Here is a 121498-nt window from a genome sequence, read left to right on the forward strand (position 1 = left end):
AGTTTGCAGTAGTCATTATCGGAAAACTAAAGCTTTTTTATTATTGTATATATTACAAGCAGATTTTTTTGACTTTAGACAAGGTTCAAAGAATCTTGAAGATGCTAAAACTCTAGAAAGTATTCTTGAGCGAGATTGATATAGAATAATTCAAACAGATCGACGAAACGGATTTTTAAATCAACATGTTAAAAGGGTTCTATCGAAATATGATACAATGCCCTATGATAGCCATTCTCCAATAAACGCGGCACTGGCTCACCATTTAATAAGAACAGTTCGAATTTTAATCCCGAGATACTATACATTGAAAAATAATGCTCCTTTTATTCATGGTGTAGATAAAATCATGAAGATTTATAATCAGCACCTCATTGATCTGCGCAATCTTAGTCCTTTGGAATTTCATCACAGTGAAAATACACTTGACATTTTTTTAAACATTATATAAATGAAAGGCAAGTGAAAAAGAAGCAACTAAATGTTGGTGATATAGTTCGACTCAATTGAACTGGTAATATTTTTGAAAAGGGGAATTGCTTGTGGTCCAAATAACTTTTTAATGTGCCAAAGTCACAGACACTAAACCTGTAACGTATCGTTTACGTGACAAGAAAAATGAAAAGATTCTCGGTGGTTTTTATCAATATGAATTACAACAAGTTAAAAACAATGGAATGTATTAGATTGAAAAGATATTAAACAGTTGAACGTGCAAGGATAAGAGACAGTTGCTTGTTCACTGGCTAGGATACAACTCTGATTTAGATTCGACGATTATCGCTGAAGACGCTCATAATACCTGATGATTCCTATTGATATTCATGTCCAGTGTATCTGGCCCCCTCTTTGATGGTTTGAATAAAACAAGTGATTTTTGACAAACCTTTCCTCTGCCATTAATTTCGATGGAAAATATGAAGTTTCTCTTGTTGATTGTATTCTTAAAATACATATGACATCCTTAGAAAAGGTTGTACATATGATATAAAAGTTAGAGCAAACGATTTGCCAGTGTATGGTGGGAAAGAGGAATATATAAAATCACTCAAGTCTTTTCTTTTCACCCTCAAATACGAAGGATATGAAAGTATGAATGATTTGTATCGTATAACTAATAGAAAGATCTCTGCTCGTAAGAATGATGCATTCCACTTTAACTATTCAATGGAATATGGTAGGCTTTATATTAGCCCTGGCAAAAAAATATATTGCTCCGGTTACCGTGGATTTTGCCTCCTCTACACCAAATGATAAGGGCTCTAGGAAGAATTTTAAAGAAAGTGTTTCTGAAAATATCATGTCTGGCAAGCGATCCCTTGATGAACGATTGAAACCACGTTGAATCGGAAAAGGTTTTAAAAGGGCAAGAAACACCTCATCGCTCATCATTCTCCACTCAGATCAGAAGCAAAAACATCACTCTTGACAAACAAAAAAAAAGAAACCAAGAGTAAAAATTGTCAGATCGAAAAGGATTTCTTTTCCTAGAAATGGGATATCTACCATATAAAGAATATCATCCCTCAGTCACCTCATCATTGAATTTTTTCAATGCAGAAAATGTTGACGTGAGTCTAAAACATCTCTCTATGAGTGTAAACCTCTCTGGGACTTTTTGGTCTTACAATTTTTTGAGACTTAGAATTTTTTTAATGAGAATTTTTGGACTTGTTTGATTTTGCAAACATTTATTTTGCACAAAGCTTCATGAAGATACGCTTATTTGAATCAAATGTGTTGTATGAGAGCTTTGTGAAAATGAAATTTGTGTACTCTGTTTTTTCCCAAAGCTTGATGAAAAGTTGCTTCTTTGAATCGAATAGGTAGTTTAAAATGGTTTGTACTCTTTTTTGCACAAATTTGAATGAAGGTACAGATATTTTAATCAAATAGATGGTTCTACTGTTTTGTACTCTTTTTTAACCAAAGTTCGATAAAAATACGTTTCTTTGAATCAATTGTGTGGTTCAAAGTGTTTTGTAATCTGTTTTGTACAAAGCTTGACGAACGTACAATTCTTCAATCAAATGTGTGGTTCAAAATGTTTTGTGCCCTGTTTTGCCCAAAGCTCGATGAAAATATTCTTCTTTGAATTATATCTGTGGCTCAAAATTTTTAGACTTTTTTGGACTTTGGTTTTTGGATTTCAAATTTTCAAAGAAGCTGGTTCAAAATGTTTTGCACTCAGTTTTTTTTTTACAAAAATCGATGAAGATAGGTTTCTGTAAATCATGGTACAAAATGTTTTGTACTTGGTATTGCATAAAGCTGGGAGAAGAAACATTTCTTTGCATCAAATGTGTGATTCAAAATGTTTTTTTACTCTGTTTTGCACAAAGCTCGATGAAGAAACGTTTCTTTGAATCACCTGTATGGTTCAAAATGTTTTGTACTCTGTTTGGCGAAAATCTCTATAAATTGGAGTCTGAAATAGAAGAGCTAGGTTTTTCACTAAAGTCTCAGAGAGATGAATCGGGTTCTTTTCAGAGTTAGAGATATATGAAGTGGGAATTTATCAAGGCACAGTTAGACACACACCCTTCTACTAGCCTGAAATACGTGAATTATCTTTTTACTAAAGTCTGAGAGAGATGAATCAGATTTTTTTTAGTGTTAGAGACATATGAAGTGGTAATTTATCAAGATTCGGTCAGACACAGACACTACTATTAGCTCAAAGTGGTATACTACAGTCTGAAATAGGTAAATAAGCTTTTCCCCGAATCTAAGAGAGATGAATTGGATTCTTTTTAGAGCTAGAGGCATATGAAGTGGGAATTTAAGAAGATTGCGTCAGATACAGACACTACTATCAGCTCACAAGCGAAATACTAGAGTCTGACATAGGAGAATTAGGTTTTTTTAAAACAAAGTCTTAAAGTAATGAATCGAATACTCTTTAGACTTAAACATATGAAGTGGTAATTTACCTAGATTAAACCGGAGAGACACTATTATCAGCTCACAAATGGTACTAGAATCTGAAACTAGTGAATTAGGTTTGTACCAATGTCTGTTAGAGTTGAAACAGACTATTTTTAGAGTTAGAAACATATAAAATGGGAATTTAAGGAATCATGATCACGTTGTGTTTAGTACCAATGCTAGACGGATTTGGAGTAGGCCTTCTGGTGGCCTTGCGTGTTATATCAGACAGAATCTTGCAGATTTATTACCAGTGTGCTACCACTCATCTGAACATTTTCTAGCTGTGAGACTTGGTGACTCTGTCCTAATTAATGCTTATCTGCCACATGTTAAAAAGTCGGTAGAGTCCGTTCTCGAGTTTTGCCGAGTCTTGTGATAGGCTACAAGGTCTAATTGGCTTAATTGAATCTCTTGGGTATTCATGGCTTCTTGCTGGTGATCTAAATTGCAAAATTACTTTATCATCCAGTCAATCTGAGACCTCACTAAATACTTTACCAGCTGTGCATAGGATTATAAATAAGGATTGCAGCTTCTCATATATCAACAATAGTGGAGCAGTTTCTGACTTGGACCATTGTGTGTGTTCGCCTCTTCTTCATTCCTCTGATGTTCATGTCTAAGACAAGGAAATAGACTATGACCATCTCCCTCTTAATTTAGATCTATCTATTAGCTCTCCAATCAGTTTCAGTGCTCCTCATAATTTAAAAAATGGATTTGCAAACGTGATTGGGATAATGCAAGTTGGTAACTCTATTTTTCGACTCTCATTTTTCTGCTATCCACTATTTTGGTGCCTTCTCATCTTCCTGGCGCTGGTTATTTTGTCAGTGATGCTCGTGGTAAGTTAAACTACTACTACAGAAACATCGTTCCTTCAATTAAACAAGCTGAAGCAATAGCTTTTCCGTTGATTCGCGTGCAACTTAACACCCGTAAGACGTTTTGGAAGTGTGTTCAAGTAATTAAGAAAGTAAAGAACCAAGCCAAGTTTTGGTTGAAAATATGGATTGCTTGCGGTAAACCTTTTAGTGGGCAAGTTTCTAGCATCAGGCAGAGAACAAAATCGGCTTATAAGCGTCATCTTCGTGCAGTTCAGTTTTCGAGCGCTGAATTTCTGACTAATGGTAAACAGTAGCAAAATGTCCTGAATGTGTCGAAACTCGAAGAATCTTCTTCTAGTGATATTATTCCAAGATTTTCGTGGATTAAACATCATACTTCCATCTTTTCCTCTATTATTTATGATGTTTATAACCGTTTTACTGCTTTAATGGCGTAGGTTCTTCCTAATAGTGTGAGCCAAAGACATACCTGTTGATAAATCTAATATTGTGAAATGTTTTCGACGGTTAAAGTCGAAGTCTTGTGATCTTGATGGTATTTGTGCGGTTCATCTTGATCTGAGGTCAGTTGAGCTTCTGTCGCATCTTCAGCTATTATGTCAGATGTGTCTTTCAAGTTCTATTGTTCCTGATTCATTTTTATGTGGAAGTATTACTTCTATATTAAAGAAAGGAAAAGATCTAGATTCGTGTAATTTGTACAGGCCGCTCACTGTCGCATGTACTCTATGTAAATTATTTGAGTACGTTCTACTTCCGCATATCGATGAATTTGTTAATTATGAGGCTAACCAGTTCGGCTTCAGGTCAGGTCTGGGCTGTCAACATGCTCATCGTGTTTTAGCGGAACTTATTAAGGAAGCCACTCGGAGTAGCTATAGTCTTCATTTTTGCACCCTTGATATATCTAAAGCATTCGATAGTATTTGCCATGCTCAGGCTTGGTATGCTCTTAGTCAGCTTGGTGTGAACGCGTCTGTGATTCTGGTTTTGAAGTTTTGGTATTCAAATTCTTATTTAAGATTAAAGTCAGGAAATGGTGATTTTCTTCGGACATATACCAGTCAAGTGTGGAGTTAGACAGGGGGGGGAGTTCTCTCTCCTCATGTCTTTTATGCTTCCATTGAGAATGTTTTGTCTGGTATACATAGTTCTTGTTTTACAGAATTCACAGACTATCATACTTAGCTTATGCTGACGACTTGCTTCTTATCAGCAGAACTGAGCCCGGTTTAGCGCGCTCTGTCCGATCTGTTGCTGGTGCATTTGTAAGAATTGGATTATTGCTAATTGTAGATAAATGTGAACTTCTTATATGTAATGGGGTTAGTTCGTCTCATCCTTTGGATTGCAGTTCTTTTTTCGTACCACAAGCCATTTCTTTTCGATGGCTTGGGATTTGTGCTTGCAATTCTTTAAATTCTTTTCGTTTTCAGACCATTCAGGATATTCAATTTGAACTTAAACTGGGGTATTCTAACATTGTTGGAAATCGTGGATATTTCCGATGACAAGCACTTACAAAGCTGTACTCGATTTTATGCGACGATTCTGTGTTATTTTGTGCTGGTTTTTATATGCTTTCGAATAAAGGTGACGTAAGAGGGTCAAGACGGATCATTATCGATATTTTAAGCTCTTACTGTATTTACCACGATAATTTCTCACGCCGAAAGTTAATTAGTAAATATCAGGCAACGGATATTGTTCTCTTAGTGGAAAAACTAAGTTAAAACTAAGGAAAAACTAAGAAAAACAAAATTAATTGATGAAGCGCCAATCCGTCTTGGTCCTAACAATCATCTTATCCACCTCTTTTGCTAAATTGTCGTTTCTTTTTTTGTGTGTTTTTTGTGTTATTTGTAGTTCTTTGTTTTCTCCGTATACTCCACTTTTTCCCTTTTGTAAGTGGGTAAGAAATAAGTTATTTTATTATTATTATTATTTAGATCCTTTTTAGACTTAGAGACATATGAAGTTGGAATTTATCAGTATTCAGTCAGATAGTGACACTACTATCAGCTCAAAAGTGGTATACTAGAGTCTAAAATACGGGAATAAGGTTTTTTACAGAAGTTTGAGAGAGAGGAATCAGACCGTTTTAGAGGTAAAGACATAGCAAGCGGAAATTTATAAGGATTCAGTCAGACATATACAATTATACGACCTCAAAAGTGGTAAACTAGAGTATAGAATAGATTAATTAGGTATTTTGTCAAAGTCTGAGAGAGATTAATCGGATTCTTTTTAGAGTTAGAGACATATGAAATGGGAATTTATCAAGATACAATCAGACCCATACACTACTAATACCAGCTAATAAGTGGTATACTAGAGTCTGAAATAGGTGAATTAAGATTTTACCAAAGTCTGAGAGGTACGAATCGGATTCGTTTTAGAGTTAGAGGCACATGAAGTGGAATTTTTCAAGATTCAGTCAGAAACAGACACTACAACCAGCTCACAAGTGGTAAACTAGAGTCTGCAATTGGTGAATTTGGAATTTTACTGAAGCCTGAGAGAGATAAACCGGATTCTTTTTAGAGTTAGAAACATATGAAGTGGGGATTGATCAAGATTTAGTCTAACACGGACACTAATACCAGCTCACAAGTGGTATACTAGAGTCTGAAATAGGTTAATTATATTCTTAAAGTTTGAGAGCGATGGATAGGATTGTTCCTAGGGACATGTGAAGTGGGATTTTTTCAGAGTTAGAGACATATGAGGTGGGTATTTATCAAGGTTCAGTCAGAGGGATACACTACTTTCACCTCAAAAGTGGTATTCTTGAGTCTGAAATAAGCAATAAGGTTTTTACCAAAGTCTGAGAGATATGAATCAGATCCTTTTTAGAGTTAGAAACCTAGTAAATGGAAATTTATCTAGATTCAGCAGACATATACATTACTACCAACTCAAAAGTGATATACTAGAGTCTCAAATAGAGTATTTTAGTTATTTGCCAAAGTCTAAGAGTGATTAATTGGATTTTTTTTTAGAGTTAGAGATATAGAAAATGGGAATTTAACATGATTCAGTCAGACACAGACACTACTAATACCAATCTTGACAAATGGGAATTTGTCAAGTCTTGTGTATTTGTCTTGTGCATCACAAAACACAGTGATGCAAAACTCGAGAACGGACTCTACCGACTTTTTAACATGTGGCAGATAAGCATTAATTAGGACAGAGTCACCAAGTCTCACAGCTAGAAAATGTTCAGATGAGTGGTAGCACACTGGTAATAAATCTGCAAGATTCTGTCTGATATAACACGCAAGGCCACCAGAAGGCCTACTCCAAATCCGTCTAGCATTGGTACTAAACACAACGTGATCATGATTCCTTAAATTCCCATTTTATATGTTTCTAACTCTAAAAATAGTCTGTTTCAACTCTAACAGACATTGGTACAAACCTAATTCACTAGTTTCAGATTCTAGTACCATTTGTGAGCTGATAATAGTGTCTGTCCGGTTTAATCTAGGTAAATTACCACTTCATATGTTTAAGTCTAAAGAGTATTCGATTCATTACTTTAAGACTTTGTTTTAAAAAAACCTAATTCTCCTTTGTCAGACTCTAGTATTTCGCTTATGAGCTGATAGTAGTGTCTGTATCTGACGCGATCTTCTTAAATTCCCACTTCATATGCCTCTAGCTCTAAAATGAATCCAATTCATCTCTCTTAGATTCGGGGAAAAGCTTATTTACCTATTTCAGACTGTAGTATACCTCTTTGAGCTAATAGTAGTGTCTGTGTCTGACCGAATCTTGATAAATTACCACTTCATATGTCTCTAACACTAAAAAAAATCTGATTCATCTCTCTCAGACTTTAGTAAAAAGATAATTCACGTATTTCAGGCTAGTAGAAGGGTGTGTGTCTAACTGTGCCTTGATAAATTCCCACTTCATATATCTCTAACTCTGAAAAGAACCCGATTCATCTCTCTGAGACTTTAGTGAAAAACCTAGCTCTTCTATTTCAGACTCCAATTTATAGAGATTTTCGCCAAACAGAGTACAAAACATTTTGAACCATACAGGTGATTCAAAGAAACGTTTCTTCATCGAGCTTTGTGCAAAACAGAGTAAAAAAACATTTTGAATCACACATTTGATGCAAAGAAATGTTTCTTCTCCCAGCTTTATGCAATACCAAGTACAAAACATTTTGTACCATGATTTACAGAAACCTATCTTCATCGATTTTTGTAAAAAAAAAACTGAGTGCAAAACATTTTGAACCAGCTTCTTTGAAAATTTGAAATCCAAAAACCAAAGTCCAAAAAAGTCTAAAAATTTTGAGCCACAGATATAATTCAAAGAAAAATATTTTCATCGAGCTTTGGGCAAAACAGGGCACAAAACATTTTGAACCACACATTTGATTGAAGAATTGTACGTTCGTCAAGCTTTGTACAAAACAGATTACAAAACACTTTGAACCACACAATTGATTCAAAGAAACGTATTTTTATCGAACTTTGGTTAAAAAAGAGTACAAAACAGTAGAACCATCTATTTGATTAAAATATCTGTACCTTCATTCAAATTTGTGCAAAAAAGAGTACAAACCATTTTAAACTACCTATTCGATTCAAAGAAGCAACTTTTCATCAAGCTTTGGGAAAAAACAGAGTACACAAATTTCATTTTCACAAAGCTCTCATACAACACATTTGATTCAAATAAGCGTATCTTCATGAAGCTTTGTGCAAAATAAATGTTTGCAAAATCAAACAAGTCCAAAAATTCTCATTAAAAAAATTCTAAGTCTCAAAAAATTGTAAGACCAAAAAGTCCCAGAGAGGTTTACACTCATAGAGAGGTGTTTTAGACTCACGTCAACATTTTCTGCATTGAAAAAATTCAATGATGAGGTGACTGAGGGATGATATTCTTTATATGGTAGATATCCCATTTCTAGGAAAAGAAATCCTTTTCGATCTGACAATTTTTACTCTTGGTTTCTTTTTTTTTGTTTGTCAAGAGTGATGTTTTTGCTTCTGATGAGTGGAGAATGATGAGCGATGAGGTGTTTCTTGCCCTTTTAAAACCTTTTCCGATTCAACGTGGTTTCAATCGTTCATCAAGGGATCGCTTGCCAGACATGATATTTTCAGAAACACTTTCTTTAAAATTCTTCCTAGAGCCCTTATCATTTGGTGTAGAGGAGGCAAAATCCACGGTAACCGGAGCAATATATTTTTTTGCCAGGGCTAATATAAAGCCTACCATATTCCATTGAATAGTTAAACTGGAATGCATCATTCTTACGAGCAGAGATCTTTCTATTAGTTATACGATACAAATCATTCATACTTTCATATCCTTCGTATTTGAGGGTGAAAAGAAAGGACTTGAGTGATTTTATATATTCCTCTTTCCCACCATACACTGGCAAATCGTTTGCTCTAACTTTTATATCATATGTACGACCTTTTCTAAGGATGTCATATGTATTTTAAGAATACAATCAACAAGAGAAACTTCATATTTTCCATCGAAATTAATGGCAGAGGAAAGATTTGTCAAAAATCACTTGTTTTATTCAAACCATCAAAGAGGGGGCCAGATACACTGGACATGAATATCAATAGGAATCATCAGGTATTATGAGCGTCTTCAGCGATAATCGTCGAATCTAAATCAGAGTTGTATCCTAGCCAGTGAACAAGCAACTGTCTCTTATCCTTGCACGTTCAGCTGTTTAATATCTTATCATTCTAATACATTCCATTGTTTTTAACTTGTTGTAATTCATATTGATAAAAACCACCGAGAATCTTTTCATTTTTCTTGTCACGTAAACGATACGTTACAGGTTTAGTGTCTGTGACTTTGGCACATTAAAAAGTTATTTGGACCACAAGCAATTCCCCTTTTCAAAAATATTACCAGTTCAATTGAGTCGAACTATATCACCAACATTTAGTTGCTTCTTTTTCACTTGCCTTTCATTTATATAATGTTTAAAAAAATGTCAAGTGTATTTTCACTGTGATGAAATTCCAAAGGACTAAGATTGCGCAGATCAATGAGGTGCTGATTATAAATCTTCATGATTTTATCTACACCATGAATAAAAGGAGCATTATTTTTCAATGTATAGTATCTCGGGATTAAAATTCGAACTGTTCTTATTAAATGGTGAGCCAGTGCCGCGTTTATTGGAGAATGGCTATCATAGGGCATTGTATCATATTTCGATAGAACCCTTTTAACATGTTGATTTAAAAATCCGTTTCGTCGATCTGTTTGAATTATTCTATAACAATCTCGCTCAAGAATACTTTCTAGAGTTTTAGCATCTTCAAGATTCTTTGAACCTTGTCTAAAGTCAAAAAAATCTGCTTGTAATATATACAATAATAAAAAAGCTTTAGTTTTCCGATAATGACTACTGTAAACTCTATTATTTTGATGAAGATTGTAGCTCGGTTAACTCTGTAAATATTCTCTTACAAGCATCTTTTCAAGTTCAGTGACTCGAGCAAGTTTTGCGGGAGAACTTAAACTTCCTGCTTCGTCAATATTCTCATAACTTCCAAAATTCAAAAACTTGGGCCGTTTTGAACGTAAACGCAGTTTGAATTTTCCGCTACCCTTTTGCACAATAAGTGGTGATTCGCTGATATTAAGACGCTTTCGTTTGATTTCTTTTAAATCATCACCGCCACTTGATGTGCTAGTATTTTCCAAAAATGATTTTACAAAATCTTCCGATATTTGATCATATTCCCTTAATTGATTTAATACATTTTATTCCCAACAGAACTTTTTGGAAAGTTTGATGAGTTTAAAATTTTGTACAAATGACTATCAAAGGATTTAAGTCTTTTACGCTTTGCAATCAAATATGATATTATACCAACTAGATTGTAGGTCTGGCCGTTGATTAAAACTTAAGTTTTTTTGTCATCAATTTGTACATTTTCATTTTCTGTGAGATAGGTCAAAAGTCTTTTACATTGTTCACGATATGAATTAAATAAGTCTGCAACACTTGCTAAGACTTTAGATAAATCTTCTTCTTAGGCTGGTGCTTTCAAAGTTTCAGAATGTTTAGGTTGAGTATGATCAATGATATTTACGTTGAGCGCCTTTTCATGGTAGGGTTTATGCCGCTGAGAAAACGTAGTATTATTTTGTCGGAAACGACCGAAAACGCAAACTTTAATTGAATATTCGGCGTTAAGGAAGAAGACAACGGCATAAACGGCAAAATAAATTTATTTATTCAACTTAATCGTGGGAAATCAGTGCTTGTGGGTTATATAAAATTAAAAAAAAAAACGCCTTATAATGAAACAGTAAGTTCGAAGCCAGTGTTTAAACCTTTTTACACCCCGTATTTTGGCCATTTTCAAGAGCTAAAAAAGTACTTAAATTTGAAGTTGCGATAGAAGCGATTTTTAAATTCGTAAAGAACATAAAAAAAGGCATCGAGTGGTATGTTCACTTTATTGATAAGTCAAGAACATGATGATAATAATAATAACGAAATATAATAATAACAACAATAATAATATAATAATAAGTCAATAATCAATAACAATATAAATAAAAATAATAATCAATAATAATAATAATAAGTCAATAATATAGTCAAAATTTACCGAAAGTTCTCATTATGTAAGGCTATTTTCGGTTATGGTCAGACGGAATGATTCGGTCTTTGGCTCTAAGTTTTGCAACCAAACGCTGAATTGTATGTGTAAATGGGAGCTGCCTGTAGATAGATAGATGGCAAAACATCTGTTTAGGTATGAAATTCTAACTTTATATGCATGCGAAGGCCACTCAAGAAACACACAAAAAAGTTTGCCTTTGAATTATAGATAGTACTTAATTGATGAAAAGGTAGAATGTGTTAGTGGATCCTTGAACTTACTTTCTGTTGATAAAACTTTTTTTAATTTAGTCTCTTTTTAGACCTATTGAATGCAAAAAAAAAAAACATTTTTTTCAATTGAAATTAAGGAGTACCATTGGAACTTGAAACAAACAAAAATTATTCCCATTTATAAGGGGATAAACCTCTCTTAAATGCCTCGCTTGTCATGCTTAAGCATTTTAAAACTGTTTCAAGAGTCGTTCTTAAGGAAATGGGACAAAAAATAAAACTTTAGCCTAAAGAGCAAGGTTTTGAGGGGGCAGTAGCCCTCCTTATATACAGAATAATTTCTATTCGTTTTAAGTTTCAATGCTGCTTCTTACTTTCAGCTGAAAAAACTTGTTTTTATCTAATTTCTAATCGTTTTTAAATAGTACGAAGAAATGTAGCCTCCCCCAGAGGAAATTCCCCCTCCCACAAATCACTCCTTAGAAGAAAGCTCTTCCCTCGTAAGATATTCCCCCAGGAAAATTCCTTCAGGACAATTCCACCATCGGGGGAAATTTCCCAGAAAATTTTTTTGGGACGATTCCGCCTGAAAAAATTCTCTTTAGCACAATTTTCTTTGATAAAAGGCCAAACCCCTCCCTTCACTTAAACCCTGCAAATTTTTCTTGCTCTATCACAAATAAATTCCAACTCAATGAAGTTATCAGGCTTAGAATGAATAACCAGAATCACTTGGTGTGCAGACAACTTCCAAACATCCATTCTAAGAGTCATAGGTGCTGTAGACAAGTTTAACTTTGGTTTTACTGTTCATTATCATAAATGGTTGGATCCCCATTCATATTACAGGCAAAATAGCCTCAAAATACATTGATGACTTGCTGTATTATATACCAATTGGTTGATGATGGGTTTTGGTCATTTGTAGCGTGATATTTCAAATGCTGTAATAATTTATGAAATAATAAAGCAGTTACGGGTTTTCTTGATCTATGCTAATGGTACAACATCTGCTAACATAATTTGTTCAACCTGGGTAGGTGATGTTTTGGCAAGAGCCGGTTTTGATTCTAAGAGACCAAAAGCCCAATTGTTTACCTTTACTAGATTTAATTTGTGTAAATATATGTTTTTAAGATTTTTTATTTTTCTTTAAGTCCTCTGTGTTATCCAGCTCTCCTTCTTTCAGACACTTCGGTCAGCGAATCTCCATTTAACAACGAGCCTGAGGCTATATCTACCCCGATTCTAACTGAGAACATACAAGAAATTTGTGGAGTTTCTAGAATTCGTACGTTTTTCGGATTTCCTGCTTGGATGGGTGGTAATTCCATAAATAATACCGATCCAGGCCAAGGAAATAATACATCTTCCTCGATCGTTGGTGGTTCAGAAGCATTAGTTGGTAGCCATCCTTGGATGGCCTTAATAATTCAAGATTTTTACCCGTTATGTGGAGGGGCATTAATTACTAACAAACATGTGCTGACGGCCGCAAACTGCGTGCAACTAGAAGGCATTTACAAGGTACGCTTAGGAGAGTACAACCAGGATGATGAAACTGATCCGGATGTAATCGAAATACCAGTAGAAAAAGTTGTAATACATCCAAAATATATTCAAGGAAGAACAGGGTTTAAGAATGATATTGCTATTTTAGTACTTACGAATCGAGTTGTGTTTACAGACCGCATAGTTCCTATTTGTCTACCTGACGGAGAATTAAGAGAAACGGAGTTGACCAACGGTAATGTTATCCTTTCAGGATGGGGAAGCGTCTCTTCTGGAGATGAATATCTCTCCATATTGCAAGAGGCTAATCTCAATACTGTTGAACAAGAAGATTGCTTAAAGGTCTGGAAGGGAATAACAGAGGAGCAGATATGTGCTCAAGCCCCAGGAAACGGTTTTTGTGTTGGTGATATTGGAGGCCCGCTTACACAAGTGATTGCTGAAAACGGACGTTATTACTTGCTGGGATTGCTGTCTTTTGGTCGGAAAGGTAAATGTGCAGATGCTAAATATCCAGGAGTTTTTACTCGTATAACCTCTTACTTGGACTGGATTAAGGAAAACATTAGAAATAATTAGTCATGTTATTGTCTTTTATTGCTTTTATGTTTATATGTATTCTTGTAGCAATAAAACATAAACGAGCTTTTATTAAGATTAAAGTTACAATATTTCTAATAATAATAAAGTAAATTAGTTATTAATAAAAATGATATATAAAAAATTATCTATTCGCATAGAAGTGACAGCAGTGACGGGCAGAAAAGGGATGAAGAGGGAATCTTCTAAGTCTCGCTTAGGTTGGGCAAGCATAAACAATAAAATCATTGTTGCACACTTTACGTCCCAAAAATGCAAGGTATCAGTCAGGGCTGTGTTCAGGATTTTTTGTTTGGGGAGGGGGAGCTAGAAAAACTTTAAAAAACGCATAAAAAATGTGTTTTCATGCATTTATATTACGGTTTTACGAGTCAAACAAATATTTCTGGGGAAGGTTTCAAACACAAAAATCCTTATCCTGAATACAGCTTTATACGGTCATAGCAGTATTTGCTCCTCAAGATTCGACTAGCAAAGAAAATATTGACTAATATGAAGTGTAGGATTCAGTTACAGCAACAAAAGCTATTTAATTCTTCCAATACAACAGTTTAGTGAAGGTCCTGCCATTGTATTGTATATTAATCACAAATTTTTCGACAAAAAAGCTGTTCAGAGAAAAGTAAAGAACTCCATTAAACCATAGTTGAACAAAAATAGAACCAAATTGACTACCGAGCGTAAAATTGCCGTGAATGAACATCAATACATAAATGAAACCCAAAACAAACGGAAACTAGACCTACGTTGCCCGGGCAACATGAAGTGTTGCGGCAACCTTTTTCCGGCTTCGCCGACTAAAGTTTTGCGAGAGCAACACTTTGATTTTGTTTCTTCGCTATCGATCAGTAATCACATGATCCAAGGCTATTCCTAAGCGTTGAAAAAAAACAGCAACAAGATAGTATCGAAAGAAGGGGCTAAATTGACTTTGCTGCCAGTTGAACTTTATCCTTTGCAATCGTAGATATCGTGACGGATGAAAACTCAAAACAATATCTTATATAATCTAATTGGTATTATAAAGCTATCCGTAACTTTTCAGGTTTAAAATACCATAGGTGACACTATGGTACATTACCATACCATATGCACCGGAGAAGCCGGGTGCATAGTCGACATGGATAACATTATCCTTGCCTCTGAAATTTTTGTTTTAATAATACGATCTTTAAAACCATGAACCTCACGTAAATCCTCATTGAGCAAATTTCTTTCATTCTCGAATGGATTGGTAATTTAAATTCTCCTCTGTTCTGTTGAATAGTTGGATATTAAGCCACCCTTTTCGACTCGGAATTCTTTTGTTGAAAACTCACCACAGCTCCTGCAAATTCTTGTATTCCTCGTAGGGTATAGCAGCAAAGGGGCTATTAACAGAGTAAAAATATGCTACCAAACCCTCGTTAGAGAAGTCAAGAATCTTACTTTAATCTCATACGTATGACCCATTCTCAGGATATCATATGTGTTTTTAAAAATTCAACGAATAATGGCAACTTCATACTACCCTCAAATCTGATAACTGGGGAGAGTTTTGTCCAAAAATTGCTTGTTTTACTCAAATCGTCATAAAGTGGATAAGAGACATTGGACATGAATGCCACATAAAAATCATTAGACTTCGTGAACGTCTTCAGCGGTAATCCAAGAAACAAAATCAGAATTGTATCCTAGCCAACTCACCAGCAACTGTCTCTTAGCCTTGCGAGTTGGACTCTTTAATATCTTTTCAATTTGATACAGTCGAGTGGTTTTTACTTTTGTAGTTCTTACTCGTGAAAATGACCAGGAATCTCTTTTTATCTTTCATTTCACGTAGACTAAACGCTTCGGATTTGACACTTTGACCTAAGACCTTTGACACTTTAAAAAGCTCAGTGGACCACAAGTGATTCTTCTTTTCAAAACTATTACTTGTTCCATTGATTCAAACTATATCACCAACATTAAGTTTTCTCTTCACAACCTTTTCATTGGAATATTGTTTAAGAAAAGCGTCAAATGTATTGTTACTGTGAGGAACTTCAAGAGGACTATGATTGAACAGCGATTGTTCAGGACTCTGATTATAAGCCAACATGATTTTATCTTAATCTTGAATAAAAGCAGCAGTATTTTTCGATGTAAAGTATCTTGAAATCAAAAGTCAAATTGTTCTTATCAAACGTTCAGCCAATACCACCTTTATTGGACTATGACCATGGTAGAGCATTGTGTTATATTTCAATTAAACCCTATTTATATGTTGATTAACATATTCACTTCCCCGACCTTTTTGAATTTTTTCACAAGATATTGTTTAAAGACAGATTCAAGGGCTCTAGCAACTTCATTGCCACTCTTTGAACGCAATGGAACAGCATATGCATAGCGACTAAAAACACTGTTTGTAAGTTGAATATACTTGTATCGGCTATTTTGACGTCTTTGAATTTCGTCTAGAGTCAAAAGATATGCGTGTAATATATGCAAGGGGAAAATGTGTGTAATATATGCAAGGGGAAAATATTTCAGTTTTTTATATTGATTACTGCGAACTCTGTGATTACGATGAAGGATTTAGCTGGGTTCAATCTGTAAATACTCTGTCACCAACTTGTTTTCAACTTTGAAGACTCGGGCAAATGCGGTGGGGGATTATTCATAACTCATAAACTCAAACTTTCAGCCATTTTGAGCATCACCATGGTGTAAAGCGTCCACTACCCTTTCGCATACTAAATGTGGTGGAAAGACGCTTTCATTTAATACTTTTAACTCGTCACGCCAACTGGGAGTGGTATCCGAAAACGATATGTCTTTGAGATTTTTCTAAATTCCCTGAATCGTTTTAACGTGTTTATTCCCAATAAGACTTATTTTGAAATTTTGAAGACTTTAAAAGTTTATACAAAGGATGGTCAAGTGATCCAAGAGTTGTACAATTTGCAATCAAATCTGATATAAAATCAATGAAATTGTAACTCTTGCCCTTGATTATAAATTCATCCTCTTTGTCGTTAATTTGCACGTGCCCATTTTTTTGCGAGATATGTCCAGAGTCTTTACTTTGCTCAAGATACGAATGAGGCATTAGGACTACAACGCTGGATGTAACTTTAGATGTTTTCAAAATTTAAGAACATTCGGAAATTGGAGCTTCATCAATGAAATTTACTTTGAGCGGTTTTTCACGGTAAGGTTTCTGCTTATCAACTTGTCGAAGGGCATTTTAAAGCAGAATTGATCGAATCGTCGGCAATTTTTTCATTGTTAATGAAATTTTCAAGATTATCTTCAAAGCACATTTTTGGTGAAAGAGCGAGTTCAATTGGCGTCAAACTACAAGATCTAGCCATCTTGAGAATAGTGTTTACAATTCCTGTGAGTATCGGCAGGAACAATGAAAGAAAACTATCGCCCACTTGAAAAAGCCGTTTTCTATTAGCATCTTTTCCTTTCTTTTTGCAAGCTAGGGCACGTACAAGTGAACGATGTTGCTTCATCTGTTACCTAACACCTTCTGGCAGCTTAGTATTACCTTCACCTTAATTTAAACAAAGCTCAGATAGGTTTTTAATGATTCCATAGAAATAGATATTTTTGGGATTTTCTATAGAAAAATTAATCAGGATTTTGTGTGAGATTCGTTAAAAGTGTTGTTTTGCCAGACATCTGCGGTCCGCAAAAAAATCTGACTGACATTTCAAATTATACGTACTCCTCCACTGTCAAAATACAACTTACCGAACCCAACCTCAATTTTATGAATAATTAGTCAAAAATAGAATGCATGGTTTCTTTAATATAAACAAATACACTACATATTCTTAAACATATTTACCTGGACATTAAAAACACACTGACATTAGAAAACATTGATATTGAAAAGTATGCACTTGAATATATTCACATGGACATTCAAAAACACTTAAAAAGGGTCCCATCTGGAGGGTCGGATCCCTCCGGGGAAAGCTGCAGCCAGAACGACAACAGAGACGCTCCACTGAGGACTGTCTTTTCGGCGTCACTTTTTAAAGTATTGATTTCCCTTGGCGCAAAAAATAAATAAAACACTAAAAAGACACTATATAAACACACATTGTTGACCTTGAGACTGATTGGACCCCCTCCCACCAGCTATTGAGCTTTCTCCAGACCGAGACGCCGTCGAATCTTTACACATACGTCTCGATCTGAAGTAAGGGAGTGATCGTGTGGTAGTACTCTCATAACGTCTACACGTGGATAAACATTGTCAAATATGGTCGACCTGGTGTTTTCTCGACTCGAACTGTATAGCTTCTAAATTTTAAAGAGCGAATTGCCGTAATCTTCGCTCTTGGAACTAAATTCTTTCTACACATTTCCGAAAAACACCCATATCAAAATTTTCCTTTACATAGTATGATTGCACTTTTTTGCAGAGTTTTGATATTTTCATTGTGTGTATGCACAAGGTAAACCTTTGGACCTGATGCAACCATAGCTACATAATCTTCCCCACCCAATTTCTAAAATGTCTTTACGAATTACACAGTATCACTCGAGCCCGTCAGCATAAGGGACTGCAATGGTTTTATGTTCTTTAACACAATTTGAGTTCAATAGATTGCAAACGTCCATGAGTGTGGCCTAGATGTCTAATTCCACCTTGTCCCTCTACAAGAGCGAGTTTTGGAGATTTCTTAAGCGCAGGATGGGATTGTCGCTCGAAACCGTCTCAGCAGACAGGTACTCATGACGTTTACAGTGCCTCAAGTTGTTTTTGATTTTAATTCGGATCGGAATCTAGATAAAAACATTAGAAAATAATAGCAGGTTCTTCTCCCAATGTTTCTGTCCTCATTTAAAACCTGACTAGTTGTAGAATAGGAAAGTCATTACTGGCGCTTCACTCATTAATTGGACGAAGCCCTTACTGAATCTATCACACCCTTTTATTTTTAAGTTCCCCCTCTTCATATTCATTATCATACTGTAACACTGCAACCCAAATCATTAAATGTACATGGGCCCTCTCCAAAATGTCTATGCCCTTAAGTGTTATAAGATATTGCCCCTTTATCAACCCAGTATCTAAACAAAATACTGTATATCTTGATACCCCCTTACATCAGCATTGTATTTTCTAAAATTACCCTTACCCCTCCCACCTCTTAAAACAAATTCTTTTTTAACTTTGTCAAATTTAAATATAAATTTCAAAAGACAAAACTACTGACCTACTCCCATATTAATTATGACTTTCTACCCTATTAAAAGACTCCCCACCCAATCCATTTTGTTTTAGTTCGTGAGAAGCGGGCTTCTGAGAAGCTATGGCCAAGATCCATCACAAAAAAGTCTAAATAGTGAGAGACATAATCTTGTCTTAATAGACGGAGTTTTGTATAGAATAGAATATATTTCGAGTGGATCTTCTAGGTTGAATCAAATGTTCGCACAGAAATAAACATTCAAGTGGTTTTACCGAAGAGAATGACTTCGGGTATATTAAAACTTTTTCATAAGCATTCAGTTCTAGGTGTTCATGTAAGTTTTGAGCGGACCTTGTGGAAAGTCAGAATATTTTGCATTTTGAATATATGGCCTCTACGATCAAAGAATTTTTTAATATTTGCGATCTTTGTAACCGTGCTAATACGACAAAAGTCAAACCACCACTTGGGAAGAATATAGTTTCTGAAATGCCATTTTTGCTCCGGGCACTAGATGGTGCTGATCCCTTTCCAGTAACAAGCTCTGGGAATCGATAAGTTCTAGTTGGAGGGGACCTTTGTAGTAATCTAGTAGTATTAAAGCTTATACCCGCTATGAATACAGAAAATACAATAAATTTTCTCTGGGAAAATATTATTGTTTATTACAGTCTGCCTGAAACTGTTTCAAGTGGTCATGGTTCAAATTTTGACAAATAGAGATAAGGATTATGTTTCTAGTAGCCCCTATAATACACTGTATTATAATACAGTGTATAATACACTTTAATATACTAGAAAGAATAAAGTTAAAATATTGAAGAAAATCATGTTCCATTCTTGCAATAAATTGACTAAGGTGGATTGGGAAAAGGTTCCCCTAATAATCTTAAGTATGTATTCTTCTCTAAATACTGTTCGGAAAATTTCCAGCTTTACCATTTTGCATAGACTCAATGGAAAATCTTTACCTGATTTACAATTCAATTAACCGGCAAAGGTAAGTTTCTCTGATGGCTATGAATCCTATGCTACACAATTAATTAAAAAAACAGTGAAAATAATCAAACTTACTTCAATGAAATTAAAATTCAAAGGTCGAAATAGGCGATTCAGTATAATAAAGATTCAAAAGAGACATTAATTGCCTCTGGAGATACTGTATATTGCCGTGATATAACTTCGATTGGTAGAAAAACCACCAATTATTCTTTTCGTGGACTGTATGTGGTATTATCCGAAGTGCATAAAAATGCTTTCTATTTGACTTCTTTAAATCCAGGTAGATTAAGATAAAGAACGTCAAATGCTAGGATCCTTAAAAGGCTTAACCGCAAAATTTTTTTAAACATAGTCCTCAATTTCCTAAAATTAAAAAGAAAGATATGGACCAGTATAAAGAAAAAAAGGATACCGTGAAACCTAATTACAATGTTTCCTCCTTAGAGGAAAGAGAATATAGACCATATAAACTCAAGTCTTACAAACCAAGCACTCATTTTATATTAAATAATAATTCACCCCTTTCTAGTTCAGATACTCAAGAATCCCTAAAGGCCCCTTCTCCTACCGAAGAAGACTCGTTTCTTTTATCTCAAAGCATCGATATACGCAATAGAATGTTAACTGATGAAACACAAAATAATTTAATTGACTCTGAAAATCTTATCGAAAAAGAATGCATACAAGATTAATACCCTTAGTCTTTTCGAACGCACCCAAGACCAAACAATCCTACTTGTTAAAAATATACAGAATTGGATAATTTACAGTGATTAAATGAAACGATAAAAAAGATCCAATAATATAACATAGGTGTTCGTAACTGTGATTATTTGAGTTCTTTTATTTATGACTTAAAATGACGAGGATTTCTTGGATTTGACCATTATTGGATTAATTTGCATACTGCCGAAACTAATTTAGTATTTAGTGCAAGTAGGTATTTCTACCTCATTTTAAGTATGAATGCTGTGTGAGAAAAAAAATAAAATCTTGAACTGATGGACTCTTAGTAATTAATATTATTATATATCAAATATTCAGTTTAATTTATTAGTTATTCCCAAGACTGTTCAAGGCACATATAGTTATAGTAACCTTTTTTAACAGTTGTTAAGCTTGTGGAATACCAAATCTTCCAAACTATCTCGTAGTGCTAGATATGTTCCCCCAGAAAAATCCCCTTGAAAAATTCTCGCCGTAAAATCTCCCCGCGTCATTTCTCCACTCTGTGTAAAATTCCCCATGCAAACAACTCAAAAACTCCCCCAGATAAATCCCTCCTGAAAACCCTCCTCCCTTATATGCATAAGGGTGAATTTTGGTATATCCTATCAATATACCTAAGTCAAGTCATGGAGGGCAAGGGGTCAACTCCCATAAGTTTTGGAATAAGATATCACTAGCAATTTGCTTTGGAGGGGAATTTGGAGGTTGGTCCATGGAGGGCCGAGGTCAACCCCCGTAAATTCTGAAATAATATACCCTTAATGATTTGTTTTCTTTGTTTGGGTTAGGCCATGGAGAGTCAGGTAACGTCTCCTATAAAATTTTGGAATAAATTAACGTTGATAGTTTTGGTGGGGGAAGTCAGGCCATGGAGGGCCTAGGCTCAGCATCCATAAGTTTTGGAGTAACATCGTTAATAAGTTGTTTTTTGGGGGGAGAGGGTCAAACCATGGAGGGTGGGGGCATATCCCTTAATTTTTGATATAGTCTAATTAATAGCTTTTTTGGGAGGATCAGGCCATGTAGGGCCATTAGTCAGCTCCTATGGAATAAAATATCGTTAATTTTCTTTTTCGGGGAGGGGTCGTGCCATGGATGTCCAGGAGTCAAATTCCATAATTTTAAAAATAAAATATCGTTACTAAACTTGTGAGTAGGGGAGGTTGGGTCGTAGAGGGAGGGCCAGAGGTCAGTTCTCTAGAGTTTTGAAATAAAACATCACTTATAAGTTTTTTCTCAGTTTGGGGTGGGGGAGGGTTCGAACTTATCTGACCTTTGAACTTACTTCAAAATCCTTCCATAAAAACCTTATATACCCAGGGGCATAACTCATAACTTACAAAACCTTCCAATGGGTTCTGGAGGATTGTGTCGGCCCCGGGGTGTTTGTTATTTGATTTTTGAGCTATTTTTAATAAAATGACTGTCTTACAATTTCTTTCAGAATCATTTGAGGGAAAAGCACAGGGGGGGGGGGCCTAGATAGCCTTTGATCACTTTTTGCTCTTAAGAAGGTCACTAGAGCTTCCAATACAAGCGAATGACCTCCAATCGACGTTCATACGGTCATCCCTTCCATATAAAGTGCCTCTAGAAAAGTAATATCAGAGGCAACGCTATAGTATTGCCTATAATAAAGGCCATAAGGCTCCAATGTCTTATTATTTTTCTCCAGAGGCACCTTATATGTGCGCTAATCACTCGGCTAGAACGGTTCATAGCAATGCTACAAGGAATTGAAACGTAAACTTAAGTTTAAATTATGTATTCGAGATGTTTTCGTTAATATTTTTATATTAATTAATCTAATTGTACGATTAATGTTAATTCACATTATTCCAGTCTTTCATGATTTTTCACTTGTGAACAGTAAATCGATTGTGAACTGTAATTACGTAAATCCACTTGTGTTTCTTACTTAGGTTTGCTATAAAACTCCTAAGGTATCCTTGACAGTTTGTATCAATGGGTTCTTACCACCTCCACAAAAATTTAAAAAGTCATCATTTTCGAGCGACCATATTGCTGCACCACCCAGTACACTTTTATTTATCAAATCGGACTTCAATCGAACTGACCAGACATTATCATAGCTGACCCAACGATTTCCCAAAAATGCGTACGGAGATTTTGTATAATTGTCTTGAATTTCTTCCCATCCGTTTTTAATGTTGATGCAAATTTCAGTGTAGCTTAGAAGGCCAAACTCGTCCGAGAATATTCCAGGAGTGCCTCCACCGATCGCATTTGACCCCACAAAATGATCCTTAAAAAGATGATTAAGAGAACAAAGTTAATAAACAAGAAGCTCTAAGAAGTTACTTCATGCGTTATATACACAGAATCATTAATGAAAGCTCTAGAGAAGAAGCGTCAATGGTAGAAAAGAGGCATACCCCTACAGTTTTCCACCACCCCCTTTAGATTTTGAGTAGTGCCTTCCTAAGGTATTTTCATTGAGAAAATTGGAAAAAAATTTCCCCTCCCCCTATATTTCAAAAACGCATTATCTAACCCTCATAATTGTGAAAAATATATTATTGTTTCCCCCCTTCATTGTGGTGAGTTTATGGTGAACCTTCATGTGGTGAAATTTCTATTCAATCTTGGCTGGGGAATTCCGTAGTTAGTGTAGTGTAAAAAAACCAACTCCATGATTTTTTTTTCCGGGGGTGGCTGCAAAGAAAAATATAATGTTTCAAAAAAGGTTCCTTTTTTGGTATTTTTATTGAGAAACTTGGGAAAAATTTCCCCTCCCCCTATATTTAAAAAACGCATTATCTCACCCTCATAATTGTGAAAAATATATTATTTTTCCCCCTTCATTGTGGTGAGTTTGCTTCTTTTACATGCAAATACTCTAAACAAAGCAAATCAAATTATCATATTGCTTACCTAGAAAATTGAGAATAAAATTTCTGATCTTGGCTAATACAACCAATTGAACCAATTTTTAAATTGGATAAATAAACAGATTCCTTTTTTGGTATTTTTATTGAGAAACTTGGGAAAAATTTCCCCTCCCCCTATATTTAAAAAAAAACGCATTATCTCACCCTCATAATTGTGAAAAATATATGATTGTTTCCCCCCTTCATTGTGGTGAGTTTGCTTCTTTTAGATGCAAATACTCAAAACAAAGCAAATCAAATTATCATATTGCTTACCTAGAAAATTGAGAATAAAATTTCTGATCTTGGCTAATGCAACCAATTGAACCAATTTTTGAATTGAATAAATAAACAGGTTCCTTTTTTGGTATTTTTATTGAGAAACTTGGGAAAAAATTTCCCCTCCCCCTATATTTAAAAAACGCATTATCTCACCCTCATAATTGTGAAAAATATATTATTGTTTCCCCCCCTTCATTGTGGTGAGTTTGCTTCTTTTACATGCAAATACTCTAAACAAAGCAAATCAAATTATCATATTGCTTACCTAGAAAATTGAGAATAAAATTTCCGATCTTGGCTAATACAACCAATTGAACCAATTTTTGAACTGAATGAATAAACAGGTTCCTTTTTTGGTATTTTTATTGAGAAACTTGGGAAAAAATTTGCCCTCCCCCTATATTAAAAAAAAACGCATTATCTCACCCTCATAATTGTGAAAAATATATTATTGTTTTAACCCCTTCATTGTGGTGAGTTTGCTTCTTTTAAATGCAAATACTCTAACAAAGCAAATCAAATTATCATATTGCTTACCTAGAAAATTGAGAATAAAATTACCGATCTTGGCTAACAGAACCAATTGAACCAATTTTTGAATTGGCTAAATAAACAGGTTCCTTTTTGGGTATTTTTATTGAGAAACTTTGGAAAAAATTTCCCATCCCCCTATATTTAAAAAAACGCATTATCTCACCCTCATAATTGTGAAAAATATATTATTGTTTCCCCCCTTCATTGTGGTGAGTTTGCTTCTTTTAGATGCAAATACTCTAACAAAGAAAATCAAATTATCATATTGCTTACCTAGAAAATTGAGAATAAAATTTCCGATCTTGGCTAATACAATCAATTGAACCAATTTTTAAATTGGATAAATAAACAGGTTCCTTTTTTGGTATTTTTATTGAGAAACTTGGGAAAAAATTTCCCCTCCCCCCATATTTGAAAAAAATCGCATTATCTCACCCTCATAATTGTGAAAAATATATTATTGTTTCCCCCCTTCATTTTGGTGAGTTTGCTTCTTTTAGATGCAAATACTCTAACAAAGCAAATCAAATTATCATATTGCTTACCTAGAAAATTGACAATAAAATTTCCGATCTTGGCTAATACAACCATTTGAACCAATTTTTGAATTGGATAAATAAACAGGTTCCTTTTTTGGTATTTTTATTGAGAAACTTGGGAAAAAATTTCCCCTCCCCCTATATTTAAAAAAACGCATTATCTCACCCTCATAATTGTGAAAAATATATTATTGGTCCCCCCCTTCATTGTGGTGAGTTTGCTTCTTTTACATGCAAATACTCTAAACAAGGCAAATCAAATTATCATATTGCTTACCTAGAAAATTGAGAATAAAATTTCCGATCTTGGCTAATACAACCAATTGAACCAATTTTTGAATTGGATAAATAAACAGGTTCCTTTTTTTGGTATTTTTATTGAGAAACTTGGGAAAAAATTTCCCCTCCCCCCATATTTAAAAAAACGCATTATCTCACCCTCATAATAGTGAAAAATATATTATTGTTTCCCCCCTTCATTGTGGTGAGTTTGCTTCTTTTAGATGCAAATACTCTAACAAAGCAAATCAAATTATCATATTGCTTACCTAGAAAATTGAGAATAAAATTTCCGATCTTGGCTAATACAACCAATTGAACCAATTTTTGAATTGGATAAATAAACAGGTTCCTTTTTTGGTATTTTTATTGAGAAAATTGGGAAAAAATTTCCCCTCTCCCTATATTTAAAAAAACGCATTATCTCACCCTCATAATTGTGAAAAATATATTATCGTTTCCCCCCTTCATTTCGGCGAGTTTGCTTGTTTCAGATGCAAATACAATGAACCAATTTTTGAATTTGATAAATAAACAGGTTGCATGTTATTTCCCTTTTTCTCTATCTTTTTTTTTTCTCTCTCTCTCTCTAATTTTTTTCTGTGAAATTATTGTTATTGTACAGAACCAGTGGACTTATCTCCATCGTTACCTCCAAAGACCAGTTATTTTACAATGTTGAACGTAATATTTGGAACAAATTGATTAAAATGCATAGTGAAAACTTACTATATGTTTTGACACTGAACCAAGTTGTAGGTGTATTCTCAGAGATAAATTAATGCTAGTCACAGATTCTTTTATATCCAGCATATTTTCAGAGTCACTTGTGTCAATCGGAAGGGAGGATCCCCCCCCCAGATTTAATTGTCCTCAAAAGTACGTTTTTTGGCGTCAAGATTGAAGGATGTCTTTTCTCTCATTTTTATTACAAAAATTAAAAATGCTACCAAATTGCTCCCCCTAGATTCTGAAAAAATATATTCTGCCCCCCCCCCCCTGTATATTAGTGAATGGAGGCCACTTATCCGAGGGGTTACTGCTAATCAATTTTCCAAATGTGAAAGCAACAACATCTAAACAATACAAATTTTATCTTACAAGTTTGCAAGATGAAAGTTTGATATACTATACAGAAAAAAAAAAAAAAAAAAAACAGAGTTTCAATAAAAAGTAGAGTGATTTCGAAGCTCAAATTGCATTAAGAATTAACTCATATAAGAAGTCACGCCTAAAAAAGACAACAATTTACAAAGAAGCAGTGCGTTAAACAAACGAAAGTTATAACAAACAATAACGTCAAAACAAATGGAATTCTATAAAGTAACCAAAAAAAATGTAGATCACCACCCCCTAACCTTTCTAAGAGCCACAGTATCATTTGCGATTTGCTGAAAATATTTTTTTACGCTATGCTAAACTTGCCATAAAATGAACAACAACACAGCAACAAGAAATATCACAAGGCTGATCAATGTTTACAAATAATTTTCGTGCTACCTTCATTCCCCTTGTTCCTTTTAAACACTCTTAACGTCTTGATTGTCTTTCGTGTTTATTGAAAACATGCAGTGTGTTTTTTTATTAGTACATAAACAGAAGAAATTAACGTAACAATAAAAAATCATTGAAAAAAACTAATGAAAATAGACTGATTGTTGATGATGATTTTTACAACTTGATTTTTTTTTTTAGACTGATTTTTTTAACTGTTTGTTTGCTTAGATACGTGAATGCTAAGGTCATTTATCAAAAAGATTACGTGTTGTTTTCTTTAAAAAAGAATTGGGCCTGACAACTCAATATAATGTAGGTTGATGTCCTTACATTTTTGTCATATCCTAATGGAGATCCCCTTTGACAATTTTACTTACTCTGGAAGGTTTTTTGATGATCAGAGAAAACATAATTTGTTCCATCTTTAGGTTTCACGGATCAATAAAACGGATACAATTTCGAACTACTTTTCATTTTAGGCTTATTTGTCCTATTATACATTCCTGTTAACTTACAAGCCGATTAGCCCACTTTTAGGTTACATATATAAATAAAGTCAACCTTCAACATATTTTAGCTTCCACTAAGGTCTACCTAGCCACGGACTCTCTAAAAGGAGACCAGGAGTGCAACCCTACCCCCCTAGAAAACAAGAAGACAATGGAAAATATATAGAAATAGGGTCTTGAGAAAGATTCCCATATAAATCTTGGTCAAAATGAAGGTCTTTTTAGTGCTTGTCCCCGCCCCTTGGAAACTTCCTGGCTACACTCATGTACCTTATCCTGTGTGTATTTCCTGTAGGTAACAAGCCTATAAGAGGCAAAAAAAGAACTGAGCCTATTTTGGGCTTCCAAAACTGACGCAGCCAAAGTTATTTTCAGATTTGGATAGGGATTTGTCTTGCCAACAAACTGGTAAGTGCCATTTTCAAGATGACTTGAGAGCCAAAATATAGGGCCACGTTTTTGTGTGTCTTTGATCTTTATGTCTTTTGGCCTGAAAGGATAATAGAAAAAAATAAATATTCAAAGCCAAGTAATTGAAATTAAATAACGAATGCTGTGTCAATGCTGATTGGAAAAAAGGTATTTTGGGCTAATTTTTGGCGAAAAGAATGTTTTTCAAAGTTTTTTCTTTACCCAAGGATTCCGTTGAGCAAATAGCTTACGGTTGAAAGTTCCAACCTTTCAAAAAAAAATCTGTTCTTTTTCTGCCGAATCCATATTTAGTAGAAAGAATGTTTTTTCATTTTTATTCCTTCCCCAAATTGAAGTCTCCTTGACCTCCTCCAGCACCTCCAAAGAGTTTTAACTCGATCCCGTCAGTCCTTCCCGAGATGTTACATACAAGCTATTTTCACATCGTGAGTGGTTATGCTGTCTTTTGGTCTGCAATACCACTTCGCTGTGAATAAATTCAAAGTTCCTGGACTAGCTTTGTCAAAAATGTTAAGTGGATCGAAAACACACATTTATTAACACCTCTCCCTCCCTCCCTCTAAACACAAAATATAAGTCTCCTTGCCCCTTCCCCTCCAAAACTCCAAAAGTCTCAGTTGGATCGTCACCTATGGTTCATAAGATTTTGCCGAATTGCCAGTTTTATAACCTGGGTAAACACTTTCTTTTGATTTACCTTTGCCTCTTCTCCAATTCCAAATTCAAGGTCTTTTGCTCCCTCCCTCCGACAGCTCCTGAAATTTCAAATCGTACCCCTCAGGCTGTCACGGGATAATGCAGGTACATCATGTTGATAAGCTGAGCACATATAGTTTCTTTTGATATACAACGCTACTGCACTTGGAATAGGCATTATTTCAATTTAGCTCGTAGTGCAAAAAACTTTAATCAGACTGGAGACCAAATCCTTAGACTATTCCACTTTGTTCCTTCCCCTTTAGTCAAAAATCAAGCTCCACTTTCCCCTCCCAGACAACACTCCCAGAGATTTTTCACTCGATCAACAAAGTTCTGGATCAAGGCTTTTGCAGATACACTGCTCTGATCACTTGGCAAACATGGTGTATTTTGATTTACCTCACCTCTTAAGCGTCAAGTGCTTCGGAGAAAACTTTATAGCAGAGATTATAGGAGAAATCACTTCTCTACGTCAAAACTTGGGGTCTAATGGTCCCCCTACCTTGATAATCTGTACCGTTCCAGAGATTTTATCGACGCAGTATTATGATAATCTCATACCACGAAATGTCTCTTGATTTACCTCACCAATAAGACACAGATAAGACAAGATCTGATTGCCGTAGGGGTTTAAGTGAAACAATATCCTTTTTAGTCACCCTCCCCCATAAAGAAAATAAATGAAGTCCCCTCCCCCAAACTACGGGAAATTATTAACTGCGTCCCCCAAGCTATTCCTCAGATATTGCAGATATGCTGTTTTGACAGGCCAGATACGCATAGTGGCCTTAGATCTATCTTCGTTTTGGACTTTAAGTCCCAAAACTCTTGATAGAGTTGACACAATATATTTTTAGCTATTCCTAGCCCCTAACCGCCAAATTAAATTCAGAGTCCGCATCATCTACTCCTGTTCCCTGAAAAAGAGTACTCCTGAAATTTTCAATTATATCTCTCAATTTATTCTCAAGATAAAGTAGATAAACTGTTTTGATAACCTGGCAATACATAAGGTCCTCTTGCCTTACTACTTGACTGTGAATGCATTTTACGTCCCATAGCTGCTTATAGTGCAGAAACATTAAGGGTGGCTGGAGAAAAAACTTCAGCCCTAGCCAAAACACAAATTGTTACGTTCCCTTGCCCGACTCTCCCCCTTGTTTATTCCAACAACGCCTGAAAGTTTTAATCTTATCACACAAACCCGCTCCTGAGATCCTGCATATGTCCTTTTTGGATACCCTGGTATATATATTACCTTTTGATTAATCTATTTCCCCTCCCCAATGTTCTAATTGCGCCCCACCTTCTATTGGTGACCCTTATCCCAAGGACGGTATTTGACACCAACTTAAGCGAGCGAAAACCTGAGTATAATATAAATATTTCGACACAGACCTCAGCTATCCTTATTAACAAAAGAAGAAAATTTTAGATAAAAACCAAATAAAATGACAAATCCAAAAAAGAACTATTAGAGTACCCAATAACATAGTTTGTAAAAAAAAATTTGTTATGGGAACATAACACTTGATATAGATCAAACTATTTCAATTCCTTCACAAATTAATTTATCTTTGCCACACTTTATTCTCTTACCCAGTTTTAAAATAGATTAATTTTCAAAATAATTTAAGTTGAAATAATCCTAAAATAATTTGAAATAACTATAAACTCGAAACATCTTGCAAAATAATTGGCACACCTATGTTTTCACCGTAAGGATAGGGAAACTACAAAGAACAGAATCAAAGAGAATGTAAAAAATGGGATTTCTTATAATATGTAGTGAGTTCTGACCTATACTTAGAATCTTTGTGCTATAAAATAAAGCTTTGAACATTAAAATTTTTCTAAGAAGAGAAAAACACTAGAGGCAAAGTGGTAAAATATCTGATTATTTCCCAAATATATTCTTGTTCTCATATTGATTGTACTACATAAGTAGCGTCAGTAACATTCGATAAGCAGCATTATGAACTTACTCTTATGTTAACATAAACAAAACAAATCAGACAATGAATTGGTTACATTAAAAGTTTAAGAAATAGTTGATTCTCGGTACATTAGTTCATTCTTAGATTGGCCAGGGTAGAATAGTTAAAGTCTAAAAACCTGTGTTTCAGGATTTCAAATATTTCTGTAAATTCTGACATTTGTCGTTACACACTTGCCAAAGCCCATAACGAGCAATGAATTTGTAAGGTTATTATGTTAGATGCCTAACAGACTCCCTTTTCAAACTAGTTTGCTGAAATGAATGATGGGAAAAAAAATTGAAATCTCTTTTCCCTAGCTTTTCGTTGCCGTTGTTTTATCCGTAACTATAGGTTAAGGTAGTTTCGTGGGTTACCTAATTCAGGAAACTTCATCAGTCGACCCGGCATTTATTGATAAATTTATCCGTTTACTTGCTCATTAAATCGGTTGTATTCTTTTTTAGTTTTTACAAGTAAAAAGTAATGTAGGGGGGTTTGGCGACAGGTTGATCACTTATTTTGGACTTATGAGCACCAAGTATCACCTTTCAATGAAATATGTTAAAACCTTGGTATAGAAATATTCATTAGAATTTTGGGATGTTTACACTTGTTCTTCGGTAAATTTCTGGGATTTACAGGTCAAAGTCAGTATTAACATGTATTTGGGCTTTTAATACAAGGCACATATCAACTTGTAGGTATGATCACGTACTTGCTCTTCCTGGAAAACTGCTGTCTTGGAAAAAGGGACGAAAAATTTCTATATGTCTCAAATCGTGCAGTGTCTATTAAGTTTGTAGGTATCACGATCTACCCGGATGCTGTAGCTTTTCGATTAAGATTGGGTGTAAGGGTGGCTTTGGGAGCCGAGCGTAACACATCAACAAACTATCATGTTTTAGTACTAGAAACCAAGAAACCGTAAATAATTCAAGGGCGTCGAACCTTATGAGCTAAATTATCAAAGAAAGATTATTTAGATCAGAATTAAAAACCATTAGCACAGTCAGTCTAAATTAATTTTAGGGTGCCCCCAAAAAAATTGCAATATTCTGTATTTTAGTATCATTTGAACTGGAAAAAGAATTTTCTACATTATATAAGAACATATAAATGATATATAAATATATATAATATGTAAGAATATATAAAAAGTAACGACTTTACAAAAAATTAAACTTGCACTTTTAAAAATTATATGATAGAAAAATCTGGTACATAGATTATCAAAATAGGTTCAATTTTGAGTTTTAAATATCCTTGAGTCGTTTGAACCCCTTCCCCACACATACACATACACGCGTGAGATAAAGCATGCATTAATATACGTTATATATTATACGAAGTCGGAGAGAGAATTTATACTTCCTATGCCGATATACTAGGCAAAGTCGTATCCTAGTAAACGACTGCCTTTCATATTTTTCCCCTCCCCCATGCACATCCAATCCAATAAATGGTTTTGAAAACTTCTCAAAATTGTGCCGCATCTCCAATGTTCCTCAAGCTCTCGATGAGAAATCATTCATCACATCTAGTGATGCGCAAGAACAAGCTGACCCATTTTGCCGACATTCGAGTTAAAAAGAACGTGTGAACAGTACGCTCACTGATCAATTTTGGCCTCTAGTTGACTTTTTTGTTACATTCCAGAACCAAGGTAGGTTTTGCTAAGCTGAAATCGGAGCATAGCTAAATAGTAAAAGGACGTGATGGGCATGTTTTACTATGAGCCATCAAAAGAAAGATACGCTTTACTGTTAATAAATACTGCTTCTCTACTAGAATGATTAAGATGTACGGGGGGCAACCGCAAATTAATAATTATCCGTAAGGTATAACAAGAATGTCTTGTGAAACTGTTAAAAACATCTGAATATAATGTGGTTATTCATAATCTAAAGCGATCAGCTTCTAATACACGCTAAAACTGTTTTTATATAGAGAAGGTCGGATTTGAACCAGACATGGGTTAAACCAGACACTCTCCATTCCTCAGCACTATTTGGTGAAAAATTCTACAAAAATTAGTAAGAGCGCCATCCATCTTTCTTGTACCAAAGAAAATTCTCACTGTTGTGAAGTCTTGTTCTAAGGGATCCTGTGATAGTAACCGGTGCAGCTGTCATCTAAATGGCATCGAATGCGACATTGATTACAAATCTTGCAACGGAACTACTTGCTTTAGTACTCCGGTCCAAATCGAAGATGAAGAAGACATGTAATCAATTAAGTAAATGTGATGAATCTCCAATCCTTTTGCATTTTTGCATTTTGTTCAAATTAAAATCAAAGATTTGGCTAGTTATAATAAGTCGCTTATTGGATTCTAAGGATTTGGGGTGACCAGGTTTTTTGTGAAGGGTGGGGTTAAATTAGCATGGACACGACGTCTTTTCTGCATTGACAGTCCATTTGTTCCTGTATGAATTCAATTTCGTGCAATATTGCTCTCTGACCTATATTGACGCTTAATTTATGGACGGGAGGGGGGTTAAGCCTAAGCGTTCAAAACAAAGTGCATATTTGTGATCTATGTACCAGATTTATCTATTATCAACTTCCTATACTTGAAAATAAAGTTGTTCTTAAAAAGTCGTCATTTTAGAAGAAAAGACGAAAAACGGTCGAGTTTGCCTCGTCCGATTCCTGATACGTTCTAGAGAATTTTTCTGGTACCAATGGTGCGAAAATCAAAAATATTGACTGTATATCAAAAACCTTAGATTGACTGGCTATATGGCTAAATTATTGAAAAGATATTCAAAGACTTGGGATGGCCGAATCAGAAATACTAAAGACCTATTAGTAAAATTCTAAGTTTTAAAGAGAACATACTGCAGGGTCTTCCAATATCCAACTTCGCCCGAATGCTGCGATTCCCAAGATGAGTTTCCTCTTGTCAACTTTATTGGCTATCCAATGGTGAACGGTCCAGATTACATTATTATAAATGCTGAACTCAGAAGTGAAATTTGATTGGGGGTAGAGAGGAGCATTGAATCCGGTAAACTTCTCCCAGTGTCCATGATAAGAATGAGTCAAAAGAATTACGTAATGCACTGATCTAGATATTTCTACTATATTATAAGCAGTATCAGTTTGGTCTTTTTTGGCTCCAACAGCAATGGATAAAAGGAGCCCATTTTTATCTAACGACTCCCGAAGCTCCCTCAATAGAAGAACTAAATTAGCCTTATCACTATTTGATCCTCCTCGTAAACCAGGATACAACCAATGAATGTCTACTCCATCAAAGCCATATTTTTGAAGAAACTCGACTACGCTTGTAATAAATTTAGCACGTGATTCGCCTTCAGATGCCATCTGAAAAAAAAATATACATTTATACATACTAGTTAGCATTTATACATGGAAGATGAAATTACCTGATTTTTTTAAGTTGAAACAATTACTAGCTTATTCAATGTAAATTTTTAAACATAAGTGCAGGTTTCAGTTTTATTATATACAGAAGTATATTTAAAACAAAATTACCTTGAATTATGTTAGATGACCGTTGACTCGATTGTGTCCCACTCTGTTCTCCAAGGTTCGTTGGGTCAACTCTTGTTAACGGTGGTTTTGAATATATACGTCGATGAAGGAAATGATGGCAGCTGTGTAAGGATGGTTGTTCCATGGGGACAAGAATATCAAAACTCGGAGCAGTCAGAGCGCTCAAACAGAATTCAAACATTGAATGTTAATAAATTTAATTTTATTCCGGCTAATATTTTTCTAATCCTCCGTCTCTCTCTTATCTGTTAGTATCAATTGCATTTTTTTTTCTAAATCCATAAATCATAGGTACTATGAATAGAATTCATGATATTAATATATTGTATTAACATGTCTAAGTTCCTACAGTTATATTTATAAATACAAAGTTTATCAAGTATTGTAGATACGACTTAAAATGTTTTCGCATAGCCTAAACAACCTTATAAAATACCAGATGACATTTAAGTAGGATACAAAAAAATTGTGGTAAAAATTGTGTATAGTTATAACGACATTGGTTAGTGAAAGAGTCGAATTCACTTCTTTTGTGCGTGTACCTCCTTTAGTTACTTCATCGAAGACTTCAGTAAGGTTCATATAAGTTAATGTTGGATTATGTTGATCAATAAAATTGAGTTATATTTCCTTTGCTCGCTATTGATTATTCTCCGGACTTGGTTAGGTTTGGGGAGAGAGATTTAGGTTCACTGTCACCATCATAATATATAAAGGCTACTTTAGGACGAGTCCCCCTCCAAAAATATAGATACTTAAAACACTGGTGGCAGCCGAACCTTTTTTTTTCCGAACATTTGGGCTAGAAGTGTTAGTTTACAAGAAGTAGCCTAAGTAACTCTACTGAAAATACTAGAAAATTTAAAAACTAATTTTTGTTTCGGGTTGTGGCTTAGCCATGACCTACTTACACAATACATTAGGGATTTTCCAGGCTTCACCTGGCTTAAATACTTTGTATTGAAAATATTTACATTATACACCACGGAGCCTGCGACATTGCGTAAAATTGGTTGGTGGAAAAGCGTTGAAAATTCACAAAATTTGACAGAATGTATGACCGGGAAAAAAAAGGAAATAAAGCTAAACTAAATAAGGAATTGACTTTATGTGTGAATTAGTAAAAAAAAAATAGTTTTTTCCAACTGAAATTAAGGAGCAACATAAAAACTTAAAACAAACAGAAATTAGTCCACATATGAGGGTGTTCGCCCCTCGTCAATACCTCGCTCTGTATGCTAAAGTTCGAATTTTGTTCCAATTCTTTAATAATGACCCCTGAATCGCAAAAGCCGTTTAATTGGAATAAATAACGCTTTTGAAAGTACTTGAAAAACTTTAGCGTAAAGAACGAGGTATTGACGAGCGGGTGAACCCCCTCATATACGTAATACTTTCTGTTCGTTTTAAGTTTTAATGTTGCTCCTTACTTTCAGCTGAAAAAAGATTATTTTTTAAATTTAATTTCTGATTGGTTTTTAAATAATGCTGGGAAATCCGGCACCCCTTCATGGGGAATTCTCTTCCCCCATGAAAAAGTCCTCCATGGACAGACCCTTCAAAGTAACCCCTTCTCCTACCCCCCCCCACCAACAGAAAAAATCTCCCTGAAAACGTCTGTATACTTCGCAATTACCAATACTATGCGTAAACAACGGGCAAAGTTTACAACTTGCAGCCCTTCCGCGGGGACTGGAGTATTAAGTCCTCCTCAAAGACATAGTTATAAGATTTTTTTACTTTGCTGAGCGAAATGCCTATCTCAAAATTTTGATCTAATGACTTTGGTAAAAATGAGCGGGGGAGGGGGCTTAGTTGCCCTCTAATTTTTCGATCTCTTAAAACGGAGCTCTAGAAATATTAATTTCCATTCGAATGGGTCCTATCGTGATAAATGGGTCGATACGATCACCCCTGGGGAAAACAAAAAACAACAAACAAAATTTTCTTCATGCAAAAAATACAAAATTCTACTTTACAGTAACCTTCTCTGACACGCTGGATCTGATGGTGTGTTTCTCATTACAATTCTATGATATTTAAGAGGTATTTTCCATTTTTTTTTTTTTTTAATAAGGAAAATTTCTTCAGGCTTGTAAATTTTGATAGGTGTAACTAAAGTTGATGAAACTGATAAATTTGAGATCAGCTTAAAAATTTGATGCTTTTGATGTCTTTATTGGTATCGAAAAATTCTGTTTATTAAAGACTCGGTTACTATTGAGCCGGGTTGCTGCTTACTTACAGTTCGTTTCCACCAACTGTTTGATCAAGAGTACAGGAGTCTCCGTATTCGAGTAAGCATTAAGGAGTTGTAGGAAAGGATAAGAGAAACTAAAATTGGAATAGTATTTTGAGGTGATAAGCGGATTTATCAGACTATTGAATTTAATCTTCAGTTGTGGAAATTATAAGATCATCTGGGGAATACAAATTAACACGAATTTGTCAGTGTTTTTTGGAAGTTGAAAGAGACCTGTCCTTTTCTGTGTACTCGGCAGCTTGTAGATTGCATTTTAGCAAATTAGTAAAACTTGCATGTGGAGTATCCGACTGGAGGGGATATTATGTTTGGGGGAGCAGCGTCGTTTTCCTGCGTGAGTTTTAGTCCAGTTTATCCATCAGCATAATATTCGCGTGATTTGATACGTTTAATTTATAGCCCTACTATAACCCTTGTGTTCTAGAGGTCTCACGATTCACCGTGCTTATTTTCGTGTTCAATATAGACTAGGATCATACCGATTCTTAAAGTTTTCCAAGCAGGTAAGCAAGACTATTTTTAGAGACTGCACTTTCCTAAGCTTTAAAAGGAAATTAAACTCCGTTCAAGCAAAAACACTAAGGTTACGCTTTCTAATGACGCAAGTATCATTAATTCTCGATCTCTCAAGGACATACCAAGGGGGGACCAAGAGGGGAGGGGGGAGGTAGGGGGTTTGAACCTTGGCCGAAAAATTTTTCTAGCTCGTAAAAAAAGTAACAAAAATGGATATAAACAAAAAAATTTTCGTTTTTTGAGTACCCCCCCCCCCCCCTGAAAAAATTGTTGTTTAAAACACCCCCGAAAAAAAAATCCTGGATAAAGCCTTGCTATCTCTGGCGAAAAACGAGACGAGCTAAATGGCTTTAAAGTTTTTCGGGAAAGTAAGTGTTGGCTTTTAGCTTTTTGTCGTTTATTCGGGTCTCTTATCAAAGCTATTCAAGCTATGGCAAGACCACACATCAGTTCTGAATAGTTTAGGAAACGCATAGTCCCTGGGTCTGTCAGGATGATTCTCCTAGTAATCAATTTGAGTGAATGGGACGGATCAAGCCTTAAATTCTAAGGCTCAAAAACATCAAACTTCAATCACAGGAAGAGTAGATGGAGCGATACATAGACGCAAAGGGGAGGTGAAGCTACACTATCTAAAAAACGAAATACTTGACATTAAAGTTTGGAATGTAAATAGTTCTGTAAAACATGGTTTTCTTTGTCATCATACGTCAGATTAAATAAAAAAAAATAGTTTTTTTTAACTGAAGGTAAGGAGCGACATTAAAACTTAAAACGAACAGAAATTACTCCGTATATGAAATGGGTTGTCCCCTCCGCAATCCCTCGCTCTTTACGCTAAAGTTTGACTCTTTGCCACAATTCTACTTTTTAAAACAATTAAAAACTTTAGCGTAAAGAGCAAGGGATTGTGGAGGGGACAACCCATTTCATATACGGAGTAATTTCTGTTCGTTTTAAGTTTTAATGTCGCTCCTTACTTTCAGTTAAAAAACCTAGTTTTTTTATTTAATTTCTGAGCGTTTTTGAATTAATGCATGTTTGATTTTGGCTCTCCGCACATAAATTATTAACATGAAATTTGTACATTAATTCTTTTTTTTGCTAAATGGCTCTCTCTTAGCTTTGATCGGACGATTTTGAGAAATAAGGGGTGGGGAAGGAGGCCTAGTTGCACTTCAATTTTTCGGTTACTTAAAAAGGCAACTAGAACTTTTAATTTTTAACGAACGTTTCTATTAGTAAAAATTATACGTAACTTAAGAATTAACTCACGTAACAAACTTTTATATTCTTATATTTTTATTATGTATATGAGGGGGTGTGTCCCCTCGTTAATACCTCGCTCTTTACAATAAATCTTAAATTTTGTCCCAGTTCTTGAAGAATAACCCCTGAATCATAAAGGCCGTAGAATAAATAGTTTAAATTACTAAAAATACTTTAACATAAAGAGCGAGGTATTTATATTCTCCTAAATACCTCGCTTTTTATGCTAAAGTATTTTTAGAACCCCTCATATGCGTAGTAATCTCTGTTCGTTTTAAGTTTTAATGCTACTCCTTACTTTCAATTAAAAAAATTCTTCATGTTTATTTTTTCATAGTTTTTTTATAGTAATGCTAGAAAATCCCGCGCCCTTTTCATTGAATTTCTCTTCCCCCATGACATACTCCTCCAAGGAAAGATAGTCCCACATAGCCCCTACCCTCAACCCCACCCCAAACCAAAAAATCCCCCTGAAAACGTCTGTACGCTTCCCAGTAACCATTACTGTATGTAAAGACTGGTCAAAGTTTGTAACTTGCAGCCTCTCCCCCAGGGACTGTGGGGGGTAAGTCATCCCCAAAGACATAGTTATTATGCTTTTTGACTATGTGGAACAAAATGGCTATCTCAAAATTTTGATCCGTTGACTTTGGGAATAAAATGAGCGTGGGAGGGGGCCTAGGTGCCCTCCAATTTTTTTGGTCACTTAAAAAGGGCACTAGAACTTTTCATTTCCGTTAGAATGAGCCCTCTTGTGACATTCTAGAACCACTTGGTCGATACGATGACCCCTGGGAAAAAGAAAAAAAAAACAAATAAACACGCACCCGTGATCTGTCTTCTGGCAAAAAATACGAAATTCCACATTTTTGTAGATAGGAGGTTGAAATGTTTGCTATAGGGTTCTCTGATACGCTGAATGCGATGGTGTGATTTTCGGTAAGATTCTATGACTTTTAGGGGGTGTTTCCCCCTATTTTCCAAAATAAGGCAAATTTTCTCAGGCTCGTAACTTTTGATGACAAATACTAAATTTGATGAACTTTATATATTTAAAATCAGCATAAAAATCCAATTCTTTTGATGTATCTCTTAGCATCAAAATTCCGTTTTTTAGCGTTTCGTTTACTATTGAGCCAGGTCGCTCCTTACTACACTTCGTTACCACGAACTGTTTGATAATGATCAAACTCAAACGTTGCGTTGTTAAGATTAGGCAAAAATAATGAAGCAACAAGAGGAAGCACTTAGTGTGCCAGAGAAGATTGAAAACAGATTTATAGTACGCGCGTTCCCGTGAAAAAGTCGAAAATTTTAGTTAAATATGAAAAATCCAATTTGAGAATTCGATGGCGATTTATTTATTTCTTTTTTAAGAATAAAGAGAAATAAAAGAGAGAAAGAAGATGCGAAACGAAACTAAAAAAAAGGATTTAGTTCCCATTTAGTGATGATTTATTCAACACTGTGACAAAAGAAAACAAAGAGACAGAAAATAGATGTAAAATGACACTACAATAGAAAAATTGAGTATAAGAAAATGGACACTAGACTGCAACTATAAGTTGATGATGATTTTTTTCGCATGACTTGAAAACTAGAGAAAACGAAAATAGAAATGAAAACAAGATTTGTGATTTACCAGTACAGTCTGCGATGGCTGAGAGTAAGAATTTGGGGAAATTACAAGACTGCGGGAGGACAAAAGACCTTAGAAAGAAAAAGGAGATCTTTGACCCCTTTGGAACAGGCAAGGATGATCAAAAGGTAAAATTGAGGGGATGACAAAGGGTATTGGAAAAGAAAGGTAGTACTGAATCCTACCATACGGTAGTCTAGTTATCACTCATCTGCGGGTTCAACTTAAGTTCAGATTTTTAATTATTTAAGACTATACCCTCACCTGACTTTATACACTACTTTGTTGTTTGTTCTTTTACATTATTTTAGACTACATTGTAAATCTTGGCGATCAACTCTCATAATGTTTAAATTTAAACATTAGAATAAAGCGCATGTCAGAAATAATTTACCTGAGAGTACTTTAGAGATCCTTCATCCCATCCTCCAACTGATATCCAAGTTTTTAGATTTGGGTTAAGTTCTTTCAATGAAGTAAAACGTTCGTAACCACCTTTTCCTCCATCTTCAAGAAGGTCAATCTCCTTCCTTAAACTAACAATACTGCTGTCAGAATCTAATCCAGCAAATGCATAAATAACATCAGTACAAATAAACGGATCTATGTCATCAACTTCTAGCTTTCCACCGCCATTTCTGTTCATGGACCAGCTTCCGTAATAACAGAAAACTTTCTTCTTCTCAAAACAGGAGCCTAGCATAAAGTTTTTTTTTTTATTTTAATGGATCTAAAATATATAAGACCAAAAGTAAAATATACACGAGACAAGAGTGAGGAACAATTTTGAGCGCCAAATTTGATAATTTAATTTAAAAGGGACGTAGTAGAAAATAATTGTTTCTTGATGGGAAGTAAATTAAAAGGAATACACTGATTAATATCTTGGAATGGTTTACATTTTTTTAATGGCTTATGCAAAAGCTTCCTAGTAGAACTATGAAATTCACAGAAATGTTTGTTAAAATTCTTAGGTTGTTTTGAGATAACAATTTCCCTACATTAATACCTGTCAAAGACGTCATTATTCAATACATATAATGTTCCCCATTTAAGACTTTCAGTCAGGCATTATCCATATGTCTGAATAAACCAAGATAAAAAAGGAAGCGCTTGACAAAAAGTGTTATTTTAGCAATGTAAAACTAATTTAAATTCAAGAATAAAATTATTCTAAGTATTGCTTTTACTTTCCATTAATCTTGACTATTGCCAGATTTTTGTTATTGCTGAAATTTTGACCCATAAAACTATACTGTTAAAATTGCATATGATTTTCAGTAAGGTACAAATGGTACTCAAGCCTCTTGGACGTTAGAGAAGAAAGTATTTCCACTCTTAGTTAGGGTAACTTTTTTTTAAACTTTTATTAGCGTTGTTATTTTGATGTTGATGTTTTGACAAATAAAAACACCGATCGAAATATTAATTGTTTGCATTACATCCCAAGTAACGCTCTAGCCTTTAGAGAGGTTAGAGGAGCAGTAGCCCTACCCTTATTTGTGGTAATTTCTGTTAATTTAAAGTTTGGATTGATTATTGCTTTTGATATTTCGTCCTTTAAATAATCATTGCTTCACCCATAGCAATGTAGGTCATTTTTCTGTTTCATTTGTTTGAGTAATCATCTTTATTTCAACCAGTTATGATCAATTTCAACTTGATCGCAACAACTGGGGATCGCAAAAACTGGAGCTGTCACAAGACAATTTTGGTTTATTTTGAGTTTTAATGTTGTTGTTTTCTTTCATTTGAAGAAAAACTTGTTTTAAACTGATTTATTTTGAACTACCGAATGCTGTTCTATTTTGATGTATTCAACTACAATAACAACCGGTGCTGCATCTTATAGAAAAGCCTTGGTACTGTTTCTTGGCTTTTTGGCCCTTCTGATACCCCCAGCTCGCCTCATCAATTTTATTGTTAGCCCCTTCGATTTAAGTTTAGCTGCTGTGTCGAACAAGAAAAACAGTCACAAATCATATAAATTTTAATCAACTAGTTTATTTAGTGCAATTAAATACAATAGTTTTCTTTCCTTAAGAAAATATGCAATAAATCAAATTAATAGAGACTTGTCAAACAGTTCGTGGTAAGGAACTGTAAAGAAGGATCAGCCCGGCTCAATAATGACCAAAACTCTAAAAAACGGAATTTCGATACCAATAGATACATCAAAAGGATCATATTTTTATGCTGATTCTAAATGTATAAGTTTCGTCGAGTTTATTTCGACCAATCAAAAGTTACGAGCCTATGAAATTTGTCTTATTTTCGAAAAAAGGGGAAACACCCCCTAAAAATATCAGAATCTTAATGAAAATCATGCCATTTGATTCAACATATCAGAGAACTCTACTGTAGAGGTTTCAAGCTCCTATCTCCACAAACGTGGAATTTTGTATTTTTGCCAAAAGAAAGATCACAGATGCGTGTTTACTTATTTGTTTGTTGTTTTTTTTTCAAGGGTAATCGTATCGAACCAGTGGTACTAGAATTCCGCAAGAGGGCTGATTCGAACGGGAATTAAAAATTATGATGTCCTTTTTAAGTGACCAAAAAATTGGAGGCAACTAGGCTCCCTCCCATACTCATTTTTTCCCAAAGTCACCGGATGAAAATTTTGAGACAGCCATTTTGTTCAGCATAGTCGGAATGTCTAAATACTATGTCTTTAAGGACGACTGAATCCCCTACAGTCCCCTAGGGACGGGCTTCAAGTTATGAACTTCGCTCATTGTTTACATATAGTATGTTTATTGGTAAATATATAGACGTTTTCAGAAAGATTTTTCTGGTGGGGATGGGGGTAAGGAGATTGGATTACGTGGGAAGATCTTTCAATCGAGGATTTTTCATCGGGGAAGATAATTTCTATGAAGGGAGCGCTGGATATCCAGGCATAATTAAAAAACGATCAGAAATTAAATTAATTTTTTTTTTCAACTGAAAGTAAGGAATAACATTAGAACTTTAAAGGAACAGAAATTATTACGTATATGAGGGGGTTCGTCCCCTCGTCAACACCTCGCTGTTTACGATAAAGTATTTGTAGTAATTTCAAAAGAGCTATTTATTTTAATTAAACGGCCTTCTTGATTCAGGGATCAATCTTAAAGAATTCGAACAAAATTTGAACTTCAGCCTAGAGAGCGAGGTACTGACGAGAGGAAGAACCCCCTCATATTATGTATACGAGGAAGTTCGCTCCCTCGTCTATACCTCGCTCTTTACGCTAAAGTTTAAATTTTGTAAAATAATGGCCGATATAAGCAATAATTTGTTTGTTTTATTTTCTGGCCAATCTTAGCATGTAATTTTAGCTTAAGCAGCTTCATAACTATGATTTTTATCAAAGATACTGTATGTCTTCGGCTTGTGGTTGTTTATTAAATAAAAAAAAAAATTCCAACTGAAAGTAAGAAATAACATTAAAACTTAGAACGAACATAAATTATTAAGTATATCTTTTAAAGATCTTTTCTTTCATTCATTTCAGTCATTTAAAAATTGCTCAACTTGTGACTCATTTTTATAAGAATAGTTTCGACCTCTTTAGCCGTTTTGTTACTATGCCTCACAAAATTAGTTCTGAAAATATCGCTTATATAAGTTACGTGGGAGAATCTTTCCATAAGGAAAATTCTCGCTGGGGGAGGGAAATTTCCATGGAGGGGTAGCTGGATTTCCCGAAATGTCAAACTTAGGTTATTATAAGCTTATTATTAGTTTTTCAAAAGTAAAATTAATATGCTAATTTCATTTAATTATTCATGTACGGTGAGCCAAATTCAAAAACTGCATTAGTTCAAAACCGTTCAGAAATTAAATTTAAAAAATATGTTTTTTAACTGAAAGTAAGGAGCTAGTTTAAAAATTAAAGCGAACAGAGATTATTCCGTATATGAAAGGGGCTGTTCCCTCCTCAACGCCCCGCTCTTTACACTAAAGTTTTTTTTATTGTTTCATAAAGCAGAGTGGTAGGAAAGAGTCAAACGTTAGGAGAAAGTAAGGAGATAGTTTAAAAATTAAAGCGAAAATTAAAGCGGGGCATTGAGGTGGGGACAGACCCTTTCATATACGGAATAATTTCTGTTCGTTTTAAGTTTTAATGTCGCTCCTTAATTTCATTTAGAAAAACTTGTTTTTTTTTATTTAATCCATATTAAGAGTTATTGATGTTGGTCAGCATTGTCTATAAAGTCATGCAATACATAACAGAAAATTTTCTGTTATATTTTTCATTGTTTTTTCTTAAGTAAGATTGAAAAAAATTGTAATTATCTTGTTTTCAAGAGTTTTTTACATTAAATAGTGCTTTAATCTTTTGTACGACTGGTGTCAAATTATATATTACTTTCTTGAAAACAACATATAAAAGTTGTTTTCGTTTGGCAGACTTTTGTTTATTTTCATTCTTTTATTCAAAAATGAGAATTCAGTTCAAATCTTATAAGTTTGTCTTATAAGTTCTATTTATAAGTTTGGGTTAATAAAAGTATGTGAAATATATATAATATATTATATATGTGATATAATATATGTGATTATATTATATATGTGAAATATATAATATATATAGTATATACATATACTAAAGGAAGCTGTTATCTTAAAAGCACTGGAGTGCCAAGAAAGTAAGTGACCATCATAGTTAAATGAGAAAAAACTTCTATTGACTGTATGTTGAAAACAGAATGAGCTGCTGATAAATATTAACCAATTGGTGTGAGATGCTAAGCATAATTCACTGGGGCAAACAACTTTAAACGCTCACCCTGTTTTACTTCTTCCTGTATCCACTTGTAATAAAATGGCACTTTCATCTTCCATCCAGTTGCATGTTCACAGCCCCTTTTGCTGCCATATCCGTGAGACACAATCCCCACAACTTCACCATCGTAGATGACTGGTCCGCCACTGTCACCATTGCAAGCCTCTTTCCCTTTATCATCAGTACAAAACATAATGGGATTGTAGAGAGACTCGGCTTCTTCACTTTGCAAGGTTCTTAAGCAATGATCTTCCGTACTAAGTGTCTGTTCAACTTGACGGAGGATATTAGGCAAAGCACCTTGATGTGATAAACGGCCCCAGCCAATTGTTGTGACAACGAATTTTTCAACAGTTTGTACCCACGGTCTGGAGACGATGCTCCTACAAAAACAAATGTAAGTGTAGTTGAGCATTTCTTATACAACTAATTAAACAAAAAAAAACAAGTTTTTTTAAATGAAAGTAAGGAGCGACATTAAAGCTTAAAACGAACAGAAATAACTCCGTATTTGAAAGGGGCTTTTCCTCCTCAATGCCCCGCTGTTTACGCTAAGGTTTGACTCTTTTTCTTAACTCTACATTTTAAAACAGCAAAAACTTAGCGTAAAGAGCAGGGCGTTGATATAAAAATATAAATAAACACGCATCCGTGATCTGCCTTCTGGCAAAAAATACAAAATTCCACATTTTTGGAGATAGGAGCTTGAAACTTCTACATTAGAGTTCTCTGATACGCTGAATCTGATGGTGTTCGTCATGGTTCAATGACTTTTAGGGGTTATTTCCCCCTATTTCCTGAAATGAGGCAAATTTTCTCAGGCTCTTAACTTTTGATGGGCAAGACTAAACTTGATGAAATTTATATATTCAAAATCAGCCTTAAAATGCGGTTCTTTTGATGCAGCTATTGGTATCAAAATTCCATTTTTAGAGTTTTGGTTACTATTGAGCCGGGTCGCTCCTTACTACAGTTCATTACAACGAACTGTTTGAAAATAAAAGTCAATTTGGAGCATGGTATTTTACAAACTCCAAACAAATCAACTTGTCCCAATTGGTACAGTCCATTTGGGAGTTAATGCATTCTTCTAATCATCGAATAAATTATGGGTTTTTACTTTTAGCTAAAGTAAGTCGGTGTCCCGGTAATATAGTTAAAATTGTCACTCCCCCTTGGATTTCAGGCTACACACAATTTAATAAGATTCAATCATGTTTTTTTTTGAAATTTCAAGAACTGAGCTCCCTGCAGCAACATTTTTATTGCATATGCTCTGGTAAGTTTTATCAAAGGCCGAGCTCAAAATGGGTTTAAAGATTTTCTTTTGCATCATTGTTTTTGCTTCCGACCTTTTCTTGACAAAAATATCAATAATCGTTTTCAAGCAGATTATTATAACTTTGTTTCTATAGATTATTGTAGCTTTGAATCCAATCAGAAGCATCCATACTAAAAGAACATGATGTACAATAGTATTTCATTTTGGATTGAGATCAGTGATCAGATTTGCTTTGAAGGCTTAAAGGGCATATTCCCTTCCTATGCTAATGAAATATTGTATGGACTCAGTGAATCCTTAGACACCGGTCTACTGATGAACGGGACAACCTAATGGATCGCAAGGATTGTCAAGCCAATTTTAATACCCCACGGAATAGAATAGTGAGACATAGCCAACAGATAGAGGGAATTCATAACCACAAAAACTGCATTCGACCTTTTCCAAGTAAGTCCAATCGGGTCAGTTTCCAGAATACGATCCTTATGAAAAACATACCGATCCCTCATTGATCTTGCTACGAATAGGTTTTGATCAACGCCCCTTATCAGGCCTATATTTCATTACTGGTCTTAAATATTAGGTCCTTGAGCAGATGAAGAATAGAGAAAAAAATAACCTAAATCCAACCCAAATTCTTTACAGATTTCATCCGTGTTCTTGCACACAGTATCCAACAACGTCAGTACATCACTTTACACGGTACAGTTTAAGTAATTCTCATCTTTATAAAATATCCACTGCCCCAAATTATCGTGGCGAACTTATACTTGGCAAGACTGCATTGACGATTGTGAAGTGAATTATTAAGGGTTTTGATGAACGGTAATTTTTCCTCACAAAACTTTTAGGTCGATTTATAGTATTCATAAAGTATATGTTTTAATGCGTTAATATATTATGCGTTTCATTAACCTTAAAGGGATTTGGGTAAAAGCTAAAGAAACCTGGAAAACGGAATTGTTGAAGTACATAATACCATTTACAGTATATTTTTAGGTAAAATCTAACACTAGAAGCTTTTCAGATGATTTGGGTATGACTTTAGGCTATATAGAGAGAGAACTGTCATCTAAACAAGCGGTATCAATAACATCACATCTCTGTAGTCTTGTCATTACCGAGAATATGAATTGCAAATCATAGTTGGAATTGTGTATGTAAACCAGCCAAAATTTCTGGTCCTTAACTTTTAAATTACAGGATTTTTGGGCCAACTCCCAAGAATTAACCCCCATGAATAAGTATCAATAAGATAATTATGATCGTGAACCAGATCTTTTAAATTAAGGATGCCCCCCTAGCAAATCCAACACATTAGCCCTAATGACTAAATAATCCTCTAGTGAAATGGAAATGGGATAATATGTGTTGCGCAAACTTTAAATATACTAAATTGCTGTTTTAGTAAGTGCTGTCAATTCTGTACCCATACAGTTTTCTTCACTAAATGTCTCAAAAACCTCTACCGAATGCTTGGTAGAGGTATGACTCGAGTCTTGTTGAGCGTGACTAAAAGAGGCTGCAAAGGCTATATGTTATTTTCGGCATATTCACCCTACTTCTCTCCTCCTCTTACTTAAGAATTTTTTTTTAGAATGCCTTGATTCTTGCCAACATATGGTTGTAATATGCCCATCGTGTCAGTCCAGATACTACACTAAACGGAAGAATTACAGGGATCCCCAAGCATAGCTCTATAAACAATTAAACTGTCTAGGGCAGAGTTGCACAAGGTAAACACATGCAAATGAGCATCAACATGGGGGGGGGTGAGCGTTCACCACTTTGATTTACACCAGCTAACTTCTCCTCACCATCAGTGTAAATTAGTAGAATGGACGGAGGTGTAAAATCTTCCATCTCAGAAAGTCTTCCCTTAAGTGGATTTGGATGCCCAATGTCCGTTGTTTATGGTCAATCTAATCAAAGTCTCTTGGAAAAAAACTTTCTTTCTCATTCCCCTCATCTCGTTCCCCTCCCCTCCCCCAATAAAAACTACATTGAAAGAATCATCAAACATACTTGACTTATCTTGTTGTTCCATGCTTTTGGGCAATGCGTAAGTTTCCATCATGGAAATTAAATCAACGTCTCAAAAAGACCGTCATCGTTAATCACTGACAATCGATCTCCAGATGTAATAAATGAAAAAAAACAAGGTTTTTCAACTGAAAGTAAGGAGCAACATTAAAACTTAAGACGAACAAGGATTATTACGCATATGAGGGGACTCATCCGCTTGTTAATACCTCGCTCTTTACGCTAAAGTATGTTTAGTAACTTCAAAAGAGCTATTTATTCTATTTAAACGGCATTTGTATTTCAGGGGTTATTCTTAAAGAATCGAAACAAAATTCGAACTTTAGTGTAAAGAGCAAGGTATTGATGAGGGGGCAACCACCCTCATTTACGTAATAAAAAAAATATGAATATAGAAGTTCGTTAGATAAGTTAATTTGTAAGTTGTCTATATTCATTACTAATAAAAACAATCATAAATAAAGTTAAGAGTTTTAGTGGCCTTCTTAAGTAGCCGAAAATTAGAGGGAAGCAAGGCCCCCTCCCCCTCCCCTTTTACCTCAAATCATCAGATCAACACTTTGAGAAAGCTGTTTAGCCCCAAAAAAGTAAATTTAATATGTAAATTTTGTTTTAATTATTCATGTACAGTATGCTAAAATCAAAACTTGCATTAATTCAAAAACGTTCAGAAATTAAATAAAAAAACAATTTTTTTTAACTGAAAGTAAGGAGCGACATTAATACTTAAAACGAACAGAAATTATTCTATATATCAAAGGGGCAGTCCCCTCCGCAACGCCCCGCTCTTTACGCCAAAGTTTGACTCTTTCTCACAACTCTAATTTTTAAAACAATAAAAAACTTTAGTGAAAGAGTGGGATGTTGAGGAGGGGACGGTCCCTTTCATATGCGGAATAACTTCTATTGCTGTCTTCTAATTACAGTTTATAGTTGTATACCTAGTTGGTTTCTTTTCCCCATTTACACGACGTGTTTTCGACGTTTAGTAAAATATCTCAGACTACACAGCCATTATATGACAAATACATAAACGTTCAAATGGGGATAAATCCATTTATTTAGGCAGCGAGAACAGGTACAAAAGTCTAAAATATTTCGATCACATAAGCAGTGACTGTCATCAGTCGAAATACTTAAGTATTGAAATTGAAACTAACATATCTATACAAAAAAAAACTTTCGGGTCAATCCCAAAATAATGAATTTCCAGGTTATTAAATAGATTTTTTCAGAGAGAGTTAAATGACAAAGTTTATTCATTGTCTTGAAGTAAATTTTCTTCTTTAATCTTGCCTAAATTTAAAATAAATTTCCAATGAAGGTGGCAAGGCCTTCTGTGTCTTCTAATTGCAAACGAAATGTTTATAGTTATAGTTTATAGTTTAGAAGTTTATACTAGAAAGTTTATAGTTGTATACTAGGTTGGTCTCCTTCCCTATATATACGACACATTTTTGACGTAATACCTTAAATTAGGTATCTTTTTCTCAGACCACACTGCCGTTCAATGAAGAGCACATAAACGTTCTAATGGGGATAAATCCATTTTTTTAGATAGTGAAAACAGGTGTAAAGTTGGTTTTATTCTTTAAACTTTTTTTCTTTTTAACCCTTTCACCAACATCAACCTTTGAGCAGTAAATAAGCATGTAAACATCAATGTCACACATGGATTTTAGTTTGTTTGATTAAGAACCAAATTGTGAAAAAATTCCGACACAATTGGAGGCTTAAAGCGGAAATAGCCCACCTAACTATAAATCTACAAGTAAGTATGGTTTGAGGCACAGCGTGAGCCATTGATTCTTTTCACAGAAAGAGATTTTTGCCACAGAAGATCCTCAGATATCTTCCATGCTAAAATTTGTATATTCGCTTGAAATTGCAGTCATAGTTGATACGTCAAGAGAAACGTTATGCACAAAACATCCGGAGTATAATTCTCCCCAGAATAGGGCCAAAAAAGGGTTAAAAAACTTTTCGATTGATTCTTAACTTTTATCCTTAAGACCATAGGAGAGGAGATTCCAGTACAAAAGGTAAAATAGAATGAGACATATTCTGTTCACTCTAAACGGTGTCCAACAAAGAACTATTAAAGGGACCCAGAAACATATCCCCTGTCCACTTTGTGTAGATGTGGTGATGTTAAAAACCTTGGAGGGGCCTCATTTGAATTACAGTCGAAAGTTTTAGTGCCCGCTTTAAAGGCAAAGGTGATTTGAGGGCGACCAGCCTCTCTCCCCTACCGATTGTGCTACCCAGCCTCTATAACCCTCATAGTATCGGCTTAAAATTTGTGATTGTCATTTTTTCAGAGGCGTTGAAAGGTCTAAAAAGTCGACAGCCCAATCGAAAATGGCCATGAAGAGTCTCGGTTGTCCAATCAGATATCAGCTCTTAGATATTGATTTCCAGGTCAAGATTCCCTTTGTTTATAACATATATAGTGGGGAAACTACACACGTGTCTGAGCAAATCAAAAGACGGTATACCCACCTTAGTTTTCAAATTATTCGAATTATCAGGAATGTCTGGGGAATAGCTTGGGGATCAAGCTAAAGCTTTCATGAAATGCGGTAAATGAAGTAGAGTTTAAGGTTTGATCAAGACTACGGGGCACGGGTATGTTGAAAGACCTTGTCTGTATCCAGGTCATCAAAATAGCTTATCAGCAACATCTCGGGAAAACCTTGCAGATAAACTTGAAAATTTGCTGGGGAAAGGGGAGAGTTGGGGGTGCATTTTGTGGTATAGCTAAACAAGGAGTTAACATTTTTGATGGTGGGAGGGGAAGGGGATATCAGAACTTTTTTGGAATAAAAGCTCCAATAGAACTTATAATCTGTGCATGGCTAAGAAGTAAGTTAAATCAAAAGACACTTCGTGCTGACAGGTTATGAAAATGGCTTACCGTCATTTCAGCATTAAAAAAAATAATACAACTATAGTTATAATATTAACATCTTTCAATCTTAAACAAGACTTAAAAGTATCCATATTAATTGTTAGTCCTACTCTTTGCCTATACACGTCAGTTTTCTCTTCCTGAAACGAGTAGCTCAAGATCACTTAATTTCATGTCTTCTGACCTTTAGACTGGGTTTCCAAACTACATAAAAACTTCAATTTAAAATTCCCTACCTTATTAGTTGAACAGCTGTTACCCCAGCTATTTTAGAGCAACTTAAATTATTTTAATCGTTGAGCCCTCGAAGAAAGAAAACAGTCAGTACCAGTACGGATCAGAAACTAATTACCTGCACGATTCTTGAAAGCCGGCTTACTGTCGGACGGTAAGATATTTTTGGGAAGTATGGTGTTTCTGCGAAATCTGGTTTTCAGGAAGTCGGGTGGAAGTTGGAAGTCTGGAAGTTTGAATGAAGGCTGGTGCAGGCCTGTGACTAGTTTGGCTAACCATAAGATTTTCTACATTACACGATACACCCTTATAAAAGGAAACTAATGTGCTTCATAAGCACATAAGCAATCCCAGGTCTTTTACTTCTGACTGAGGCTAAACAGTGTGACAAAACCTCCATAGCCAGAAAAGCCCTAAAAATTCTCTACTTTTTAAAATCCTGCGCAATTCCATGTTGTTTATTTCTTCGAGGGGCACCATTCCTCATGGACAAACTTTAACGCATTTTGTAGTCCAAAGCCCCCCCCCCCCTGTGAAGGTAGGAACTGCATAAAATATGGATGATTATGTAAAATTAACAAAAGGAAACATGTTTTGACGTAGCATTCAATTTTTGAACGCCCTCCCTCCTTGTAAATATGTTTTGAGGATACCTAAAATTATGATAAGTAATTTTACAAAGATATAATCTTCAACTGCCTTAACGATGCTAAACTTACCAGGTCTTTGAAAGCTTTGCAGGCTGAATAGAATCTGACCAATTAAAGGTCCCATCGAGCCAAATTAATCCAATATCATGTAGAAGCATTGTTGCTTTATGACTGAAATCCGGGTGTATTTTTGTGCATTTCACTCTCAGTATTTGTCCTTCTTCAATATTCAGCATATCTCTCCTACCGGCAACTACTACCCATCCATTTGTGTCAGTACTCATTGCACGGTTAATACAATGGGCAGCAGTAAGCACCACGTTGTTATTTATGACCACACCACCGCACTTGTGACTCCCCCGAAACTGGATCGATACGACAAAAGGGTAATTTTGGATGTTTGCGTCTTCACCCCCGACAATAAAAGGACTAATGAAAATTGAAGGTGTATCTCCAGCTTCAGAATTGTCAGCATATAAAACTATAAGGAAAAGTGTCCCAATGAATAAATAAATAATCAAAAGACCGTTGTGAGAAAAAGAAACAAATAGTTGGTTTATCAACCATATTTAGGGTTCATTGAATCTGGTTCATAAATGAAGCCTAGGATAACAAACGGAGGGGCCAGTAAATCTACATGTTTCAAATTCTGAAATAATAAACGAATTCAGCCTTGGCATGGCTAAGCGGCAGGTTTGTATACTTTGATTCTTGTTGTCACTTGTCGTTTTGGTGTCACCATAGATTCGATACAACCACCCTGGGAAAAAAAACAAATCTTTCTTGAAGTAGTAACCTTTTTAGATCGTTTTTGTTACCAGAAATATCATTATGCCAGTTTTAAGAAAAGAAAAAAAAACATGTAGCCAATTTCGAAGGTGGGCTCAGGCACTCGGCATGCGGCAAGGCTGTATATATTGATTCTCATTGTGAGTAGTAACCTCCAAAGGAATCGCCTTTGTTTGCTACTCTTTTTTCGTGAAAATGGAAGGTCCACAGGGAATACATATAACGTTGAAGGGTTCCAATGATTTTTATTTAACAGTTGTGCTGTTTCTGACATCTTTATAGGTTTATGCCGGGTTTTGCTCCATATTTTGTTGGCGTCAAAATTTATGATGGTTCTCATGTTTCAACAGCACAATTCTTTATTCTTCACTTCATTTTTGGCACGTTTTGATACTCGCTTTCTCGCTATGGCTTATAATTCTTGCTGCCGCTTGTCTCCTAGTAGAATATATCTGTGTTCTCACTGTGACGTTTCTATTAACTGCATATTTCTTTGTTTTTCCCTTTCATTTTTAATTCGTGCTGCTCCTTGTTGTCGCATGTCTTGTGACGGCATATTTTTTGGTTCTTCGCTTTTGTTTTTGACTTGTTTTAATTCTTGTTGCTACTTATCTCCGAACCGGATATTTCGTTGTTCTTCACTTGCTGTAATTGACGCTAACGCAAGTATTCTATGTGTATATTTATTTGTTTTTCATTTTCGTTTATCATTACCTTAGACATTTTTTCAATATCGTTTATCTTAGCTCCTTGGGTTCGTCTTGTCGCATTTAATGGTCTAGGTTGCTCATTTGTTCTCTAGGCATTATGAAACTGCTTAAAATGGCTTTTGTAAATAGATTAATTACACTTGGTACTTTATACTTAGCTGTTTTCCTTCTGTAATGTTGCATGCGTCATAAAACGATCCGTTCACTCCTGGGGGGGGGGGGGTAATTTAATTTATTCCCTTGAAATGTGCTCAAAATGTGAAATTTATCATATGATTTTTTTTTAATCAAAGCTCCAAACGAATTTTTTTTAAACTCCTGATCTATGTAGATCCTATTTGCAGACCAGAAAATCTCAGGGTGCAAATTTTCCAGAACATTTTTGACAGCTATCTTATTCCTTTTTTTTTTCGCTTTAAATTCTTGTTGTTCCTTATCCTCTAACCGTATATTTCTTCTAATCGGATATTTCTTGGTTCTTCACTTTCAACCTCAACTCCTTGTAATTGTCGTTGTTGCAAGTAATTCTAAGCGTATATTTCTTTGTTTTTCATGGTTAAAGTTATTCATTTGTCCTTTATGCATTATTGAACTGTTGAAAACGCCTTCTGCAGAAAGATTTATTACACTTGGTATTTTATACTGAGATACGTTTTGGCGTAATTTCGCCTGCTTCATATACACTAAAAATTGCCTCTTAGAGAGGCAATTGAGTTTAAAAAATACAGAGACCTTGCTTTAAATAGAGATACTTGAAATATTCTTATAAACCCTACTTACAATAACTTAACATTAAGAGGAACAAAAACTATTTTTGCTCTTTTCTAACCATGGTCATCTGACCGCATTAATAATAAAAATTAGGTCAGTAGGCAAGCAAAGTTAATGGCAAAGCAGGGAATCCTTTCCTAACCTAATTAACGAATAGTCTTCAATTTATTCTGGCTTTGTTTTTTGGTTGTTTGATTCAGTGTTTATTCTGCTCTGTAACTGTTCACTTCAAAAGGCTGGTTTTCTTCCATTTTTTCCCGTTTTGGAAGTGCTGAAGACAGCTTGGCGGAGGTCCTTGACGAAATATCTGCTTTTGTCTTTTCGCTTGTTTCTGTCCACTGGCTGAAACTGCCCCCGCTTTCTTGTTTGTTTTTCTTATAATTAATCCTTAGATTTTTTTTTCTTCTTGTCAGATGTTATGTCTTAAATAGTCTAGCAATGGAGGAAAACAAAATCCTAATCCCTTAATAATAATAAAATGAAAAAGAATTCGTGTATAAATGAATACTAATACATGCATAAGAACTAATGCTTATACATTTACCATAAATAACAACATAAGGAGTCTCATAAATATTTACACAAATATACGAACATAAGAACAGGATGCTACTAGTAATGACCTTTCTAGATTTGAACTTAGTAAATCAAGCAATAATATTCTCTTGCAGTTACGATTTGATACAGAGGGTAATTTTTAGTTTTGAAGATTTGTGCTAGTGCACAAGCTATTTCATGAACAGCAGATACGAAAATATGCTGTGTCTTCAAATTCTTAATTTGAATTATTCAGCCCATGTCTCCCCTCCCCCCAAATAAATAAAATAGTTTTAATTAAAATGGCAATGCAGGAAAATGTCTTAAAATGTGGACTTTTTTGGAGGGACTGGGATTGTGATTTGATCCCCTCCCTTAAGTAAGAGAAAAAATTTGATAAAATTCGCATCGATACAAGTGGATTTAGTGACAAATACAGAAAAGTACACTTAAAATCTTGATGCACTTTTTGAGGCTTTAGAAATCCCCTCCCAAAGTGTTTTAAATGCTTGAAAAAAGCCATAACTTCTAAGTTTCATACCATATTTAAAGTTAAACACATTTCATTAACAGTAGATTCTAAAAATTAGCTTTGAACGTTTAATCAGCCACCTGTGCTAAGGGATCGAAAATTTTCTAATAGTAAAACATTTCCAAGTGCTTTTAGTGTTTGATTCCTAAATACCAGTAATTTCCCACATCTTCACTTTCTATTTGTGGCCCTTTGTTATCTTAAAAATCTAGTTGTAATATATATTTTTTTTTTTTTAGGACGTGTTCCTTAAAACGGCCTAAACTTGAAACACACAACCAATAATTTTAATTGATTTTTAAGATGTGTTATGCCAGGGACAGATCTAGCCTTGTCAGTTCCCGGGACAAGAATGGAATTTGATACCCTCGTCTCGTCATATTTTTATTTATGTCTGCCATAATATGTACAACAAGTTTCAAGAAAAACTCAAGAAATCGGCTAAAAAAAATTTTCAAGTAAGATTCCAGGTAATAACATCTTACTGCATACATGCAATTTAGATTATAATCCTAATCTTGTTCTGTAGGTTAAAACTATACTTCTCGGTTTGAATTTTATCTTATCTGATCTATAACTTGCTTACCAGCCGGCACCCCTTACCATCTAGCTCCCGGGGCAGGCTGACTCCCTTGTCCTCCCCTTAGATCTGTTCTATGTTATGCTTACAAAACATTTGAAATTTTAAAGAGGGGATTAAACTTATTAACCCCGAACTGACAAACCCATGCGGTAAGGGCCTAATTTCCCTGGGGTGGTTAAAGCGGAGCTTTGGAGATCCACAGATTTTTTGCGCCCTCATTGCGTTCTTTTTTTTACTTCTTTTATATAAACTTACAAGTTTGGTCAATTATTGGTGCCCTCATCATATTGCCCCCTCCCCTAAGAATTTGCTCTAGATGCTCCAGTGGGATTCCCAAACTTCTCTCGCTTCACTTCTGATTGGTGTTACCCAGTCTTCGAAACCCAGATACTTGTGTTTACTGATCTTCACTTCAGTTCTCCAAAAAGGTGCACAAATGTGCTTAAACACAGACCCAAACTTAAATTAAAAAGAGCATAAACATTTGGGTTGTGTGATAATGCTAGTAATTTTAAAATTAAAAGAAAAAACGAAAGCAAAAGAGCTTTAATTTTACCAGTCCTCCAGTGTGTTTTTCTTCAAACACTCAATCTAAAAGTCTTGATTTTATTCCTAATAAAAACTTCGAAGTTATTTCTTTCGTTCGGTGCCGACCTAATTTATCGATTGTCTATGCTATACGGGCACCTTACCTCAATCGGTTAGTGTGATCAAACAGTTCGTGGTAACGAACTGTAGTAAGGAGCGACCCGGCTCAATAGTAAACGAAACTCTAAAACTCAAAAATTTTGATGCTAAAAGATACATCAAAAGAATCGAATTTTCACGCTGATTCTAAATATATAAGTTTCAATTAATTTAGTCTTTTTCATCAAAAGTTATGAGCCTGAGAATGTTTGCCTTATTTTGGAAAATAGGGGGAAACATCCCCTAAAAGTCATAGAATCTTAACGAAAATCACACCATCGTATTCAGCGTATCAGAAAACCCTATAGTGAAAATTTCAAGCTCCTATCTAAAAAAATGTGGAATTTCGTATTTTTTTTCCAGAAGACAAATCACGGGAGCGCGTTTTTTTTTTTTTTTTTTTTTTTTTTTTTTTTTTTTTTTTTTTTTTTTTTTTCCAGGGGTCATCGTATCGACCAAGTGGTCCTAGAGTGTCGCAAGAGGGCTCATTCTTACGGAAATGAAAAGTTCTAGTGCCCTTTTTAAGTGATCAAAAAATTGGAGGGCATCTAGGCCCCCTCCCATGCTAATTTTTTTCCAAAAGTCAACAGATTAAAAATTTGGGATAGCCATTTTGTTCCGCATAGTCGAAAACCATAATAACTATGTCTTTGGGAATGACTTACTCCCCCACAATCCCTGGAGGAGGGGCTGCAAGTTACAAACTTTGACCAGTGTTTACATATAGTAATGGTTATTGGGAAGTGTACAGCTGTTTTCAGGGGGATTTTTTTGGTTTGGGGTGGGGTTGAGGGGAGGGGACTATGTGGGAGGATCTTCTCTTGGAGGAATATGTCATGGGGGAAGAGAAATTCAATGAAAAGGGCGCGGGATTTTCTAGTACTACTATAAAAAATAGTTAATAGACCCAAATAGTTAAGTCTGTAAATTTAGCACTTTTAAGAAATAAAAACTTCCTTGACCCATTTCTGGATCATTAACATCCTCCTGTCTCCTTGACGAAATGTGAAATGCTCTTGAACGTTTCGAGCTTTCGAGCCTATCATATACCCTAAGTCAAACATGTTCCACCATTTTCTACTATACGACCTTCCTATGTACAGCTAGGTAATTTATATCATTTATGTTCTTTGCCCCTGGGGTTGTAGGGGTTTTGTCATCTTCCATAACATATATTTTGTACCTTTCTACCATTTTGAAAAATTGCTATCTCTGAATGACGATGAGACATATTGGGGGCTTTCGGGGGGTTATGTAGCAAAAAAAGGAATAGTAGGGCATTGCTTTCTCCTATTGCTTTCTAATCGTAAAAAAAGTACTAAAATTTTGAATTATCAATCAACTAAGTGACCTCTCAAGTTTCTACAACCACTCCTTCAATTCGAAGTGGTCAGGTGAAAATAAAGAATAATATAACATATTGAAGGTATATGAGTATTTACAACAGGCAACAATAGAGCATAACCTCTGACTACGCTATTTCCTACATTTTCTTTTTTTTTTATTAGAGCCTCAGACAGTATATTCTCAGATAAGAGAAATATGGGAATGTACCTTACTTCTAAGGCATCAATTTCTCCCAACTACAAGGAACCAAGAACACGACAATTGTTATCTAACAAATTCATAGTTTAAAGAAAAATATTAATAATTCAATTAAGATATGCTCAATTAAACGTATTCGAAGATTTTATAAGAATTTAGTTTAAAAATAATATATTTATTAAAATTTTTGGACCAGCTTTAATTTTCCATATACCTGTGATCCCTGCGAAAAGTAGCAGAAACATAATGGTTGATGCTAATACTGTCGTCATTCCACTGCAGTTCCTTCTTTCTTCTGTGGGAAGACACTTGCTGAAAGAGATAAATTGCAACAGAAGAAAAATAATTAGAAAATCATAGAAATCCATAATTACATATATGCAGTAACTGCAAAAATTATATGTCTAATACTTTTGCTAGTCAAATGCTAGTCGTTAAAATACATAGCAGCAACAATCCACCTAGGATCTACAATATTACTGCGGATTCTCCTTATTCTCTTCTCTTTCTTCAGAGGTTCTTACTTTTCTCCCTGTCACAAAGTCCATGCTACCTTCAAGTCTTTTCCTATAACCTCGTCCCATCCAGCTCGAGGACCTCCTGTTTTTTCTTCTGCCATTGCTGTAGCAAACAGTTCGTGGTAATGAACTGTAAGTAAAGATTGACCTGGCTCAATAGTAGCCGAAACTCTAAAAAACAGAATTTTGATACCAATAGATATATCAAAAGAATTGGCTTTTTATGCTTATTTTAAATATATAAGTCTTATTAAGTTTAGTCTCACCCACAAAAATGTTACGAGCTTGAGTAAATTTGTTTTATTTTCTAAAAAAGGGGGAAACAACCCTTAAAATTCATAGAATCTTACTGAAAATCACACCATCAGATTCATTGTATCAGAGAACCTTACTATAGAGGTGTCAAGCTCCTATCTAAAAAGAAATGTGGATTTTTTTTTCCCCATAAGAAAGATCACGGATGTGTGTTTATTTGTTTTTTTTTGTTTTTTCACTTGGGTGATCGTATCGACCCAGGAGTCCTAGAATATCGGGAGAGAGCTCAATCGAAAAAAAAAATTAAATTTCTAGTGCCCTTTTTAAGTGATCAAAAAGATTGGAGGGGCACTGAGCTCCCTCCCATTCTCGTCTATTCTCCAAAATTATCTAATCCAAATTTTGAGATAGCCGTTTTGTTTAGTATAGTTGAAAGATCAAATAACTGTGTCTTTAGGTGTACAATGACCCCCACAGGTGCTCCCTCTGCTCAACACTGATAAAAAAAAATTGAAATTGTCATTATTTTTCAAACTAGTCAAAAGATCCAATAGCTATGCCACCAGGGATTCCAGCCCCCCCCCCCCCGCCTCAGTGCTGTGGCAAGTAATATAAACTAATAAACTATGCAATTTGCCAGAACTCTTCAATCCGGATAATTTGCAAAGTACTGTTAGTAGTTGTATTCGTGTGCGCCGTGGTGTTAAGTAAGGTTCTCCTTAGTCCGGCAATATCTAATAACTCTATTAGAGTAGTCACTCGACAGATTCCACCATACTAAATTGAGCCGTGTATCGACGCAAGTCACTTTTCTTGTGCCGACGATATTCTTCTCTTGGCTAACAATCTTGGGGCCCTCCAGAACGCTTTTGACGTTGTTGGCTCCGGAAGGAAAGAAATCAAGTTGCTACTTCCAAAACAGAGTTTCTTGTCTTTGGACGGGAGATTGCCTCCAATGATACAATCCAAGTTGGTCCCACCACAATCAGATCTTACAGTTCACTTAGGTATTTTGGCCTTCCATTTGGAATTTCAATTAGATCCACTAGGCAGCTTATAATTATTTTGTTGAAAGAGAAACTAAGAAAATTTTATGGTCTCCTCGCCAGGGTAAAGGGTCAGTTTGATATGACAACCCTTGGTCGGCTGTATAATGCACTTTTTGCACCGCATGTGTTGTTTTTGACACCTATTTGGAAATTTGTCTCTGTATCAGATAAAAAGCAAATCCGATCGCTGTTCTTTAGGCTCTACAAGTATTTTCTTAATATCCCCATTTGCACTTGTAAAAGTTACATTTCACGATAATACGGTGTTTCTAAGATTTGTCAAATAATGGACGAAGTGTAACATAAATTTGCTGACCGCTGCAACAGAATTATCGATTTTCCATTGCCTTGCCTTCTACCAACTGCTTGCCGTCACTAGTTGTGAAATCTTATAATGTTTGACCCATGTACTAGAACATGAAAAAGACAATGGAAAAAGGGTTGATTCAGTAATATTTATGGAATATGCAGAAGGGAGCTGGAGTGAGGGGGAAGAGCCATATAGGTACCGGCCGGCCTATAGGCCTTAAACTGCTGGGGACAGGCAGCTCAAGTACCTGCACATCCCACAACACATGATTAGAATTCAGTAATTTCATAAGGAGAAACCGTTGTTTGCTGATTGGAGGATATTTTATTTTTATCTGAAGATATTTTTGTGGAGTCAATGAGGTGAAGGGACTAATTAGGTAGTCATATACCCTTACACAAAGTCTTGGAACTGGAAGTGGATGCTGAAAAGTGTTTGAAACCTGAAGCTGTCAAGAATTGTGCGTGTTTTTTTTTTGTCTGTACCTTTTTTCTTTTCATTTTCTTATACTCCTCTTTAGTGCATTTTTGTTGTGTACAGAGGTTAACATAAATTATTATTATTATTACTGTTTACAAGCATGATTTATTATTAGGAAAAAGGGAAATGTTTGATTCTGGGTATATTTCTAAAGGCAAAGGGTATTAAGGTTAATTGGAGAATGTTAAGGTTAGATTATACTAATTAAAAAGGCACTATGTATATTCAATTTATCAAAAAGGACGAACTGCAATATCTTAAGAACGGCTGAGGGTATAAAGTTAAAACTTTCAGGAAATGTTGAGGAAGTTTTTGAAAAGTGGCTAGAGGGTTTCCATTCTCTCTGCTATGTTCTTTTTAGTTGCTCTCCCTTTAAAAATTTCTGATCAGGATTTTTAAATAGCCATCTTGTTCAAAGTAGTCTAAAGATCAAATAGGGATAAAACTAGGCGTATAGGGATAACATAAGCCCCCATAGCTTTTTTGAGGGATGAGGAACCCTGGAAAATACACGTTTTGCTTGCTTGTTGTCTCAAGGGCGTATTAGCAATATTTAATGTACGGCTGAGGCTATTTTAAAAAAAAACATGAAATACTGAGGGGAATTTTGAAGACCTGTAAGAGGGCAACCAGCCACCCGAGGTTCTTGTAGATGATATCACTGATCAATATTATTGAAAAATTCATTTTGTTCAAAATAGTCAAAAGGACAAGTAGCTAGGACTCAAGGAATGCACAGCCCCCCACAGCCCCAAGGGCAAGGATTGTAAATTATTTAGACTGCCCTTTATTAGATGTAGGATTTATCAGCGGGGTGGGGTTGATTCTGTTTTTGTAATAAAGGCTAAGGGTACTTAGGTGAAACTCTGGGGAATGTCGAGGAGTATGTTAAACTAAATCAAAAGATACTGTATGTAACCAGTTTTCCAGAAAGGTGTACCTACAGGATCTCAAGGACGGTTGAGGGTATTAAGTTCAAAATTTCGAGGTATGTTGAGGAGGATGTTTAAAAGTTTTTGGAGGGAAACCAGTTACCCTCCGATTCCCTTTGTAGCTTTCCTACCCCCAAAGATATCTTAACAAAATTTCAAAAAAGCCATCTTATTCAAATTGGTCCAAAAGTCAAATAACTATGACTCCCAGGATGGGATAGCACCCACAGCCCCTGTGGCAAGTATTGTAATTTATACAAGTTGTCCATTGTTTTTATTCAAGGTTGGTTATTGGGAAAAGGCGGCAAGTTTTATCTGGAGTCGTCAAAAAGCTAAGGGTATTAAGGTAAAACTTTTGGAAAATGTGGAGGGGGATTAAAAAAACTAAACAGAAAATTAAATATGCAGGAAGGTTGTCAAAAGGACACAACAGCAATATCTAAGGAATGGCTAAGGGTATTCAGTTGGACCTTTAAAGGCATGCTGAGAGAGAGGTTGAAAAAGAAGCAGAGGATAAAACAGCCCCTCTTCCTCTTGCGCTTTTAGCTGTTTCTACACTGAAAAAATCCTAAAAATCCAATTTATTCAACAATATCACAAAGTTTAATAACTAATTCCAGGGAGGAGGGCTCAATCCCCTCCTTGGATATGGTTTTTGTTGTATCAGTGTGCAACGTCTGGAAAAGGGACAACAAATTTTGTTTTGTGAGCTATTAATTTAAATCCAATGTAAATCAAAATTTATTCTTTGTTCAATCAGCCAGAAACTTACTGGACGGGTATGCTGGGCCAAACGAACCTAAGAAGAAAAGGATATTTGGAGAAAAAGGGGTTGTATCTATTCTTGAGACCCTAAAATGAGCCAAATACATATTACTCTTCTCCAGTAGCTATGGAAATTTCAGGGAAAGTAGAATCGACTAAGAGACGTTAACAGGGCAAATAGATATTAGAAGGAAAATTTGGCTATATCGATACTTAATACGATATATATATATATATATATATATATATATATATATATATATATATATATATATATATATATATATATATATATATATATATATATATATATATATATATATATATATATATATATATATATATATATATATATATATATATATATATATATATATATATATATATATATATATATATATATATATATATATATTTACGCTTATCTGCTTTGAAATTTCAAGCCACGTAGACACATACATTAAAATATCAGGACCTAGGGAACCTCAGTTAAGAAGTACGCCTCTTTCTTTTCTGTTTCCTCTTTCAAGGAAACAGAACTCTTAAAAAAAAAAAAAAAAAAAAAAAAAAAAAAAAAAAAAAAAAAAAAAATCTTTACAAGTATTTATTTCAACAAACAAGCATTCGAAACAAAAAGTAAAGGAAACAAAAGTAAACAGTAAAAGTAAACAAAAAGTATTTTAATTAAATGGTGATTATTATACGTGTTTACTCAAAACATCTAAAGAATGGGGAGCAAGGAAACTTCAGCCCCACGGAAAATAAAAAAGTGAGATATTTAATACATTTTAATGACAATCCCTGTCCTCATTTCACCCCAAATTCTATAGTAAAAATCGTTGTTAAAACCTGTTGCACAAAGCCCCAGTTTTTCAAAACTTTTGGACGGACAAATTAAAACGAAGAACCTCAGGAACTAACTGAAGAATGACAAAATGGACTATATATTGAAAATCGTGGTTTAAAATACAATGATTTTACTTCTATTTTTAATTTCTATTCGTTTTACATTTCGTTTTGTGATTCATATTGACAAAGCCATTTTAATAAAAATGTTTTTTCTTAGCTTTAATTACTAAAAGGGTTCGTTTCTGCTTGTTTTAAATTTAAATTTGGGTCTTTGATTTTCCTTGGAAAAGTTTTTTTTCAAAAAACACTTTTTTATAAAATGTGTTAGATTTAGATATTTGAACAATTTTAATGACTAAAAGATTCACCAGGTACTAAAAATTAAAATACTTCTTTCAAGTGTTTGGCTGAAATTCCGGGTACTTGCTTTTCTGATTTTGTTGATATACCTGTTGCACAAAGCCCCAGTTTTTCAAAATTTTTGGACGGACGATTAAATGAAACCTAAAACGAACAGCCTGAGGAACTAACTGAAGAATGACAAAATGGACTATATATAGAAAATCGTGGTTTAAAAGACAATGATTTTACTTCTATTTTTAATTTCTATTCGTTTTATATTTCGTTTTGTCATTTTAATAAAAATGTTTTTTTCTTAGCTTGAATTACTAAAAGGGTTCGTTTCTGCTTGTTTTAACTTTAAATTTGGGTCTTTAATTTTCTTTGGAAAAGTTTTCTTTTTTCAAAACACTTTTATTATAAAATGTGTTAGATTTAGATATTTGAACAATTCTAATGACTAAAATATTCACCAGGTACTAAATATAAGATGCTTATTTCAAGTGTTTGGCTAAAATTCCAAGTACTTGCTTTTCGGATTTTGTTAATGTTTTCTAACTTGCCAATACTGCCAACCTCCTTTCGATTAGCCGTTCCACGAACGGCCTCTTCCAAACGGTTTCTACTCTTGGTGTTTCTTTTTCTGATATTGGTGTTTCAAATGTAGTCAATGCCAAAAAAAGTCAAAAATTAAACCCTAATTTTAAAAGACAAAATCATATTTGCTGCGCAAATCAACACAGTACTTAAAGTTGTTGCAGGGGTAAACTTCAAAGGGATTATGCTGTCATGTGCACGAATTTTCAGACAGTTAGTGATAATGAGCTGTAAGTAAGGGATAACTCGGCTCGATCGTAGCCATAACTCTAAAATGGGAAAACATAATATAAATAGATATATCGAAGAATTGTTTTTTGTTGTTTTTTTTTGTATACCAAATATATAAGATTCATTAAAATTAGTGTTAACCATCAAATAGTACGAGCCTAAGAAAATTAGCCTGATTTTCGAAGAAGGAAAGAAACATCCCGAAAAAGGAAGGAATGTTACTGAAAATTGCTCCATTACTTGCCTTCTATATTTTAAACGGCTCGTAAGAAATACTTTCAATCATCAAATACATTTTAATCTAAGTTGGAAGCGCGCAAACAGTCTACATTCAGAGTATGTGTCCTTCTTATCTGAGTTTTTAAGGCTTTGAAAATGAAAAGAATTGTGAAAATAGTAATTATTAAGCAAATTCTACAGTTACACGATAGAGTCCAAATAAGATATCATAATTGCTAGACCTTGTTTACCGCAAAACCTGGGATTTTTTTTTTTCAGGAGACTATTTGCACTATTAAACACGAAAAATTTATTGGAATGGTCTGCTTATTTATTGAAATTATTTGAACGATATTACTTATCCTTGGGTCTGAGAATCCAAAATCGGTGATTACTGACAGGTTGCCCACTCTCCATCAACTGGTTTACATCAAGGAGCAGCACTTTTTATGTCACCTATGGCTTACTTCCCCCACTCAGCTACTCTTCAAAACACAAATTTCACTTTTTCTGCCACGCGGGAATGGTGCCACCTGGTTTCAAAGATTTGGAAAGTGTGCAATCTTGCAGCAATTAGGGTGCAAGTAAGATATTTTCAACCTCCCTTACTGAAAAAGATCTTTCTTAAGTGTCAGACAATCAATGTACCATTATGCGGTGAGAAGTACAAAAAGATGGTGAAACTGCCGAGGAGGATTGACACCATCCAAGTTTTTTTAGTTGTTGTAATGTTTAAGGAAAATAGGTACATAAATGTTAACGAAATATAAAAAATGACAATTTTACATACAGCTTCCTTCCCTAGTAGAGTTGAATCTTTATCCTGAACACATTCAATCTAAGACAACAGAGATCGTCTTTTTTTAGCAGGTTCTTCATATAATAGTCCTTAGACAGGTTTTTGATTCAGCTTAAGCGGTTTAACTGGTTATTCTTGAACAACTTTGGTTCCAAGGTTTATGGTCGTTTAAAATTAGTAAAGTCCTACAATATGAAAAGAAACTTTGCAAAACGAACCTGTTTAGTCTCGTGCGACAAAATAATGCTAACAATTTCAAAGGATAAAGAAGAGAATGTTCAAAATTAAAATCAAGAACTGAAAAGTGTCTGCGTCTAATATCCATACCATAATTCCACTTGCTGATAAAAAGACAAACGATTTCTGAATAATACCATTTTTTCTTGATTTTATCGTTTCACTTACATGCTACAAAAGCTAAAATTTGAAATAACAAAAATTAGTTTAAAAGCTTATAGCATTACTAATTTGTTTCCAGTTATCGTGTAAACTATTGCAAAAAACAGGAATTTTATTGACTCTGTCGGTATTTGAAAGAGTTCAGTTGTTAACCATCTTGTCACTTTGTATTATGATTAAACAGTTTGTGGTAACGAACTGTAGTAAGGAGCGACCCGGCTGAATAGTAAGCGAAACTCTAAAAAACTGAATTTTAACGCTAAAAGATATATCAAAAGAATCGGATTTTCATGCGATTTTAAATATGTAAGTTTTTTCAAATTTAGTCTTCGTCATCAAAAGTTACGAGCCTGAGGAAATTTGCCTTATTTTGGAAAATAAGGGGAAATACCCCCCTAAAAGCCATAGAATCTTAACGAAATTCACATCATCACATTCAGCGTATCAGAGAACCATATAGCAAAAATTCTAAGCTCCTATCTACAAAAACGTGGAATTTCGTATTTTTTGCCAGAAGACAGATCACGGGTGCGTGTTTATTTGTTGTTCTTTTTGTCTTTTTTCCCCAGGGGTCATCGTATCGACCAAGTAGTCCTAGAATGTTGCAAGAGGGCTCATTCTAGCGGAAATGAAAAGTTCTAGTGCCCTTTTTAAGTGACCAAAAATTTGAGGGCACCAAGGCCCCCTCCCACGCTCATTTTTTCCCAAAGTCAAAGGATCAAAATATTGAGATAGCCATTTTGTTCCACATAGTCGAAAACCATAATAACTATGTCTTTGGGGATGACTTACTCCCCCACAGTTCCTGGGGGAGGGGCTGCAAGTTACAAACTTTGACCAGTGTTTACATACAGTAATGGTTATTGGGAAGTGTATAGACGTTTTCAGGGAAATTTTCGGTTTGGGGGTGGGGTTGAGGGGAGGGGGCTATGTGGGAGGATCTTTCCTTGGAGGAATATGTCATGGGGGAAGAGAAATTCAATGAAAAGGGCGTGGTATTTTCTAGCATTACTAAAAAAAACAATGAAAAAATAAACATGAAACAGTTTTTTCAATTGAAAGTAAAGGGCAGCATTAAAACAAACAGAGATTTTGATGCATATGAGGGGTTCTAAAAATACTTTAGCATAAAGAGCAAGGTATATACCTTGCTCTTTATGTTAAAGTATTTCTAGTAATTTCAATTATTTATTCTACGGCCTTTCTGTTTCAGGGGTCAGTCTTAAAAAATTGGGACAAAACTTAAGATTTAGCGTAGAGAGCGAGGTATTAACGAGGGGACAAATCCCCTCATATACATAAAAAAATATAAGAATAAAAAAGTTTGTTACGTAAGTTAATTCTTAAGTTACGTATATTTTTTACTAATAAAAACGTTCGTTGAAAATTAAAAGTTCTAGTTGCCTTGTTAAGTAACCGAAAAATCGGAGGGCAACTAGGCCTTCTTCCCCACCCCTTATTTCTCAAAATCGTCTGATCAAAACTAAGAGAACGCCATTTAGCCAAAAAAAAAGAATTAATATGTAAATTTTATTTTAATAATTTATGTGCGGAGAGCCAAAATCAAACATGCATTAATTCAAAAACGTTCAGAAAGTAAGGAGCGACATTAAAATTTAAAACGAACAGAAATTACTCCGTATATGAAATGGGTTGTCCCTCGTCAATCCCTCGCTCTTTACGCTAAAGTTTGACTCTTTGTCCACAGTTCTACTTTTTAAAACAATTAAAAACTCTAGCGTAAAGAGCGAGGTATTGACGAGGGACAACCCATTTCATATATGGAGTAATTTCTGTTCGTTTTAAGTTTTAATGTCGCTCCTTACTTTCAGTTATAAAAACTAGTTTTTTTTTATTTAATCAAACAGTTCGTGGTAACGAACTGTAGTAAGGAGCGATCCGGCTCAATAGTAACCAAAACTCTAAAAAATTGAATTTTGATATAAATAGCTACATCAAAAGAATCGCATTTTAATGCTGATTTTAAATATATAAGTTTCATCAAGTTTAGTCTTAGCCATCAAAAGTTACGAGCCTGAGAAAATTTGCCTTATTTAGGAAAATAGGGGGAAACACCCCCTAAAAGTCGTAGGATCTTAACGAAAATGACAACATCAGATTCAGCGTATCAGAGAACCCTACTGTAGAAGTTTCAAGCTCCTGTCTACAAAAATGTGGAATTTTGCATTTTTTGCATGAAGACAAATCACTGGTGCGTGTTTATTTGTTTGTTTTTTTGTTTTTTTGTTTTTTGTTTTTTTTTTCCCAGGGGTCATCGTATCGACCAAGTGGTCCTAGAATGTCGCAAGAGGGCTCATTCTAACGGAAATGAAAAGTTCTAGTGCCCTTTTTAAGTGACCAAAAAAATTGGAGGGCATCGAGGCCCCCTCCCACGCTCATTTTTTTCCCAAAGTCAACGGATCAAAATTTTGAGATAGCCATTTTGTTTGGCATAGTCGAAAATCTTAATAACTATGTTTTTGGGGATGACTTACTCCCCCACAGTCCCTGGGGGAGGGGTTGCAAGTTACAAACTTCAACCAGTGTTTACATATAATAATGGTTATTGGGAAGTGTACAGACGTTTTCAGGGGGATTTTTTTGGTTTTGGGGGTAGGGTTGAGGGAGGGGGCTATGTGGGAGGATCTTTCCTTGGAGAAATATGCCATGGTTGAAAAAAATTCAATGAAAAGGGCGCAGGATTTTCTAGCATTACTATAAAAAAAAACAATGAAAAAATAAACATGAAAACGTTTTTTCAAATGAAAGTAAGGAATAGCATTGAAATTTAAAACAAACAGAGATTATTACGCATATGAAGGGCTCTAAAAATACTTTTGCATAAAGAGCGAGGTATTTAGGAGGAGATAAATACTTCGCTCTTTATGCTAAAATATTTTTAGTGATTTCAACTATTTATTCAACGGCCTATTTGATTCAGGGGTCATTCTTAAAGAATTGGAACAAAACTTACGATTTAGTGTAAAGAGCGAGGTATTAACGAGGGTACAAACCCCCTCGTACACATGATAAAAATATAAGAATATAAAAGTTTGTTACGTAAGTTAATTCTTAAGTTACGTATATTTTTTACTAATAAAAACGTTCATTGAATATTAAAAGTTATAGTAGCCTTTTTAAGTAACCGAAAAATTGGAGGGCAGCTAGGCCTCCTTCCCCACCCCTTATTTCTCAAAATCGTCTGATCAAAACTAAGAGAAAGCCATTTAGCCAAAAAAAAATTAATATACTAATTTCATTTCAATAATTTATGTGCGGAGAGCCAAAATCAAACATGCATTAATTCAAAAACGTTCAGAAATTAAATAAAAAAAACTAGTTTTTTAACTGAAAGTAAGGAGCGACATTAAAACTTAAAACGAACAGAAATTACTCCGTATATGAAATGGGTTGTCCCCTCCGCAGTCCCACGCTCTTTACGCTAAAGTTTTAGTTGTTTTAAAAAGTAGAATTGTGGCAAAGAGTCAAACTTTAGCGTAAAGAGCGAGGGACTGCGGAGGGGACAACCCATTTCATATACGGAGTAATTTCTGTTCATTTTAATTTTTAATGTCGCTCCTTACTTTCAGTTAAAAAAAAAACTAGTTTTTTTATTTAATACAAAGCAAAGACGAAAGTACTTTTTCTGAAATTGATGCAATGTTAAAAACAGCAAAACTAGGTAACCGCAAATCATAATCAAATATCGGGCTTTGCGAGGATCATCATTGTGTCTGGTTATCCATTTGCTGGTGTGTGTGCAACTGAACCTCCGTTTAAATGAGTCCCGTGAAGCTGAAATTTTAAACTAACCTGCGTTCAACCCAACTCCCGTTTAACTGAATCCCAATTTAATTCAACCCCAGTGGAACTGAACAACCCATTTAACTCAACCCCATTGAACTTTCCTTATAGAGTCTCTGTACAAATGAAGTCCTTGTACAAATGAACCTCCGTTCAACTCAACCCCACGTAGCTCAACTCCGTTTACCCTCATTTAACCCTCACCTAAACCCTCATTTAGTTGATTCCTCGTGCAACGTAACTCTCCTGCAACTCAACTCCCCTTGAACATAACTCTATTGAACTGAGTCCTTGTACAAATGAGCCTCTGTTTAATTCAGCCCCACGTGGCTCAACTCTGGGTAATTCTACCCCCATTTAGCTGAATCTTCGTGTAACTCAACCCTACTGCAACTCAAACCCCATTTAACACAACCCCATTAAACCGACCCCGTGTACAAATGAACCTCCGTTTAACTCAACCCCACGTAGCTCAACTCCATGTAATTCAACACTTATTTAGCTGATTCCTCGTGAAACTCAACCCTTCTGTAACTCCACTCCCATTGAACTCAGCCCCATTTAACTAAAACTTTGTTCAACTTAATCTTCGTTGGATTAATTCTCCGTTTAATTCAACCTAGGTTTAACTCAGCCCCAGTTTACCACAATGCCATTTAACTCAACCCTCGTTTAACTCAAATCATACCCGTTTGACTCAACTTAATTCAAGGCCTAACAATAACTTTGAACTAGCGCTGAATAGAGGCTCAAAATTTGCTTTTCGCTTCAGTTACTGATCAAGTATAATCATTCTTGCTTTAACATGTGTAAATGGGGAGGAGAGAGGGCTGTTGAATCTGGGCCTTGGCTCCAAAATTAGAGATTCTGCGGTTTCACTTAAATATTATAAGGATCTATTATCTAGTTTAGGAATACACAATAGTAAGAAGGAATTTGAAGAAAAATTAAGAGGCATAGGGAAAAAACAAAGTTTTACAGGCCTTAAAAATTATAAAAAAAAAAAGGTAAAGAATACGGCATTAGACTTTACAGTCCGTACCGGCGGTGCTGATCAGCCAGAAGTGCAATGGGGGGTTGGGGCCCAGCCATCCTGTGCTTTCACACACCCTTCCTGTTTACCTTCCCCAGATTTCTCCAGGTACCCATTTAGAGCTGGGTCGACTCTGGCTAAGCTTACAGAGTCACGCCACTGACCCCCGTCCCAAACTGAAGAATTGGGTACACCGGGATTCGAACCCGCGTCCTCTCAGACAAGGGATCCCGAATCCAGCGCACCAGCCCACTCGGCCAGGACGGCCATAAAAAAAGGTTCTAAAAAAAAAATTCGGCTGTATCAATCATTATGCTTGAAGCAGCTTTAAATAGTGATTCAATCATCTTTTTTGTTTGGATTTTTTTGGTGAAGTTTTTGATTGTTTTAAAAAGTAGAGTTGTGAGAAAGAGTCAAAGTTTAGCGTAAAGAGCGAGGCGTTGAAGAGGGGACAACCCCTTCATATATGGAATAAGTTCTGTTCATTTTGTTTTAATGTCGCTCCTTACTTGCAGTTAAAAAACTTGTTTTTTATGTTTAATAATTACTAAGGCCGGACAGTACGATTTCCATAAATTAGCTATGCAGAAGAGAACATACTGTAAAAAAGGGGGGTGTTATCCTTTGGTAAATGCAAACGGGTTTAGAAGGCGTTCCTTTATTTGAATTTGAATTGCAGGGTTTCCAGTTGCAACCTGATTTTATTGGACAAAATACAAAAAAAAAGTAAAAAGGGGACACATATGTTCCGCTTTCAGCATTAGCCTCTAGTCAAGTTGAGGAAGCAGTAAATTAAAAAAAAAATCATTCAAAAAAACACTTGAGGATAATTCATAAAACGTTGGCAAGAATGAATACACTTATTTTGGATAAATTATTTGACAATTTATAGATTATGCAATTTTTAATTGTTTACACAAATGATTTATCATTGGAAAAAGGAAAAATATTCCAAGCTGGTTGTGCCCCAAAAGAGTAAGGGTCTAAATGTGAAACTGCTGTGAATTCCGAGGGGTATTTTAAACTAAATCAAAAACCACAATATTCATCATGGCTATATGGAAGGAGGAGTACAATTTAGAAAATAGTTAATTGAAGAAAAGACGTTAGGATAAATTATAAAATATTCAAACAGTTCGTGGTAACGAGCGACCCGACTGTAGTAAGGAGCGACCCGGCTCAATAGCAAACGAAACTCTGAAAAACGGAATTTTTATAACAATAGTTACATCAAAAGAATTGCATTTTAATGCTGATTTTAAATATATATTCATTAATTATTCATTAATATATTCATTAAGCTTAGACTTACCCATCAACAGTTACGAGCCTGAGGAAATTTGCCTTATTTTAGAAAATAGGGGTAACACCCCTTAAAAGTCAAAGAATCTTAACGAAAATCACACCATCAGATTCAGCGTATCAGAGAACCCTATAGCAGAAGCTCCTGTCTACAAAATGTGGAATCTTGCACTTTTTGCCACAAGATAGATCACGGATGCGTGTTTATTTGTTGTATTTTTTTCCAGGGGTGATCGTATCGACCCAGTGGCCCTAGAGTGTCGCGTGAGGCCTCATTCTAACGGAAATTAAAAGTTCTAATGTCCCACGTTCATTTTTTTTCCCAAAGTCACTGGATCAAAATTCTGAGATTGTCATTTTATTCAGCATAGTCGAAAAACCTAATAACTTTGTCTTTGAGGACGACTTACTCCCCACAGTCCCCGTCGGAGGGGCTGCAAGTTATAAACTTTGACACACATAGTAATGGTTATTGGGAAGAGTACAGATACTTTCAGGGGGATATTTCTGGTTGGGAGGACGGGTTGAGGGGAGAGGGTTATACGGGGGGAACTTTCAATGGAGGAATCTGTCACGGGGAAGAGAATTTCCATGAAAGGGGTGTAGGATTTTTTTTAGCATTTTTATGGCACTTGGTATTAACCAAGTGACATATAGCAATCGCAAATTCTGTCGGTCTGTCGGTCCCGGTTTTGCTACTTTAGGCACTTCCAGGTAAGCTAGGACAATGAAATTTGGCAGGCGTATCAGGGACCGGACCAAATTAAATTAGAAATAGTCGTTTTCCCGATTTGACTTTGAAGTATTTTTAACTTACGAACGGTTGATCAGATCTTAATGAAATTTGATTTTTGGAAGGATATCGTGTCTCAGAGCTGTTATTTTAAATCCCGACTGGATCTGGTGACATTGGGGGGGGGGGGATTTGGGAGGGGGAAACCTAAATTCTTGGAAAACACTTAGAGTGGAGGGATCGGGATGAAACTTGGTGGGAAAAATAAGCACAAGTCCTAGATACATGATTGACATAACTGGAACGGATCCGCTCTCTTTGGGGTATCTCAATGAAATTTAATATTTAGAAGGATATCGTGTCTCAGAGCTTTTTTTAAAATCCCGAACAGATCTGGTGACATTGGGGGGAGTTGGGAGGAGGAAATCTAAAGCTTAGAAAACGCTTAGAGTTGAGGAATCGGGATGAAACTTGGTGGGAAAAATAAGCACAAGTCCTAGATACATGATTGACATAACCAGAACGGATCCGCTCTCTTTGGGGTAGTTGGGGGGGGCTAATTCTGAAAAATTAGAAAAAATGAGGTATTTTTAACTTACGAACGGGTGATCGGATCTCAAAGAAATTTGATATTTAGAAGGATATCGTGTCTAAGAGCTCTTATTTTAAATCCCGAACAGATCTGGCAACATTGGGGGGGGAGTTGGGAGAGGGAAACCTAAAACTTGGAAAACACTTAGAGTGGAGGGATCGTGATGAAACTTGGTGGGAAAATAAGCACAAGTCCTAGATACATGAATGACATAACCGGAACGGATCCGCTCTCTTTGGGGTTGTTTGGGGGGGGGGGGTAATTCTGAAAAATTAGAAAAAATGACGTATTTTAACTTACGAACGAGTTATCAGATCTCAATGAAATTTGATATTTAGAAGGATATCGTGTCTCAAATCTTTTATTTTAAGTCCCGACCGGATCTGGTGACATTGGGGGGAGTTTGGGGTGAGGGAACTTAAAATCATGGAAAACGCTTAGATTGGAGGAATCGGGATGAAACTTGGTGAGAAAAAGAAGCAGAAGTCTTAGATACGTGATTTACATAATTAGAATGGATCTGCTCTATTGGGGGGGAGGGAGTTAATTCTGAAAATTTGAAAAATTGAAAAAAGAAAAAATGAAGTATTTTTAACTTACGAAGGAGTGATCGGATCTTCATGAAACTTCATATTTAGGAGGACCTCGAGACTCAGATCTCTTATTTTGAATCTCAACCGAATCCAGCGTAATTGGGGGGGGGGGCAGTTGAGGGGAATCGGAAATCTTAGAAAATACTTAAAGCGGAGAGATTAGGATGAAACTGGATGTGAAGAATAAGAATCTGTTTAAGACACGTGACTGACATAATCGGACCTGATCTGATCTCTTTGGTGGAGTTGGGGGAGGGTTAATTTTGAAAATTGAGGTATTTTTAACTTACGAAAGGGTGACCAGATCTTAATGAAATTTGATATTTAGAAGGGTCCTGCGCTTTAAGGCTCTAATTTTAAATTCCGACAAGATCATGTGACATTGGGGGGAGTTGGAGGGGGTAACCGGAATTCTTGGAAAACGTGAAAATTGGGGTATTTTTATTTTACGAATAGGTGATCGGATCTTAATGAAATTTGATATTTAGAAGGAATGCATGTCTCAGAGCTCTTATTTCAAATCCCAACCAGACCTTTTGACATTGGGGGGAGCTGGAGGGGGAAATATTGGAAAACACTTGGAGTGGAGGAATCGGGATGAAGCTTGGTGGATAGAATAAGCAAATGTCCTTGATACGTGATTGACGGAACCGTACTGGATTCACTCTCTTTGGGGGAGTTGGGGGAGGGGCTCAGCGATTTGGCGAGTTTGATGCTTCTGGGCGTGCTAGGACGATTAAAATTGGTAGGCGTGTCAGGGAGCTGCACAAATTGATTTAATAAAGTCTTTTTTTCAGATTCTACCATCTGGGGGGCTAAAGGGAGAGGAAAAATGAGAAAAAACTAGGTATTTATAACATACGAGTGGGTGATCGGATCTTAATGAATTTTTATATTTAGAAGGACATAGTGACTCAGAGCTCTTGTTTTAAATCCTACCGACATTAAGCGTCTTATTTTCCTTTTAAATCAATCTATTGATTCATAGAATTTTGTTAGAGCTCATACCATATGATATTTTGGCTCTTAGCTCTTCTTGCCTCGTCACAAGGGCCATATGAGCTGTTAGTTCTTGTTTAAAGAGCAATGAAAAAATAAATATGAAAAAGTTTCTTCAACGGAAAATAAGGATCAGTATTAAAAAACCTGAAACGAACAGAAATTATTACGCACATGATGGGGTTCACCTCGTCCTAATACTTCACTCTTTACGCTAAAGTAATTTTATTGATTTCAATTATTTAATCTACGGCCTTTGTGATTCAGGGGTCATTCTTAACGAATTGGGACAAAATTTAAGCTTTAGTGTAAAGAGCGAGGTAATGACGAGGGGGCGAACCCCCTCATATACGCAATAATAACATACGAATTTAGAAGTTCGTTACTTAAATTAGTTCGTAAGTTACATGTATTTTTACTAATAAAAGCGTTCGTAAAATTAAAGTTCTAGTTGCCTTTTTAAGTAACCAAAAAATTGGAAAGTAACTAGGCCTACTCCTCCGCTCCTTTTTTCTCAAAATCGTCCGATCTAAACTATGAGAAAGCCATTTAGCCAAAAAAAAAAATTAATCTGCAAATTTCCTTTTAATTATTCATGTGCAGAGAGCCAAAGTCAAAACATGCATTAATTCAAAAACGTTCAGAAATTAAATAAGAAAACAAGTTTTTTTAACTGAAAGTAAGGAGCGACATTAAAACTTAAAACGAACAGAAATTACTCCGTATATGAAAGGGGCAGTTCCCTCCTCAACGCCCCGCTCTTTACGCTAAAGTTTTTTACTGTTTTAAAAAGTAGAGTTGAGAGAAAGAGTCAAACTTTAGCGTAAAGAGCGGGGCACTCACTAAAAGGATTAAAAAATAATAAGGCTTCAGGTGCTGACAGTGTGATAAATGAGTTTCTTAAATTAGGTGTTTCTGAGGATAAAAATAAGCTACTGAAGATTATGAATATTATTTTTGAAAAAGGGAAAGTACCTAATGATCTTAAGAAAACCTTAATTAAACCATTGTATAAGAAAGGTGACAAGAGTGAGTGTCGTAATTATCGAGGCATTAGTCTGGTCTCTGTATGTAGCAAATTACTTAGTAATATGATACTTTTTAGACTGAGAGATACTGTAGACAAAGTTTTAAGAGAAGAACAGTGCGGTTTTAGAAAAGGTAGAGGATGCGTCAACCAAGATTTCACTCTTAGGCTAATAATTGAGAAGTCCCTTCGTTGTCAAACACCTTTGGTCCTTAGTTTTATCGATTATGAGCAAACGTTTGATTCTGTTGATAGAAGAGCTTTAGCAAAGTCTTATCCTTAGGATTTTTATCCTAAGGATTTTCTAGTCGAATATGTTTCTGTACTGGAACTTATAGCAATAGCCCTTGACATGATCCAGATAGAAGACAAAGCATCCTTCGGGATAATTTTCCCTACCGTTCGGTCACTGCAAAGAAAGCTGCAAATGCTTCATCTGTCTGTCAAGTATACAAAGGCACTGGTTGGGACCCTGTTAGAAGGACAGAAAAAGTCAGAAAAACTTCAGTCAGTAGATTCCCAATTTCTAGAATAAGGCTTATGATTTTATGTACAGTTTACCAATAATCTGGAAAATCAGAAGCAAAAAGGTCGCTTTTTCAGAATTGGAAAAATCTGGGTAGTGAAGCTGTAAGATTGTTTAGTCTGGGTCTCATGATTTCATGATTTGTAATTCCACCCATGGCTTGCCCAAAGCCTGGAAATAACCCTTTTCCAAAGTGAGCCATACTGAAGCCAACCTTCAACCGAATATTTCATCCCCAGAGAAAAATTACTTTTTTAATTCCTTTTTTCCCGGGAATTTTTTTGACTTAGTATCATGGTTTTTGCCACTTCATGGTGTGAAAATTGCTGTTATTAATACATAAGTTGCAACTTCTGCAAACTTCTGCAGTTTGACCAACCGTATGGCATGCATCTGAATCAGCAGGAAAATTTGAGCATTTTTGTTGCTAAGGTTTTTACTTATTGAATCAGTGAATGAACTACTTTATTATCTTTTATCTGTTTGGAAGCTAATCCGAAATTTATTCTTCTATTTTCCTTATTTTTTCCACCATTCCCACACGTTTCAAAAACAACCCTGTATTTCTTCAAACGCGCCAGATTTGACTGAACACTGATCACAAGAAGTTCAACTCTGTCTACACTGTTAATCCTGTCATGTGATCTATCTGATCCAATCAGGAGTTTTTTGACTGCACTTAATTATTTTTATATAGTCTTTTGTTTCAAGCCGTTGTGTTGAAAATCGATTCAGGCTATTTTCTGTACTTCGTTGGGTGTGTACCAGCCAAACGAAGGAAATATAATATATATATATATATGTATATATATATATATATATTATTTGGAGTACTTGTTGCAGCACTGGTTGTGTTCTATTCCCCTTTATATGGATCATTTTGATGGACTTCGTCTGAAGGAGCACAGGAAAGGCAATTGGAAACCACGGTTTCGAATGGGGAGGAAAAACTTTTCTGGACTTAGATTATGCTGATGAATTAAGCATATTCGATAAAAGTGTGAGCAAAACGAATGAATTTATAGAGGTTTTGCGAGTTCAGGGTGCTAGAATCTTGAAAATTAATTCTAAGAAAACTATGTCACTAAGGTTAGTGAGAAGTGAAGATAAAAAGGTGACGTTGGGTAACGAAAAGATTGATCAGGTTGGCAGCTTCACTTACCTTGGTAGTATTATTAAAAGACGGTGGGAGCAATGAAGATGTTAAAAGTAGAATATCTAAGGCTCAAGGTGTTTTTTCACAGTTAAAAAAAAACTTTGGAAGAATAGGAGGATCAGTCTGCCAGCCAAGACTACAATATTGGAAGAAACAGTGATGACAGTGGTCAAATATGGCCCTGAAGCATGGGCGTTCTGAAAAGTGAACGAAAATTGACTGGTTGTTTTCCAAAGAAATTGCCTACAGATTGTTCTGGGTACCCGGCTGACTGACCGTATTTCAAACAGTACATTGTACGAAAAATGTGGTTCAATCCCGCTCTCTAGGGCTATAATGAAAGAAAGGTTGAGATGGCTAGGCCACGTTCGGCGGATGAAGGTTGACAGATTATCGAAGATTGTCCTTTTTGGGCAACCGTCTGGGGCTAGAGGTCGTCCTCGTCAAGGGTGGGAGGATGTCATAAATAAAGATTTAAAGGAAGCGGGAACTTCCTGGGAGGGTGTCCAGGGAGGCCTTGAATAGATTACGTTGGAGGAGAAGCGTGCGTAGATGTGTTGGCCTCAGGCGGCTTGGTGTGGCAATAAGTTATTAGTAGTAGTAGTAAGGTTAGAATGTTAGCTGTAGGAAACTAGCATGACATCGGCAGTTTTTCATCGGTGCACTGATTTATAAAAAGCAATTGTTTATCCGTTGTCATATATCAGAGGCAACGCTATAGCGTTGCCTATAGTAAAGGCCATACAGTGTTTTACAGGACTGTATGTTTTATGTTTAGTGTTTCTGTAGTGTTTTATGTTTTATAGACCAAATGTTTTATTATTTATTTATTTTTTCCAGAGGTGCTTCATATGGAAGGGGTCGTCACATAAACTTCAGAGGGGGCTCATTCGACTGAAAATCGGAGGGTGTTAGTGCCCTTTTTAAGATTCAAAAGTGATCCAAGGACAACTAGACCCCCACCCGCCCTTTTTCCCAAATGCATCCGATAAAAATTTTGAGATACCCATTTTGTTAAAAATAACAAGCAAATACAAAGTATTTACTACTAAGAAGTAGTAAATACTACTTTGTATTTGTTTTTTATGAAAAGACAGTGTGGTCTTCGTCACTATTTTTGTTAAAAATAGTTCGAAAATCAACTCCGGTGTCGACGCAACGCCTTAGGGCTTGGGGTAGGCGTTGTAAGTTATGCCGTGGGTGCATATATGGCTCTTATGGGAAGAATGCTCGTATAAACTTCAGACAGGGCTTACTTTATTGGAAATTGAAAGTTCTGGTTCACTTTTTAAGGGTCAAAAGAGACAGGAGGACAACTAGTCTCCCAAGCCCTCTTTCCCCAAACCCATCTGATATAAATTTTGAGAAAGTCATTTTTTTAATTGTTCAAAAATCAGATAACAAAACTCCGGTATCGACACAACCCCTAGGGCCCGGGGAAGACGCTGTAAGTTATGTTTTGGGGAAGTACATAGCTCTTATGAAAGGGATGCCTGTATAAACTTCAGAGAGGACTCATTTGATTGGAATTGAAAATTCTAGTTCACTTTTTAAGAGTCAAAAGAGATCCGGGGGCAACTAGCCTCCCCCACACACCATTTTTTCCCAAATCCATGCGATAAAAATTTTAGATAGTCATTTTGTCAGGAATAGTTCAAAGGTCAGATAACAAAAACTCTAGTGTGGACACAGCCCTCCAGGGCCCGGGGACAGGTGTTGTAAGTCATGCCCTTAGGTATATATGGTTCTTATGAAACGGTTGCTCCTATAAACTTCAGAGAGAGCTCATTTTTTTGGAAATTGGTAGTTATAGTTGACTTTTTAAGCTTCAAAAGAGATCCAATGGCAACTAGCCCCCCTCCCACACCCTATTTTCCCCAAACCCATCTGACAAAACTTTTTGAGATCGATATTTTGTGAAAAATAATTCAAAAATCAGATAAGAAAAACTTCGGTGTCAACATAACTACCCAGGGCACGGGTGCAGGTGTTTTAAGCTGTTTTTTATGGGGCATGTATGGTTTTTATGAAAGGGATGCTCGTATAAACTTCAAAGAGGGCTCATTTGATTGTAAATTGAAGGTTATAGAACACTTTTCAAGAGTCAAACAAGATTCGAGGGCAACTATTCCCTCCAAGCCCTTTCTTCCCCAAACCCATCTGTTAAAAATTTTGAAACAGCCATTTTTTAAATATAGTTAAAAATCAGATAAGAAGACTCCGGTGTCAACGCAACCCCCCAGGGCCTGGGGGCAGGAGTCTTAAGTTATGCTCTGGAGGCATGTATGCTTCTTATGGAAGGGTTGCTCGTATCAACATTGGAGAGGGCTCATTTGATTGAAAATTGAAAGTTCTAGTTTACTTTTTAAGAGTAAAAAGAGATCTGAGGGCATCTACCCCCTAACCCTTTTTACCCGAACTCATACAAATTTTGAGATAGCTTTTTTTAGAAATAGTTTAAACATCAGATAACGAAACTCCAGGGTCGACACAGACCCCCAGAGCCCGGGGCAAGTTTTTTATGTTATGCCCCGGAGGCATATACGGCTTTCATGCAAGAGGTGGTCGTACAAACTCCGAAGGGGGTTCATTTGATTAGAAATTGAAGGTTCTAGTTAACTTTCGAGTCAAAAGAGACTCGAGTGCAACTAGCCCCCCCCCCCCTAACCCTTTTTCCCCAAATCCATCCGATACAAGTTCTGAAATAACCATTTTTTTAAATAGTTCAGACATCAGATAATAAAAACTCCAGGAACGGCGCAAGCCCTCAGAGCCCGGGGCCAAGTATTTTAAGTTATGTCCCTAAGGCTCATGCGCTTTTTATGGCACTTGGTACTTACCAAGTGACATATAGCGATTGGAATATCTGTTGGTCTGTCTGTCTGTCTATCGGTCCCGCTTTTGCTAGTTTGGGCACTTCCAGATAAGCTGGAGGAGGAAACCAGAAATCTTGAAAAACGCTTATAGTGGAGAGATCGGGATGATACTTGGTGGGAAGAATAAGCACAAGTCCTATATACGTGATTGATATAACCAGAACGGATTTGCTCTCTTTGGGGGGGGGGGGGTAATTCGGAAAAATTAGAACAAAGGAGATATTTTAAAATTTACGAACGGATAATCAGATCTTAATGAAATTTGATATCTAGAAGGAGCTCATGTCTCAGATGTTTTTTTTTTTTTAATCCCGACCAGATCTGGTGACATTGGGGGAGTTCGAGGAGAGAAACAAAATTTGGGAAAACGCTTAGAGTGGAGAGATTGGGATGAAACTATGTGGGAAGAATAAGCACATGTCGTAGGTACGTGATTGACGTAACCAGACTGGATTCGCTCTCTTTGGGGAATTTTTGGCGGCGGGGAGTCCCAGTGCTTTGGCGATTTCGGTGCTTCTGGACGTGCTAGTACGATGAAAATAGGTAGGCGTGTCAAGGACCTGCACAAATTGACTTTATAACAGTCGTTTTCCCCGATTCAACCTTCTGGGGGGGATGAAGGGAGAGTAAAAATTTGAAAAAATGAGGTAATGTTAACTTACGAATGGGTGATCGGATCTTAATGAATTTTGATATTTAGAAGGACCTCTTGTTTCAGAGCTCTTATTTTAAATCCCAAATGGCATTAATCCTCTGATTTCCCTTTTAAATCAATCTATTGAATTTTAATCAATCTAAGAATTTTGCTAGAGCCCATGCCATGTGAGCTTTTGGCTCTTCCAACCTCGTCACAAGTGCCATATGAGCTCTCGTCTCTTGTTATATATGGGATGGTTGCATAAACTTTGAAGAGGGATCATTTGATTGAAAGTTCTAGTTACCTTTTTATGAATCAAAACTTAACGAAGGGCATCTAGTCCCCTCTTGCACAAACATCCTCTTTTCCACAATGAAAATTTTGAGATATCCAGTTTGTTTGAAATAGTCTAACGATAAGATAAGAAAAGCAGCGCTGTCAACATCCCCCCCAGAGCCAGGGAAGGGTTGTAACTTATGCCGCGGGGGCATGTAAGGTTTTACGTATGAAAACAAAGAAAAGAAATAATAAATGAAATGAGAAAAAACAAATAGGTAAAAAATGAGGATTTTATTAGCCAGTAGCAAAATATGAAAAACAAGCAAATATTTCGACAAGGACCTCCGCCAAGTCGTCCTCAGTGCTAAAAAAAAGGAAAGAGAAAAAAAGAAACAAAGAAGGAACAACAGCAAAATCTAACCTTTTTAAGTGAACTGCACGAGAGGAAAAAAGACACTGAATCAAACAACAAAAACCAACTTGAAATCAATGAAAGAGGAGTTACCAATTAGATTACAGATATACATTTATAAAGAAAAGAAAACAAACACTATTCACCATTCGCCTGCCAAGAAAGGCAATAAGCTTGTAAGGGCAAGCGAGGTTATCACCCTCAGCTAATTAAAACCACATTCATATCATGCTACTCAATACAAAAGAAACTCAACTGATAAAGGAAGAAAGGAAAAAAGAGAAAGAGGAAAAAGACAAGAAGAAGATTGCAGAAAAAAGAATTAACAGAAAAAAATTAACAGCAAAGATTGAATAAGTTGCAAAGATAATTTAATACTAAAAGACTCTAGGAATATTTTCGTCCAATCTAATTTAAGACAACCTGTCCGCATATCTAATGAAAACCGAAATTGTAGACAGGCGAAACCTGTTGCAAGGCAAAGGATAAAGATTGAATAAGTATCCTTTGCCTTGCAACAGATTTTGCCTGTCTACAATTTCGGTTTTCATTAGATATGCGGACAGGTTGTCTTAAATTAGATTGGACGAAAATATTCCTAGAGTCTTTTAGTATTAAATTATTATAAATTGGTCTTAAGGAAATATCTCCCGTGTCTCAATTTATAGCCAAATTTCTATTTATATGTTTTTTTCATCTCAATTGCCTCTTTGGAAGATTGGGGTGATATTAAAGTTGCCTCTTCGAAAAGAACTAAATGGTCAGGATTTTCGTATATATGCTGGGCCAGAGCTGAATCAAAGTTGTCATTTCTATTTTCCAATCTCAGGGACTTATCTATTGAAATTTTGTGTTCTTGCAATCGTTCCTCTACGACTAGGAATATTTCCTTAAGCCCAATTTATAATAATTTAATATTAAAAGACTCTATGAATATTTTCGCCCAGTCTAATTCAAAGAATGAATGAAACCCCAAACGAGCAGAAATTAAATAAACAATCATAGCAATAAAACATACAACAGGTACTAATGTAAATAAATAAATCTCAAAACGAGTAAAGCTTAAGTTGAATATGCAAATCAAGCTTAAAACGAACAAAAATGTTTTGCTGCTGAGGCATAAATGAAACCCAAAACGAGCAGAAATTCAATCAACAATAATAGCGAACAAAAAGCAATAGCTATTAATGTAAATGAGCAGTTAAATCTTAAAAGGAGTAAAATTTAAATTGAATATGCAAATCCAGCTTGAAACGAACAAAAATCTCCACAAAGAAAGAGTTTGGGTTTTGCCTCTTTTTTTCACTGTAAAAGTCTAAAATCTACTCATCGGCGCTTTACTGAAAAAGAATTATATTAAAACCTATTGTACTTATTACAACAATGAAAATAAACATAAAACTTACAGTAAAATTATTTTTTGAACTGATGGGCTTTCAGCAATTTATATCATTACATATCAAATATTTAACTTTATTTTATTAGTTCTTTTGAAGACTGTTCAAGACAAATATAGCTTAACTATAAACTAGAGTTTGGATTCTGCCCCCTTCTTTAACTGTAAAAGTCTAAAGCCTACTACGTCATTGGTGCTTTACTGAAAATGAACTATATTACAAATATTGTCTTTTCCAGTTATTGAAGCATTGAAAATGAAAATAAAATTACAGTGAAATAAAATCTTGAACTTATGATCTTTCAACAATCAATAGTCAAACAAACCTTCATTTTGATTTTATTTGTACTTTGCAAGACTGTTCAAGACAAATATAGTTTTCAGTAAAGCGTAATAACGCAGTAAGTGTTAGACTTTGGAACATATTATAACATTGAGAGTGCAAATATATATGGACTTTAACGAAGGTTTTAATGATTGCATATAAAATTTTGATGGATTTTTTTTACCGAGAAAATGGATTTATTTCGACTATTTTTTGGACCTAGACTGTTTTTGAGCTGAGTCAAGTAAAAATAATAATGTTTGCGCATTCAGCTATTCTTAACTTTATCCAATCAAACATTCGATCGGGTATTGATGATGAAGGTATTATTAGTCATGCAGTGTCTTTTTATCATGCCTCCGCTCAGCATGTGAAAGATATGATTGATTTGCTACGGAAGTGTGAAAATGTGAAGTTAACAGGCTACAAATTCTTCCAGGTCTCTGAATTCCTGCGCCTGCCCCGGTGCTGTCATAATTTCCGATCTCCCAACAACACGAAAACCAAATGTGATAAGCCAATAAAATGCAGCCGCTATGCCGGCCCTCGTGTATCATCCCGTGAGTTGTGTGAAAATAAGGAGTTAACAGTGCCAACGTACGTAATTATTTCACCCACTGAAGTGCCTGTAATTCCTGCTGTTGCTTAACATAAACTTCTTTCCAAAATGTGTGCTCTAGATTAGTACCCTTACCATCATAAAAGACAAGGTAACAGCTTATGATTTAAATTTTCCGTCACTTCCCATTCTTTATCCTAGTCTCCATACTAGAAGCACCGCCACTGTTATAATTTCCAAAGTGCCTACTAGACTTGACGACACTTCGAAATGGGCTAGGCTGTTAACGAAATTCCTCGTCATGAAGATATTCATAGCTTGAAGTCTTCTAGCGATAAGTTGTTTGTTTAAATTAGTCAATCTGCAGCAAAGATTTTCAGCGATGCGGTTCCAATTGCATTGAATAGTTTTGACGTCATGGTGCTTGAAAAGAAATGTCATGGGTTTGTTAAGGGGGTGTCCGCTAATCATGATGCGATTATCTTTGAGGAATGTGAAGGTATCATCAACGCTGAACGTTGGGGAAAATCCCTGGCCATGAAAACTATGCTGTAGCCCAGAGTAATAGACAACGACTCGGGCTCAAGTTGGGTTATGAATCCTTCCAGGTCTCTGAATTCGTGCGCCCGCCTGGTTGCTTTCGTAACTGTCAATCTCCCAACCACACGAAAACAAAATGTGATAAGCCAATAATATGCAGTCGCTGTGCCGGCCCTCATGTATCATCCCGTGATTCCCCCTCTGTTTTTGATCCAAAATGCGCTAATTGTGAGGGTAGTCACGCAACGTATAGCCTAAAATGTTGTATTCTGCGTGATGTCCTGAGCAAACGTGTGATTCAGATATGACTGTCGAATTGTCTGTCTCAATCTGCTCTTTTATTATTAATGGCACTAAAGATAAAGATAGCTGATTAAACAAAAAAATTAATGATTCTAATACTTTTTTTTGCAAGAATATTTACTTCCTGCTATATCCACTAACTCTCTACGAAGAAGCAGCCACCGTATTGTGTTTAGTACCGATGCCCGCCAAACAAAAGGCCGAACCGCCGGGGCCTTGCTTGCGTTATCAAACGATTAGCTACTCCTTTGTCACCTGTCTTATTTCATTCCTCTGATAATATTATGGCAATACAACTTGGTTACCTTATATTTATAAATGTATATCTCCCCCGTGGCAAGAAACGTCTAGATTCACTTACTAAGATTTCTAATGCCTGCTCATCCCCTAAAACGTCGTTATGCAATATTGAAAATCATGGGCATCGATGGCTAGTGATAGGTGACTTTAATTGTGATGTTCATAGCTCCTCTACTCGTACCAACTTAGTCTTAGATTCGTTGCCAATTGGTAATCGCATAGCAACCAAAGCTCTTAATTACAGTTATATTCATAATAGTGGTACTGTGACTAATTTTAACCATTTTATCTGCTCTGCCGATGTTCCCTGTTCTGTCGTTCATGTTGACGATGACGAACGTGGTTTTAACCACCTTCCCCTTTCCCCTACTGTGACACTAACCGCTGATCCATCTAATTATCCTTGTATTACTACTTATAAAAAATAGTGTATAAAGCGAAAGTGGAGCAGAGCCCATTGGCCTTTATGCATTTCTACCCTAACAGCTCTATTCTCCTGCGTCAAGATTCCTTTTAATCTACTGTGTACGAGTGTTTTTTCACCACAAGCCAGATTGCAACTGAATTTTAATTACCTTTTCTTAGTTGAGTGCATGAAACAAGCTGACAATGTGGCTGTCCGCCTTGTCAGGGTTAAACTCAAAAATCGAAGTCCACTTTGGAAAGGACACCCGGGTTTTAAAGCCGTCAAAAATCGTGCTAAACTCTTGCTTCACATCTGGATTGTATGTGGGTGGCTGTCGCGAGGCCAAGTGTTTGATAGAAAAGTAAGACGAAAAGTGGAGTTTAAACGATATCTTCGTTTTGCTAGATATAATGGTGATGAGTTCCCTAAAAGTGCAGTACAATAGAAAGAAGTCATTAATCCGTCAAAATTTGATTAATTAGTGACCAGTGATGTTATTCTGGATTTGTCTTGGATTAGACATTATAAAAAAAAATTGTAAGATTGATTTACAGTGTTCATTATCATTTTCAGGGCTTAATTTCTAAATTTTTTCCACTTAACGTTTTACAACGTCATGTTATACCTATATCAACAAAAATACTGGTAATTGTATGCTTAAATGTATCTAAATCCAGTGATCTTGTTAGATTAGTACTCATCATTTACGCTGTGATTGTCCGGCACTAGTCCTTTGGCTCCAGTTACTTTTTCAGTTCCGTTTATGTTTATCAATGGTGCCTGAATCCTTCCTTTGTGGAACGGTAACTTCTCTTCTTAAACGTGGAAGAGACCCTTTTGAATGCAGTTCATATAAACCCAACACTGTTGCTTGCAATATTAGTAAGATTTATGAATATTTTCTGCTCCCATATATTACTGAACGGACTGCGAAAGACTCAAACCAATTTGGGTTTCAACCTCGCATTGGGTGCCAACATTCGCTTAAGGTTTTAGCTTTAATTCCTTATTATACCCAGTCTAAAGGCTACGAATTACATATTTGCGCTTTGTGTTTGTCTAAAGCTTTCGATAGTATTTGCCAAACACATGTGTTGCACTCTTTGTCAGAGTTTGGAGTGAACCCTTCTGTCATACATGTACTTAAATTTTGGTATAGTAATTTGTTTCTTCTCTTAAAATCTGGTAAAGGGTACTACAGTAATATATCATTCAATCTGGAGTACGACAGGGTGGAGTTCTATCACCTTATCTATTTAATGCTTGCATTCAAAATTATCTATTAGGAATCAAGCCTACATATTTTTATAATTTATCTGATGTGTCTTATATTGCGTACGCAGACGACCTGCTAGTTTTAAGCCGAACCAAGTCTATTTAGGAATTATCTGTGCAACGTAATTCTGTGATGTTTAGGGATGTTGGTCTGTTTTTGAATGTTGATAAATGCGAATATTTAGTTTTCAATCCCAGTTTTCAGGTTCTGAGAGATGTTAAAAAAAACTGAGGATTGGATACAAGAAAATTGTACCTAACCGTGGAAAATATTCACGCCGAGCACTAGCTAAGATGTATTCCACATATTGTGACCATTCTGTCTTGTTTCTAAGTGGAATGTAGTCGTTATTCAATAAAAATGATTTGCTCCAGATCAGTATTGCTTAATTTAGATGTTGCAAATTTCTACTGCACCTTCATATCGCCATACATGTATTATTGAAAAGTATGGTGCTACCAACATTATCCAATCGTTTGAATCGATTAGTACTAATTTAACAAGACATGCCATTGTGTTCCTATGCCCAAACCATGATATTGTCCGTGTGTTTTTGTTTGTAATTAAGGTTTAAGTTATCTCTGTTTTTATGTATTTGATCTCTTTTCCTTTTTATTGTAATTTAATCCGCTTGTTTTGTGTAAAGGTGGGTTACATATAAATCATTATGATTATATCCATTTGATGCCAATTTATTTAATATTACAGCAAGAGAAAATAAAACTAAAAAGGAGAAAAGAAATATTAAAAGGAACTACATTAAAGAAAAGCAGTCAAAGATAGTGGACACTGGAGGCCAATTCAGATTTAACGATGATTTATTTCGCGTGATTGATAAAGTTCAGGAAAGTGAAAAAGAAAAATGAAATGCAAAAAAGAGACAAAATTTGCGAATTAAGTCTACACAAGCAGAAACACAATTTTAGGAGAATTACAAAATGGTGAGGGAACAAAAAAGAGCTTAGGTGGAAGGAAGAGGTTTTGGACCCATTGTTAATAAAACAAGACTATAACAGATAAATGAAATCTAAGAAAAAAAAACACTATGGTCCAGTTAAAAGTTGAAGATGATTGGGAAGAAAGTAAGGAAGAGGTAAGAGACACAAAAAAGAAAGGTGATTTACAAATTCAACCTGCGATTGCCAAGAATAAAATTCTTGGAGAATTAAAAACGAGCTTAGGGGATGCAAAGAGGTCCTGGCACCTTTCGAAATAAAACAAGACGATAATAAAATAGATTTGCATGACCTGCAAAGGGTTGTGGAAAAGTTTGAAGATATTAAACTTCAGGTTGGAATGTAAAAGCTTGGGAAGGAATCTAAGATTAGTCCTATCGACTCTAAAGGAAACTTGGTCTCTTTTGGGAGGGAGAAACTCCTTTGGGGAGCCATGAATGATAGACGGTTCCCTCAACGGACAACTGGTTGGCCAGATGTGACCCTGTTACTGAGATTTCGCCTCTCTGATCTGGAGGCCTTGGGAGAAGCCCTCTCCCAGTCACTTCATATTTCACCCAAACCTTTTTCCATTCGCGGTTTTAACTCTTCATGGGAGTCAACAATTATTTCCTACACACCTTATTCCTTGAGTTATGTATTCAAATCTCATCTTCAGTTGGCATCAAAGTGTTTTTCCCTTGACTATCCGAGGGAAGAGGGCCCAGAAGAAATTGATACATGGTTTGTTGAGATTTCTACCTGTTTTCCTTGTACCCCTATGTTTTTCACAGGCCTTTGTATTTTCGGCCATACATTATTTCAAATTATGCCAATTGGTAATTTGCGCTTTAATGGATATGCGGGGTTGCTTTTACAGCTGGAGATTAAGAGGCCAGTTCAACCAACTTTTCCTGATGCCTGCCATCGTCATCAAATGCCAGAGCCTGATTCTTCACTTCTCCTACATGTAAATGTTGTGAGAGCGAGAATACTTATGTTTATCGTGCCGCAAGGCCTTGATTAAAGGTTGAACTAAACCTAGAAGAATATTTTGCCAAGTGGGATGGCTTGACTATGTTTGTGGATTGGAGGGTTGAAATTCACTCGGGCTTGGCCAGAAGATTGTTTGACTAGATTGGCACGATTATTTGCTGCTAATCTTGTGGATTTCAATTTTTCAAGACCTCATGTGGATGCCCATACGATCTAAACCGTGGTTGTTCTGCAGTAGAGACGTGTGGATGGTGACAGATCCAGAGCCAAGCTGTTGAAGCGGTAGCACAGACGCTAGTGAAAAAAGAACTCAAATGGATATTGTAAACTTGAAGTTTATTGTTTATGTTTGTAAAGGTGAGCCAGCGTGGCGCATTAGTGATTATTTATCTTACAGGGGAATGTGTTGGGGCTTTCTGCCCCTTTTTTTCGTTTTTCAGATAAATGACCTGTTTTGCTTTATATAATTAAATATGCTTAGATTTGACTATAATATAATTTTCAGTTACAAGTCAAAGTGTAGTTGCTAGGCCAGTGATGTTATAATAAGCAAACTTTCGGGCTAAATTCTATTTCCGTCTTCTTGGACTTGACCATTGATATTTAATGGAATTCAAATAGTGTTTGATTTTGAAGCTCTAATTTATAGGATTGCCAAGGGTCAATATAGGGTCCACCCCTAGACAAAGGTCTTTTTACACAAGTAATGCTTTAGTTTCAGTCTGTTTAGAGAATCCGTTTTCAGAGTTTGTATAGATCGTTCCAAAACTGCAAAGTCCGTTTTGTTCCTAAACTCCAAAGTCTGTTTTCACAGTTTATAAATATATGTTTTGTTGGAGTTACCTTTGGAAGAATACAAGTGAGTTGTTTTCTATAACTGTGTGAGATTATTTTCCCTGAACCCAGGCAGGGTAGAAAAAGAATTTGCGAGAAATACTGTCATTAGTATATCGACAGGGGGTCCGTTTACCCTCCAAAGAGACAGCTAGAGATATTTGTGGTGATACAGGTTGTGGCACCCTTGGCTGAGAGTTTGGCCCTTTTGATCGTTCAAAAGCATTACCTTACCCTAACCAAGCCGCCAGTGGCCCTGGTGTGGCGTTAGAGATATCATAGAGCTAGTAACCCCAAGGCCTCCAGTACGAACAAAGGTGCCAGCTTTGGCCCCAGATATAATTATGGCATCAGCAGTGGTCCTACACCATAACAATATCTTTTTAATTTTTGTCTATCTATTGAATATCTAAAAATTTTCAACCGATTCCAACTTGGTCTTCTTTGGGGCAAAATCACGGTTTGGTGCCAAAAATGTCAGAAAAGGACACTTTCCTGTTGCGCAGTCTTTTTTGTGACTAAAAAAAAAACACTAAAACTTCAAATTTCTGTTTAAATGACTAAACTTTTGATTTTTTAAGACCGTCGGTTAAACATGATCGCCCTCTGGGAAAACCAAAAAACAATCATAAGAAAAATAAATAAAAAAGGACTTCCTCCGTGGCCTTTTTTGGGGAAAAATTTTCCGAAATTTTTAGATAGGAGCTTGACGCATCTACGTTAGTTTTTCTGATATTCTGAACCTAATGATGTGATTTTAATCAGATTTCTCGCCTTTTCCGGGATGTTTTCCCCTTTTTTTTAATCAGGGAAAAATTTTTCAGGCTCTTAGCTTTTGTGGGTAATATTAAAATAAATAATTTTTATATCCTTGAAATATAGTATGAAAAGGAATTCTTTTACTATTGTTTTCAAACTTTCGGTTTCAGAGTTTCGGCTACTATCGGCCGGGTTTGCTTCTTATTTATAGAAACCGTTGGAAAATCCTTTTTTTCTTTTCACGGCAAGTTGCAAAGTACTTACACTGGCATTTATAATTTCCCAATATGTGGCAACAGCGAATATTGGGAAACATATTTTGAATTCTCAGGACATGAAGGTTTACGTGTCATAAACGGTAATAATAGTTAGAACAACTTATTTTGTATGTAACTAAAGGCCTTGACCTAGGTCTTTTCGGTAAATATTCTGTAGCTGGTCAATTTTCAAGTGAACATGATATAAGCTGCAAAGAAAATTAGATTTTTTATGGTAGTCTATTTACAAATAGGCTAGCTTATCATGATTACTTTTCAGACAGTGTACCCCACCTTCATGGCAGTCTAAGCTATTGTGAAATTTTAGTTTAGGAGCTTTTGGATAGTTGAATGATTTGGTTAAAACTCCCAGGCAGGGATCCAGAGCCTTAATGATTCTTAAGGAAGGTTTTGTGAAGTTCCAAGGCTATTTCCATGCCTTCCCCCTCCAAAGGGCACTGACCTTTTGCAATCTTTGTGTTGAAAGCATTTAGCCTAGGCCTCAGTCTAGAATTAGAGAGAGTGCTATTCAAGCAGCAACAAAGAAAATCAACTAGGCTATTTAACAAACATGCTAGCCTACTTGGTGAATCTAAAACTATTATGCAATACATTATAAACAGTTGTAAATATAAATACTGGTGCTTGACTTTTAGCTAAAATTGTCAGCAATGAGCTGCTGTGGGTGACAGTTGTATACCATAACAAGCTTTTAGGTAGCTAGAGGTAAATGTTGTATACACTTGGCTTTTCACAACCAGATTCACTGCTAATGCTTCAGTATATATCCCCCTCCACTTCCCCCATCCATGACAACCAGTACAGGATGCTCAATATGCTTTTAATTGTTATATTCATTTGCTTGTGATTTTGAATGAATTTTGACTCTGTAAGATTTAATTTGTTATACTATACTTTTAATGTACATGATGTAGGTATTACAAGTCAAAAGGATTTTCTATTAAATTTATTTGTTTTTGGGTTAACCAATTTATGTTAATAAATAGCATTGATATTAGCAGCCAAAATAAAAATCACATGAAGCATAATAAGTAGATACAAGATAAGTCAAATTATTACAAACAGATTGTATAACATTCTATAGTGACATATTCCCCCACATTTAAAATTTGAAATTATTTGAAAAAGTAAAATTAAGAATTATTAACTTATACATTAGGTATTGTTTGACAAAAAATATCCAGACAACCTGAACAATTCTTAGCATTATTTTAGCTGAAACCTTAAATAAATTAAAAATTGTCATGGATACGAATTAGAAGAGAAAATTGACTACTAGAGCTTGGAAATTACCTTCTCCTTTGTATCTTTGTTTATAAAAAACAAATTCTATCAAAATTTTGCAGAAGTTTTTTCTTTTGTAAATCAAGGTGGGGGGGTATACATTTCCAGAGGTGGTTACACTGAATATTGTTTTTATGTCTATAATTCCCTTCACAAACAAAGCTTGGTCTCTTAGTGCTGCATGATAAAACTGATAATATTAGAAAAAGATTATTGGCTGGTACCACTTATGCATACACTCAAAATTTCTAAATTGTGAGGAAAATTAACATATTTTGTTTAAATTCACTTTATTTTTAGATTAAAAGTCCCATAAGTACTGCTGACATTGTGTCAAATGCAACTAATTTCAGTCATAATTCTTAGCACATTTGTGTCAATTCTTTTTTGGGAGCTGGTTAAAAAAAATGTTTAGAAATGCAACAATAGCAAGAAGTCAGCATAGTATTACATAGATACAGTCAAATATTTGTGGGTTAGTATGTGAATCCAAAATGTAAAGAATAGGAAGTTGTCAGCTCTTATTAGGTATCTCAATTACAAATAAGAGAATAATGGTTTCAGTTAAATTCCAGAAATAACAATTCAAACAATTAAGTAATTTCTGGAGCAGATCCCCCTCTACCAAATTCCTTGACCAAACAACCAATTTGACTTATCTAGTTGTAGTACAAATATTATAAAAAGTACTAAGTCTTATTTTCTTTTTGATGATTCGTTTTTCATTCAGGAAATTATATCCACTTTATGTCTACCATCTTATTCTTCAATGACTCCATTTCTATCCTATTTCCAGATGTAGAGCATGTATTCATTTCTGCTTTTGAAAGTTTTAAAACAAGATAATCTAATGTTGAATGGAAAGATTTTAGGAAGTAATAGCACCTTAAATTTCAGGTGGAAAAATTGACCTGAGCCAATGCAGCAAAATCAGAAACATAGAACATTTTTCAATTTTGCAATTAACTAGGCTTGCATTTTTACTTGATGATAAAGTTTCAAAGGCAGTTTATTTGAAAAATATTAATGTGGAACATATTATGAAGTGTAATGGACCCATATTTTTCTCATTTTCCTCATGTAAAAACAAGCATAGTTTAATTAGAAAAAAAAACTATCTGCTTGAATTAAAGAGCAAATTTGACACTTAAAACAAGCAACAGTTATAAAGCTACTTAATAAATTATAGTTTTGTTCAAGTTATTGGAGGGACAACTGCCCTCCCTTGCCCCCTCAGTGACGCCACTGCTTCTTATTCTGCTAGGCTGCTAAAAAACTGCCATTTCACCTATATGTCAAAAAACATCAAATCTGATAGAAGAAACATGGCAGATAGAAAAATGGAGAAATTGTTTTGAATTTCTCATCATCTTAATTGTAACAAATCAATGCTCACATATTATATAACCTTAACAAAATGGATTTTATAATGAAATAGTAAGTTTGGAACCAATGTTTTAACACTTTTTTTTACAAAAAAAAAAACATAGGAAAGAAATTATCATTTTCAAGGGTCCAAAAAACGCTTAAGACGGAATATGCAAGAAAAGCAATTATTATATTCAGAAAAAGTGTAAAAAATGGCATCTAGTTGTATGTTCACTTTATTTGTAGGCTAATAATTTGAACTGCTGAACATATACCAGCTAGTTGCTCACTTTGTGACTTAAAAGTGCAGGGTATGAGTCATAGTAGTTTGCCTAAAGCTGCATAAACCAATGGCCAGAGTCCCGGGTAGAAATATTGTATTTTGTTAGGGATCGTTCTTCCTATTGCAATAGAAACAGGGATAGATAGTAGCCTGGGTAAATTTGATATAGAAAAGAAAACAGTAATAGTTGTAATTTTGTGAGTATAACAGTCTATAAAATGGCCCGTAAATATGCGTAGTATTCACATGATGACAGTTTACCTTACTGATTGTTTTATTGTAAACCAAAGATTGGCAGGACCTATGCAAGATATTATGTATATGTAGTTGTGCTATTGATATTAAAAGTAAAGCTCACCATCTAGTAGCATCTAAGGTTAATTTAAAACCAAAATTTAGGAAGGGTAGCTACCTCCTAAGAAGTTGTAATGTTGGTAGACTCCAGGATGGAAATTTGAGAGAAACTTTCCAAGAACAGTTGAATACTGAACTTAAGAGTTTCAAAATTGACAACATAGAAGATGGATAGAATAATTTTAAGAAAATAGTATGTGAAGTTGCTGTTGATGTCTTAGAGAAGAAAGTCAGAAACACAGCTAGGACTATTTGAAAATGCTTTATGTCTAATATAAAGGAGAAGGGGCCTTACAAAAATTATTTGAGTGATAGATTATATGAAAATAAAAGGAAAGTAAAGAGGTGAAGAAAGCATTAAAGGTGAATTAGGGAAGCGTAGACCATGGATAAAATCACCAAAAATCTCAAAATCCAGTCAGATGGCATAATAGTAAAATATTGCAATAAGATGCTAATAAATGGAGAGATCATGGTCAATCTGGACTTCCTAGTTAAAGATAGGAATAGGACCACAATTAGTGAGAAAGAAAGTGTTAAAGAGAGATTGACAGAATCTTTTTTTGAATATGCTAAACCATAGAGTTACAGACAAAGATATAAAAAAATGATTGTAAAAGTTTGTGACACTTAAGTTGTGAAGGAAGATTTATTCTCTGAGGCAGAATTAGTGACAGTACTGAAAGAATTGAAAGATAATAAGGCCCCAGATGCTGATAGGTTACAAATTATTTAGTATGATAATGGGAACTTCTTGCAAGGAAAGGGTGTAAAGTGGGAGGCTCTGAATAGATTGAAATAGAGGAGGAGTATGGGTAGCTGTATTGGCCACAGGCAGCTTAGTACTGTAATGAGTTGTTTGTTGTAGCATTACATTTTTCCTTTGTTGTTTTTCTGGTTCTTGATTTTGTCACAGCTGATGCTATTTATGAGTACATAGGTTGAAACAAGAGTGGTGCATGGGAACTACATAATTTGGGTGATATATTTGCACATTAGGGGGTTGGGGTTAAAGTATAGTGGAGCTGTGGTAAAAATGTGTTAACTAAAATTATTCTCTATGTTATGACGTAAGAATTGTTTTCTTAACATATTTCCTTCTCAAATTAGATCTTCTCCTCAAAACAACTAAATTTTGATCGTCACGCTTTTGCTCAGTCCAATTCATAAGATGTTATAGGTCTGTATAATTATTTCTTAGATTTAAGAAAGAACCTTTGATATTGCTTAAACTTTACTGAAATGTCAGGAATTGCTTTTTCAAAATCTAAAGTCAATAAGAAAGAGATTGAAAACTCAAAATTAAGGCAAAACGTTTTTGTCAGAAGTCAGGTAGATATAACCCTGTCATGTAGCCTATACAATCTTCTAAGACCTTGGAATAAGAAAATGGTAGCCATAGTAGCTTGGCAATATCTTTCAAGTACATCATTTTTGCCCTGAATTCACTCCTGAAAGTTTCATTCACATAACTCAACTTCTTTCCAATACACCAAGAGGGCCCTTAACTGGAACTTTATCCGAATAGACAAATTATAAGCAACACAAAGACAATAAAATTTGCGTTATAATACAGCCTGATTCTATCAATTAAATTACAATATTTTCTTGTATTGTTGTCCAGTTTTGCAAAATCATGTCAAATAGTATTTGGTAAATATTAGAATCACTTGGGTAGACATACATTGGGTAGACGTAGTGGACATACATTTCTGATTACAAAATCTCTTGATATTTCTTCTGAAGTATCTGTCTCAACCCATTCTTCCTCTTAAAGGCTTTGTCTTTTGATGAACTTAACAAGCGGTAAATATTTTGGTGAGGTTCTAGATTGTGAACTTTTGACTGTCTTAGTAAGTAGCTGAGTTAGATAAGTGGAGCCTTTCAGTCAGAGCCTATAGTATGCCTTAGGAAGGTCTTTTAAAGATTTTGTTGTTTATTATAGGGTAGCAATCAGGTAGAGAAAATGAAACATTTTACTACCTGTATTAGACTCAATTGAAGCTCTTTCCAAATACAGTGATTGCTACTGTTACAACTGCTCCCCCTTTAATAAGGCTAGATGTAGCCCTTGGCTATGTAAGCTAGAAAAGGGTTCTGATTTTGTAGTTTTTTCAATATGCTCTTTGCTAATCTCTTGTCACTTATAGGTTTATAATGCCAAATAAAAGTCCATTAAAAAAAACAAAAAAAAAACACTAAACTTAATGTACCATAGGGTGAGATACCCAGTAGGGTATTACCCCCAGTACTGAGATAGTGCCAAATCTTGGAAAAATATTTTGATTAAAAGACATCTTTCATAAACATACACAGTAGGTTTCTAATCTTGGATAGAATTATTTGGTAGTTGTGATTGGCTGATGATTTAGGACTGGGGTGATCAATGTTGGGCAATGTTCAATATTGATAGTGGTATATTGGAGCACATATCGATATCGAATTTTGAAACGTAAACATCAATATCGAAAACGATATATGAAAATATTTGACTTTTTTTGGCTTTTTTCTGCTATCTACTGGTAAAGATTCTGCAGAAAAAATCTAACATACAAAATTGTTTTGGAAATGGCTGAGAAGAAGCCTGTAACCTGTATCCATAAACTGGTATAGCCTGTTCTCAAAATCAAAATACATTTAGTAAGGGAGGACTTTCAAATGTTGCTGAGAACCTCCAAAAGGGCTTGGTGATGTAAAATGCCTTCTAGGCCTGTAGGCCTTGCTCATATAACAGAGAGTTGCCTTTTTATGCTGACAAGATATAAAATTCATTCAGTTTAATGTTCCCATCAAAGATACAAGCCCAAGAAAATTTGTGTGATGTTCAAGAAAGGGGAGAAAAGGTCAAGAAATCTTAATGAAAAGTGCGCCATCAGATTCAGCCTATCATGGATATTGATATATCATTTACTCAAATTATTGCCTAACACTAGGGCTAATATAAAAAATGGGGTCTTTTACACTTCCTAATATGGTCTGCAGTAAAACTTGTGCAAATATACCGCCTTTGGAACATTATCATCTAGTAAATAGGTGAGTGTGGCTAATGACAAAATTATGAAAATGTACTAAACTTCCTGTGTTGGCATGTTTCCTCAGCTCAAATTGATTTTTCAAATATTTAAGACTCTTTTACTTCCTAAAATCCATCAATTCAAGATTAGTTTTTCTTGTTTTAAAACTTTCAAAAATGGATATGACTAGACCATCTTCATCAGCAAATAGAACAAATAGAATGATTGAAGAATAAGAAGGTATAACAAGAAGAATACAGGGAATATAAGTTCCTGAATGAAAAAGAAAATAAGACTTGGTGCTTTTATAATAATATTTTTACTGTAACCAGATAGGTCAAATCGGTTGTATCTTGGTCATTGGAGTTGGTAAGGTTGGTGGGGGGGGAGGGTGAATCTGCTCCAGGAATAATTTAGTTGTTTAAAATTTTACTTCCAATATTTAATCTAAACTCTAATATGGCCCCAAATTCCCTTATTTGAAATTGAAATGCCTAACATTTGCTGATAAACTCCTATTCCTTATATTTTGGATTCATATACTATCCCATAAATGTAGGACTGCCTTTATGTATAATAACATGGTGACTATTTGCTATTTTTGCTTTTCTAAATATTTCTTTTAACTGCCTCTGACAGAAGAATTGACATAAATGTGCTTGAGGATTATTGCTGTTATTAGTCGCATTTCATGTAATGTCAGTGCTACTTGAGGTAAATTTATCTCAGCATCAGCATGCTGTACAAAATGTCTGCTGAAAGTAGGATAAAGTGAATTTGAGAAATATATGAATAATTATTTCACAATTTCAAAATTTTGCATGTGCAGCACTTTTAATATGCACTTTAAAAAACTTTTAATATGCAGCACTTGGAGAACGAGCTTTGCTTGGTGAAGTGAATTTTAGACATAAAAACGATATTCAGTGTACTCCCCCCCCCTCCGAAAATACATACCCTCATACCCTGATTTATATAAGAAAAAACTTTAGTGTAAGTTTCTCCAGATTTTGTTTTTATTTTAAACAAAGATATAAAGGAGAGGGTAATTGTCAAACTCTATGTGTCAATTTTCCCTTCCAATTGGCATCCCTGGCAAGTTTTAACTAATGTACAGCTTCTGCCTCAGTGATGCCAAGAGTTGTTAAGATTTTCTGGATATTCTTTATCAAACAATGCCTGACGGATAAGTTAATAATTCTAGCTTTATTTTTCAAATAATTCTAAATTAGAAATACAGTCCTCATTTTAGTTGTAGGCAAAATTTACAGGAGAGTATTTTCTGTGGAGAATAATCTATCAGGGTGGAAGATATTTTCCAGGGGAAATTTGTTCATGGATTTTTTTCCTCTGACAAGGCCCTTTTTGTTGTTTTCAATTTAAAAATGGATACACAGCCAAAAGTGCATTTTTTGGGTGCCGTGTGCCACTTTGTTACTGCCTTATTAATTCGAGTTTATTAAAAAAGCGATTAAATATAAAAATTAGTTTATAAGTCCAGCCCAGAATTCCATTCAAGGAATGATGCCCAAATTGTGCTTTTTGGGTACCATATGGCACTTTATGACAGGTTTATCAAGTTCTGTTTTATAAGAAAAAAATATAATAAGATAGAAGAATCATCTTTTAAATAAGTTCTTAAACAGCTCTCTATGATGTTTCAGTACCTTGATATTGACTAAGAAAAATACAGGGCTTATCACTGCTGCCCATACAAAAAGTTATTTTTTCTTGTTGCTCAAGGAGGGAGTTACACTTTTCTTTGCAATGGGTAGGGAAAATGGTGGGGATAGGTACTGCAACATTAGTGGTGAAGCTGACTGAAAAAGCTGATTGTATACTGCATTCACCTTTGCCCACCCAACAGCTCGTTTATAGTATACTACTGCCATCTACAACTACTCATTGCTGATAATTTTAGTAAAAGTCAAGCTCTGGTAATTAATTTTATGTTTGTTTAATGTATGTTTATTGTTTATTATGTATTGTGCAATGATTTGAATTGAACTAAATAGTTTCTTTGCTAAATCGTAACTTTTCTTCACTACTGCTTGAAGAAAAAATAGGACATTAAAGACTTGGGCAGGCACATGCTCCTTTACTTTTTTTCATTGGGTGTTCAGTATCCATTGTAAAACAATAAACCAAAATAAATGTTCAGACATCTTGAAAACACATTTAGACTTGTGTTTTTCACAAATGTTCTTAAGATTGGGTGATTACAATCGCTTTCTGTTCAGGTGATATACAGAAGTTTGAGGGTGTCTGCTAAATTTGACCCCTGATTTTTTTTTGATTTTTTTTTCATTTCTAATTTTAATGTTGAAACTGCAACACATTACACAAAACTCAGCTTTAGCGCGCTATGCGCCAGCTGCTAACACTAAAACACAAAGTTCAGAAACCTCTATAATGATAAGCTTACCTGATGTCTGTATTATCCTTAACTGTAGACTGTCTATTAAAGACAGAGATTCTGAGCCCAAGGTCGGTTTACAATTACCTCCAATCTTGTAAAGGCAGATTACTTTTACTTTCAAATATGTATGAATCAATAATTATTACAGCTCGATTTGAAAAACTGAGTTAAAGCAATTATATGGATTGAAGGTCAGCACAAACTTTTTTAATTTTTCTAACATTTAAGCTTAAATAAAAGTAACCCTTACATCCTAGCCCGTTCAAATACAATTATTCTGCTTTACAACACTTGGTCTAGATTGAATATGTCAAGGATAGTCTTTCTATGATTTAGATACTTTGAGCTAGTTTATTATTCAATGTCCAAGATTTCGCAGCATTTTCTGAATTTAGGTTCAAGCTTAAAGTGTGTGTTCATGATCAGGCTCCACTGTTGACCGTCACTGCATCTAAAATTGTTAGTGTTTTAAATGGTTAAAGTATTCAAGCTGGTCTCGTGCTTATTAAGAAAGCATCAACAAGTCTGATAGTGGGAAATTTAATTTTATGTTGTCTAATAGAGATTTTATATTGATTGTTTAAACTCTGAATTTGTCTAAAACATTTTAATAAGTAATTAATTAGCAGTAAATAGTATGTAATAAATTTGTTGGTGGTATTTCCCCCCCCCCCGTGCTAGCTTATGGACAATGCCCTTTTTTGGTTTTTCATTGAAAATAGCTTCTTTTGGTTTTTATTGAAAAGTATGTTATTGTTTTTTGTGTTCTCATTGGAAAAAGAGAAACTGCCATATTTTTGTGAATTGGTGTCACTGGTGATTAGCTTGGATAGTTTAACCATATTTAGCACTAAAAATTTTAAATGCACTGTTGAAACACTAATCATGGAAACACATTAAGATCAACCTGAAGTGCCTGAAGTGCTAATCATGGACATGAAATTTTAGAATTACAACAAAGTATCTGAATTGTAGGCAGACTATCATGAACACGTTGAACTCAAGGCAAGTGTTGTGAAGCAGAATAATTGTATTTAAATAGACTGGGATGTAAGGGTAACTTTTGTTTATGATTGAATATTAAAACAATTCTCAGACTGTAGGCAGCCAATCATAATTAGCCCAATCATCAACAAATCCCAACTATATACATCATACTCAATATTAGGAACCAACTGTCTATGCTTATGAAAGATAATTTTAATCAAGATCTTTGTCCAAGATTAGGCACTGTCTGCAGTGGCGGATCCAGGTAGGTGGCCCCCCCCCCACCTAACGTAGCTGTGAATTTGGGGATAATATCATATTGCCATATTAAATATCATATTTTTCGTAGAGGGTGAACACCTTTTAATTTTTTATGGAGGGGTGGTTTCTATAACTTACTATTTTTGTATCAATATTTTACATCATTTAATTTCAACAGATTTATTAGAACTTTAACCCTTAGCAGATTTTAGATTAAATTTGCGACCATTTCCACAACCTACCTACGACGTATAATTGTCGAGGTTCCCTTTAAATTGCTGGTATTTCTTTGTTCGCAAGTTTATCGAAGTAAAATATTTTGCCCCCCCCCCCCCCGCTAAAAAAATCCTTGGTCCACTCCTGACTGTCTGAGTACTAGTGATATTACCCTGGGGATTAGGGATTATTGGGGATCGGTTTGATTGTTTTAGCCATATACAATGCTGCAAATTTTAAATGTGCAGTAAATCGATAGTGGAGCCTAATCAGAAAAACACACATTTCCAGCTTTAGCCTAATCTTGGAAAATCATTCCCAATCTTGGACAAACTACCATAAAGTTGGGATGTAGTTGTGACAGCAGTTTTTAGTATATTTGGAAAGAAAATAAAATGGAGAATCTAACGGTGTATGTCTGATTTTTCTATCTGGTTTCTGCCGTATAGTAAATTTAGCCGAATAATTTACGTTTCCCCCTTCTCTCCTCTAATGGCATGAACCTGATATAAACTTTGACAAAATTCACGTTTAAATATGAAACTGTTTAGAAATAGATGTGTGATGTAAATAAAGCTCAAGGAAAGTGTGTTTTGAGTCTTATGCCTTTGCTTAATCCAGATTTGTAATGCAATTGAGGATTTGTATTGAGTTCTTTGTAGTTTAGAGCCAAGGAAAAATAAATCAAAACAAAAGTTAAGAAATAATATGTCATTTTCTCAAGTTCAGACTTGTCTTCTGTTTATTGTCCTAAGTCATACAAATAAGAAAGGAGTAGAGCTTGGGAACATCTTCCCATGGCACAACTTGGCCTTTGAATTCATTTCTGAAAATTTCAATATCCTAACTCAACTACTTTGTAAGACGGCATAAAGCCTGTCAACTAGAATTTAAGCAATTTTTCAGGTATGGTAATTGACTAAAGGGTAGTGGTCGAAGGAATTCAGAGGCTGCACCTCAATCGTTTTATACACAATGTTTTGCAGCCAATGAAAAGAACAAAGCAAACTAGAGATTGGTTAATTTTCCTTTTTGTGTCGATTTGGATTTTTCCACTTTTTAAGTTTAGTCTGTTAAGATGATAAAAGATAGAGGTCGCTGCTGCCTTTTTTTTTCACTGTATTTCTTGCTAACCTCTGATTGACCTGAGATAATTAAAGTTTTTGACTAGTTCTCTCTGGCAGAAGTGATGGAGACGGGGTGAAGGGGGACTTTGTCATTAGTTCATTAGTTGTGGCTTTTGTTTTCTCAGTCTTTATTTTCACTTCCACTAGATCAGCTACTGCAGGTGTTCATGGAAGTATATATTGCATTGTATTTCCCGGGAAGTAAGTAGCTTTGAAATATGGGCTCTCCTTGACTCATAAACCTGATTACTGTTCTTAAGAATCCAGTGTGCAACAAAGTCGAATTTTTTTGAGAAGACATGTCTTTGTCTCATACTGGCTTCAATTGGTCAAAGAAAGAAATAGTCAGGCAGATTGTGTAGGAACTAATAAACCTTTAAAAAAATACTAAATAGACTATGTTAATGTACAAAAGTATCTTCATCCCACTTTCTTTTCTTATGGGATTTTAAAGTTTGAGCTTAAAACATAAACATGTAAAGGTCGAAGGCCTTTACAAGGCAGTGAAGAAAATCATGGAAAATTACTGAACAAAAAAAAATCACGGAAGACATAAATGTCTTCCTAAAACTTGTGATGGATTACTAGGGGTGGTAACCCTGTTTTAACCATCTTGTAGAAAACAACTTATCTGTAATGTCCAACCAAAAGGATTTTTAGAATCCAATGAAAATTATATTTTTCTAGTTGTTTGTTTATTTGTAATCTCACTATTCCAGTTTGTATTATTATTTTTGTTATTTGCTATCGTTGATTTGTTTCTTTAGTTTGTTTTTTGAAGTTGTATTGTTTATTTAAAGTATTCTTAAATTAATTTGGTTAATTTACTTTTTAGCTAGGGTTAAGCATGGCTTCTCAAAGAGTTAGGTATATTTATGATTTGCCACTCTTTGCCAGAAAGGAGCTGTGCAGAGTTATTGATGAAACTGGAAAGTGGGAAGACTTAGGTATGTATATTTCAACTTGTTATTTTAAAAACTTTGAGTTTAACCCTTTTTGTCCAAGACGTGAAATTAACACAGAAGTACATTTACTTTTAAGTACAATTTGAAGACGGTGGGGTAGGGATAATTGATACTACTAAGCAACACAAATTTTGTGATTCTTTGCAAGAAAAAAACTGTGCAGAGTTATAGATGAAACTCGGAAGTGGGAAGACCTAAGTATTTATACTTCAACGTGCTATTTAAAAACTTCTAATTCGACGCTTTTTTGCCCAAAATATGACATTAACACAGAAGAATGTCTATTTTCAAGCACAGTTAAGGATGGTGGGGTAAGGACATTTAACCCCCTTGAGCAACAAAACTTCAAAAGTAAACTCGAATATTTTATGGATTAAAATAACTTAATGGACGAAACTTGTTGATTTGGTTCTAATTGAATATCCCAAGGAGCAAATGTCTGAAATTAAGAGGTGGCAGGGGGGATAGGATCCATCCTATGTGTGACCTAACCACAAAATGTCTACTGAAAATATGCTGTTTGTGGATGATGGACCCCCCAACCTATCCAAGAACATATTTTCTGATCCTCTCTCCAAAAGACTGAACCTATTTGTGCAAATATCCACAGGCATAAGTGTATTTTTATGACATGTGTCTTGGCACTGACCAACTTGAAGATGAGATCCCTTAACGTATACTTTTTGGCTTATATTCTTAAAAAAGACATTTTCCAGGTAAGTGTTGTTTCATGAAGGCACAATTTTGTAGTCTTTTTTAATGTTATGGGGAAATTAAGTCAAATGCCTTTTCTATGTCATACAGGATGACAAAGACACTTGCTCCACTTTCTATTGCTTTTGTCCAATCATACCAAGCTTGTAGAAGATGGTGTGTACAGCTGCTGTTTGAAGGAATCTGAATTACATCAGACTGAGGAGCTTTCCTTGGTAATGTACTGCATAATTTAATTTTGTACAATTCTCTCCATGAGCTTGCTAATTTGGGATATAAGGCTCACTGGTCGATAGTTTGACATGATACTTTTATTGGCTAGATTATCTTATCACTACCTTATCATCCTTTCATGAGGTGGGCATCGTTCCTGATGCTATTGAATCATTAAATAAATGTTTAAATGGTTGTGCCCCTATTTTAGGGGCTATTTTGCCCCTAATTTTTTGCACTTAGCTTCAATATCATCAGGGCCAGGAGATTTACCTGTTTTCACTTCTCTATTGACTTTCAAAACTTTTGATTCACTAAACTTGATGTCGAATGTCTTCCTAGAAATAAAGGCATGTTGTGTTGATTGTAGGGGTGCATGGGTGAAATTACTGAAGATCTACGCCTTCTCTAGCAGTGTTTATGTCTTTTATCCATTAAATTTTGACGAATTGGGATACTCCCCAACGAAAGACAGTTTTTTTTACCTGCTTCCAGAACTGTTTAAGAGTAGTGTTGCTTGTTGTGCCAGATCCTTCTCTGTTCCTTTTCCAGCTTTCAATGCTGTCCTCAAGTCCTGGTTACCGCCTTTACTATGAAAGATTCTGTGCGGTTGTGATTTAGTTTCTTTCTATTTTTAATTCATAATGCTGATGATATTTTGCATCTTGTTGTCTATGTTGATATTGTTTTTGTCTGTGATATGTGTTTAGGGGGGATTGCTGCCTTGGACGCTCTTCTTAATCTGTCGCATAATAATTAGTTTTTAACCTCTGTGCCAACTACGGCAATTATGCACTCCCTATCTGTCACTGACAGTAGATCCATTGAGTTGAGTTGCTTTGCTTGTGTAGTTGTATTTAGTTATTGTGTTTTAAATTTAGTGGTACAGGGTGATTCAATAGTTTTTGTAAAAAAAAAAAACACTTTCTACCTCGAAGGCTTAATCTAAAGACTTTTGGTTTGAAAAGGATTTCAGTATGTAGGAAAAATATCTAGGAATCTAATTGTTTGATTAGAAGTTTGAAGTTTTATCAGAAAAGAGTACAAAACTCCAATTTTCTGAAATTGCGGCGTTTTCACATACAAATTCGACAGAACAAAACAATTTCCTGTTTTCGATATAAGGCGGAACCCAATTCGACACGTGTTGAAATTCTTGGTGAATGCTTGTGGGCGGATCCTTGTGCATTCGAAATGCTTCTTCTTTTTACTTTGTTTCTTCATTTCTCTTCAACTTTGCTTAATGTGTAAACGTATAAAATACTATTCAGATAGTGGAAGCAAAAAGCTGAAAAAACTGCCTCAAGTATAGGGACGAAACTGGATAATCATATGGAGTGTAATCGTATGACCTAGGTCATATGACTGTTTTCTTTTTTTATAAGTGTTGCATATATGCTACAAGAATAGCATCTCCAAACGCCATCTGGAATGGCCCACTTCCTCTCAGCTTAAATGGTCCAGCAAAGCTTTCTTTGTTGTTCACAGTGAAAATGTTGTTAACATTTGGCTATTTTAAAGTTAATCTTCCATTTTAATCCACTTTTAAAATTCCAGTTTTCACTATCCTTTGTCTGGAAAGTCCAGAATCCTTGAAATATGCATGTCTTACTTAAGATTATTAGAAATTTGAGATGTCGAGGAGTTTAACATGTAGCATTTTGGGTGGGATAGGGTCTAAGAAAACTGGAGTGGATTTCAAGAATTTTAAGAAGTTTATGGTCATTATATTTGACTTAGTGGAGAATACTTTCATATGCAAATTCTTAGCTTTGTCCAAAATATGGGTAGGATTTTGAAGAGGCCACTTTCGATATTTCTATGATATACTTCAAGGATCAGCAGGTCAGCTACATATTACACCTTTGAGGGAAGTCACTAATTTTATTTCATTAATCAATACTACATATAAGAGTGGTCCTAAAAAAATTCCATGAGGAATTCCATGCTAAGTACTGAGGGGTTCAGGGAGAATATTTTGTATTTTACAACTTGGTGTCTATTTAAAAGAAAATATATACAAAATTTACTTAGAGAGGGTCTACTTCAAGGTTATTCAGAAGATGTTGTGATCAACCTAGGTAACTGTTTAAAAATATGAACATAGTATGAGGCCAAGTGGTAGTTCCTCAGATGATGGAAAAATTTAGCATCTACCATCAAATCAGTAAAACTACGATTAAGAAAAAAATAAATTTTTTTCATGTCAAATATTATTATAAATAATAGTCATCAAAATCTCTCCTTGTTAAGAGAAAATTCGACAGGGCCTGTTGCTGTCTGTCGAAAATTTCGACTAGGTTCCTGCAAGATATTCCCAAAAGAAATGAATCTTATGATAGAAGCTAATATCTACGGTTGTATTCAGCTGAAGGAACATTTTAGTCGGTCTGGTATTCCGCCATATCAGACAAAAATTTTGAACACTTGTAACATATTTTCGTCAATGTAATTTTAACTTTATTTTATCAAGAAAAAGCCAATGTGGCTACATTTTAGAGACGATCAGATGCATCTTGACGCATTGGTGCTGGCCCCAACTTTTTTGCCAAAAAATAACCAAGTAATGACAGTTTAAACATTATATAGCTAAAAAATAGTCAGGAGCTCAATTTGTGTCGAAAAAAGAAGCTGATTGAATTGAATATTCTTTTCTTATCTGGGTTTATCAGATATAGTGCCCTTGTTTCGCATTGTCAAAAAATAACAACGGCCTCAAAAGGTGTTCCAAATCACGACTAAGTAGAGTTGTCCTGTTTTGAACGAAATTTTGACAGTGGTTCCAAAATTACACTATCGAATCATCGGTGCCTTTACCCTATCCATGTATATAGTGCAGCTGTCCCTTTTCCCTACAGCTTGACCCTGGTCATCATTTAAGACCATAGTCATCTTTGAAAGCGATGGAGTTACATCTTTGCCTAGTTTTTTTTTTTTTTTTTTTTTTTTACTGCAATCTAGCATTCATTTGAGGCTAAAAAAGAATTTTTTTTTTTCCGGAACCAAATGGCTCTTACCATCAAATAGAGTGGATAGAAATAGTAGGCTTTATGTCTTAAAACCTAGGCTTTAAAAAGATAGGCTTTAGGCTTTATAGTGTATTAGCTTGTATACATGGTACATCTTTGACCGTAACTATATGTATCGGGTTGTTATAAAGAATATAAAAGAATATTGTTATAGGGAATGTAATTTTTTTTCTAGCAGAAACAGAATAAACTCTAGTGGTCGATACCTTTGTAAAAGTTAAAGGGGTTGAACCACTAGAATATAAAAACAAACAACAAGTAGAGCAACAGGGAAATTTTTCTCAAGGCAGTGGAACCTTAACCCTAGATGAATATTTCGACCCTGTATCCATGGGCTGTCTTCAGCAACACAACAAATAAAAATATAAAAGAAACTTACATAAAATATGACCATTGAAACTAATAATAAAAAAAAACAACAGCCCTAGCATCCTCACTTCAGGAAATTTCAACCAGGACTCATCCTTCCCTGTTGTTCTTCTTGTTTGTTTTTATTATGGAAAGGCAGTGTGGTCTTCGTCGCTATTTTGATCACTACATTGTTTAATAAATAGCTAGAGATAAATTCAAAGTGATGCTGCCACAACACTTACCGGCAGAGCCCTCTGAAGGCTGCTGCGACACTTTACAACGCCCGGGCAATCTAAATTTAGTTTGGTCTTAATTTTAGGTGGGAATTATATGGGGCTAAGTGTAAGTACGCTGAAAGAAATTCAGAGGAACACAACAGTTCGAGCAATGTCCCCAACAGATTACCTACTTGATCTTCTTGGGCAGAAAAACCATACCGTGGATTATCTATTTGTCTTGCTGTCGAAGATGCAACATTACAGAGGAATGTCGGCAATCAAAGACTTTGGTATGTAATCTTTAATTAATTATACTGATTATCTTGGTAGGCCGCCTAGGTTTTGTGGGATAAAGCCCAATGATGAAGAATACCAGATCGTCATGTTATTTTTTCGTTTTGGATGAAAACAATTTAAAATTGTTGGTTTGATTTTCTGGAAAATATAATTTAGTTATATCTATCAAGTAAAATACCTGCTGTAACTTTTTGAATATCACTATTGCTATTTACTCGTAACACGTTTAGATTGCAGTGACATCAATTGAAAGTGGGGGATAAACTCCCTAGATTTTGAAAGTACGTTTTTCGGGGGTATATGCATAATTCTAGCCTGGGATCAAGAAAGATTTTGTTCGCTTTCCCCTTAGCTGGAGCCTATAGTTTTTGAGCTGATTTTTTGTTTGAGAGGATAAGTTTAATTTTCTCTGCAAAAATTGCATTTCTTTAGCTATATTTCTGTTTTTGAGTAGTAAGATGTATTCTAGCAGTTCATGAAAAAAAAAATACTAAACCCACCCACTTTTAAATTTATTTCAATGTGTACTTATGCAGCAGCTTCATTCATTTAAAAAATTTAAAGTAGTCCCAATTATATTAACATTAATCAAAAGTATCTCATCCATTTGTACAAGGACCTAACTTATTAAGGATTTAATCTAATCCCGTTGTGCAAGGACCAAACTTGTTATAAATTTTATTACAATTAACCAAATTTATATTATTATATTTAATCCCAATTTATATTAATCAAGTGTCTTAATCCGTTGTGCAAGGACCAAACCTATTAAATATTTTACTATAATTAATCAAATTTATACTATTATAATTAACCCAATTTATATTAATCAAAAGTGTCTAATCCAGTTGTGAAGGGACCAAACTTGTTAAATATTTTATTATAATTAATCAAATTTGTATTATTATGATTAACCCAATTTATATTAATCAAAAGTATCTAAACCCGTTGTACAAGGACCAAACGCGTTAAATATTTCATAATTAATCAAATTTGTATTATTATAATTAGCCGCAATTTATATTAATCGAAAGTATTTAATCCCGTTGTACAAGGATCCAGCATACTAAATATTTATTAATCAATTTTATATTATTATAATTATCCCCAATTTATATTAATCAGAAGTATCTAATCCCGTTGTGCCAGGACCAAACTTGTTAAATATTTTGTCGTAATTCATCAAATTTATCCTATTGTAATTGAACGCAATTTCTATTAATCTAAAGTATGTAATTCCGTTGTGCAAGGACTAAACTTATTAAATATTTTATTATAATTAATCAAACGTATATTATTATAATCAACCCCAATTTATATTAATCAAAAGTATCTAATCCTGTTGTGCAAGGACAAAACCTATTAAATATTTTATTACAATTAATCAAATTTATATTATTATAATTAACCCCAATTTATATTAATCATAAGTATCTAATCCCGTTGTGCAAGAACCAAACTTTTAAAATATTTTATTATGATTAATCAAATTTATATTATTATAATTAACCCCAATTTATATTAATCAAAAGTATCTAATCCCATTGTACAATGACCAAACCTATTAAATATTTTATTACGATTAATGAAATAACCCCAATTTATATTAATCAAAAGTATCTAATCAAAGTTAATCTAATTACAATAACTAACAATAATTAACAATAGTTTTAAGCTAACATGAGCATGCTAATATTGGAAAACGTGGGTTAAATAACGTTAGGAGCAACAAAACACAGTAGTAACAAAAATCTGAAGTAACAAGTACCATTTAATGATCAACACAATATGACAAAGGAAGGAAATATGCAAATTTGTAATATATATGGAAGGAAGTTGAAAAGGAAAATGTTTAGCAATAAAATGAACGGTTAAAAGCGAGAAACAATATTGTACAATGGAATGATGACTTTTTATATTGCCCAATTTCTTTTATTGGAGTAAAAAAATTAATTAAGCAATAAACGGAGCTACGAAACACAGCAAGAACACAAATATAAAGTAGCTAGTACGATTTAAAGCCAACATAATATTACACAGGAAGGAAATATGGAAATCTGTAATATATATGAAAGGAAGTGCATAAGAAAAATGTTTAGCAATAAAATGAACGGTTAAAAGTGAGAAACAATATTGTACAATGTAATGATGACTTTTTATATTGCCCAATTTCTTATATTGGAATAAAAAATAAATTATTAAGCAATAGACGGAGCTACGAAACACAGCAAGAACACTAATATAAAGTAGCTAGTACGATCTAAAGCCAACACAATATTACACAGGAAGGAAATATGGAAATGTGTAATATATATGAAAGAAAGTGCATAAGAAAAATGTTAAGCAATAAAATCCACGGTTAAAATAACGAATGAAATATTGGACAATCTAGTTACGATTTTTATATGTTGCCAAAATGAAATTCTCTTGATCGAAATGTCGGCTGATATTCTTTCTATTTACTTCAGAATGGTATTTAGCTGCTGATTTTTTGGTTGCCTTTTAGAATAGTTCCTAGGGACAAAAAATATGACGGTGAAAGCCGAACTGACTGAATTTTAATGCTATGTTTGTGTCTTTTTATTTGCAAAGAAGTCGTGTGAGGCTGATTTTGACCATCTTCATAAGGAGTGTGTTCCATTTTTTGTTTAAAGGTCCATTTTTAAATGTTATCAGTTTTATATGTCTGATCTTTTGATAAGACATGGATGCCCAGCAGGACGAGCGCACTCAAGCAAGAGTCTAACATAAGACCAATAATTAGTTCTTAAACTAGTTGTTCGAAGGCTAAATCTTCTAAGTTTAGAAAAGTATTTTAGGAAAAAGCTAACAGATTTAATTATGTCACATACATGAGAATTAAACCTAATATCACTGTCCAACCAAACAAATAAGATCTTTAGAGGCTCTTTGTTATTCAGTTCTAAGTCGGCGCAGTCAGTTATATTGGCTTTGAGGAAGAATTTCGACATGAAGAGTTCGAAGGCTAAATCTTTTAAGTAGAAAAAAATGTTTTAGCAAAACGCTAGCAGGTTATGTTGTTATGTTATTTATGTTGTTATGTTTTTTTTTTTCTTTTTTTTTTGTTTTTTTGTGTTTACTCCACAGTTTTATTTATTTTGTGGGCTATAAATAAATTATTATTATTTCTTGCTTATCAAAGTAAATTTCACTTGATCAAGTTCGTATTTTGGTGTCTTCGGTTAAAAGTCAATGCTAACTCTTCTATTAATGTTACGGACATGTGTAAAACTTCAAATTGTTAAGTTACCTGCAAACATGGAACGATTGTGATGATCGCTGATAATCGAAAACAATCAGAAAGGGGAAGGGCCTAATTTATTTTTTGGGCAGACCAGCAAACACTGTAGGTTCAGTTAAACTTATCTCCATTTGGATGAAGAACACAATTCTCTTGATCAAAAAGATGACTATATAGGACTCATACAATTTATTTTCGTGCCCCAAGTTTCCTAGCTTCGTCAAGAACGATTGAGTAGTACAGATTTTCAAAGGGTTTTGGAATATTAGCGAAATTTGCTCCCTTCAAAAAATAGATCACCTAGTCTCTAAACACATTCATCGAACCAAACGTAAGATCGTAGACAAGATAATGGGTACTATGCTCTGGTCAGAAGTTAAACTGATTAGAGTCAACATTATCTTTTCTTCTTTACAAGACTTTGTTATATGTAAGATATGCAACAAGGTATTGGAATGCAGTCTGGCTTTAAATTTTGATACGATCTCATATGCTAAGAGGGGGGGGGATGTATAATACTTGCTATAGTCCATGGATAAAGACTAAATTATTTTTTCTCCTCTGAAACTATTGCTGCTTGTTTAAAGGAAAGGTCCGTTTCAGGTCTAGCTCATGAAAATCTTCACAAATAGTAATGCCACTGAAAGGGCAGAGAGAGTGGAGTTTTTTAGTGTACAATCAGAAACTCTTCCTAATGTTTTTATTTTTGTTTTAGTTGATCCGAAGCTTCTGCCCTTACTTTCCGAAGGTGAACTAAACCTTTCAAGAATAGTGGCAGGGCGCTCACAACATCCTAAAAGACCTCCAACTAATGATTCGGTGAGTCAGGTTTATTTTAATCTACTACTGTTCAGTATATGATAAGAAGTAAAGCGATCATAAAAAAACTAGTAAGGGGTAGCTTTTTTTTACCCTGGTACTATTATTAGTAAAGAAGACTGCTCTGAAATGCAAAAGCAGTGTGGTTTTTTTGCAGTTGTTAAACTTAGGGAGAAAAGAAAAAACGTCTTGGGAGTGGTTGTGGAATACTAGAAGCCAAGGTAATTACAGTGGTTAATCATGGCTCCAGAACTTAGACGCCTTGGAAAAATTGAGGAAAGTATGCCATATGTTGCCTAGAGGAACCGTATGAGAAAACTTTTATTTATTCGGTTGAGTGACTTTTCTGATTAATATATCAAGTCTGCCAGTTTTGTGCTGCGCTGTTAGGAGAAGTATGCCGGAACTCGTAAATCGTTTGTGTGTACTACAATATTTTGCAAAAGAGACTCTAGCTTCTGAACTGGGATTTTATTTTTTACTTTAAGTAAAAAATAAAATCCCTCTCTCTCTCTCTCCTCTCTCTCTCACTCTCTCTCTCTCTCTCCCTCTCTCTCTCTCTCTCTCTCTCTCTCTCTCTCTCTCTCTCTCCTCTCTCTCTCTCTCTCTCTCTCTCTCTCCTCTCTCTCTCTCCCTCTCTCTCTCACTCTCTCTCTCTCTCTCTCTCTCTCTCTCCCTCTCTCTCTCTCTCTCTCTCTCTCCTCTCTCTCTCTCTCTCTCTCTCTCTCTCTCTCTCTCTCTCTCTCTCTCTCTCTCTCTCTCTCTCTCTCTCTCTCTCACTCTCTCTCTCTCTCTCTCTCTCTCTCTCTCTCTCTCTCTCTCTCTCTCTCTCTCTCTCTCTCTCTCTCCCTTTGTATCTTACGCAAAAATATTAAATTCCCCTCTCCTTTCTTGTTCACAGTTTTTGCTTCGAATGGATAAGTTATGCGACGACATAAGTATAATTAGTGTCATTTTCACTTTGATTTGCTTATGAGGGATTGTAAGGACGAGGTGAGAGTGTTAGTAAGTCAGAGTTTTGTGCTTTGTCACAAGTTCGTAATCAAAAAACCTTGGCGCTTTTCTAGTAAAAACATCGTCTGGGAATTTGGATTGTAAGGAACAGAGTAAAAATGTCTGGGAAATTCATAAGGTCTGTTCAATTATTAACACCTTGGGCACCAACTATGCCTCTGTATATACTATCTAATATGGCAATACCTCTTATTGCTCATTTGTTACATTTATTATGCCACAGATTCCCAGATATACCACGAGATTTTGGGCCAAAATGTTTGTTGGCAATACAAATATATGTGGCTGGTGTCTTTGAATTATGTTCAGTTTTATAAATCCCTATTGTTATTTTGTTGCCTACCTTACCAATTGCTTGTTAATCTTGTGATTTTTAGGGAGCTCCTAAGTTTCAGTCTGTTAATCAACCGTCTGTTAACCAACCTTCAGCATTATCTTCAGTGTCTACAACAGGATATGGATCGAATATTGATAAACCAACTATAAAAGAATTATTTGGCAAGTCTTTACACCCCAATGAAGAATACCGCGTGCCAAATACGCCTCCTGCTCAAAACGCTCCTAATGTTCTTCCTGTTGATAATATGTCAAAATCGCATGCTGAAAATCCACGGAAAGCTGAAAATATTAACTTGCCGGATGGACAAGACCCTTCAAAGTAAGCCTGTCTGTTCCTATTGTGGACCAAACGTCTTGTGGGTTTATTGGAACTTCATAAAATTCAACACGAATTCCATTAATGTCAACTTATACATATATATAAATATATATATATATATTATATATATATATATATATATTATATATATATTATATATATATATATATATATACTGGATCAGGTATCCAGTAACGGGGAGGGGTTTTCTTTGATTATGATTTTACTTGCAAAAATTCTTCGACCTTTGACATGGGATTCGTGTGCGTTATGAACACTTGTAATAGATCCAGATCTAATACGAAGTATTGTAAGAAAAAGAAACGAAGGAAAAGAGGACAGAGAGGAATAATTTATGAAGTGTTTGATAAAGCAAACCCAATGCTCCACAATAGCTGTAACAAAGGCCCCTCTATTAATTCAGACACTATCTCTTAAAGGTCATCAGTCTCTCAACGACAATAACAATCTGTACCAGAACGCCCTAACAATTTTTCCCCCCCCCCCTACGGAAATACCAATCATCACAAATATTAGCAATTTTCTGCTGTTTTCACAGCTTGTTATTATTGTACAATTGCAATAAATTCGTAGTTTACCATAGACCTTCGAATTTTATTTAAACTAGAGATAAATTAAGGCAGAATCTAAAGTCTAGAGAAATGTCGCAGAAATCAATTTAAACCGTTTTTCTATGTATGAATAATAATTTTTCAAAGGTATTTAGTTGTCTGTCTACACATAACGTATTCTTAAACTTGTTTTTATGAAGTTAGTGGGAAACTTGAAAGTGTGACACTAAAGCTTATATGTTATAGGATGCGCAAGTATCTATCAATGTTAAAAAAAACGATTCTGCGGTTGTCTACAGAACTATATGTTAATTTATCACCTAAAGTGATTTTATTAAATACATTGAGTTTCTATTTGACAAATTTAATTGTTTAATTCAAGTAAAATTTAGAATTTGTGGATAGTATTTATTTCCCTAAAAGTTTTCGCTGATGTGTTTGAGTGTTCCCAGGTTCGATGTGTAATTTAGAAGCATTCGCGTGGCAATAGGGATGTAAAAAAGTGTATGGATTGCAGCATTCAGTTACAAGTATATCTAAAAGATTATTTTGGCAAAATCTCACTGCTTATTATTAATTTTACTTTATCTTGTTCTCTCCTGTTCTACTAATTCGAAAATTCATTCATTTTATCCCTTTTTTTCTCAATTCTGTTTTTGTTTTCTACTAATTCGAAAATTATTGCTCTTTAATTTATTGATTTTTTTTAGTCAATGTTTCTGTGGTCTTTGGTCATAAATTTTTTTCATTCATTTTCTCTCTTTTTTTCTCAATTCTCTTTATTCTACTAATTCAAAAATTACTGCTCCTAAATTTATTGATTTTCAGTCAATTTTTCCATGGTCTTTGGTCATAAATTCTCATTTTCTCTCTTTTTTTCTCCATTCTGTTTTTTTCTACTAATTCGAAAATTATTGCTCGTTAATTTATTGATGTTCTTAGTCAATGTTTCTGTGGTCTTTGGTCATAAATTCTTTTTTTTTTTTCGTTCATGTTCTCTTTTTTTCTACTAATTCGGAAATTAATGCTCGTTAATTTATTAATATTTTTTAGTCAATGTTTCTGTGGTCTTTGGTCATCAACTCTTTTTTTCATTTATTTTCTCTAATTTTTTCTCAATTCTCTTTTTTTCTACTAATTCGAAAATTATTGCTCGTTAATTAATTGATGTTTTTTCGTCAATGTTTCTATGGTCTTTGGTCATAAATTCTTCTTTTTTCATAATTTTTTTTTCATAAATTCCACTCGAGTGTAGTGAGTTCTCAGGTATGTAAAAAGAAAAATTGTTTCAAATATTTTCTGCGAGCCCAGGGGACTTGTCGGTCATTTGTCAACCTTAAAAGTTGGCTGCGCGCCTGAGACTGTAGGCGGGTGGGCCTATTAGGATTAGCTTGCTTGTTCGCCTGTGAGTCCAGTCGACTTCAGCCCCTTAGTAATATAATAATAATATAAATTTATTGCCCATCATAAATATAAGATACAACATTGATGGAGTAAATAAAGAAAGAAAAGGAAAAAACAAATAAAGTCTGAAGAATACAAACAGAACCAAAACAAAGAAGAAATGACAAGAAAAAACAAAGTGAGGGCAGTCATATATAAGAACAAACGCATGATCAACGAAGGAAAATTTCAGAGGTGCTTTCACCAATAGTCTGCATACGATATTTCTCATTTCTTTTCTGCACTGCAGACGCTGGACTAGCAACTCCGTACCGCGGGATAGGGAGCTGTTGTTAGTCCAGAGAGGCAGCCGTAGCAAATATTTCGCATACTTGTAGAAACACTTCCGTATATCCTTAATATCTGAAGCAGTAAGAAGAGACCAAAATGGTGCAAGGACGAGCAGATGCGGTACAACAAATGGATTATAAACGCTAGCTCAGATACGGTGGTTAAATTTAAATTTTAATGCAACTAGTAAACCATACGCATTCCTAGATTTTCTAGCCAAAAAAATCTTTCAGAATTTCACGCATGGCGCGAAGATTTGACCCAATCGGTACACCACGATACGTCATTATGTCTTGTGCTTTAATAACATGTTCATCCAACTGAACGTTTGTTGGGCAATCTGAACGCTGATTGAACACCAGGAACTCAGTCACTACTAAGTCAACCCAAAAATCCTGGTCATCCCCATTGCAATTCCAGTTGGCTTTCTTAGTGGGCAAAGTTCATATAATAGGAACAATATCGGGTCCCCGATTTCATGCTAGTCCTGTGGACATGGTCGGTCATATGTCTTTGAATCATTTTTTTGGGGTCTCCAGTTAACTTCAAATGGCTCACAGAACGGATAGACTGTTTGAATTATCCTTACTCTAGCCTATTTACCTTAGTTCTGCCCTAGGATCGATGATAGACTATCTATCGAAAAGTGAAATGGCATCATTTTTATACAATTCTAAAAAAGGGTTAAGCCAGCTTTGCCTCTCACAGGGACCATCTGTCTTGGTTTTACTCTAATTAGCCATGGTTCTCAAGTTTTTATCCGCTTCCGCCAACTTGATTCTTATTCGAAGATTGTCTATGAAAGTCACTTGGTGCAAGATAATACAGAAAATATGCAAACGAATAAAGTTGATATCTCAGCGCCATATAAGAGATGGAGAGATTCTTAGACTTTCCATCGCTCTTGAATTGTTCAGGGTTCGTGGTAACGAACAGTAGTAAGGAGTGACCCGGCTCAATAGTAGCCGAAACTCTAAAAAACGGAATTTTTATAACAATAGTTACATCAAAAGAATTGCATTTTAATGCTGATTGTAAATATATAAGTTTCATTAAGTTTAGAATTACCCATCAAAAGTTACGAGCCTGAGAAAATATGCCTTATTTTAGAAAATAGGGGGAAACACCCCTTAAAAGTCATAGAATCGTAACGATCACACCATCAGATTCAGCGTATCAGAGACCCCTATAGTAGAAGTTTCAAGCTCCTATCTACAAAAATGTGGAATTTAGCATTTTTTGCCACAAGACAGATCACGGATGCGTGATTATTTGTTTGTTTTTTGTTTTTGTTGTTGTTGTTTTTTTCCCCAGGGGTGATCATATCGACCCAGAGGTCCTAGAATGTTGTGAGAGGGCTCATTCTAACGGAAATTAAAAGTTATAGTGCCCTTTTTAAGTGACCAAAAAAATTGGAGGGCACCTAGGACCCCTCCCACGCTCATTTTTTCCCAAAGTCACCGGATCAAAATTTTGAGATATCCATTTTATTCAGCATAGTCGAAAAACATAATAACTATGTCTTTGTGGACGACTTACTCGCTCACAGTACCCGTGGGAGGGGCTGCAAGTTACAAACTTTGACCAGTGTTTACATATAGTAATGGTTATTGGGAAGTGTACAGACGCTTTCAGGGGGATTTTTTAGGTTGTGGGGGAGGGGGTTATGCGGGGGAACTTTCCATGGAGAAATTTGTAATTGGGGAAGAAAATTTCCATGAAGGGGGTGCAGGATTTTTTAGCATTCTTCTCAAAGAACAATGAAAAAAGTAAATATGAAAAGTTTTTTCAACTGAAAGTAAGGAGCAGCATTAAAACTTAAAACGAACAGAAATTATAACATACGAGGGGTTCTCCTCCTCCTAATACCTCGCTCTTTACGCTAAAGTTATTTTGTTTAATTTCAACTATTTATTCTACGGCCTTTGTGATTCAGGGGTCATTCTTAAGGAATAAGGACAAAATTTAAGCTTTTGTAAAGAGCGAGGTATTAACGAGAGGGTGAACCTCCTCATACACGTAATAAAAACATACGAATTCAGAAGTTCGTTACGTAAGTTAATTCGTAAGTTATGTATATTTTTACTAATAAAAATGTTCGTAAAAAATTAAAAGTTCTAGTTGCCTTTTTAAATAACAAAAAAATTGGAGGGTAACTGGGCCTACTCCCCCGCTCCTTTTTTCTAAAAATAGTCCGACCAAAACTATGAAAAAGCCATTTAGCCATAAAAATAAATTAATATGCAAATTTTGTTTTAATTATTGGTGTGCGGAGAGCCAAAATCAAAACATGCATTAATTCAAAAACGTTCAGAAATTAAATGAAAAAACAAGTTTTTTTAACTGAAAGTAAGGAGCGATATCAAACATTTCGTGGTAACGAACTGTAGTAAGGACCGACCCGGCTCAATAGTAAAGGAAACTCTAAAAAACGGAAATATGATACTAAAAGATACATCAAAAGAATCAGATTTTTTTTGCTGATTTTAAATATATAAGTTTCATCAAATTTAGTCTTTGTCATCAAAAGTTACGAGCCTGAGAAAATTTGCCTTGTTTTGAAAAATAGGGGGAAACACCCCCTAAAAGTCATAGAATCTTAACGAAAATCACACCATCGCATTCAGCGTATCAGAGAACCCTACTGTAAAAGTTTCAAATTACTCCGTGTATGAAAGGGGCTGTTCCCTTCTCAACGCCCCGCTCTTTACGCTAAAGTTTTTTACTGTTTAATAAAGTTGAATTGAGAGAAAGAGTCAAACTTAGCGTAAAGAGCGGAGTGTTGAGAAGGGAACAGTCCCTTTCATGCACGGAGTAATTTCTGTTCGTTTTAAGTTTTAATTTTGCTCCTTACTTTCAGTTAAAAAAAACTAGTTTTTTTTGTTTAATTACCGTATTGTGTCCAGTTGAAAGTAAATATTCCTTTAGAGTACCATTTTCACCGCTTGATTGATTATGTGTCCTATCCCCGTGACTGGTGTAAAAGACAGTTGGTTATTGTTTTTATTTTTCAAGTTGTTGAAAAAATTCATATTTTTATAGAGTGGGGTACTACTACTAACAACTCAACTCAAATACTAGCAGTTTTTGAAATTGAACTACTCACTACTAATCTAAGATAAGTTGTTTGAATTTTTTTTTTGGAAATTACTCTGGAATATTTATCTGAATTCAAGTTTTTTGAATTGAACCCCATAGATTTCGGGGCCTTCTGAAGGCAGTCCTCAAAAATACTATTTCCGAGGACTTGTCCTTAAAAATCAATTTTTGGGAAAAAGTGCAGGGGATCAAAATGACTTTTACTAAATTCAGCTTTCTTGTGAAAGTTAATTTAACTTTATTTTCGTATAAAAGGCATGGGCAGGTGCACTGCTCCTTTATCTCCTATGTTGCGCTAATACATTGTGTTAATGATTGATCCAGGCTACGTAGTTCAAATTGACCAGACATCGATCGAGGTCAATTGATCCCGACAGCAGATTGCAGTATTACTCTTTCTCTTAACGACATACCAATTCCACAGATGACTGAAGCTAGATTTTTTGTGTTCATCTTGACTCATCACTTTCATTTAAAACGAGCATTAAACAGTTGACAACCATAATTTCCCGCCAAACCTCGCTGCCTCACAAGAACAGCCACCTTATTAATTATCAAACCATGAACATGGTTTACAACTCGTTTCTTATCCCTCTCACTGTTCTTCTGTGTGAGGGAGCACTTTTTCATCTCATTGGAAGCCAGTTGAAACTCCCAAGAATCGAGTCTCTCAATGTCATCATTTAGATAAAATATCTTGGAAAAGGCGCACAATGTCACGAAGATACGCCCATGTTAGTTTTCTTCCTCAATTCTTAGGCGAAGAAAATGGCTACGGCTATGATAAGGAAAAGGAAGAATATTGTAAAGTTCACAACATGCTGCCAGGTAAGGCTATTTCTCACCAGTTGGGCTAGTAAAAAAATAATTTTGCTAAATAATCTTGTACGAATTCACCCATTTGGCCAAAGGGACAGAATCTCGCAAACGAATAAACGGAGCAATCTTCGGCTCGTATATTCGGCTTTCACAAACTTTTCCCAAACTCCCTGTCCGACTGCTGCAGTTGAGGTTCTCTCAGTGGTCCAAATCATCAATTCCCTTTCATAAGCCCTTAATTTTGACCTGCCAAAAAACCTCACAGCCTATTCCCTTATACTGAAGTCTTCCCGCTTGGAGTAATCTGTCGTATTCAGTTAAATCATTCAAATCTTTTTCCCACATTCAATGTCATTAGCTAGTATCTTGTCAGGAATTATGAATGTTTTTTTCCTTTTTTAAGTTTTCTTTAAGTGCCCTTTCTTCCTTCTCCTTTATGAAGTGTAAAGCTAAAATATTTGGCTCACTCAAGCTGTTCTTTTTAGTGCATTAAATAAAAAAAAACTAATTTTTTTAGCTGAAAGTAAGGAGCGACATTAAAACTTAAAACGAACAGAAATTACTCCGTATGTGAAAATGAGTTGTCCCCTCCCGCAATCCCTCGCTCTTTACGCTAAAGCTTTAAATTGTTTTAAAAAGTAGAATTGTGGCAGAGTCAAACTTTAGCGTAAAGAGCGAGGGATTGCGGAGGGGACAACTCATTTCATATACGGAGTAATTTCTGTTCGTTTTAAGTTTTAATGTCGCTCCTTACTTTCAGCTAAAAAAATCAGTTTTTTTTATTAATTTCTGAACGTTTTTGAATTAATGCATGTTTGGTTTTGGTTCTCCGCACATAAACTATTAAAATGAAATTTGTATATTAATTCTTTTTTTGGCTAAATGGCTTTCTCTTAGTTTTGATCAGACGATTTGGAGAAATAAGGGTTGAGAAGGAGGCCTAGTTGCCCTCCAATGTTTCGGTTACTTAAAAAGGCAACTAGAACTTTTAATTTTTAACGAACGTTTTTATTAGTAAAAATATACGTAACTTAAGAATTAACTTACGTAACAACTTTCATAACCTTATATTTTTATTATGTATACGAGGGGTTTTGTACCCTCGTTAATACCTTGCTCTTTACACTAAATCGTAAGTTTTGTCCCAATTCTTTAAGAATGACCCCTGAATCAGAAAGGCCTAGAATAAATAGTTGAAATTACTAAAAATACTTTAGCATAAAGAGCAAGGTATTTATCTCCTCCTAAATACCTCGCTCTTTATGCTAAAGTATTTTTAGAACCCCTCATATGCGTAATAATCTCTGTTCGTTTTAAGTTTCAATGCTACTTCTTCCTTTCATTTGAAAAAACGTTTTCATGTTTATTTTTCATTGTTTTCTTATAGTAATGCTAGAGAATCCTGCCCCCTTGTCATTGAATTTTTCTTTCCCTATGACAGATTCCTCCAAGGAAAGATCCTCCAACATAGCCCCCATCTCCTCAGCCCCACCCCCAAACAAAATAAAATCCCCCTGAAAACGTCTGTACACGTCCCAATAACCATTACTATATGCAAACAATGGTCAAAGTTTGTAACTTGCAGCCCCTCCCCCAGGGATTGTGGGGGAGTAAGTCATCCCAAAGACATAGTTATTATGGTTTTCGACTATGCTGAACAAAAAGGCTATCTCAAATTTTGATCCGTTGACTTTGGGAAAAAAATGAGCGTGGGAGGGGGCCTAGATGCCCTCCAATTTTTTTGGTCACTTAAAAAGGGCACTAGAACTTTTCACTTCCGTTAGAATGAGCCCTCTTGCGACATTATAGGACCACTTGGTCGATACGATGACCCCTGGGGAAAAGAAAAGAAAAAAAAAAAAATAACACGCACCCGTGATTTGTCTTCTGGCAAAAAATACAAAATTCCACATTTTTGTAGATAGGAGCTTGAAACTTCTACAGTATGGTTCTCTGATACCCTGAATCTGATGGTGTCATTTTCGTTAAGATCCTACGACTTTTAGGGGTGTTTCCCCCTATTTTCCTAAATAAGGCACATTTTCTCAGGCTCGTAACTTTTGATGGGTAATACTAATCTTGATGAAACTTTATATTTAAAATCAGCATTAAAATGCGATTCTTTTGATGTAGCTATTGATATCAAAATTTAATTTTTAGAGTTTGGTTATTATTGAGCCGGGTCGCTCCTTACTACAGTTCGTTACCACGAACTGTTTGATTAAGTTACTCCCTTAAGTTT

The 121498-nt window shown here is 35.0% G+C and overlaps 3 protein-coding genes across 5 annotated transcripts in view; 2 read left to right on the plus strand and 1 right to left on the minus strand.

Annotated features, from left to right (window-relative positions):
• Positions 1–4382: 4382 nt before the first annotated feature.
• On the plus strand, positions 4383–13811 carry LOC136032607 (transmembrane protease serine 11F-like). Its single transcript, XM_065712877.1, has 4 exons — positions 4383–4753; positions 4945–5104; positions 8782–8979; positions 12775–13811. Exons 1-4 carry the CDS (start codon positions 4383–4385, stop codon positions 13726–13728), a joined length of 1683 nt encoding a protein of 560 aa, XP_065568949.1. The 3' UTR covers positions 13729–13811.
• A 3713-nt stretch (positions 13812–17524) lies between these two features.
• On the minus strand, positions 17525–64990 carry LOC136033146 (chitinase-3-like protein 1). 3 transcript variants are annotated; one of them, XM_065713792.1, is made up of 7 exons: positions 64896–64990; positions 57776–57873; positions 51477–51888; positions 44291–44670; positions 39908–40209; positions 33146–33634; positions 17525–22929 (listed from the first exon to the last, which is right to left on the minus strand). In XM_065713792.1, the coding sequence occupies exons 2-7, from the start codon at positions 57831–57833 to the stop codon at positions 22591–22593; spliced, it is 1980 nt and encodes a 659-aa protein (XP_065569864.1). In that variant the 5' UTR covers positions 57834–57873; positions 64896–64990; the 3' UTR covers positions 17525–22590. The 3 variants fall into 3 exon arrangements, with proteins under 3 accessions (XP_065569864.1, XP_065569863.1, XP_065569865.1); XM_065713791.1 differs by lacking the exon at positions 64896–64990 and adding an exon at positions 64464–64702; XM_065713793.1 differs by lacking the exons at positions 17525–22929; positions 64896–64990 and adding exons at positions 27515–27684; positions 64464–64701.
• A 25166-nt stretch (positions 64991–90156) lies between these two features.
• Positions 90157–121498, plus strand: part of LOC136033147 (uncharacterized) — a gene marked incomplete in the record, with an annotated part of 52174 nt that continues 20832 nt past the window's right edge. Inside the window, 5 exon segments of the mRNA XM_065713794.1 lie at positions 90157–90259; positions 102328–102439; positions 107084–107272; positions 111257–111360; positions 112752–113032. Coding sequence (XP_065569866.1) covers positions 102340–102439; positions 107084–107272; positions 111257–111360; positions 112752–113032 — 674 coding nt within the window.

The sequence above is a fragment of the Artemia franciscana genome, chromosome 11 (assembly GCF_032884065.1).
Source record: "Artemia franciscana chromosome 11, ASM3288406v1, whole genome shotgun sequence".
Lineage (NCBI taxonomy): Eukaryota > Metazoa > Arthropoda > Branchiopoda > Anostraca > Artemiidae > Artemia > Artemia franciscana.

What these genes read in the sequence shown, in the direction of transcription:
- LOC136032607 (XM_065712877.1), top strand. Translation starts at nt 4,383, where the DNA reads ATGTGTCTTTCAAGTTCTATTGTTCCTGATTCATTTTTATGTGGAAGT. An exon ending in AACTTCTTATATGTAATGGG is followed by an intron (nt 5,105 to 8,781) that starts GTTAGTTCGTCT and finishes TTGTTTGTCAAG; the next exon opens with AGTGATGTTTTTGCTTCTGA. An exon ending in TAGAGGAGGCAAAATCCACG is followed by an intron (nt 8,980 to 12,774) that starts GTAACCGGAGCA and finishes TATGTTTTTAAG; the next exon opens with ATTTTTTATTTTTCTTTAAG.
- LOC136033146 (XM_065713791.1), bottom strand. Translation starts at nt 64,522, where the DNA reads ATGGAGAGTGGGCAACCTGTCAGTAATCACCGATTTTGGATTCTCAGA. An exon ending in ACAGGAAGAAGTAAAACAGG is followed by an intron (nt 40,210 to 44,290) that starts GTGAGCGTTTAA and finishes ACTTTATGCTAG; the next exon opens with GCTCCTGTTTTGAGAAGAAG. An exon ending in GGATATTGGAAGACCCTGCA is followed by an intron (nt 22,930 to 33,145) that starts GTATGTTCTCTT and finishes CATCTTTTTAAG; the next exon opens with GATCATTTTGTGGGGTCAAA.